This window comes from Rattus norvegicus, chromosome 10 (genome assembly GCF_021556685.1).
Source record: "Rattus norvegicus strain SHRSP/BbbUtx chromosome 10, alternate assembly SHRSP_T2T, whole genome shotgun sequence".
Lineage (NCBI taxonomy): Eukaryota > Metazoa > Chordata > Mammalia > Rodentia > Muridae > Rattus > Rattus norvegicus.
Window position 1 is genome coordinate 53,607,900 of NC_141543.1, and position 116,726 is coordinate 53,724,625.

A 116,726-nucleotide genomic window follows, 5' to 3' on the forward strand; every position below is an offset into this window, starting at 1 on the left:
CCACTGTGGGAGTGGGCTTTGAGGCCTTCCTCCTGGCTTCCTGGAAGCCAGTCTTCTAGCTGTCTTCGGTACAGAGATAGAACTCTCAGCTCCTCCTGCCTGGATGCCACCATTTTTTTTTCTCCATGATGGTACTGGACTGAACCTCTGAACCTGTAAGCCAGTCCCAATTAAATGTTGTCCTTATAAGAGTTGCCTTGGTCATGGTGTCTGTTCAAAGCATTAAAACCCTAACTAACAGAGAGTTTACAAAACGGTGTATGTGTGTGGTGGCGGCGGCGGCGACGGTGGTGGTGGTGGATACCTGTGCTAGGCAATGGAGGGTTCCTTTCCTCTGCTTTTTAAAAAAGTTATTTTTTTAACTGTATTTACTTACTGTGTGTGCACATGTATAAGTGCGCCATGGTGAATGTACCATAGTGCTTATGCATGGGATACACGTGGAGGTTTGAGGACAACTTAGGGGGAAGGTGGTCCTCTCTTCCCCTCATGGGTTGACCTTGGGTTGTCAAACTGATCAGTAAGCACCTTTACCCACTGAGCCATCTTGCTGACACTCTGTTGTATTTCTTTGTTTTAGCTCGGGGAACAGATCTGATGTGAGTGTGGGGGAAGGATTAGGATTCAGGGGTGAGGTCCTGGCTGGACACTAGCTGTTAATTAGATGTCAAACTAGAAATGGCCCCATCCATGTTCTGTATTGGCTCCAAAGCAAATGAATTCTCCTCAGTCACCTTTGTCTCCAGGCACAGCTAGCCTTCTGTTTGGGTTTGTCTGCTAGCCTGGGTGATGACCGTACTCACGTTTCTGTGTATCTGCAAGGCAGTTGGTACCCCTCTCCTCTGGTACACCGGTGTGTGATGGGCTAATAGTTACAGATGGCATTGAAAGAGGCCAATTCTCCCTGCAGTGCATCGTCTCCACTGACTGTAAACATGTGGCATCACTCATGGGGGATGTTTTCCCTGTCTCTGGCTCCTGTGCAGGTCTGCCCAAACACCACTGTCGATTAGAAGCTCCCAATCCAGTCCCGTTTTCTTAACCCTTGGCCAATCTGAGTTCTGCCAAACCGTAGATATTCCTGGGTGAGTCTTAATAAGCGCAGTTTCTGTCCTAGGCACGTGGTAGATTCTAAGGAGAATATTCATCTTAAGGCTGTGATGCTGTGGTCTACACCTGTAGTTTAAGCACTCAGGGCTGGGGACTAAGGCAGAAAAATGAAGGGCGACTTAACTTAGCCCTGGCTGAAGACAAACAGAACAAGTTTAAAAACAAACAAACAAACAAACAAACAAACAAACAAACAACCCAACACCTCTTTATCCCTTTATGGGCATTTCTGGCCAGGGCCTATCTTGGAGCACAGGGATGAAGGCTCCTCCTTGACAGTTACCAGGGATCTGGGGCTACTGTAGTTATGTCTCCCAGTGCCTTTAAGGGCAGAGTAATGTGGCAATTTTGATAGGCATATAGGTATTATTTTCTTTGAACTTGATAAATTAAAAAAAATCCAACCAACCAATCAAAAAACCCAATTCTATAAAATTCAATACTAACCAATTCCAACTAGCATGATTTAGAATAGTTTAGTTCTCAGCCTAGTGTAACAACATAGGCACGAGACAGGGATGCCATTCATACCTTCTACCCTTGTGGAAAGGGCCTGAACCTTATCCTCGAAATGTCTTTGAGAAAGGGAAAAAACAAAACAAAAAAACAAGCAAACAAACAAACAACAACAACAAAAAACAAATCCTTTTGAAATGGAGAACTCAATTTAGGTCTAGGTTTGGACCCTAGGGTCTGACCAGTTAGGGTCTTGAGCGTCTCTTGCTATATTTCCAAGACAACTGGAGATGCTGCCAGGAAAGAATGGTCCTAGGGAAGAAACTGATAGTCAGGACTAGCTGGCCACATAAGAAAGCATTGGTCACTGTTTGCAAGATGATCCTTAGGCTTAGTGACTTACAACGTGCAATGCTCTGATGTGTCAACTGCTTTAGACCTTCCCAGGGGCCATGGGGACATGAACCAAGGGGTCCATCTTCTCAAAGGATGCTATGACTAAAGTCCTGGAGGTCCTGGAGTACCGAGACAAAGAGGAGGAGATGTCTTTGACTTCACAGCCCACCAGCACACAGGTCCCATTACCTTAGGTGTAACCTTGAGATCTTGAGGTCTTGAAGCCTGGAGTATACTTGTTGGGACTAACTTTGTTCATCTCTAGGGTTTCTAGAAATAATCATGGAGCCTTTCCAGGGCCCTGACATCCATCTGGAGCAGTCAGGGCATGCATGAAGTGGAATGTGGATTATTTCCATGTAACTTCATCTGCTTGTTCAAACCAGGGAGGCCTGGAGTATCTCGGGTTACTCGAGCATAGTTAATGGTAATCTTCAAGAAGCAACTGGCTTTCTCTGATGTCTCGCAGTCTATGGCCACCTCTTATTTATCGCCTCTCTGTGTGGTGTTTTTTGCTTAGCAGAGTTGCTGCGATGGGTCTTCTTGCTTTTGTAGTCTGTGCGGAACCAGGACGCACACTTTCTTAGCCTGTCTATGTTGCTGGTAACTAAGGCCACATTCTGACACATTTCATTCAGCCGTTTTACACAGATTCCTTGGCTTCCTGTGCACAATATGATATTTACCATTTGCAAATTCCAAAGGGGTGCCAGACAGTTGATGTTTAGCCTCCACAGCATTTCCAAGCTGCTGATTGGTTTTGCTTTGGACACCAAGCAGTTCTGCATTCCAGAGTTTCCTTAGCTGTGGCCTGGGGGCACATCTTAATGGAGATTAGGCCTGCCCCAATGAGGAGACACTGCAGGAATCTTTAGGGAAACTTCCAGAACAGAGGTTCTGGTGTAGGTGTATACATTTGGGAGTTGCCTGAGCTCTCTAACTGGAACGAGAGATAGAGGTGGGGCCTAAGTGGATATATACTTTGTGAGCCATGCCAAAGTGAGGCGGATGTAGCATGTCCAGTATGCCGTTTTGTTTTTGTGGTCCAGTGTCCTTATGCAGGAGCGGTAACTGTCACACAGTTATATAGATTCCTCCTTTAGGATACAGAGAACCTAACAGGCTCCTGAGTCAGAGGACTTCTGGGCCTTGTCAGGGCTCCTTCAAGGTGGCTAAGCAAACACAGGAAGTAGAGGAGGCAACATAGGACAGAGACCAGCTCCCCGCACTGGAATCCCAATCAGTCACTGACCATGCATCTGGGGAGATAAAGAACAAATCCTAAATGCCCTAGCCCTCTAGCCACTCTCTCTGTGTGTCAGCAGCTATGGTTAAAAAGATTACAAAGTGTTCTCTAAGCTGTGTCCAAGCCAACAGGGCCATCTGCATCACATGGTTCTTTTTTGACTTTTAAGTCATCCATTCCCCCGTGCCTCCAACCCTTGAATTGTTTAAGGAATCTTAATCTGAATTTACAGACCAAAGGGCACATCTTTAGGGGTCTCAGGTTATCTAGTGCAGAGCGAGCATAGCCTGAGAAAGCCAGGGAAGGGCTGTGGGGGAGGGGAAAGAGACAGAGACCTGATTGAAGCTCAAAGCTGAGTTTCTGTTTGTTGAAAAACCTCTTCCTACTTCTTACCCCTCTCTGGCACATATCTCCTTATCTGAGGCCCAGGGCCTCAGTCAACTATGTGGAAATCACAGGGTGACATGACTAGATCTGAAGGGGGCATGACTGAGTCCTTGGGAAGGGACAGGAGGCAATATAGAACACCGTATTGTGTCTGCACAGGGCCCTGACACTTGGCACACATTGTAGGATGCTTGGCGGCACTCTGCAAACAGGGAACCAGAGACAAATTAACTATGAAATTATGCTGCTTCCGGTAAAGGTTACAGAATACACTTGGAATCTCATCACGCCATGTTCTATGCACCCCACATTTTGTACCTTATTCTAAGCATGGTTGATTTCTCTGTGTGGGGCTGCCTCCTGTGGATGCACAACCTGAGTGTAGGTGGTGTGACCTTAACTCTATATCCCAGAGGCAATAAAAATTCCTGCCCCCACCTCTGGCATTTCTAGGTGGTTCTTTTACTGACTAAATCACTTCCTGTCTCCATCCAATCTCTCAGCGACCCAGAGTGACCCATTCTTTTCCGTCGAGAGAGGGACCTGAGATGTCCTAGAATTTCAGACAAGTTGGGAACTTGACTCCTGGCACTGCCCATGTGCCAAGAGGGCAGACATTTTTTTGGTAGAGAGCAGTCGGTTGGAGAGCTAGCTGCAACTGGAGGGAAGTTAGCCTCAGTGTGGCTGATTCTTCACACTTTTTCACACTGGAACCTGTCTGTATCCACCTTACTGCTCAGAAGCCTGGGACATGCTTGCTTTGGTGAGTTGAGGATAACGGAAGAGAGCCTTTGTTGGCGCCCAAGTAGTTCAACACCATGTGTGGGATCACTTTTGAACGCAGTATGTCCCCTGCTCTCAGGTTGCCTCAGATTGGTATCAGTGACAGGCCTGCTGGGTTCTGTCTGTAATGGCTGGGCCCAGGGAATGTTGTAAAGTGGCTTTACTTGAGACCCTTCTTCATGTGGTCAGCTTGCTCTGTGCCTGTGGCCCCATACGTACTGGACAAGTCTGGCCACATTCTCCTATATCTCCTAGAGTGTGGTATGTGTTCTGGGCCAGAATTGGGGCTCAAATATTGAATAAGGAGCTTTTAAGAGCAAGCTCAAAGACTCAAAAGGTATGGGGAAGAGACTTAGTTCTTCAGTGCCAAGAGGTTGGTAAACATACACCCTTTTTTTGTTTTTTTTTTGGTAGGCCAGAACAGGCTGCCTTGCTGTGAACTCTACTCTCCTCCCAGTCTGAATTCTATTATTTAAATAAACTATCCCATGGACACCTTTTATGTACTTTTTCTTTTAGGGTACTGGAAAAACAGAAGGAACATGAGACACAAAGTCTTAAAACACCATGGGTATTAGTCTGTCCCTTTATTTTTATTTTATTTTATTTTATTTTTTTGGTTCTTTTTTTCGGAGCTGGGGACCGAACCCAGGGTCTTGCGCTTCCTAGGCAAGCGCTCTACCACTGAGCTAAATCCCCAACCCCAGTCTGTCCCTTTAAAAAGCCTTTCCAGCCTGTGTGATGAAATTCCAAGCTTCTTTCTTTCTCTCCAGAAAGGACATAATCTTTCTCTATCAGAAGGGACATAATTTCACAGCCCTAACGCAGCATGCTGACAGGCATCCTGCAAGTGCACACCAAGTGCTTGCTTGTGTCAGGCAGCGTGCCAGGGCCTTGGGTGGACATGGCAGACATGGGATTCTATTTTTGTGTTAGACACTGGACAAGCATACCGCCCGGGCGGCATAAGGAGTGCTTTGCAGAAGCAGGGGGCACTGCAGGAGTGTATTTGCCAAGGGCTCGTGACCTCCCTTCCTCATGCAGAGGGGATTATGGGAGGAGGCAGGATTAGTGTCAGGACAGCTGCTCATAAAAGAGAGTGAGGTCATGTCGAAGCTGCGGCCAAATTGAATTTTCGTGGCTGGGTGAGTTTTTAAAACTTTGCAGAGCTGTCTTCAGTTTATATTCAGCCCCGGTTTCCATGTTTGTTTCTGTAGCACCATGGAGTTGATCCCTAGTTCAGGCTGGCTTTCGGTGAGAGCATCTCCCTTTCTGGTCCTACTGACAGCACAGAGGAAGTGCCAACCATTTGCAGAGTTTGTCCCAGGGCTTACTTTCAGCCTGGTGTACGGTCCTGGATGACCAGGCTGGACATTGACAAAGGAGACCTTGAGGGCTCTTGAGTATTCACTCCAGACCTGGGCAGGTGCCAGGCCCCAGCTTCCAGCAGGCTTCAGAGTCCAACCTCCATTTCCCTAGTTCTCTCATGCAGAAGTGCCAGTTCTGCCCTTCACACCTTCTCTCTGCAGCCTGCTTGCTTTTCCAGATCTCTGTAGTGAGGGCATGGGGTGCACTTTAATCTTGACTTTATTCTCTGTTGCTATGGTTCTTTCCTTTTCCTCTGTCTCTTCCTCCCTTTCCTTTCTTCTCTCCTTTCCTCCTTATCTACTTCCTGCTTCCCCTTCCTTCTCTCTTTGTCTACTTCCTTCCCACCTTTCTCTCTTGCTTCATTACCTTTTGATCTCCTTTTGATTCTCTTTTGTGTGTGTGTGTGTGTGTGTGTGTGTGTGTGTGTGTGTGTGTGTGTGATTGCAGAATAAAATGCTGCTTGTAAGTAGCTGGTTTTCTTACAATCTGTGAAGAGGATTCTGACCTGCAAACTTTAGGAGGGTATGTTCTTTTCATATGCAGTTATCAGGAGTAAGAGGACATCCTGAGGAAGTGGGAAGTTCCCAAGCACTTCCTGTGAAGTTCTGAGGGATGCTTGCATATTCCCCAAAATTGTCTCAATGGACCCTTGTCACCCTGGCTACCAGTATCAGACCAGAAAAAGAATTATCTTCCTTTACTTCAACTAGACAGTGGGGCTCTTATAGATTCCCAAAGCATAGTGTTGTGTAGGGGGTAAAGGCCAAACCTCGAAGGCTTGGGAAGAAGGGCAGCAGAATGCTAGTTGCTGCTAGACAGAGTTACTTTCAGGGGGCCACACCCTAAAGTTGATTTCTGTCCTGTCCTGAACAGAACACCTCCACCTTGAACATGGATCTCAGTACAGGGTGAATTCTAAACCCTGCAATGCCTGCTAATCCTAGAGATGTTGTAGCCTCCTGCACCTCACTTCTACCAATAGTTTCCCGATTTTCTCCATCACAGACACAATGGCACTGGTAACGATGATGCTTTATTCCTAAGTTGTGTCTAGTTCCGTGGCCTGGAGAAGACAATGACAACATTCAGTAGGGTACTTCCTATTGTCTGCCTTGCCCCACCTAGCATAACAGAACAGCCGAGGCTTCACAACAGCTTAGCAGAGCCAAGGACTCCTCCTGGTCCTCTGCCTACTCTATAGAACCTCTAGATTATAACTATGACAATGTGAAGATTATGTAAATGCTACTCTTCTGTGTGGTTGGTGAATGACAATAAAAAGCTCTGTGTGATCAATTCTTTTTAAAATGCTCTTTGAAAATTTTGCCTGTCAAGTTTCTCGACTCTGGACATAGTACCTATGGATACGGAGGACTCTGCTTATATGGAAAGATACACAATGTGTTTAACTTTTCCACCTGATGACCAAAAGACAGCTACTGAGGGAAACCTGCTTTGACACTACAACTCCCACAAGTAAAGACACCATCCTCCCGGACCTCAGTCTTTCTCAGTTAGACACGGGGTCTCACCACATGGGCACCATCACCCTCCCAGCTCCAATCTTCACTCTGGATCCTTCTCATGTTGGCGGATCACAACCCTTCTGAAGAGGGCATGGTGCAGCCACCACCCAGGACACGTGCCCAGCAAACAGCAACAGAATTCTGGCCTGATTAGAAACAGAACTCACATATATCAGTGTCGGCAGCTGCTGGGAAGCTCCATGCAACTAACTGGGAGCAAAATGAACCGGCAGATTTGGGTGCAGGCCCATGTGGGTGTGGGTGTCTCCAGGCTGGAGACTTAGGACTGACAAGTGGGTTATGTGAGGGGAATCGTGGGAGTCCTGAGGCAGGACTCTCGTTGACATATATCCACTTCACACATCATTGTTGCATATTAGAGTTCTGAACTGGACTGTGCTTCATTAAAGGCTTTTGGTCACGAGCTGAAAATTGTTTCAATAAACATAGAAATTTACAGTGACTTGAAGTAGGTGATGATCTAGAGTTGTATAATCACCACATCTGCAGCTATGTGGGACCTCTGGAAAGAGACACTTGCCCTCGGTGTGGAAGGGTAGGATTCTGTCTGGTGTGTGTGCACGGGCATGTGCCCAACGGAGACATTACACTTAGAAAAACAGCACTGCGGGACTGGAGAGATGGCTCAGCAGTTAATAGCATCAGATGCTCTTTGAGAATACAGGTTACATTTCCAGCAGCCACCAGGTGGCTTGTGACAGCAATCCCAGCTAACAACTCTGCAGCTTTGAGGTTCTCTCCGCTCAGTGTGTTAGCCACCATTCTGTAACTGTGATGAAATAAGTCTACAAGCTTAGAGGAGAATGGGTTTATTTCTGCCCAGGGTTTCAGAGGTCTCAGTATATGATGGACTGTTTTCCTTGCTTCTCTGAGATTGGGGAAGCTCATTAGTTACTTCATGGTGGTCAAGAGTCAGAAAGAGTGAAGGGAAGAGGAGAGAGGGACATTCTTCACAGGCACAGACCAACGACCTACTTCTTTCAACCAGGGCAGTCAACCGTGAACTCATTAATAGCTTCACTCATTGATGAACTGAGTGCCCTCATGATCTGAGCAGCTCTCGGATAGGGGGACAAAACCTTCAACATGAGAGTCTTTGGGCACATTCCAGCTTCAATCCATTACAGAACCACTCAGTGAAGCTGTTATCATTGGAAACAATGTTCAGCTGGTCCGCGGTGGTGCACACCTGTAATCACAGCACTTGGGAAGTAGAGTCAGACGGATCTCTGAATTCAAACACAGCCTGGTCTACAGGGTGAGTTCTAGGACAACCAGGACTACACAGAGGAGCAATAGAAATAAAACAAGCCAATACAAAATGAAGAAGGAAAAAGAAACGGTGTCCCAAAGTAGCCCAACCTCAGGAACTTGTTCCGTGGCAGTGGAGAGGGAAAGCAGGTAGGAAGTAAGGTCAGCTCATTCCAGGCACAGACTGGAGTAACAAGTGAATAATGGGTGATGGCTCAGTCGGCAAAAATACTTGGGATGCAAGCATTGATCTCCAGGACATGCGTCTGAAGCCTTGGTGTGGATACGAGGACAGGTGGATCCTTGGAGCTCATTGGCTAGCCTAGCCCAGTGATGGGTTCCAGGTCCAATGAGAGATGTCTCAAAAACCAGAGTAGAGTTTTGGATAACCCCTTCCCCATTAGAGGGCTCCACATCATCGTGTAGATGGGCAACACTCAGATTATTAATAACAAGAAAAGAAGGCATGTAGTTGGGGGGTTGATGGAGTCAGGGATGCTAGCAGGCTAGTATCATGCTAAATAGGCATGATCAAAATACACTATAAATGTACGAAAAATTAAAGAATAAGTGAAAATATTATTGGAAGATAAGGTGGAGGATGACCGAGATGTGCCTGCCTCTGGCCTCTATAGACACTGACACATGGGCACATGTACCCATGTGAACACACACACACACACACACACACACACACACACACACACACCAATAAATAAAATACAGCAGAATCCCCCACCTGCCTCCTCTGAGCCATATTCTGCCTCCTAAAGGCAGAATAAACTGTCTAATGACTAAACTGTCATTAGTGGGTTGGTGTGCAAATTTTGGGGTGTGTTCTTTAGTCTATTTTCCAGAAGTTTAACTAAGATCGCTTCACATGTCATTCTTTGAGGTGAGGGTCCAACAAACAACTTGCCGGGACCCTCTTCCTCTCTGTGCTCCTCTTAGCTCCCTTTGCCTGAGCTCCCGTGACCCTGCTGAGCCTCACCCACACCAACAAGCTCCATCCCAGACTTCCCTACCTGCCCTGCCCCTTACTGGAACCTCCCTCTCCAGCTGCCGGATTCTCTTGCATACTCTTGATGTGCGTGCTGCTATTTCCTGAGTGCGTCCCCTAAGGTGCCTACCTTCTTACTCCACACATCCCCTTTCCCCCCATCTCTGCACTGTATAGCACAGTATAGATTCGACCTACTGTTTGCTATTGTTGTTCTTCACTGGATAAAGCTTTACCAGAGCAGAGGGCTTGTCTATTTTCCTCACTGCTGTGTCCATATGCATGGAACAGTGCCTCCACACAGTGTTGCACACAGTGTTGCTTAGTGAAGCCTCATGAACTCATACACGATCCTCACTCCATCACACGCACTAACACATTCCATGCCGTCATCCGCATACTAACACATTGTATAACAGTGTTCAGCTCTTGCTTTTCCAAACTCTCTGAAATCTCAGACCTTGTTGCTTGTTGAGCACAGAAAGCCATCTTATTCTCCCAAACGTCGGTTAAGGGTATAATGTGGCGGGTGTTTAACTGCTAGTTCTCTGGATGGTATTTGGATTTCACTTCTCCAGCCATTGTGAACAGTGCTGTAGACTTCCCTAGAGCCTGCCTGGCCTCCTTCCTTCCTCCTGTGCAGCGTAAGAACCCTGTGTAAACTTAGCAAATGCTTCGCCAGGCCCATTTGTTTTTCATTTTTATATCCCCTTTATTGTTTTGCTCATTAACATAATTGTTGCTTTGGCCTTGGCTTGAACATGATTTTCTACTTCTGGTTCTCACCCCTGATCTGCCTGACAAGATGGGAATGAATCATGGCTGCAAGCCCCACCACAGCGGCCAAATTCATGCTAGCCACTAGCATGAATCCTTCCTTGTCATCATGAACCGTACCTTCTGGAACTGTGACCTTCACCTCAAAGGGTGACATGTGAAGCGATCTTAGTTAAAGTTCTGAAAAACAGACTAAGAACACATCCCAAAATGTGCACACCAACCCACTAATGACAGTTGCCTTTAGGAGGCAGAATATGGCTCAGGGGAGGCAAGTTGGGGATTCTGCTGTATTTTATTTATCAGACTCTGTGTGTGTGTGTGTGTGTGTGTGTGTGTGTGTGTGTGTGTCTGTGTGTGTTCATATGGGTACATGTGCCCATGTGTCAGTGTCTATAGAGGCCAGAGGAAGGCATATCTCAGTCATCCTCCACCTTATCTTCCAAACCTGAATAAAGCTTTCCTCTCTAGTTGCTTCTGTCAGGTAATTTGTCACACTGAGGAGAAAAGAAACACAGGAAATTACAATCTTCTTTCCTGCCCTCAGTTCTCCCAGGCCATAGCCTTGCATGTGCTAAACTGTTGAACTGGTTGCCTCTGGTAGATTTGATAGGAAAGGCCAGAATCTGAGCTTTCCAACCTAGACACTAGACACAAAATACTATTTTTAAAGTAGGAAGGAAGGAAGGAGGAAGGAAGGAAGAAAATGCAAATCAGAAGAAAGAACTCTCACCTTAGTTTCCTTGGTGATTGGCTGCTCAGGGTACACTGGATAGGCTGTGGGGCCACCCTGTGGCCCAAGCTAGAGCCTATCTACTTCCTTTAGTTCTTCTGCATTGTCCAGGCTTCCTGTGGCCCTCATGTGCAGTGGGAGGTTGGTATGAGGTTAATGTTTGGAGTGGGTGAGTGTAGGAAACAAAAGCAGACCTTTACACATTTTCCCTTCTCTGCTTCTTTCTTATAGAATCTTAAAGCGTCCATGGAAACAGGCTCCCATTGTGTGCCTCTGACCAGGGTCTTCTGAGCTGCTCTGAGAGGTCCGGGAATTATAACTTGGCTCTTTAGAGAAGCAATTACAAGAGAGCCTGGCTCATGGGAACCCTTACCTGGGAACCATTTCAGTCACGTGTTAGATGCACGTTCTCTTCCTCCAAACATCTATGTGTTTGAATTCTTTTATTTTTTAATTTTAGTTATTTATTTTATGTGTATGAGCACACTGTAACTGTCTTCAGACACACCAGAAGAGGGTATTGGATCCCATTACAGATGGTTGTGGAGCCACCATGTAGTTGTTGGGATTTGAACTCAGGACCTCTGGAAGAGCAGTCAGTGCTCTTAACCGCTGAGCTATCTCTCCAGCCCCTATGTTTGAATTCTTATACTACAGGCACCACAGCTGCTTAAACTTTGTTTCTTGTTCAGGATGTGCCCAGTCAGCTTCACAAACCAGAGGCAATGCACAGATCCTGGACCCTTGCCTCCTATTTTCAGAGGCCACACTGGCATGCAACAAAGGGTCTCTGTGAGGCTGGGAGCTCTTCCACTGGAGTGAATGAGCTGTGAGGCCTGCTCAGGTGAGAAGAAAGTCACATGCCTTTGGCCCAGTGCACCCTCAGCATCCTCTCTGGGAGTTCAAGTGTCAATCACAGCTCCCAAGTGTCTTCAGGGCCTGCACTAGGGACAAGCCTCCTGGCCTGTGGCATGTCTTCAGGGATGTTCATGTGGTAGGTGAGATCCAGGGAAAGAGTGCTGGCAGTTGGAGGTGCTCTGGGCTCACTTACTCTGTAGTTTTATAGCTCAATGCTCATTTCATTGTAAAAGCTCCTCCCACTTTAGGAACACATTCCCAGAATTCACTGCATCGGTCTCAGGGGAGTCTTGGAAATCAATTGCTCAGATGAAAAGACATAGGGTGGCATTGCCTTCCTCAGTACAGCAGCTGGAGCCTCAGGGATCTTGGCTTCATCCACACATGCCCACCCGGGCAGGGCTTCTGTCACCTGTGGAGTGGAGATCTGCTTCACGGGCAAGGAGAATTATGGCTGTGTTTTCTGAGTGGCAGACACTGCTGTTGACCATGTGTATTACCTCATTCAAGCCCCACAGGTACCGTGAGGCAGCTGTTTATATTGTCCCCATTTTTATCACAGCCATGTGAAAGGATTCAGTGAGTCTAAAAAAGATCTCTAGCTCACTGTAAAATCTCATTAGGAGTGGTGGCAATTGTACACATCAATCAGGGACATTATGTTAGTAGCTAACAGTTGCCCACTAGTGGAGTAGTCACACTTCAGAAACTGGCCATCACTGCAATACAGGTGTTTGCATGATGTGTGTATGTGTGTCTTGGGCCCCTCTCACTTTTATAGAAATAATTTAAAATTTGATCTCTATTAAAATCAATGTACTAAAGAGGAGGCCCTCCCAAAATTCTTTAATAGAGGATACATCTTTTTCCATAGCTTGCTGTCACCATATGGATCATAAAATCCAATTAGGAAAGAGAAGAATCTTGGCAGGAAGACCGGAATCACAATGATGGACAAGTGGCCTGAAGAATACTGGGGTATGGCTTGGCCAGCCAGTGGGGTTTGCTATACCTTGGAAGTAGGTGCCTGTGTCCTTCCACAACACTTCTGACTAAATCCTCAAAGGCAAAAATGCTACCCAATAAGTAGATCACTTAAAGGGAGCTATAAAAGAAGTTCACTGCAGCTCCAGGAGATGCTGATGTAGGAGAGCTGCTGAGCAGAGTGGACTTAGTGAGAGAAAAGGAGTCTCTTTGGTTTCAGGTTTCAGGTTCCAGTTCTGTGTGGACTTCCCTGTGGGGACTCCGGAAAGGTACCAGGAAGCTTTGTTGTTACTGGTATGAAGACATGGTGTGATGTATAAACACCCCATGTAGTCGGTCCCTGTGTGTGTTGTGCACAGAATGCTCTTGAACTCTAACATGCTGCACCAGTGCCATTGTCATGACTTTCACAACAATCTTCTCATCATAGCCTAAAACAAAGATCTATGTTGTATGGAATGGAAGTCAACTTGGTGTTTGAGTGGAATAGATCAAAAGCAGAGGAAAAGAAAATATTTTGTGTATGTTTGTCAGGCAATTGAATGTTTATGGAGGTATCTATCTATCTATATCTATCTATCTATCTATCTATCTATCTATCTATCTATCTATCTATCTATCTATCATCTATCTATCTATCATCTATCTATCTATCATCTATCATCTCTACCAACTACCATCCATATCTTTTTATCATTTATCTGCTTATATATCATCCAGCAGTCACATAGCTGTTTATCATCTATCTATCTATCTATCTATCTATCTATCTATCTATCTATCTATCTATCCATCTATTATCTATCTTGTGGTACTGGTTTTGAAATTTAGGGTGTTACACATAATGGCAAAATTCTCTACCTCTTAGAGGCACAATAATCTTGGACCAGCATTAATAAACTCCTACTTCAGTGTCATTGTTGCATCCAATGAGAGTGGCTGCCATCAGTTTGTGTAGTTGAATGCTTGGCCCCCAGTTGGCAGAACTTCTTGGGAAGGATTAGGAGGTGTGGCTTGATTACACTTACAAGTTGGATATTTAGTCTAAAAGTCCCAAATCCATAATATACCCACATTGGAAATGTTTTGCATGTTAACATGAATCCACAAACAGAAAATTGCATTTAGCCACCTATGATAGACTACCATCAAAATACAAGTACACTAAAAATATTAGGCAGTGTGGGAAAAAAGAAGGAAAGAAAAAAAGAGGAATATAAAGAAACACGAGTTTCATGTTTAAATTTGGATCTATCTTAGTTACTTTTCTATAACTGTTACAAGATACCATGACAAGGCAACTTATAGAAGACTTTACTGTGTGTGTAAAGTTCCAGAGGGTGAGCCTCTATGGCCGTCGTGAAGGAAGCTATGGCAGCAGACAAGCAGGCAAGACAGACACAAGAGCAGTAGCTAAGCTTACATTTTGATCCACAAGCATGAGGCAGAGAGAGCTAACTGGAAATGGCATGGGCTTTTGAAATTGCAAAACTCTCCCCCAGTTATACACCTCCACCAAAAAGCCACACCTCCTAATCCTTCCCAAGAAGTTCTGTCAACCAGGGGCCGAGCATTCAACCACACAAACTGATGGTGGCCATTCTTATTTGAACCACCTACCATCAGTTTGTGTGGTTGAATTGCTCACCCTCTGTTGGTGATAACTTTGCAGTCTTGTGCAGTGGATGAGTCATTTTAGGACAAGGCTCAGACTGCATTCATTTCCCAACAAGCACACACTGAAAACTACAGTGTACTTCAAAGAAAGCCTATGAAGGATAAAACCAAAATTTCTCACTGCTGGGGGCCTGCCCCAAGAACACATCAGAGAAGAGCCCAAGACAGGTCAGGGTGATGTACTTAGAAATACTCACCGGTAAGAAGTGAACTGAACACCAAAGAAGTTGATAAAAGAGTGGTCTTTAGGGGACAGGGAGTTGGAAGGAAGATGGCAGTGAGTTTACGGAGGGATCAGTAGAGATAGTGCTCCCATATTTCCATGAACTAACTTTCAATGTACTTTTAGTGAAGGCGGGCACTCCTGGATTGGGATGAGGCATAAACTTTTTGCAACCTCCTTTTAATAAGGGTTAAACCTCTCCTCTAGTCCACCACTGAGCAGAGATAGTAGAAGAGAAAAGTTATTAGGATAAGGGGGTAAGTCCACCTGTTTAGAAATAGTTCTTTGGGGTGAGATCCATCTTCTTGGGCAGCAGTTCAATCCTGTTTCAAACACCAAATACAACTTAATAGCTTCAGACTAGTCCTGTATACAGGCAGAACCCAGGCATGACCAGCAGCTACAGTCCAGTCCTTTCAGCAAGCAGTTTAATCCTGAAGAAACAGACAGGCTCGCCAACTAACCTGAGGGGAGGCCGTTGAAGTGGCAAGCTGCCACAGGAACCTCACGAGCAGTTCTTGTACAAGTTTCTCTCTGGCTGAATTATCACAAGCTGAGCTCAACAACGCATGTAAGGTGAACCAGTCCATGTGTGCCATTGGCGAAGACTGGCGAGGTTCAGGAAACCAAACCAAGGCTCAGGGCTCTTCTCCCACCGTCTGTGGCGTCACATTTGTACTCCTCCATCATGTGTCCTTTCACGTGTTTGCTGTATCCAAACATCCTTTTACCTGGGTCTGCTTCAGGAAAACAGGTTTTCACATGTTTGCTGTAGCAAGACACCCTTTCACCCATGTGCCCCAGCAAAACATCATTTGACATAACTGACTTTCCAAAGAACTAGAAGTCGCCACTTCACTGGGGGGGAAATGAGAAGTTATGCAACCGAGCTTAAAATCCTCCAAGGGTGCATCATACTTATGATGGCCTCTTCAGACGGAGCTGACAGAGGCAGGGCAGCCCAGAGCCCCTGCTAAGATTGGATGACCACAGACGACTCATTGGAAGAAGGGGCTGAATGTTGAGGAAACCATATACTTTGACCTGTCGGCTCTCTGCCTCAGAAGGTACATGCTGTCCATCACCAAGAGAGTATTCAGAGTGACTGCCAGCAGTTGGCTGCTTGGGTACACCATTGACATGCAATCTGAGGCCTTGGAATGCTCAGGCTTGGGGGGCTTAGGCATGCTGAGCAAGCCACACACACAGAATATCACCTCTCAGTCTTAAGGCTCGCTCATCAGAGCTGGCTGTAGGCTCAGAATTACAGACACCTCTCATGGGAACCCAGAAGTCCTATCGCAAGATAGTAATGTCCTGTCTTGATGGCAATCAAAGGAACCTCAGAGGGGCTTTAACAACAGGCCAGTGCCCAGATGGTTGGTGGCAGTGTCACCTTGGGCAGGTTGTGATGGATTCTGTGGATGGTTGTGTGGATGGTGTGATGGAAGAAAGTAGGCTAAACAAGGCTCGGGGAGCAAGCAGCATCTCTCTATGGTCTCTGCTTCAGTCCTGCCTCCAGGTCCTTGAGTTCCTTCTTTAGCTGCCTTCCATAATGGATTGCAAGCTGTAAAATAAAATAAACCCTTTCCTCCCCAAGTTGCTTTTTGGTTATGTTCTTTATCACAGCAGCAAAACAGCAAAGTGCACTACCTAGAAATGGTGGCTGTGCACAGAGGATGGGTGGGAATGACATGGAATACTATGTTGTCTTGCAGAAGGGACTGGAACATTCATAGACTTTAGTGCCCCTAGGATAACTGTGAACTAATTCCCAGTGAACAGCAAGAGAAGACTGAATGTTGAATGCTTTTATGTGCATGGAGAGCTCATTAACTAAAGCAAATTGTGTGTGTGTGTGTGTGTGTGTGTGTATACAATTATATGTATAATTATGTAATTATTATAATTATGGAACTTTTCTGTCAAAGCATATGTGGACAATGGTCATACTGAATGAGTGAAAGATGGTTACCTGTGTTTGGGACTGAGTGTGGGGTGGGTGCTGATGTGTGCCAAAGGGCCACTTGCCTTTGCCCATTTCCCTCTCCCCTTTCCTTAGAGATAGCTACAGATAACTGTAAGAGGCTGGGCATGTGTGAAGAGAAAGGGGACAGATTCCCCAGAAGTGACCTCCAAGATGACAGCTATGGAAATGAAGTTGAACTCAGGCTGCTTGAGGGCCCACTGCTTCCCCCAAATTTGTATGCCAATGTCCTAACCCCTTGTATGTCAGAATGTGACCTAACTTGGAGAGAAGGTCTCTATAATGATATTCATGTCAAATGTGATTGTCAGGGTAGGCTCTGAGCCTACTAACAAAAAGGGGGAGCTTGGGTGCTGAGGCAGAGATCCAGGGAAAACAGCATGGGAACGTGGAGAAAGCTATGCATGTGTCAAGGAGAGGACCAAAGAGAAGACTCCTCATGGTCCTTAAGCAGCAGTTCTCAGCCTTTCACTGGGGTCACCTAAGACTATCCAAGGACACACAGATTTTATATCATGATCCATAGCAGTTGTAAAATTACAGTTGCAAAGTAGCAATGAAAATAATGTTATGGTGGGGGTCACCACAACATGAGGAACTGTATTAAAGGGTCTCAGCATCAGGAAGGTTGAGAACCACTTCTTAGAGCAAAACCTTGCCAATGTCTTGATCTAGACTTGCAGCCTCTGGATCGATGGACACAACAAACTCCTGCTTTACAGCAGCCTTTGTACCAAAGCCTTAGGGAAACCTGCAATCAGGGCAGCAGCTGATTTGAAGCACTTATGCAGAGTCTCTCAAGGAAGATGGTAGAGCCCTTGGGGCCTCTGGGAAAAACTGATTCTGGCGCTCCACAGTGTTCAGCAAAGAAGAGATTTGCTCCCTGGTGCTGCCTGGGGCTGCTTGGTGACGTCTGGTACTGTCTAGGGGCACCACCTTATCTTCTAAGCCAAGTGGATTTCCAATCTAGCAAAGGAGGAGGATCCCTGGACTGGCTAAATTTGGGCCTTCTGACTTTAGAGGTAGGCCTCATATCTGCTAATTTGTCCCAGTGACATAGATAGCAGCGAGACCTTGGAGAGAAATATAACTTTTTACTGAATGGTTTCCAGAAGCCAAGCCTGTGTGATATTAAAGTTCCTGATTAATGTGGCCCCTCTTCTCTCCACTTCTCCATGTCTGTCTGCTCAAGGACACACAGCTGTTTAATTAGCTTTATGCTGTGTCCTCCTCCTTTAGAAGAAAACAAAACAACCTTACAACCCAGATGTACTGGCTTTCTCCACGCTACCACTTCTTTCCCCTCATCTACTTCCCTCTCTCAGTAACATCACGTTCTTTCATGTCCATGAATTTAGCTTCTCTTAGCATTGCCTTTTCTCTGAGCTATTAGTCCTGGTAAGAACAATAAAGGCGGAGCCTAGAGTCAGTGGCCAGGTAGACGTCTCCTTCCTTGTTCACTTTCAGTGATTTCACATGTACACATTGCACACATGTATTGGAATAGCACAGTCTCTTCCACAAGAACATGCAACCAATTACATGTTGGTTAAAAATGAAAATCAGATCTAAAACTTCATAATTAAGGGACTGTAGGTGGCTTGGCAGTTAAGAGCCTTTGCAGAGGAACTGGGGTGGGTTCCCAGTGTTCGCATGGTGGCTTGGGAAGATCTTTAACTCCTGGCCTGGGGCTACAGCATTCTCTTCTCACCTCCCCTGGCAACAGTCACCCATGTGGTATACAGTCAAAATACACAAACACAAAAAAATAAAAATTAAAACATTATAGATTAAAATCGATACAAGTAGAGACTTATACACATGCATTTATTTTACCTTAGCCACACAGGGCAGTTAAAGCCCTATCCTTCTGTGGAGATGTCTCCTCGGCATAAGCCTGAGACGTTCATGTAGAGAAGCCAATCATTTGAACCAGAACTCTGAGCTCTCCAAACTACAGATGCACATGAACCTCTCTCTTCTAGTGGCTTCAGGTCTGCCACAAGCTCCTCGGCTACATTGCCGTTCCTGAAGACATTTTTAGTTCTTAGTTTCAGATCCAATGCGTAGTTACTCCCCAGAATATACACAGAGAAGCTGAAAGAAAAGAACACTGATTCCGATTCTTAGAAATCATTATTAATACTTTAGCACGCATGCTTGTGGTCTGGCTTTACTGTGACACATCTGCCGACCACACATTATATGTATTCGAGGATGGAATTAAATTTAGTGCATCACCAGATCCCTAAGGGCAGGTGTCCGTGAAATAGTTCTTGGATAGAGTAAAACACTGGGAAGAAAGTTTTCTCAGGGATGAATGAATTATTTGTAACTATTCACAGTGACTCTCTTGTAACCTAGCAGAGCACTCTCTGATCGGCTCTGCCAGTTCAGGCATACCTACCTATCTACCTATCTACCTATCTACCTATCTACCTATCTATGTATCTATCTATGTATCTATGTATCTATGTATCTATGTATCTATGTATGTATGTATGTATGTATGTATGTATGTATCTATCTATCCTCTATCTATCTATCTATCTATCTATCTATCTATCTATCTATCTACCTATCATCTATCTATCTATTATCTATCTATCTATCTATCTATCTATCTATCTATCTATCTATCATCTATCTATCTACCTACCTATCTATCTACCTATCATCTATGTATCAATCTACTTTATTGTCTATCACCTATCTCACCTATTTATCATCTATCTATCTATCTATCTATCTATCTATCTATCTATCTATCTTCTATCATCTATGTATCAATCTACCTACCTACCTACCTACCTACCTACCTACCTACCTACCTACCTACCTAAGTCTTTCACTGAAGAGCCAGCCACCTCAACTGACTAGAACAGGGATGTCCATGTATGCCCTAGAATATCTTTGGGGTGGAGTGCTTCAGTGGGGGAACTTAAAGTTTTATTTTATAGACAAGGGTTATTTAGCAAATACTAACAAAACTGAGGAACCACCCACAACTTAGGGAACTCAAATTAAAAAATAGAATCAAACTTTCTGGGATTTATGCATCACCACACAAAAATTTCTCATGACATTATACAGCCAAGAGGAAAACAGTGGCGGTTTTCATAAACTCTCTTGGCTCTGGAGGCAGTGGTGGTGGGGACCTCACCCAATGAGCAGCATCCTACGGAGCGGTCTGCATGATCTTTGTCAGGATCAGAGAGGGACAGCCTCAAGCTGCTGACTGGTGATGGCTGTAGGGCTTAAACGGAAGGTGGAGAGCCACTGGCTGTCTGAAGAAATGCTCTAAGCCAGAGATGATGGCTGATATAGCTGCTGTTTTACACACGCTTCCAGACGGGATGTGTGACTTTCAGGGGGCAGACAGTTTTCATGGGAATGACCTCATTACCCAAATGGATCCTTGCTTGCCACTCCTTGCTCTCAGAGTCTCTCAGTAAATCATGCTAAAGTCATCTTCCTTGGGTAGCCAACCTCCTGGAGGTACAGACAGCTCCTCCATCCAACTTAAGGGTTTTTTTTGTTTTTTGTTTTTTTTTTTTTTGTAACAGCAATTCTATCCATTAGAAAATTTAAGGCTACATTTGTGATGAGTTGGAGAATTCACCTGTGCATAAAGCCCCTTTCACAATGGTATTGAGAATTATGTCCAATGCTTTTCATTTCTCTCTGTGTTATATAGTACAACCGATTTGCCTGCCCCAGCTCCACTAGACTTGGGCGCCTTCACACAGACTTTGGGCTTCCTGACTCTTACATGTAACCAACATTTTTGATGAACACTAACTCTGTGATAGAAGGTAAACTATCATCTTTGAACAGCAAACAGAAAAGAGCCATCAGAGTCCTTGCCACTGTCACAGTAAGACTGGGCGCTGCAGATCAACCTTCCTGACACCCGGGATCATGGATCTGTGGTGTGCCTAGCCTCGGCCTCCTCGCAGGCGTCTGACCCGGGAGCTGGAGCTCTGTGTAGCTGACTGAACATGTTCACGAGACTGGTGGCCTATCTTCTTTGAACAGAGTGAACTGTGAAAGCAAAGTACATTAAAATTTGTGATAAAATACATTTATCACTGCAACATTTTTGTTAAGTTAGAATGCCAAATAATTTATTTCATAATGGCATCTTCATATATGCATTTTGTTCTCTCTCTCTCTCTATCTCTCTCTCTCTTTCCTTTCTGATATTTTTTTTGAGACAAAAGTTTCTCAGTTTCTCTGTGGAACCTTGACTGTCCTAGAACTCTCTCTGTAGAGGAGCTTGGCCTCAGACTCAGAGGTCTGCCTGCCTCTGCCCCCACCCCCTGAGCGTTTGGGTTAAAGGCATGTGTCACCACTGTTAGGCTCACAGTTTAGTCTTTGCTCCTCTTCCCTACTCCTCTCCCTTCTCCTGCTGCCTCTTGCCGGCCTCCCTCTTCCCTCTTATCTGTCCTCTTACTTGACGTCACATGTAGTCCATTACTTTCTGGTTCTCTTCCCACTTCCCTACTTCCGTAAGCTCACTTCCTGGCCATTCCCATGTTGTTCTTTGACGTTTCATGGTATAGGATTACATATTTGTATTTATAAACATGTATATCTAGGATCTGCATATGACGTTTGTCTTTCTGAGCTTGGCTTATTTCACTCAGCATGACCATTTCCAGCATCATCTGCTTTCCTGAAAAAAAAATCTCATAATTTTATTTTTCTTTATAGGAGAATAAAAGCCCATTGTGTAATTATTATCACATTTTCTCTGCTTAAGCATCTGTTGATGGACAGCTAAGCTGGCTTCATTCTTATCTATCGTGGGCAGTGTGCTTCAGTTAGCATCAGATCTTCTTGGTGTTGGCCCAGGGCCCTGGAGTCACGTGACTGGGTCATGTGGTAGGTATATTTTTAGTTTGTTTTAATTAAAATATTTTAAATTATGTGTGTGTTTGTGTGTGTCTGCATTGGGGGGATTATGTGGACATGAATGTGTGTCCCCGAAGAGCAGAAGAGTTGGGGGTCGTGAAGCTGGAGTTACAGGTGGTGGTGAGATGCCTGATGTGAGTACTGAGAATCAAACTTGGGTCCTCTGGGAGAGCCGTGCTTTTAACTGCTGAGACATTTCTCAGCTCTTAGTTTAACTTTTTGAGGAACTTCCATACTGACTTCCATGGTGGCTGCACCAGTTTGCAGTGTATGAGCAGTGTAAAGTGTTCTTCCCCCACACCCTTGCCAACATCCCCCACACCCTGCCAACATCCCCAAACCCCTACCAGCATCCTCCCACACCCTGCCAGCATCCCCCACACTCTTGCCAGCATCCCTTGCACTCCTGCCAGAATCCCCTACACCCCTGTCAGCCTCTCCCACAAACACCCCTGCCAGCCTCTCCCACATACACCCCTGCCAGCATCCCCCCCACACCCCTGCCAGCCTCTCCCACAAACACCCCTGCTAACATCCCCAACACCCCTGCCAACATTCCCCACACCCCTGCCAGCATCCTCCCACACCCTTGCCAGCATCCCCCACACTCTTGCCAGCATCCCTTGCACCCCTGCCAGAATCCCCCACACCCCTGCCAACATCCCCCACACCCCTGCCAGCATCCCCCACACCCCTGCCAACATCCCCCACACTCTTGCCAGCATCCCTTACACCCCTGCCAGAATCCCCCACACCCCTGCCAGCATCCCCCACACCCCTGCCAGCATCCCCCCACACCCCTGCCAGCATCCCCCCACACCCCTGCCAGCATCCCCCCACACCCCTGCCAGCCTCTCCCCCCACCCCTGCCAGCCTCTCCCCCCCACCCCTGCCAGCCTCTCCCCCCCACCCCTGCCAGCATCCCCCACACCCCTGCCAGCATCCCCCCCACCCCTGCCAGCCTCTCCCCCCCACCCCTGCCAGCATCCCCCCCACACCCCTGCCAGCATCCCCCCCACACCCCTGCTTTCATCTGTTGCAATGTGTTATCTTGATGTCATCCAATCCGACTGTGGTGAGATGGAATTTCAGAATGGCTTTGATTTGCATTTCCCTGATGACTAAGAATGTTGAACACCTATTAAAATATTTATTGGCCATTTCTATTCCTTCTTTTGGGGACTGTTTGTCCAACTCACGAGTCCATTTACTGATTGGATGATTTGGATTTGGTATATGATTTCTATAGTTTCTCATATATTCTGAATATTAATTCCTCTGTCTGGGGCATATTTGGAAAGGACTATTTTTTTCTTCCATCCTGAAGATCGCCTCATCCTCTGGTGACTGTTCTGCAGGGCACAAGTGTTTCAGATTTACGCAGTCTCATTAGTGGGCCTACAGGCTCGCATCTTTTGCGTTCAGAGTTCTTTTCAGTACTTTCTTGTCCATGCCTGTCTCTTGATGTGTTTTCTCTGTTTTCTGCTTTCCGTTTCAAAGGTTCAGGCCTTACACTAAGACCTGTGGCTCATTCTTAATTGGTTGTGTGCTGACTGTGGTCTCTGGATCCAGTTTCATCTATGTGTGGACGTCCTGTCTACCATGCACCATTGGCCAACGAGTGGCTTTTCTTCCAGTTTTAGAAATGCAACTTGAAACCTAGGGATGGACACATGACCTAATAATACAGCAATTCCTCCTTCTGTGCCTTATTTCAATGACAGGTATATGACTTATACAGATTTCTGATTTTGACAAATATTAGTTTGCTATAGTTATATAGCCTCATTTCCGGGTCCTCTATTCTATTTGTCTGTCTTTCCCATGGTTAGCATGGTTTTCACTATGGATCTGTAGAATAATTTGAGATCAGTTGTCGTGATATTGCCAGTGTAGTTCTTCTTGTGTTCAATGTTCATAGTCTTTGTGTTTCCAAATGAGTTTTAGGATTTGCCTGCCCCCGTTTTTTCTGAATGGTACCATTGGGATTTTGAGGGACCGTATATACTCTATATATAGAGGATTCAGTAATATAGCTATCTTCACAGTATTAGTTCTGCCAATCCCAGAGAAGGGAGATCTTTCCAGTTTCTAATATTTTCCTCAATTTATTTCTTCATTCTTTTTAAACTTTTCCTGGTATTGCTTTTCATATGTGTAATAAAAGTTAGCATCTTAGCAGTTTTGACTGTATGGTGTAGTGGCAGTGAATACTTTCACATCAGCACGATCTATCGTCATCTTCTCCAATGGAAACCCCACAGTCACTAAACATAACGCCCTCTGCCTTCCCTCCTCTGACCCTTGCCCTCAGACCCTGATGACCATGGCATTATTTGTTGACTCCATGAGCTTGCTGCGCTACAGTCCCGTGTAGACTCTGGGATTATGTAGCATTTTTTGCTCTTCCATGTATAGTTTCATTTAGCATGGTATCCTCAAGGCTCATTCCTGCTGTAGTGTGCATCGGGGATTTCATTCCCTTTTAATGCTAAACGATATTCTCCATCATATGTGTATACATATTTCATTGGCCGTTAATTTATTGATGGACGCTTAGGTTCTTTTGCTCTTTGGCTGATGTGAACAATGCTGCTTTGAGCATGGTGCATCAATTAGGCCTTGAACTTTGAGATGAGTATATATCCATATGTATTTGTAGGCAATAGTATATGCAACACACACGTGCACAAGTGCATGCATATGCACACATACCATGTATACACACACACACACACACACACACACACATTTTGTTCTATTCAATTTTGTCATCTGTGTAAGCTCATAGACCTACCACTAAAATAGGACATGGAATAAGGAATCACTGTATTATCAGATCATTCATTCAGCCCTAGATTTCAAGTTCTACTTCTAAAGCATGAGAGAGAAGCTTTTGGTCATGGCTTCCAAGAGGGTAAATGAGGCAAGGGATTAGTCTGATGTCAGCCTTATGTCCAGCAGCATCTGCAGACCACACATATTTTCATGTCTTATTCTGGTCAGTAACCAACAGGCATAAATGTGCCAGTCATCACCACATTGCTAATCCAATCCAAGACAACACCAGTGGACTTAAATCCCAGGCATGGGCTCCTCAAATGGAATGCTCCCACAAGAACTGTGGTGTCTGATGGGAAAAAAACACATAAAAATGAACTTTGTCTACTTTATTAAATCCAGCATAAAACTTACATCATCTTACTGTATAAATTGTTTCAATTTCAATGTAAGCATTTCATTGGGTATTTGCATTCTGTTTGTTCATTTGTGTGTTTGGATTTGGTCTTGGATATCTGTATTTTGTACTTACAGCATGTCTTGATTTGGCCTAGCCAATGTGGCCACATGTTGTCAGAGGAGACTGTTAACGCTAGCAACATGAGCATTTGGCTTGATATGTTCTCAAGAGAGGACAGCTGGTTGCTGGCAATATACCAACGTCACCTGGGGCTTCTGTTACCTTGGTTACCTGCTCTTCGGCAACCCTGTTGGATGTTTAGCACACTGACATGAAACCTGTCTTTGAGGCTCCGAGGTGGAGCTCATGATCCTGAGATGCACGTTTATAGAGAAAGTGGGGGCAAAATCAACTGGGAGCAGTGTTTAAGGGAATCCCAGACTGTTGGAAAGGAGTAGATTCCTGGAACTTGACAGCTCTGGATGTCGCTATAATTCCCTGAGCCAAGGGGGCTTTGACATTCCACTTGGGTCACTGGGCTGACCTCTCACGTTCTCCAGTGTGAGGCAGTCTCCCTACCACCCGGGGAACTTCTGTTCTATCGTTCCACCCTGGGGTTGGCAGAGCCGCCCACTTCTAGCCACCTAACAGATAGATGGAATACCAGCTGCCCACAGCTAGACTGTGTCAGCTAAAAGCACCCTAAAAAATGAGTGACTGCATACAAAGCCCTCTGTCTGTTGCAGGCTGGGACAATGTCTACCACAGCCCACACTTTTATTGTGGGAACATTTCTTGCTATAGTAACACTCTGGAGAGACTATTATAGAGTTCCTGCAGAATGTGTAGCCTCGTGGGCCTACAACTGGTGGCTCTCTTTGCAGAAGCTTTTCATGGTGGTATGCAGAGTCTGCCTCCTACCCACCCACTGTTGCCCCAGACATCCCTTCCCAACCAAGCCTAGCAAGCACACATAGCGTTTACCTTAGCGGCTAGAAGAGCACTAAGTTCTCTTCAGCATAGAGAAATCTGTTAAGTTTCACACATGGTGGATTTGGTGTCTTCATGATTAAGGCCAGCACCACCTACTGTATCGCCCCACCCCCGCCCCACCACCACTTTTGTCCTGTGTCCCTCTGAAGGTTTAAAACGGCATACATAATTGCATTGGGTGGGAATTCTCCAGTGGCTGCCATGATAGGATTTCTGGTTTCAGAGTCACAATATTTACGTTCCAGTGTCATCCGGGCATTGAAGCCCAGAGGGCTTCCTCCGTTTATGAAGCACAAGCACCAAACTACCCAATAGCCAAACTGCTAACAACCTGTAACTTTTCTGCCCTGCCCATACCCTGGATAAGTTAGAATTAAAGTACATTTGCACATTCTCGCCCTTCATGCCTACACAAAGATGAGGCTCCCGAGGAAGCCACCTTACAGTAAGTTAAACAGCAGGCCCTATGTGAACGAGCAGGTGGAGGATGTGTGGTTCTTACGTAGGCATTCGCACCTCCCGGATGATCTCCCCAAGGAGGAGAGATTCCTTTCAGAAACCCAAGATTTCAGCACAGGACTCACACAGAGGTGAGCTGGCCTGCTGCTCCACAATCGACTGCAGGGCAAGTGGATGCAAGTATTAACTGCCTCTTCCAGGAACTCTCTCAGAAAATCTCTTAAGAGCCGGCCAGCAGATGCACTGCACTTGGGCTCCTGCATTGTTTATGCATTCAAATATTGAGATAAATATTTCAGATGAGCAGACAGAAGGGGCCAGGATTGCTCTCCACTTCCCTAGAGCAATCACTGCTCTGTTTCCCTCCCCGGTTCCCACCTGTTTTCAGCATCTGGTTGGTCCCTTCCTTGCCCTACAAACCTTTTAACTTTCATTTTCAATTGCTGTACCCCATTCCCACATACCCATGGAGCTCTGTATGGTATTTGACGCATGTATACTGTATACCAGTATCTCTCCATGGGAGCAGAGCCCAGTCACATTTTTCTGTTTTCTTCCTTGCTCTATCCCCTTTTCCCCATCTCTACTTCCCTCCCTTCCAGGTAACTTGTCTCTTACCCTGCAGTCCAGCCTTACCACAAGTCCCTACCTGTCACTGGTTTCGTTGCTCCCTGTATCAAAAGGCTCCTTCCTCCACCCCCACCAGTCTAGGTACTCCACATGTCCACCCTTGCTGTTCCCTTCCTGTGGATCTGCTTGCATTGTCTTCGTCTGACTTCTCTACAGAGTGACTTTCATTCAGGAGGGCACATCGGAGAAATATGGACCCAGACACCCACGCTGGAGTTGAAGGAATAACTCCAGGCTGCCTTCCGTGTTCCTCAGGGCCCATCTCCCACCCTTCCACACCCATAGCACATTTTGCATGTCTTTGCTAGCACACGTCTAGAGGTCTGCTTGGGCTGCTCTCTGCTGTGCCACAAATGAGGTGACTTAAGCAGTGTCATACCAGGATCACGCTCTGGAGAAATAGTTTCCCACAGTCTGGGAGGCTAGAAGTCTGAAGCCCACGTTTGGACAGGATCAATTTCTTCAGACCCTGTCTCCTGGTTTGTTGATAACACCTCTGTGTTATCAAATGGACTCCCCTCTGTGTGAGTCTGTGCTCTGCTGAGCAGTTCTTAGAGTGACACCAGTAAGGAAGGATTAAGGCTCACCCTCCCAGCCTCACTCTGACTTGGTTGCCACTATAAAAACCCTTCCTTTAATTGTAGGCATACTGAGGTGCTAAAAGGACAGGCTTCACATAGGAAGCTGGGTTCTGGTCAGACACTGGTGGCCAGCTCCAGCGTTCGAAGAGTAACAAAGATTTAGAGGTCTGACAGCCTTTGAATTAGGACCTGAGAGGAAGCAGAGGAGGAGACTGGGCCGCAGTCTGGATGCCTGGAGACAGCTGGAGACAGTCTCAGGAGCGAGGGCCCAGTGGTGACTTGCAGGCTGCTATGGTCCCCGACACATACTTGTCTGGGAGTCCAAGGCACTGAGAGAGGCTCACATCCCACTCCATTAGTCCAACCAGGCTCAGTCTGTCATGCTCTGGAGATCAGCTGGAGGAGATGGCTTGGCTTGGCTTCTGCTTGTCTGTGGAGCAGCACAGTAGAGGTGAAAGGAAGAGCTGGGGAGTGAAGTGCTAGCGGGAGGAGCTGAGAAGAGGCTGAAGGAGTCAAGGTCCAGCTGTGCCTTCCTTGAGTCCTGAAGGGTGCTATCCCTCCACTTCCTGTGTGCGAGTGGCTGGCTGCTTCTCTGTATCTGTCTATCTCCATCTTCATTCCTGCCCCCTGACAAGGTCTCTCTGTAGCCCTGGCCTGGAACTCAGAAAGCCCTGTCTTTGCCTCCAAAATATTGGACTCAAAGGCCTGACCCAGGTGTCATCCCTCTCTGTTGCATTTTAAATAGAGAGAGTCTGGCTGAGCATCAGGGCCGTTTTGGTAAATGCCAGCACAGAGATGCCAGCAAGAATTGTGCTTACCATCCATTCTCCACCCTGCCCCTCACCCTAAATAAACTAATCACCAAAGCCCACCTTTTGAGGATCTCCATCTTGTGTTTGTTAATCAGAGACAGTTCCCTGTGAATAGCAACTCTGTCCCGGGTCCAGCTGTTTGTGTGACCTTTGAACCCATGCAAGGCCTGGCCTCTCTCACTTCCCATTACTCCACCACAACTCTGTGGTTTGGCCACATGGAAGAGGGTTAGAATTCTACATGTAGTTTGGGCCTGACCCTGGATTTACCACAGCCTCAGTCATCATGCAAATGCAAAGATGTGAAGGTTGATCTTGGTTGTCAGCTTTGACACATCTGGAGCGTGGGAACCTTAGTTGAGGAATTTCTTCTATCAGCTTGTCCTGTGGGCATTTCTTTGAGGTTATTTTCTTGACTGCTGATTGGTATGAGAGGGCCCAGTTCATTGTGGGTGGCTCTATCCCTAGGCAGGTGGTTCTGGACTGTAAAAGAAAGCCAGCTGAACAAGCCGGAGAGAGAGAGCCGGTAAGCAGCATCTGTGGTTTCTGCTTGAGCTCCAGTTCTGGTTTCCCTCAGAGACAGACCTATAGGTGTACATTTTCCCCAAGTTACTTTTGGTCATGATGTCTAAAACAGCAACAAAAAGTAAACCAGGTCAAGACACTGCCTTTAACAAGAGTTATCCTCAATCCCAGAGGTCAAAGCTGTTCTTTCCCAGCCTGGCATATGTTTGCCATGGGCATCGTACCCGTTGACCTGATCACATATTCTACAGACTCTAGACTCTTGTAGGACAGGACAACCTGTTTGCTTTCTCTTGCATCTCCAAGTCTAACCCAGAACTCCATAGGATAGGAAAGTCTGTTTGGTTTTTTCACCATCAACCCTTGCACTTCCAAGTCTAACTCAGAGTTTGTACAAAGAAGGCCTCCATAGCTCCTCTCAAATAAGCAATAGGCTGCACATTCCTCTGTGAAAACTATCTACGTGAAGAACGGCCACTCTGCTTCTGTCTTCTCAGGATGGACTTTGAGAACACAGCCCTTCATGGACCTAATTGAGGTCAAAGGCCACAGTTCTGGTTATTTGAATCAAGACCTCTTACTCTTCACCGGTATGACTAAATCCAACAATACCAGTAGGAAGGAAGGAATCGCCCATGTGGCTAGATGGGTTATCTTCCTTCTCTCCAAGGTGCTCTGAAGATGAGAGTGCCATGCAGGAAAGATGTGAACCTGGACAAGAAAAATCTCAGAGCAGAAGTGGAGTTTGCTAACTCCACTGTTATTGGGAAGTAACCCTCTTACTGTGGTGTTATTGGGGTAGGTCCTGTGGTCTGAGGCTCTGACTGTTGTGGTACAACCTAAAAGGTCTTCTGTTTTCCCCTTTGGCTACTGAGAACACCTAGGATAAGGGCTGGACTTACCTTGATGACAATGGATGACTGCAATCCAACAGGATCCACGGACCCAGTAGGAAACGCATGGTGTGGTAGAAAGTGTAGCTCAATTCCCCCCATACCTTGCCCATATACATGCATTGAAGTTTCCAGTCTCTTGGTTCTGTATCTTCAGACTAATCATATTTCCCAGGGGCAGGCAGGCAGGCATTGTGATTAGTTGATTGGCCTGAGCTCTCTAATATACCTGACAGATACAATCAGGTATGGAAGGCCTTAGCAGCAAAGGCCAAATGGCCAATTGGGATATCTATTTATGCAGACAGGTGGGAGCTGGGGGTGCAACTGAATGGCAGAGTTCTTACATAGCATTGCACAAGGTCCCGAGTTTAATTAACCCCAGCACTGAGAAGAAGAGGGAGGGGGCAGTGTGGGCATACGTCATATTTCATGAGTATTGGTTAAGAGAGACAAAAGAAGAAGGCTGGACAGGGAAAAAACAAAGAAAATGGGGGAGAGAAGTGTATGTCTTAGAAAGCCCAACATGTATGGCCAAATAGTGACATTAAATTTAGTGAACTTATTTCTAGTCTTGGGGGTGGGAGGGGGGAGCCTTTTATACCAAAGAACCTTCCAAACATTCTGGAAGTGCAGCAATACCATGCGTCTCTAGAAGTGAGAGTCAAAGAGAGGGATACCCCGTGAGAAACCACTTAAGTTAGAATCCTCTGCTCTCCCTCATTGCCTCTTCTCTGCAGCTAGGCGACCACCTGGCCCACATGCTGTTGGAGAATCAGAACTGGGAGAGGCTGCAGGACCTCTGGACCGAGGGACACTAGTACAATGAACTAATACTCAAATGGCCATTTTGGCACGTTTCCTGAGGGTAAGCTGCTGGGTCCTGCAGGTGGGGGTGACCCTGCAACGACGGAGGGGGTTTGGTAATGGGAGACATGAGTCATGACAAAGCAGATGCCAACAGGGCCAACTGCCTGCCAGTTCTTGACAAGATGGGCTCAGCCAGTGCTTATGGGAAATTGTAAGAGTGGACAAGAATGAGAAATGAAGAGGCAGAGGGCTGGGAGGACAGTGACGTTATCACAGGGCTTAGATTCAAAGAGACGGACTGTTGCCAGGTTGTTCAGAGGATGAAATGCCAGATGCCATATTTGCAGAAGGCTTCTGCAACTGAGTATCTGGAGAAGTCAGGACTAGGCAGCAAGGGGTTGGGGGGAGGGGAGTTCCTGGGTTTTATCTGTAACTAAGGGGTCTGGTAGTGAGGAGCTAGGAAGAGGAGCTAGGACTCAGTGGGAACAAGACTCATAAAAAAGGCCCTTCCCTTGTCCAGGGCAAGGGCTTATCAGTTTCTATAGCTCTGTTCTCCCTCACCAAGGACTGTGGCTCTTCATCAATGCAAACACTTTGGGCAATTTAGAACACTGGATTTACAACAGCTAGGACCCAGTGCTTTGAATTCTTGTGGGGAATCTTAACTAAAAAGCAAACTGGACTTTAAATGGAGACACATATTCTTTTAAGCAATTTCTGGAATGTTATCAGTGTTCAACCATCCACAGTCTTGGACTTGCTGTTCACTGTGAGGGGGACCACCCAGGAAGGCAGCCAGGCAGACCACTGAATCTCAGTCCTGTAGTCTTGCTGCCCTGCCTTATCCTGGGTCCTCCCTAAGGCTGGCCCCAGCACTTCAGCTCTACCATCTGATAAGTGCAATGGCGCCTTGCAGAGAGCAAGAGTAAATGGTAGCTCAGTAAATGCTAGCTGTTATCTTTAATAATTATGGTTGGTGCCTGGATGAATCATCCTTTGACATGAAGTGGCCTGAGAGTTCAGAGCTGGTCCTACGGGCCCAGTGGGTGGGCAGAGAATGCTGGCGATGAATCTCTCTTTTCAGGCCTCTTCGCTCAAATTTCACGGCATGACTTCCCAGAACAGAGGTATTTCTTTTGCTTGGAATCTAAAGGAGGATACATAGTGTTCCTCTGATGGCATCGGACGCCTCTTCTGTTTGAATCTGTTATTTTATCTAACTACAGATTGGTCTCTTCTACTGTCTTTGCTTTATTATCCTAATGTACTCATGGTTGAAACACATGCACCGTCTTTGAAATTTTTAAAGGTACATACAGTTCAGTGGAATACACTCAGATTATATAATCCAGACCCCCTTGAGTTCCCAAACACACCTTACTGTCTCCCTGACTGAAGAACCATCATCCAAGCTGTTATTCTGGGGCCCAAAGAACTTAGAAACCAACCTTCAATCAGATGTGACATCTCGCCTCCTGACATCCGGTCCCCAAACTTTTTTCTTCTCAATCTGACCACCCCTAAGGTTCACACTGCAGGGGAACCACAGGCCACATCTAGGCTGTAGAAGCCTCTGGGTAGCAATTACTTTGCAGTCCCTAGTTAACCTAGCTGGGCACATTCAAGAAGGTGCTTTGCTATTTCACAGGAAAGTTTATGGGACCTTGGAAAAGTTACCAGGAGCAGAAATGCCCCTGGTGCTGTAGGCAGGCAGATCTGAGGCCAGATCTAACAGCATGTAAGACCTGAGCTGTGTTTTATGACCTTATTCCTCTTTGGTAGGCTGGCGATCATATCCTCAAGTTAATTATATCGAAGTAATGCACAGGATACGCCCAGAGCTATCCATGGAATAAAATACAACTGACTGTAGAAAAATCACCTCTATGCAGACACAGGGACGAGCTCTCACCTACATGTCAGCATGCCTCTCAACTTCCGTCACGTGACAGATTTCTATTTGCACAACAGAACCAACCCACCCCCATGCTACCCTTAGATGTGAACCCACTCAACGGTCCATGTGTTTTATGTCCAAAACTGTTCTGTAGTAATCCTGACTGCGATCCAGACAGCTGGCAAGTTGGGAACAATCATTATCCATCCAGCCTACGTTTATCGTACTGCATATTTGCACAGAACAAGGGGCTTTGGCTATTGTTTATATTATAGTCTACAAGTATTTATGTGACAGCCTACGATTGTGTAACTTCTTACAAGGACAAGACGGAATCCAGAGAAGTAAGTCTATGTCTGAGGAGGCAGTGGGCCCTGATGAATACAGATTTCCCAGAGACTGAAGGGCATCCTGGGAGGGGCCTCCTCTAAAGGCACAGGGAGCCATGTACGATCATACCACACCTAACTGTTGAGAGAAAAGGTAATTTTGCATAGGCAAAATCCACACCTCCTCCAGTTCATGTGTTGAGTGAAGAGGACAGCTAAGCCCCCCCAACATTGCTCCAACACATCTCCCCAGGAAGTTAGTTTTGAGAAGAGTTTTATTAGGAAAGAAAGAATAAGGAGATCCATTATACCCTGAGCACAGGAACAAGGGGAGGAGAAGCACCTGGAAGAAGGTAGGACAGAGAAAACCGAGACCTGAGGACACATTGTTGCTATGCAAGCAATAGACTATGATTTGACTCCTTGTACTGATTGGTCTTCATGGCTGATGCCCTGCGAGGCATTAACCTGCATTCACCTATTTTTTAAAAAAAATTAGAGAACTCTGGCTCAAATTCATCAGATGAGAGAAGCTAGCTGATGCTTATCATCAAAATGTAATAGTGAGAAGGTCCAATCGGCTCTTAGAGAAGAATCTTACAGAAGGATGCAAATAAAGTCATTCCAACTGGGGGAAAGTGATTCAGTTGACGAGATCCAGAGTACCTGAAGTGTCAAGGGATATGGGGTTATAACAGTAGGCCTACCTTGAAAGACCCATAGTATATTTCAAGGAACTTCTGCGTGACTTTCAAGGACCAAGGGTCTAGAGGTCAGGAGAAATTCGTGGAGCTGAACTCAGAATGTTGAGAATTAGCCTTGCTGGCTAATGACTGACAGGTGTGCTATTGGGCCATTGCCATACTGGAAGGGAACTGGAGTACTTGTCTGTCAGTTGCTTCTCTTCCCTGCTCCTCTCTACATGGCTGGATGAATACAGACAGACTTCCTAGATGCTATTTGGACCACCCATCTCTGGCTACAGCAGCTCTCCTTGGCTAGGACACAGTTCTGAGCTCAGAGCATGAGTCACGTTGCTGTGCTGGGTTGACACTTCCTCTGTAGTCAAGGACCGAGCCACTTCAGCCTGAAGTCTGATCAAGTTCTAGCACTCTGGCACATCACCAGAGGATCTTACTACCCAGAACCATCCAGATAGAGTACCCTTTGCCCAGTACTGTATACAAAGGAGCACCAGGCACTTCCAGGGCGGACTTAGGGAGCTGAGTCAGTGTTATGTCATCCTCTCTAAGCCCAGGGACACAGCAGCCAGGAGATGTCCTTGGCAACAGTCACTTAGTTTTCTGGGAGAGATGGCACTGTTTTAGCCACCACAGCCAGGACACTCCTTGATTTTGGGCATCAGCCCAGTCACCCAGATTCCAATAGGTCCCTTAACAGATAGCTAAGCCTAAGCCATTCTGCACCTGGTCCTCTTACTGTGTGTTCCTGAAGGAGCATGAATGGCTAACTATATTAGCATACAACTGTGCTCTAGCTATATGCTGCTGCCTAAGTGCCTACACTTGGCCCCCATCTTCCTCTCTCCAGGGACATGGGCATATTAAAAGCTACCCCAGAGACTAGCCTGATAAAGAATGGATCTAGCCCAGGTGATTCTCTGCTGCCCTAGTGGTTATCTCCCATGTCTGTGCCCCAGAGTCTAGCCGGCACTTTCTGGATTTGTCTATTTGATAGCACTGCGCTATCCTGGCATCCTTTTAGTTCACAGGAGTGATGCCATTCTCATCCCTTCTCCTCGTGGTCTGGCATTTACATGCCGGGCCTCCTCTGATGTTCAACATGCTGACCAGGATGTGTTGGGGCATTGCTGGCCGAGAGGCAAGTGCCCATACCTCAGAGGTGCTCGTGTAATGTCAACTGCACAGTACACGTCTTCTGCTCTGGGCTCTTGTATGAAAAGGAGAAATTAGCACGGTCTGGGGGCAAGAGTCAGGCACTAAGGATGGTTGAGGCCACTCTGGGTTAGCACAGTGCTGGTGGGGCAGGGGTAGGGTTGACAGTGGAAAACAAAGAGTTAACATCTCCTCTGTGCTCAGTCTTTGCTGAGAGACTCAGGAGCATGTTCCCTCTGCCCATAGTCTCATCTCTCAAGAGAGTTAATATCAAACAAAAGCAGGAATAGTGAAGTGTCTTCCTTCTCAAACTTACCAACCATGCAGTCTGTTTAAGAGCCCCGACTATCGCCCATGCTCAGTAGGCACTCGTCCTGCTGTCTCCAGGGCCTCACTGTCTCCTCTTGCTATTGCCTGCCCACTCCTGTCCATCATGCCTTCTTGACCCAGAGTTTTTCCTGATGCCCTCCTGCATCCTCTGTGATCCTGCCTGAGTTACCGGCCTAAAGCAGGTTAAGTGTGGGTGCTGCCTTGGGCCACCAGCAAAACCTGTCCCTATCAGCCTTCCATCTGCAGGAGAAAAGCCCAAACTGGAATACTGTGTAGGCTGCTCAGTCTGGCCTCACCTCTGAGCACCCTTCCCCCATGGAGAGAACAATATCCGCAGACACCTTCCAGAGCATTCCTCACCCCACTCTCATTTGCACAGTGTACCCAGCCCTCCCACACTCTCCGGGTGAAGTCTGCTTGTCCTCCAAGTGCCAGCGCCATACCCTTACTTCCATGAAACCCCTTTCAACCATCTCAGAATTCAAGTGTCTTTTCTTTGAGACTACTGTGTCTGGCTCACGAGCACATACAGCGGCTACCCAAATCACACTTTGTGTCCATCTCATACAGAAACTCAGCATGCAATCACAACTTATTTTTATATTCCCAGCCCTGGCAAAGTGCCTGCCATTTATTGGAGGAAATGTTTTTATTAAGTGAGCTAGTTTACAGGGGGGAAAAAGACAGCAGTAAATTCAGGGTGGTGGGATGCGAGGCTGCTAGAAGGGTAGATGGCGGCCAAAATATTCTCAAAATTTTGGATGCCTCAGGTAAATACAGCTTTGGAAATGCAAGGAAAAAGGGGGTGGGGTGGGGTGGGGTGGGTGCATTTTTCTACTCCTAAACTTTCTGTTGGTGTCTGAGAACTCAAAAATGTAACTGCACTTTCCCTAAACAGAGCCTTGATTTTGTTTTCTGTGAGTGAGGGGGAAGGCTCTGGGTGGGTGTGCAAAGTGCCAACAACGGCTGTTTTTATCCATACTTTTGGTCCTAGCTAGTTCAATTTGGCCATCAAGGGGAGTCCCAACCCCTGTCACCATGAGTTATCTACAGAGAGAAGAGTATTCCAGAGACAAAGAAGACAGGGTGTGCCAACTCCAGCTAGCTTCTGAATCTTCCCTTGGAATTGTCTCCTGTTAACATGAAAAAAGTATTAGATAGATGCCTGCTGGGCGCTAGGAAGGAAGGTAGGAGGTATCTGGAGAGGGCTAACGTACGGTTCCTCCCTCACAGAAGACTCAGCCTAGGGGAGAATGGAAACATAGGGAGATAATCCTAGCAGAATGCAGCAGGCCACTGAGGGGTCATGGGAACAGAAGAGAGTAAGCCGGTTCTCTAGGGCCCGGGTCAGAGGCACAGAACAGAACCCTCAAGTCAACCGTGACTCAGGGAAACCAGAACTGGAATTTCTCTTACAAGGAAAACATAAGTGGGCAATTCAGGCTGGTCTGGTGGATGCCTCCTGGTATCAGCAGGTCATCAGAACATAGTCGTCTGCCTGTGCCTTTCTTATCACCCAGACCTTGACTCTTGCAGTTCCGCTGAACCATTCTCATTCCAGCCAACCAAGGAGACAGAGTTCCCACTCACCCACCCTGCGGCTATGTCAACAGCCTTCATTTCAGGAGGTCCTACATGGTGTTCCTGCTCTTGTCCCAGTGGTCACAGCTCTGTTTCCAGGCCATTAGGGGTCAAAAGGACCCAGGTCAGCACAATGCTCAGCTGAAAGTCAAGGTTCTTCTCCCGGGGAGGGAAAGCTGAGTATACAACTTTCCCTTCACTAGGACAGATGCAGCTCATGGATGTCCTATTGGCTCACGGTTTAGAAGGCGAAGCCCATTGTGTGAGCATAACATGGTGGCTAGAGTGGGAGTCTGTAGCTTGTGGTACAATATCTCACAGGGCCAACCAGGAAGCAAAGACTGGATGGAAGCAGGGAGGGACTCTTACCCTCCATGTCCACTCCCAGGGGCCTACTTCTACCCATCAGGCCTCCCCTCTTAGTTTCCACAGCCTCTCACACAACACCACCAGCTAGGGATCACACATTTAAACGCATAAGCCTGGAGGGGACATTTCACATCCAAACTGTAGTGCGCTAATAGTTTTTGTCATGCTAAGCCCAGTTGTCGTGCTAAGGAGCATCTTTCCTCTGGATTACCAATGCCTCCCAGTAAGAGAAGGGAAGCCTGAGGAGGTGGGCTGTGCAGGACGTCCGAGACGTAGTGTTAGGGATCTGCAAAGTGGTTTTAATGCTGGAATTCCGATGCCCATGCTAGCTCCCTCCTAGAAGGAGAGGAGGAAAGGAAGATGGAGAAAAGAACAGTCAGTTCTCACGGAGAGACGCAGGAGCATGAAGGGAATTCACATAGTGACTATTAAACGAGTAAATGAAAAAGACCAATGGAGAACCTAATCTGAAAGATTGAACCAGGGGTTACTAGAAAGTCTGGGGTCCACCGATGAACAAGCCAATGACACACAAACTGAGCCATGGAAATGACACTGGTGGTTTTGCATTCCATAGTACTGTGGCGGTATAGTTGGTTATAATTAATAATTCTATAGATTTTTCCTTAGATATGTATGGATTGTATTAGGGTTCTCTAAAAGAACAGAACTGATAGAATTGTGTGTGTGTGTGTGTGTGTGTGTGTGTGTGTGTGTGTGTGTGTGTATACATCCTCATTTATCCCTAATAAATCCCTCCTTAAATATATGACACATATATGATATATTTGATATATATCCCTCCTCATATACATGATATATATGATCTATATCCCTCCATATATATTTACACACACACACACACACACACATGAGAAAGGATTTATTAGGATTTGTTAAAATGGCTTACAGGCTATGCTATGGGTAGTCCAACAATGGTTGTCTCTCAACAGAAAGGGGAAAGATCCAGTGGTTGTTCAGCCCATGAAATTGGATGTCTCAGCAGTCCCAGTCTGGTGCTGGAGTCCCAGGGAAGTCCTACAGAGCTACTGGTTTCCAGTCTACATTGGAATCCTGAAGAAGTAGTTTCATTAGAGATGAATTTGTTAGCCAAAGTGAAGGCAAGCCGGCAAAACCCAAAAGCTTCCTTCTTCCCTGTCCTTTTAAATGGGGTGCCACCAAAAGATATAGGAAACTCTTCTGACCTCAATAGTCCAACCAGGAAGCAAGCCAGCAAGCCAGCAAGCCAGCCAGCCAGCATAAAACCCACGGGTGTGCCGGTGAGCTTGGGTTCTAGTTAATTCTAGATGAAGTCATGTTGACAATGAAGATGAGCAGCACAAGTCATGAAACAGTCACCACAAGATGTGCACACTGGTGACACCCCATGTTTCCCTGCCTTCCATCTTCTTGCCCTAACCCTGCCCATCTGCTTTCCACCACTGGGTTTGTTTGCATTGATTAGCTTTATATAAAAGAAGCATGCCGTGTTCTCACTTTCGTGTGGCATAAGTTGCTTTAAAATTTATTCATCTCATCTGTGCAGCTTGTTTTCTTCTGTGGTTGAATACTATTCCACCACGCGGCTCTTACACAATGTGCCTGTGCTCACTCGTCAATGAAAACAAGAGTCTTCGTGATACTTTCAAAATTTTGATCATGATACCTGACACTGTTCTACATCTTTGAGCACAGATATTCATGTCTTTAGTGCTATGGAACAAACGCACAGAAGTGTAATTGCTTAGGCTACAGAGTCAGTGTATTGAGATGTTCTAAAAGTTGAGCATTTAATTATTAGAAAACTGTAAGTTCATTTTAATGAATAAAACTTGACTCAGTTTCACCTAGTGGTAACATCTAGCAAAACTATAGTTCACCATCACAGCAAGGCTCCTGACCTTGATATAATTTGATCACACTTGTTCATGTGGCCACCACCCAAGGCAAGACACAAAGTAGTTCTTTCACCATGAGAGACTCTGTCCTTTCATATCTGTGCTCATTTCCTTTCTCCACATCTACCCTGTTATTAACTGGTAATATGTTTTATATTTCAAGGATATCATATAACCGGAGTCATGTTATACAAACTTTTAGAGTTTTTCACTTAGCACAAACTTCCCTTGCAATTCACATAAATTGCGGATTCCTCTTAATTGCTGGGTAGTGCTCCATGATATAAACATACTGATGTTTGCATAACATTAAAGATTAATAATTACTTATGCTGTGTTTTATAAAAAGAAAGAGAAAACAGGGATATATCTGATGGATGCACAGTTCTGTGTATGGGAAGTGGAGTGCCTCTGCAGGCCCATGCTGAAGCATTCCTTCCCCTGAGGGACCAGCCGCACAACAATGGCGGTATAGTATAGAATTTATTCAGGGCATTGAGAGGGAAGTTGAGAGAAAGGCAGAAGAGGGGAGAAAGGGGAAGGAGGGAGAGAGAGAGAGAAGAAGAGGAGAGATAGAGGAGGAGGAGGAGGAGAGAGGACAGTGGAGAGAGGAGGGAGGAGGGAGAGGGAGAAGGAGAGGGAGAGGGAGAGGGAGAGGGGAGTTGAAGCAACAGCCTTTATAGTGAGGCAGGTACACCTGTCTGTTGCCAGGTAACTGTGAGGCGGAGCCTAAACTAAATGGCAACACTTTCTATTCCTGTTGGCTTCCAAATGAATGAGACTCGGACTATGATTTATTTATTTATTTAGCTTTAGTGAAATTACTGGGCAAATTGCCTCTAGTCTAATTTTCTAACGCTATACTGGCTACTTCCCCAACTGTGCTCCCTAAATACTTGTTGTTTGTGTTTCTCCCTGCTAGTTCTGCTCCACCAGCCTGTCCTCAGGGTCCATTTGGCTCAGGCACATGCTCCTACTCTATCATCCCTAATGGAGACCTTCTGTCCTCCTGTCTTCTTCCTCTGGGTTCCTTCCCATTTTCTCTCCCTCCCTCTCATGGTCCCTACCTGCAACCCCAAGCCTTTTAACTGACTGAAACGCTGCCTATTTTTATTCTCCCCAGAAATTGGCTGCTGCCAGGTTTATTTAACCATAGTTTTAAATTGGGGAGCAAGGTTTACACAACAAAGGCTGGGGTACTTGGGAATTTGCTCTGCTAGGGCAGCCAGATCTTGGGGTAGCCAAGACTTTAGCATTTGAATACATAGCAGCACCAGACTAACCCCCATCAATACATCTGTTGAGAAACATTTTGACTACCTCCAATATAATCTATTATGAGTGAATCTGCAAGGAACATTGATGTATAGATTTTCGTGTAAGTACGGGTTTTCATTTCTCCAGGATGAAATTCCAAAGTACAACCGCTTGGTTGCATGTTAGTTTTATAGGAGGCTGTCCAGCTGTCTCTCAGGATAGCTGTACCATCTTCTGTGCTCACAGTAGGTATGAGCAGTTAGGCCTCTCGACACTCTTGGAAGCTTTCGGTGCTGCTGTTTTTGTGCTTGTTTTAACTTGAGTTTTAACTGGTGTCTTCCTACTTCTTGCCACTTTGAACATCTTTTTATGTGTTTATGACCCATCTGTCTACTTGTCAAAGGCCTGTTCTTATGTTTTGCCCATTTTATAATTATAGTATCTGCTTTTCTAATTTTCCTAATTTATGTAGTAGGGTCTAGATGCTAATCCTTTGTCAAATGTATGGCTTGTGATTATTTTCTCCCAGCTTCTGTTTTTTTTTTTTTTTTTTTTTCTAGCTCCTGAACACATGCGTTTCTTGTGAGACTGGTGAACTGTTTTCCAAAGTGGTTGTACCATTGGGCAGGATGTCCAGGAGCACTAGGAATCTGGCTACTCTACATCCTTGCAACACATGTATGTCTGCTTCTTTTATTGAATGCTTTCCAGTGGATCTGTAGTGATGGCTCATTGCTGTATTGAGTTTCGTTATGGCTAATGATCTTGAATGAATATCCTCGTGTTTCTTCTTTTTTGTTTCTTCTCCGGAAGAATGTTTATCTAAATATGTTGCCCATTTGTCATCTTCTTAAGTTGCAAGAGACATTTACATACGTAAATGTGAATCATTTGTTGTGTATTTACATTGTTGATACTTCCTTTTAGTCTATGGTTAACAAGATATATTTTTAGAGAACATCTTTTCCTTATGGAAACTAGATTCCTTTTTATATCTTAAGAGAAAAATAAGTTTTCCTACTCTCTTGGACTAAAATTAGGACAAGAATGAGTGTTTAACCATAGCAAACAGCAAAATAATGAGAAATATTTATTTCCACATTACCAGAGTGACTGTGAAAGGTGACAATAAGAAACAAAATATATGAAATGATTTTTAACACTAATAATTTTACTTAAAATATCACCTTTTATTTCTCACTGTGTTTACTCTTTAATCATTGAGTGCTTGCCATTATTCTGATTTAAATTTAATTCTGAGCTATATTTAACTTTTTTGGAATAGGTCTAACCATTTGTATTTTTAAGTATCTGCATTTGCTCTTTGCTTACATATTTACCTACAATTTATATATTTATATCATATACTGTGGTTACATTTATACCTATTATCTTCTCTTCTGCTCCTATCTCTGAACTCTCTTTCCCCAACTAGTCCCCTCATACCTTCATGACTTTGTTACTTTTCCCTTTTTTCATTGAGTTTTGTTAGAGTACCCTGCTTGAGCATGGGTCAGGGGATTTGCTGGAAATCAGGCAGCTTCCCACTGTCTGTACCACTGAAGAAGATGTCATAGCCCTCCTCCAAGTTTTCTGTGAGACTATTTATGTATGTTATATAGTGATGACTATTTACATAAAAACCTACACATCTGCAAATATGTTTGATTGGTTGTGTGCTGGCTAATTTTATGCCAACTTGACACAATCTGTAGTCATTTGAAAGGAGGGAGTCTCAACTGAGAACATGCTTCCACACGATTGGGCTGAGGACAAGCCTATGAAATTCTTTTCTTTATTAGTGATTGGTGGGGGAGAGCCAAGCCCATTGTAGGTAGGGTCACCCCTAGGCTGATGGTTCTGGGCTCTATAAGAAAGCAGGTCAAGTAAGTCATGTTGAGCAAACCAGTAAGCAGCACCCCTCCATGGCCTCTGTATCAGCTCCAGGCTCCAGGTTCCTGTCCTGTTTGAGTTCTTGCCCCAACTTCCCAAAGTGAAGAACTATTGCCTGAAAGTGTGAGAAGAGTAAACCCTTCCCTCCCTGAGTCAGTTTGGTCATGTTGTTTCATCACAGCAATAGTAACCCTAACTACGATTCCCCTGACCCCCACCCCAGTTTTAACTTCATGAGCAGATTGTGAAGGGTGAGAGATAGAAGACAGAGAACCCAGATATTTGATAGAGTTCATACCTTTCCTTCTGGTTCTAGGAAGCCACAGCAACAGCAAGAGGATTCTGGGTATTAGCAGACAAGATCAAGAAATACCTGTGCTTGTTGAGTGAACCTGTCTGGGAGAGGAGTAGGTATCCAGGTTCAAACTCCTATGTTGCTGTCAACTAGCCCAGACAATGGTGCTATCAGCCATGCATTGGAGCCCCCACCTTTTGCATTAAAAAAATGAAGGCTTTGGTGCAGACACATTGTGTCCCTCTGCCATTTGCAGCTGGGCTGCTCAGTCACCAGCTGGCTTGCAGACACAATCCTCAGTGATCAAGTGCCTCAAAGAAGGACCCATCTCTTCAGCCAGCTCAGCCACATTTTTCCCGTTGACGATCTTTCCAGCTTGTGGGGAAGGGACAGGAGATTGTACAACCCCCATCCCCGGATGACCTTTGGTGTTCATGGCTAGTGGAGGGCAGAGTGGATAGAGGTTTGCTTATGGAGCCAACAGGCCTGGCTGTGATCCTAGTTCTTCCCTCACCAGCTATGTGCCCAAGAGTATGCTACTGAAACTTACTGGGTCTGTGTTTCCTTCTCTGCAGAATATTCCCATCTGTCCTTTTCTTGCATCATTGGAGAACATCACTAAATACATAATTTATACCTATCAAAATCACTCAGGGCTCACCAAATACTAAATGTGCTATACTTAACCAATACCTTGAGTCAAATAGGTGCCTAATAAACATTTGTTGGTTAAAATAGTAGACAGCAAGGAAAATGGGGATAAACCCTGTCAATTACCTTTAGAGGAGCGTCACTCAGTACTGTGCTTTTGGAAGTGAATAAATCACCTAACCATAAAATGTAGTTTGCTGACCTAGTAGCTCAACTTTTATATCTTTGCCTAAGAAAATAACTAAGAATGTATGGGGAGGGATACGGCCATGTTTCCGAGGTGGACAAATTGGCAGTATTCTAAATGTAGACACACCCGGAGGAGATTGGCCCCATTCTAGCTCAGCCACAGTATACATGGTGGGCACTCAGCCAAGCCACTGTAGCATAGCCTAGAAGGATGTAGGTTGGAAAGCAGGCATAGATGCCTGTGGCAAACCTACTTTTGCTGCCTGTGGACTTTGGCAAGTTTGGCTAAGTAACCAAAATGTTAACTTTCCCATTTTAAAAGTAGTGGTAAAGATGTCAACCTCACTGGTTCAGGAAATCCTGACAAGTTTTTGGGGGTAGCTGCTGGTAGGCCACCAAGGAAAACGTACAGAAGATGCAGTCCGCCAGATGAAACTTTGGTTTGACTTTGTGTGATTTTCCCTGAGGATGGTTTACTGCCTCTGATGAGGTTTGATTCAGTCTCATATAAACTTATCTAACAAGCTAGCTCCTTGCCTCTGGATGAGCCTCATTATTTTCCTATGAAGGAACTTTGGACACGAACTCTTTGGGTGGGACAGGGAGTGTAGCATCAGTCATACTACCCACAAAGCACCTGGAAAGACAATAGTGTCAACAATAAACTCTAATGTCTTTACTGAGCATTTTCTGTCCGCCACACACTGTGCTGAGCTCTTCCCACTCACTGCCCCTCTCAGCAGCTGTGTTGCATGGATTTCTTATTTCCTTTATTATGTGGATGAGGAAATGAAGGCACGGAAAACTTGAAAGAACGTGACCAAGCTCCATGGCAACCAAGTAGCATAACAAAAAAATCATTAACTACAAATGTGTTATCTTCCAGTCAGAGGACTCCGGCTGATAAGATACTTTGAAGGCACCTGAAGACATTTACCATTAATGAGTTTGTCAAATGAATGTACAAGTTTCTTCAATAATATGGGAGCTGGAACAGTGCTCACGGGGGAGATAATGAGCTCCAACGGCACTTGCGCAGTCTTAGGAGATGGAATCATGACTTGGGGTTTGGCAATTCCTCCCACTGAGCGCTGTCTTGGAATCTTCCCCACCAGGCTCCAGGGGTGACTATCAACCACAAACTGGACTTGAACTTGACAAGGCAGATTCAGGTTTTCTCCTTGGGCCTGGGTGATCTAATGAGGTAACTTTAATACTGAAAACTTGGAAATCTATAGAGTGCCAACCCAAACTTCTATAATCTTGCACCAACATGCAAACAAGCATCTTCTCTCATCCTTCCTCGGGCACCTCTGACATGGGGACTGGGGTCTGATAGGGACAGAAATAGCTCAGATACTCATAAAGGTAAGTCATCACTACTATATCTTCAAAAATCAGCTTGTAAATTACTCAGACTGACTAACCGTCCATTCATGATTGCATGCTGGTGGCTTACAGTGTGATGCTTTGACACATGTTTACACTGTGCAATGACTGGGGCAAGCTAATTAGCATATCCATTGACCAAAGTCAGCTAATTAGCATACCCTTTGCTTTCCTTACCTGTCACCTCATTTGGTGAGTGATTTGAAATATTCTGCTCCCTGCTGTGGATTGAACCCAGGGCCTCGTACATGCTGACAATTTATTCTGCCTCTGAGCTTCCTACCCCCCAGTCCAAATACCCTTAGTTATTTTTTTAAACTTTTGAACTTTTATTTTTATAACTATAACTGTAGTGGTGGGGCACATGTGGATAAAGGACTTCGTGGAATTGGTTCTCTCCTTCGATCTTTATGTGGGTTCCAGAGATCCAACTTGAGTTTCAAGTTTATTCAGCAAGTGCCTTTACCTACTGAGTCATTTTGCTGGCTCCAAGTTTACGTTATTCTAGACTATAGTCGCCCTATTATACAACAGATCTTAAAACTCACTCCAGTCCACTTAAACTTTGGGCTCTTTGATCAATTCCTTGTCTCCCTTCCCCGTCTTCATCTGCTTCTGTGAATTCAACATTATTAAACAAGAACACTGTTATTGAGTAGTAATAAAAATTATTACTAATTGACCCTTTATTACTGTTTCTGAGTTAAATTCAGTGTGGATCAATCAACTGATACATATCTTCAAGAGACTGGTTTCAGGAGCCCTCCCCACTCTCCAAATCCTCAGATGCACAAATCCCTTTTATAAAATGGTACAGAATTTGCTGATTATCGACCTATCTACCCCTTCTCATGTCTGTTCAAGCATCCCACAACATGTACTGAGATCTCCCAATTGGTTGAATCTGCAGTTGCTAATGGATGTAGAGGAATCTTGGAAGAGGGACATGGCTCCAGGTCTGGTAGCATGCGACTGTAATCCCAACACTTGAGAAAAGAAGGCAGGAAGATCCTAAGTTCTAGGACACTGTGCTGGAGAGCAAAGCACTATCTGTAAATGGAGAAAGAATAAACAAATAAATATAGAGAGACACACATCCGTTAAGATTAAGTACTGACTGATTAACTAAAATTACAAGCAAATGATAAAACTTGGCCATATCCTGTCTATCGGTACATCTGTGAAAATAACTTCAGAAGCATTAATATGTTACATTGCAGGACTGGGGACATCACGCGACAGTAGAGTGCTGATTTTGATGGACAAAGTAGGGAAAAGTTTCACCACAACTAAAACTCTAAAGCAGACTGGGACTGTATCTCCTTGTATTGGGATTTACCTATGAACCTTCTCCTTCTGAACACAGGACATCATGAGCTTCTGGAAGCTGGTGCTCAATAAATGACAGCTCTGGTGATGACGGTGGTGATGATGATGACAGCATTCTGAATCACATCAGGTAGGTTATGGGCAAGCAAAGAGGTGATTTTCACTGTAGACACGAAACCCACACCCTTCTTTTCTACCTTACAATAATAATAGTTTAAACTTTATAAAATGAAGCTATAAGCCAAAGTCCAGCGGCTATGAATCACGGGATTCACTCACAAAAAAGACATGCTGTACCAAGCATGAAGTGAATTCCCTGCCAAGGACTTAAGTGTGTCTCACTGTATTTTGTTATGTAATTCCACGATGGTTGTTTCTACTGTTTGAGGATGGACAAGAGGCAGCCTTTCCAGGTCATCGTTTAAAGGCACGGCTTGTTCATTTTTATGGTGGTTTGGCTGGCGTCTGGCTTTACGACAGGTGGTTAAATTTCACAAAGAAATGATACCTACTAGTTCTAGATTTGTAAGAAGACATAGCTGTGAGTTTAATTACCCGCCTCTTTCATGCAGATGAAGATCTAGAAGTCTCGGGCCTTGAACCTGGTCTGCCCTTGTGGGGCAGCTTCCATTCAGGCACTCATTGTCACAGTCGCTTCTAGGTGACCACAGACCTCGCAGAACCAAATATGTCTTCTTGGAAGAAGGAAGAAACAAGACTGCAGTGTTGCCCACCCATATGCCCTACTCTGTCCACAAGTGCTTAGCAATGAAGGCATTTATTACCCAATACTACAATATAATAAGCCCGTTCTTCTGACCACCACCTTCTCATGGTCCCACTGTGAGAACTGAGGACATCAATTGGCTGGAAAAGCCATTCAGAGTCTGTACAACTGGGGTTGCTTACCCTCTGTGGCCCTTGGTAGAATTGAAGTTGGTACATTTACTAAGTGCCAGGGACTGCTTGTTCACATCTTCTATCGTTAATGCTTCCAAAGCCCCATGAGGGAGGTATTGTCATCATCATGTCCCTCACAAGGCAAAGGAAAGCAAAGCACAGAGCCATGCCCATCTTATGGCTTATGGGTAGACAAGGTCAGATATGGTGTTGACATCCTTGGGGGCTCCTGGCTGTCACCATCTGATGTCATATGATGTAGGAAGATGGGGCAGAATTCACTAGCACGAGATGAGCTTCCCTCAGTCACACTAAATCATAGGTCTTTATTTTGTCCAGGTTTGAATGGAGGGAAATGATATCTATCTAGAGAGTAAGCTTTATCCTTTTATCTGTAGTTCCTAAATGATTTAGCTGTGAGTCAAAGGGCCCAAATACACACTTCTCAGGGACCAGGAATAGGCATGGGGATGAGATGAAGAGTGAGAGGAAGAAGCCTTTCTCAGCTGCACTCCTATGCTAGTAAAGAAAACAACTTGACAAACTAGTAAGAGACCAAGTCCTTAGAAAGTAAAATCCACACCGCATGAAGGGACTCCTCTCCTTGGGGAGGCATTTGTTTTCTCCCCCTTCTGTATAGACCGCGATCCATGAAGTCCTGGAATACTTTCACTGTAGAAGCCAAGATCTGTGGCATCTACGGTCTACTCTCTGGATTATGTCTGTGTTCACTCCCACTGGCTGGAATTTTTTTATGGGAGTTCGGACAAAGGGCATTTTGTGGCTACTCCCTCTGCCCCCTGCCCAGAACTGGCTCTACCGGAATGCGCTAATTGCTAAGGAACAAAAGGATGCCTTATGTCCCCCTCTGCCCCACGGCTGCGCATTGATTGTTTATGGCACAGGGATCAAAACTGCCAGTGTTTCCTCTCACAGCAGTGGCAGAACACAGTGGCGGTGGCCTCCTGCAAGCCTGGGGAAGTGCTTGTGAGGCTGGGACCTGTAAGAGGCTGCAGGTTTCATGCACCTAGCAGCCATTGAGAAGACACCTTCGCTGGTCACAAGGGTTCCTTTTGCCTGGCTTTGAGGCTGCAGCTGTGACTAGACTGGCAGTTCCCACTCCAGAGTGGCGAGCCATTCGGCACCATTCAGAAGCATGCAATCAGCAGCTGGGTGTAAAACTATGGCAAAGAGTGGCCCTACCCAGAAAAGCTCTTTAAAAGTCCTTATGAATAATGCGTGTAGGACATGGTGAGTGGTCAGGCTGAATATTCAATAACTCCTGAAATAGTAAGGCTATAAACCCATTTAAAAGTATGAGTTGGTGCTGTCCATCAATAATGGTAGGGTCAGTTCCTAAGGATAAGAGAAGATTCAGGTAGGAGGCTGTCCCAGGGCGAGGCACCCTGCTGCTGCTGCAGTGCTGCTGGAGGCCCCAGCCCAGAGTCTTCAGGTGAGCAAAGAGGACCAGGTGGCATTCCTGACTGCTTGGAAGGTTATACACCCTCCCAAGCTACTCCATTTCTTTCACCAACTTCAAGTTCTGCTAAATATCGTGATGCCTTCATGAAGTGAGATAAGACAGAGTGAGGGCTTGTGCTCCAAAGAAAGTGCCCCTGGGGGCACAGAACCCGCAACACACACTGGAAGATGCCTGTTCACCAAGAGCAGGATGCAGGGAAGGCATGGGGCATCCAAGGAGCTACAGAGGGAAGCCCTGATGAAGAGAAAGCACAAGACCCTCAGGCAACCCCGAAACCACCAGGGCAGGGAAAACAGGCTTTCTTCTTTTGTGTAAATGTGGAAAAGAGAAAATATTTGAAAAAAAATAAAGATTGTTAAGATGTTGTGATGCGTTATGCGGGGTTATCACAGAACAGGAAGTTCTGGCATTAAAAAAAAGAATCAGGCAGGGAATTCCTAAATTTAAACGAAGACAATCTAACTAAAAGTAAAACTTACATCCATCAGTCAGCCAGATGTAGTGGTGCAGGCCTTTAATCCCAGCACTCAAGAGACGGAGGCAGGAAGATCTCTGTGAGTTCTAGGCCAGCCAGAGTCACACAGAGCAAGCTGGTCCCACTGCCCCCAGTTAGACCAATGAGTCAGATCCTTTAAAACTCTGTTATTCTTAAAGTTTAAAAATTAAACTCGAGGGTGAAAACAGAAGTTTTCTGTTGTCACCAATTCGTTAGCACAGTTCAGTGGTATTACCACCCATCATAAAACCTTCTCCATCTCACAAACTCAAAAGTATCTATTAAATATCCCCCATTCCCTTCATCTCACAGCCCCTGGCAACCATCACTCTGTTTCCCGCCTTTCCTAACCTGACTATTGAATACCCCTCCTGGAATCAGGATCACACAGGGTTTGTACAATTGTCTTGACTGTTGATTTTACTAAGAAGAATTTCCTCTAGTTCAGTCACATTGGAACGTATAGCAATTTCTTTTAAAAAATATCTATTTATTTTTTATATATAAATACACTGTAGCTGTCTTCAGACACCAGAAGAGTGCATCAGATCTCATTACAGATGGTTGTGAGACACCATGTGGTTGCCAGAATTTGAACTCAGGACCTCTGGAAGAGCAGCCAGTACTCTTAACCACTGAGCCATCTCCCCAGCCCAGCAATTTCTTTTTAAAGCTGAGTGATATTCCACTGTGCACTTCTAGGGACTTAGACCACGTTCCATATTTGAATAGGTCTGTAAAGTAATTCCAAAGTTCAAAAACAATTTTATCTGTCAACAGGACAGTTAAGTAAATTACACGACCAATAAAAAGAATGAGATCACTTTATACATGTTGAATGAAGAAGCTTGTCATTCTATGTTCCCACATAGAATAAAAGCAAGGTCAGAATACAGTGCATCTGGCATGCTAATATTTTGTAAAATATGTGAGTGCATGCTTGTGTATCTTATTTAGATATTTAGGTGTTATCTGGTAGGAGTGAAAGAGCTGACAGGATGATGTTCTTCAACCAGCTCGGCCATTAGGCAGCGAAAAGGGTTGTTTTGGATTTAGTGCTACTTGTATTTGTATCACAGAAGTCATTTGAAGACATGGAAAAAGAAAAATAATCGTTGACAGCCTTCATATTTGAGGGCAGAGGGTGGATGAGATGTGGAAGGACTCATGCATCCAGGATTCCTGCAAGAATCATATTATGTTCCTGGAGTTTAATTTGTTATAAATAAAAATCCCAGAAGTCATAGAACCATGCTGTTAGAGATGTCGAACGTGCCCTCAACAGCTCACTCCGGTGCTTAGCATGGCTTCACTCTTCACTGGTACTCATTCCTTATTTCACGGGTGGTGTTTCAAAGTGACTGGATGTTTCACTCTCTACCAATTTCAGCCTCGTATAGTGTGTGTATGCTGATCTCATTTTGTGTGTGTGTGCTTGTTGGGTGAGTCTTTTACAGCAAATCCCAGAAAAGCACCCAGGTATCCTGGTTTGCTCCCTATTGCTGTGGTAAACACCCTGATCTAAATTATTGAGGAGGAAAGGGTTATCTCAGCTTACAGCTTACAGCCCATTATGAAGGAAAGCCGGTGCAGGAACTCAAGGAGGAACCTGGAGGCAGGAGCTGAAGTCATGGAGAAATAGTGCCTAGTGGCTTGCTCTCCGTGGCTTTCCCAGCCTGCCTTTTTATACTGTTTAGGACCACCTGCCCGAAGCTGACACTACCCACAGCGGGCTAGGCCCTCCCCTATCATTCATTGATTAAGAAATTATCTGGCATTCCAGCCTATAAACTAATCTGAGGGAGGCAGCTTTTCAGCTGATGTTCTCTCTTCCCAGCCTGTGTCAAGCTGACAGAAAAACCATCCAGCACTACCGAGGTGGAGGTGATGAATTTCCACCCAGCTGTGATACTAAAGAGAAGAGACTATTTGCTGTGTGAAAACCCCATGGGCTTGGGACAGGAAATGGCGCAGAGGGTCTGAGGACTATTGTTCTGATCTAGATTCTTGCAATCCTTTGACTCTGAGCACCTTGCTGAACTTCAAGAGGCTTCACTTTGTGTGGTTTCTAAAGTAACAGGGTCATTCTGTGCAGTTCTTAGTTTATTCTGATTTCTGATATTCTCTGTAAAAAAAAAAAAGAAAGATGGGAAATGTAGTCAGAGATAACTTTTTAAAAAAGAAAGCAGAAAGCCAAGTGTATTTTTCATTTTCCAGGGACCAGAACATGAATGCATGAATAAGGTAGAAACAGAAACCAAGCAACTTTTCACTCTTTCTAGGCTTAAGTCTCTTTACTACTTTACTGTTTGCATGGATATGCAGTGACACTAAATATGGGCTGGTCTAGTGGATGTGGGGCTCTAGTGAAATAACCAGAGGAGGAAAAATTATCATTTTCTCAAGGTCTTTACTTGGTATCCACATTGTTCACCTTTCCCGGGAGGACTTATTGAGCATGCCTTTATCAAATAGTAGCTTGGGCTTAACTTGAGAACAAGTAAAATCTTATTTTACTTTTTGTCAAGCAGACCTCTAAAGATAGAGAAACAAAGTCTCCTGTTGGCCCCTCAATCTCAAACTACCTGGCACTTTAACGCATGCTCACCCATTGCTTGACGTTGCTATGCTGAGTAAGGAACAGTGTCCAGACAATGCTGCCGTCTTAGCCTCTGTACACAAAGGGTGCTGACATGAGTTCTCTTGTCTCTGCCACCAATGCCTGATGCTTTTTGCTGAGTCAAAAGTCAGACAACCCGTTACAGCTACCCTGAAACAAATGCCATTTTGTTTGAGGAAACAGTGTATTGGGTCAGAGAAACAAGAATTCAGGTCCTGGCATAATCACAAACTTAAGCTCTGGATAGTTAATTTTGTAAGTCTCAGTCTTCTTGCCTATAAAGTGGGGCTAAATTATAATATCCTTTGAATAAGGTGGTTGAATTTTGATGACACGGTACAGAGACAAGAGCATTGGGTTTGAGAAACACCAGACATCAGGCAGGCACAAGATACATCATGTCTACCCTGCAGAGCAGTGGTAGGATGTCTGGTGTTTCTCAAACTCAATGCTCCTACAACTCATCTGGACCTGCTGCCTAACTTCTGAGTCTGTAAGGCTGTGCATCTTAGGACCTTCCAGGACTGCTGAGCCAAGGCCACACTTAGAGTAGCAAGATATAGCCAAGGGACTGATCAAAAATCCAGGAATGAAGACATCCGAGGGGCACTGTTCTAAACACCAGAGTGTAGGCATGTATCCGAAAAGGTTTCTAGTACATCCAGGGGAAAAGCTGTCCTGTTGTTTACATGAACATTAGAATGCTTGGATTTCCCAATGCTGTGATTACTGAATTGCTAGTGAACAAAACTCTCTGACCATGAAGGCAGCCATGTTAAAACAACAGTTCTTCGGAAGTCAAGGCAAACACGCGTGTATGCCTGTGCACTGAGTGAGAAGAGCTCATGCCGGGTCATGTGCGTGCACTGCTGCCCGTGACCTCAGCATTGCTCACCGTGTATACTTTCTCTCTGCTCTTACCCAGTTGAAGTCAGGCGTGCCAGCCCTCAGCAATTCAGTTGACCAAGTCTTCCTCTAGCGGGGCTAGCTTCTGCTTTTGATGGCCTATTTTGGTCACTGAAGGCCCCTCCCTGACCTCACGAGGTTCAGGGCCTTCTGATTATGGCTTCCTGCTCCTTTCTCAATCTTGAGAAGGATCTGCTGTCACACTGTTGCCTTAGCTCCCATATGTGCTCTGGAGCAGTCGTCCATCTTTGCAGTATATCCAGGCCTGGTTTGCATGAGAAGGTCCCACTCTGGACCCAGGTTTCTGTCAGCAACCACAACAGTTACGGGATCTGTGAGGATAACAGCTGATCCCAAGGGTCAGAAGGCGATCGTGATTCCGAGAGGTGGCAGGTTCATTTATAGACGCTAGGAACCTTGAGAATGGGGAGGGGGGACAGGTGTGCCTTTGGGCCCCCTCTTCCTCTCTCTGTTCTCCTCCCTCTTTGTCCCTAGCCAGTTTTAGTCAGTGTCTCGTCGCCTTCCTTCCTGCCTCAGGGCCGTATCCCTTCTTCTGCCTCAGATGCAGGGCATGTTGAGGGAACTGTTCTTGTTTCACAAAGCATCTGGATAGCATTTGGATCCTTCTCTTATCTAAAGGTAGCGCTTGGACAGAGTCACATGACTGCTTGCTCAGACTATTCCTATCCTTTGTAGAAAACTAACTACAGATCCATTTGGTTTCTCTGTTGCTGTGATAAACCCTGTGACCAAAGCAGCCTGGAAAGGACTTCGTCTTACAGAGCCACATCATAATTCATCATTGAGAAAAGTCAGGACAGGAACTCAGGCAGGAACGCGGAGGCAGGATCTGAAGCAGAGACCTTGGAAGAACGCTGCTTACTGAATTGCTCCCCCGTACATTGCTCCCTACCTTTCTTATTCAGTATAGGCTCATGTGCCCAGGGATGGCACCACGCACAGGGTGGACCTTCCTCCATCAATTATCGATTAAGAAAATGCCCCCATATACATGTTCACAGGCTAATCTGATGGTGGCAATTCTTTAACTGACATTCCCCCTTCCAAGATCACTCTTACCTATGTCAAGTTGACAAAAACTAGCCAGTACACGGACCAAAGAGCATCCCAGCAGATTGTGTCTTCTGCCTAGACAGAGTGTTTCTGGGCTGTTCTCGTGTCACAGACTGTGATCCACAGCCCTGAGTTAAGAATCTGCAAAGTTCCCTAGAAGCCAAACAGGAGAGGCTGAGTCTCCATTGTCTGAGTTGCACTGGAGCTATCAGCTTCATAGCTTTGGATTCATGCAACCTTAAAATTATTTTAGAAAAATGTCATAGAACCTCTTACTTGTTAAAATTGACATGTTAAGATTATAAGTGTGAACTTAGATTTTTCAAAACCTACTTTAATGAGGAACTTACTTAATGAACCATAGTTGCACATACTTGTAAACTGTTAGTGCTAACCACTGACAGTAACTATCAGAGCCAGGTTTCAGTGTGAGTCCCGTCTAACAGTCTTCTGTTTTACAGAGGTGGGTTCTGAGAAACTGTGTTTGATCAGAGAAGTAGTACTCTTTGTTCTTGACCTGGAAAACGACTTTTTGTGAGCTATAAATTTAAATAAGAAGATAGTTTGGCACGAAGCAACCAATAGACAGCTGTCTAACATCTGCTCCAATTTTAGGAAGCTAACCAGAGGTGTTTGACTGTTCGTGGCTGATGCACTTCCTTTTTAATTCTGGCTTGGATACTCCAGAGTGCTATCATGGAAAAACTATGATTGTTGCTTCATGAATAATCTACTTTAAACCAATGTAGAGTAATTAAACATGTTCAGAGGTTGCAATGTGTCATCACATGGTATTCAAATCTCCCATTAGCTATCTCAGCTAATTGCTGTCAACCATGGCTCTCCTCTGTGCTGCATCTCTGTGAGCGGTCAACCACCCTGTCCATCTCCCCCTCCTACCCTTCCAGACTTCGTCAACCATTATTCTCTGCAGTTCTTTAAAATCAACCTGAGCTTCCCCACATAAATGAGAATGTATAGTATTTATATTTTTGTGTCTTATACTTTTTTTTGAGACATGTAGCCTTGGCTGGTCTACAACTTGCTATGTAGACCAGGCTGGCCTCAAACTCACAGAGACCTGCCTGTCTCCGCCTCCCGAGTGCTCAGGTGAAAGGTGTACGCCATCATACCAGACCTGACTTACGGTCCTTCATACGAAGTCTTCCAGTTCTGTCCACATTACTGCATACTACAAAGCATCTCATCCTTACCAATGGTTGAGTAATAGTTAGTTATGTATGTAGCCCCTGCTTTCTTTATCCATTCATTCAGTGCCATTCCAAGTGACTCCGGATGTCTGACTTACTGAGTTCACATCCTTTGTCTGTGTGTCCAGCAGTGGGATTGCTCAGTCATGTGATGGTTCTTTTTTTTTTTTCATGTTCTAGGGAAACTCCATACCTTTTTAAAAAGGGTGGTCCCGATATACATCCCCATCAACAGTGTATGAGAGACCCTCTTACTCGTGACCTTACCAGCATGAGAAATTACCTGAAATTCCTGGGTGTATATATACCAGGAATAAAGTATTACGTTCCTATTGCTATCCCTAAGGTGCATGGCTGGAAATGTGGGTAAACTCAGAAGGTCAGCGACATGAGTCACAATGCACCATGACCTAAATTAGAACTCGGGTGAACCTACCTTAAGTTGAGAGGTGGGAGAGGAAACCACTTTTGAAAAGTCATTTTAAAAATAGTCGTCACCTTTCAGAAGCCCTTGTTCTTTTCTGTAAGAGGTGATGATGTCACCCAGCATTGTTGGCTACACTGTAGCCCTGCATAATTGGGCTCTCTGACTTGTGGTGGTTCTGCTAAAAGACCAACGTGGAGCCTCTGTTCTGCTGCATGCTGCTGTGGGTTCAGGGAGACTGGGAGGAAACAGCTGATGTGTGTGGCCTTGCAAGTTCACAGACTTTCCCCTCGCTATCCTTCTCTAGTTGCATAGGAGCGATGCTATATGGAATGGGGAGGAAGAGGGACATGATTGTTCCTGTGTTATGTGCATGACAGTTTGTGAGGTTGATACTGGAATGCTGACTCCATAGAAATGTGATCCTCAGAAAGGCCTGGTCCAGTGTGCTGTACAGGTAAGGGTCCAGACCTAGGCTAGCTGTCAACCTCTGCCTCACTCCTGTATTAGTTACTTCACTAGTTGCTGAGACAAAACCCTGGCCCAGAAGCAGGTTAAAGGAGGGTTTTAGAGAGCAATCCATCATAGCTCTGGTGGCAGGATCAAGAAATAGCTGATCACGTTATATCCATAGCCAGGAAGCAGAGAGGAATGAATGCTGGTACTCCACTTGTTTTCTCCTCTTTTTCCATTTAATTTAGCTTGGGACCCTAGCCTGTGGAAAAGCTTTGGAGAAACCCTTGCGATCTTGCCAAGCCTTTTAGAGACATGTGAGGTGGGAGAGGGGGATATGGTGTTGATTTCAGATGAGCGTCCACATTTAGTGAGACCCGTCTGGAAATGTGTTCACAGACACACCTACAGATATGTCTCCAAGATGAGTCAAGATCCAGTCAAGTTGCCAGTGATGATTAACCACTGCAATTACTAAGCCTATAATCTTCCCATCATGCCACGGGGGGGGGGGCTACTGTAGATAAAAAAGTACACCTGTCATTCTCCTGGTTGGACCATGCAGCATCTGAACAATGGTGGGAGGCTGGGGCTGAGGAAGCTGCTACTGTAGAGAACTGTACAGTCTCCAGAGCACGGAACAGCAGATGAGGATGCAGGGTTGGCTCTTAGTTCTTTCGCATCTTCGTGGCACAGAAGGAAAAGGAAACATTTGTTTGTCAGGATTCTAAAAGCAAAGCATATAGTGGTCACATGACTGCTGGGGGCTGGGGACTCCTTACCTGTGGCCATGCACTGCCCTGTGCACGCACCCATCCAGGGTTGTCTGATGAGAGCAACTGCAGTGCAGTGTGGGTGTCTGCAGGCCTGGTCCCCTGCAGGGGAAGAACAACAGAGCAGCTCTCAGGATCTGCAGCAAGGATGTGCACACTGTTCTCCATGCACATGTGACTTCAAAGGGCAGGGGAAAGCAGCAGTCTGTCTGTGGCCAGCTACGGGCAACGCCTCTCATTCCTGAGAGTTGACAGATGACAAAAGAGAGCCTGCACGTCCCAGTATTGCTCATGGCACTTGCTACGCTTTAACTGCATGGCGATCCAAAGGTTGTTCTGTGTGAGATAAGAAATAATATAGTAAGCATTTTGTAACTTTCCCTTTGTACTCAGGAAAGTAACTCGTATGGGAGAGAGTAATATATTCTATAGATGATATATGGTATATGTTAGTAAAATGTGTGCACGTATATGAGCGCGGTCTACATTTATACATGGTGCACATCTGCATAGTACAGAGGTTATTATGTTATTCAGCATCCCATCACCGTGGCAAAATACCTAAGATAACCCAGCTAAAAGGTGCTTCCAAAGGCTTCAATTCACTGCTGCTGGGCCTCTGGCAGTGCAGTGCATCGTGGTGGGAGTGTTTGGTGAAGACCTGGCCACCACTTGGTAGCCAGAAAACAAAGACAAGAACAGAAAGTGTCAGGCAATCTAGTACTTCCTCTTTAGGGTTCATCCACAATGACCTAACTTCCTTACACTAGCCCCTGCCTTCTTCAGTGAGCCGAGGATCAACCTCTCCACATAGAGACCTTCGCAAGACACTTCCGCATTGTTCTATTAGCAGCACATATGTGTGGGCGGGTTCCAAAGACTGAGGTAACCGAGAGGCTATCAGGGTATATGAGGAGACAATGAAATGAACTTTCTGGATGTTTGCAAGTTGCTGTTGTTGTTTTGGTTTTCTGTTGTTTGGTTGTTCGTTTGTCTTGAAATTGCTTTCTAAGCTTAGTCTCTAGGAAACTCCTGGATGAAAGATGTGAGTTGGGCACAGGCGCGGGTGGGGTAGGCTCCAAGATGAGGTGTTTGCTAAAAGATAAAGTTTTCATGAAAATGCTCAGGGCAGGCTACTGGGTGTAATGAAGAAGATGCTGGGGACAGTTGTTCTGAGCCATGTGGGTGAGTCTGGACAAGTCCATTTGTGGCCTTGTTTCCTCAACTAATACAGGAGTGTGGACTGGGCACCCATAGAGCTCCTTCTGGCCTCCACATTCATGGGACTCCATCTACCTCAGTCATTGGAAACGTATTCTCAAGGATATGTGCTCCTTGGGAGTCATGAAGCATCCTTTTGGAACATTGAAGAGATATAAAAATAAATCAAACCTATCAATAGTAATTAATAAAAAAATCAGAATTCTTCATTTGGAAGCAAACTCTCAGTAACCCTTTCCAGTGGAGGTTACAGATACACAAAAATGGTCATCTTGAAGGAAGCGCACAGGTTTGCTTCTTTGCCTTTGCAGAGCCAAGGTTGGTGTGAGCAAAGCCCATCTGAACAAAACTTTCAGACCTGGCATCATTTCCTCTGTAATGACATCCACATGGATTGGCATCTGACCTGGCTGACTGGATCTGGGGCCAGGGACAGTGACCATGCCAGAAAGAAAGCTCCCTGGGCAATCCCAATGAGTCACCCTGCACTTGGGAAATGAGCAGCATAGAATGTCTGCATACGGTGACTCCCATGTGCTAAGCCGTGGCTCCGGAGAAGTACTTGGGACCTTGACAAGCCTTCTGGAGACCTGTGAGGTTGGGGAGGGGGAGATAGTGTTGACTCCATACAAACATGCATCTTATTTGCTGACTTGAGTCTATAAAATATTGGCTTCCAGTTTTAGTACTGAATGGATATAATGCTGGTACCATTCTGATTCATAGTCTCTCTAGTCTAAGTACCCATAGGTTATTCAACCTTGTTCTATAGTTACAGCAATACTCTTAGGTTCTAGCCTGTTCATGCTCAAAGTTTGGCTGCTGCAAGGGTTTGTGGGAGACAAAGGGGGACATGGCTGCCATTTCTGTGACATTGGGGATAATACACTAGTTCCCTCCCCGTCAGTGTCTTCACTGCTAATGTAGAGCTCCTTCTGTATTCATCATCTAGTGTAACTGGATTTGAACTTGGCCCCTTGTTGCTTCTGTTCAAACTGTTATGGTCTACTTGGTGATTTTTAGCACCCCCACCTTTGAAAAGAACCTAGCAACAAATGACCAGACGATTGTGTCCGTCGAGCAGGCCCAGCTTGTCATTTAGGACATATGAAAACTAAGGACAGCTAATGACTCTTGCAGAGTGAAAGTCATTGACCAAAAGGAAAGTCCAACTTAAGAACACCCTGGAAATGGGAGGGTGCTTGGACTCTGGAAAGGTACTTAGGGTGCAGTCTGACTCGTGACTCTGACGGAGCGCATCTATGCTTCTCAATGAGATTTTTGTAATATCCAATGTAATGACTCAACCACTCTCTCTGACTCAAGAGCAACTCGTCCATGAGGATCTGTTTGTATTTGTTTTGGTCCCAGGCAACCTCCATCTGCTGGTCAGCTTGACCATGAATGAGCCTGGTGCTCACCAACCAGTGTGGCTCAGGAGTGCTGGAAGTAGGTAGAGGGCTTGGCATTGGACACATGGTCACTGTCTCAGGCTGGGCTCCTCATGGGGTCCTGGGAAAGTGATTTATTGGGAAATGTGGTGAGGAAAATAAACAGAGAATTGGGGGTGTGGCTCCAGAGGGGCAGTAGGGAGAAACAGGAAGTGACTTTGGGTCCTTTCCAGGGAGAGCTCTACTGGAGACACAGTAGAGTACAACTGGTGTGTTTATGGCCTGGAGTCATTTATATCTGGTTAAGGGTTAGCCCGAGGCACAAACCTTCAGGTGATTTCAGGTTCTCTTTGTGCCAATAGAATAGATTTTGACATTATGAGATCATCTTCCTTCCTACTGATGCAGGAGCCAACTGTCAAGGGTTACAAAGCTTTGGGTACCCATGTTCCCCTCCACCCCCCAAAGGCCCTAAGATCTCAGGGGACAGAGGTTGGAACAGTGACTATATTGATTGACTACAATTGTGGCTGGATACAGCCAGAATGGCTTCCTACACCAAGGTCCATGGGTGTGGTTGACAGCTAAAGCTGACTAGTGTTTTCTCTGTAACCTATGGCAACAACAAAGTTGGCTGAAGCCTCAACTCAGGTTGTGGAAAATGAGGCTTCCCTCAGGAAAATGTTGACGCTCCCTTCATCTTACGGTCTGCACCTGCACGAAAGGTTGGCTGAAGCAAACAGAAGCCATCAAAGGCTATAACGAACCAGACTCAAGCCAGCATGAACCAGCCCCTGGCTGTTCCCAGTTTATAAACAACAGATAAATGATCTTGACAATGCCAGCAAAAGTCGGTTAACTTTCTCACTAAACTGCTGAAAGCTGTCTTGTCAAGTACTTAGCAAAAAAAAAAAAAAAATGTAGCCTACCTATCTCTTCCTATCTCCATCCCCCCACAAACTCCCAGGAACTCCTAGTAACTTAAAGGCCTATGATTTTTGCTGCATAATTATGAATTATTAGTTTAGGACTCCTGGCCAGTGTGGAACTCCCAAGAGACTCTGTTTCTGACATCTGTGTCCACACTGGAGCCTACACTGTCTGTATTTATCAATACTCACCAGTAGGGAATCTCTAAGAACAGGGAAGAGATCCACTCACAGTGAGGCAAACATTTAATGCCTACTTTAGAGAGGGGATATGGGCACACACGTACATTTACTATATGCTAAAATTCTATTAACAATCTTATAGTATAAAAATTGCAAAAACATCAATATCCCATATTATACACTTCATGTCGTGAATTGATTTCCACAGGCTATTCATTCTTATGAGTTCTTGCTCATGTCACTGGCCAATGTGCAGTTGCAGTTAATGAAGCAAAGGAACATGAATCGGCTGTCACACTGATTCATGGTGACAAGGCAAGATGGAGGTATACTTTGGAAGGAGTGGGTTTGAGTTGAGGTGAAGTAGATGTGTGATGTGTGTATGGGATGGTATGAATGACTTCTCTGCAGAAGCAGATAACTCCCTTCAAATGCAGGAGCCAATTCAATGGCTATAGACATGAAGCCCTTAGTTTATTATGAGGTCTCCCATTTTATACATCCCCATTCTTTAAATTGGGGAGCAACAAAGAGTCTCTCTGTAGCCCAGGTAGCCTCAAACTTGTGATCCTCTTGTCTCAGAGTCCAAGCATTACAGTGTGGGTCCCACTGCTTTCTTGGTGGAGAAAATTTTGCCAAACCTTGACGTGTGTGGCCTCTGATTGCACTTCCTGGTATAAATATGGCCGACACAGTCAGTTTTGAGCTTCCAATGAAAAGTCACTGAATTCAGAGTTGGGAGGCCTTATACAGTAGGATACCATTAGGTCCTTCCATCACAGGGACTCAAAGTCCACGGATTAACAAAAAACCCAGCAGGATATGCTGAAATAGTCAGGGTGTGAGGCATTCCAAGTATTCGTCATCATTAATGCAATATCATTTGATTTAATAGTAAAGTACATTAAGTAAGCTCTTGATAACAATTGGGCTTCACAGTCAACTCACGAAAAGCCTATAACTTTAACAAGACCCTGTTCCAAGCCACTCTGAGTCAGTCCCAGAACTCTGTCTCTGGCTTTTGCTGAGGACTAAAAAGTATTCAGTGGCATGGAGTGATGGAAAATTGGCAATGCCAACTCTGATTCTCTTTGATGTTCTGTCTCCATCTTATCAAGTTTCCAATGCCCTCCCACAGGCAGCTGAGTACAGACACTAATTTCTGCCCTGGAGATCCTGTTGTAACTCGGGATCAGATGCAGGGCCTCTTTCCTGAGAACGGCTGGTGTCTCTCTGCTTTGGAGGTATGGGCTCATTACAGATTTTTTACAAAATCCTAGACAGCAGATCACACCCTGACCTTAGAGCCAGAGGTGTCTCATAGCTGACACAGCCTCCAATCACTGATTTGTTTACTTTTAATAGATAGTACAAAATACAATCCAATACTATGCGTAGTCAGCATTTACCCCTTTACGACTTTTCCCAACTTTAAAATGATTTCCCTCCTCCTCCCTAAGTATCTTTCCTTATCTCTTTCAGATTGTCAGGATCTCAGCTGTAAGGATGAATCATTCTTGGTTGCTGTCGTCGGTGATGAGTAATTCATGAGACAGGACTATCAGTAAATAACAGGGATTTCTAAGATGAACTCTTAGGGCAGTCCTTGATTGTACAAGAACGTCTTCAGGCATGAAGACCGGTTCACCACGTAGCTGATCTTCTGGGTAGTTGGTGTTTACTCCCTTATATACCCTGCTTGAGAACTTCAAGCCTGGATTATTTTCCCCAGACATAGATTTCTACACGGAAAAGAGAGAAGCAGGTGCCACTGCAAGCCTCTACAGAAGTCTGTGCGGTTCTCATGGAGTTGCTGTACACGGACGTCTGAATTTCTATCTGTTTTGAGGCAAGAATGTCCACGGAGCATCTGGTCAATTCTCTTCCCTTTGGGGTGATTAGATGCCATTAGCTTTGTTTCTAGCTCACCTGGGGGTGAACTGGGGTTTATCCCATAATATAGTGCCCATGAGTGCCAAAGGAGATTCAGGTCCCTCTTTTCCTAAGTACTATGCACATTCGTTCAGTAAACATGTGTTAGAAGTACACCGTGAGCGGAGCATGGTGATGCTGAGGATAACAAGCAGGGTGTGCGTGGAGAGTGTACAGCATCAGATACAGAGGAAACACCACAGGCTTGGCATTACGTGGTTCTAGGTTAGGTGCCAGCTCAGTCATCTAATGTGATTTCGGCTAACTTACCTGACCTGGAAATCCATGTGAAAAGAACAGGTGACGTGGTGCGCGTAGAGCTGGAGCGATGCACACCCCCTCCAGTGGTTCTTGTGACTGAGGCTGGGAGAACACTGTTCCTGTCCTCACAGGACTCAGTCTGATGGGAAAGGGAAAAGTGACCAGCAGATGATGACAGATACTGAGTGAGCTCACTGCTCTCCACTTGACCGAAAGCAAAAACAGTAAGAGCGTGCCACCCCAAGTTCTTCCGTCTGCTAACCGCAACCCATGCTCTTGGCTGCATTGACAGACTTATGCTCTCCAGAACTACCTCCAACAGGGTGTGCCCTGCAGTAACATGGCTGTGAGAACGTCCACGCAATCGAAAAAGCTGACCGCAGTACACACCTTACCAATCACCTAGTAACATAAGCAAACACAGCAGTGGCTGCAGATGCCATCGTAGCCTTGTGAATGATGACAATTCTCAATGGACGCATCCAGTCAAGTTTCCTGCCTACTCCTCCAGGAAGCCCTTCTCTGTGACGGTTAATATTCCACTCTGCATTTTAAATCCACTTTGATCTACTAGGCAAGTTATAGATTGAAATTACTATTTATGAAAATATAGCTTTCCAATTCCGAACTCATGGGAAATAACGCCTCAGATATTGATGGTATGAATTGGAATAAAATTCCTCAACTTTGTTTCTGAGCGATTTATTTCTGAGAACGGCGGCAATGAGCACCTTCTGAGAACTCACACTATTCTAAAATACAGATGTCAAATGTTTCTTTTTGTCTCCTCCAGAGTGTGAATTGTTTCCAATTTCCCTTTATACAGAGCAACGAAATATAAGTAGGAACTAAGATGTCACAGCAGTCAGAGCTGGCTACGTAAGTGGTGTTTTCTATTTTCTCTGTTTAAATGTCCTCTCTCCTCTCCAAACACCCCATCCATCACCTTTGTGCATCTTTCAATTTTCCGTTAACTACTGCCGGCCACACCTAGCCCACATACCCAATGGCAGAGCCATCCTCAAATCTCACACCAGAATGTCAGGTATTCCTACACTGCTATAGAAAACCCTGGTCAATGGTTGAACATATATATATATATATATATATATATATATATATGAACATATATACATATATATATATATGAACATGTATACATATATATATATATATATATATATATATATATATATCTTTTTAACCAAAGCACACTCCTAGTTCTGAATTGTGTTCAGAATCCCAGCTCTGAACAATGTAACCTACTGCAGCAGGCTGGAGCAGGCTCCCTACAGTGTGTTCCATGGGACACTGTAGTCCCTGGAGATGTTAATAAGTGTTAAAAAAAAGTATTTAAATCTTCAGAGTGCTATGGGAAAATTCACTGGCCTATTAAGATTCCAAGAACACAGTATTAAAGAAAATTGCTAACTCTTTCTGTGCTAGAAACACCAATGTTTTAAGATATAGAACTCTTATTGGTTGTCTGGTTGGTTGGTTGATTACATGGTTGGGGCGGGGACAAGTTTCATCAACATGAATAACATGATTTTCCCCCTTTTTGTCTGCTGAATACGTGAAGCAGGGGATTCTCACTCAGTTCCACCCTGCAGGGTCTTCCCTTCATGATGGGAATGCTGCCATGGGCTCAAACCTTCATCCACACTTAGGTTTAACACCACCCATTGCTCTCTTCTCCCTTGCCTTAATCTTTAAACCTCACAAAGTAGCAATGGAGCACTTTCAGCCTCCCAAGTCCATGCCCTTGCAACTTTGTGCCAAGAGGCAGACAGGACATCGAAGGACTCCAATCCTATAACCCTGGGGAGACTTGTTTAAACACTTTCGGACCAGCCATTGGGTCTTCTGCATTAGCCTCCTGTTGCTGTTAACAAATTGCCTGAGCCAATCAACTCAAAGTGAGGAATGTTTTATTTTGGCTCACGGTTTCATTGGTTGACCCTTGCCTTTGACCCGTGGTTAGGTAGTATATCTTGGTAAACATGAGTGGAAGAGAAATTCTGCTCAGTTCAAGGCAGATGAGGAACAGAGGCAGCAAGAGGAAAGGCAGTGTCCCAGAATCCCCTGTAATGGTAGCCCTCTGTGACCACACTTCCTCTTGCAAAGCCTATCAGGTGCGTTCCTTCACATCCCAGAAGTTTAATAGGCTGGACCTGTTACGCTTGATACACGCGCCCTCTGAAGACTTTGGATGTACATGCCTTGCAGGCCTGACCCTTCCCATTTTGAGGTCTTCAGTACCAAGACTGCCCCATGAAAGGGGATTGTCTTGAATAAAGTTGTCCTGGAAACTTTTTACCATGAAACCTTTGCCTTAGAATCATCCTGAACTGCTTTCGACAGTCTCAGGTAAGCTAATTCAATATACTGTCAGTGTTTACTGATTGCTGGCAGTGCGATCCTTCCCCCTGGGGATGTGGCCAGAGTCAGAGGGTGCACCAGCGTAAAGGGCAGTGCCTGCTGTGACAAAATCTATATATTGCATATTGGTTCTGGGTTCTCAATTTATCACTGTTTTAAGTATATTTACTTAGAATTGAGGTTAAGAGCACAGATGTTAGAGCCAGACTATCAAGCATGGGTTTACAGTCTGGGCAATGTTGTTCATGGCAACCACCCTCCAAGCCTCCATTCACGTAGAAAACGGAGATAACAGAATAGTCTATTTAGAGCACTCCAAAGAGTGGCTTTGATGGTATAAGACCAGACTATGTGGGGAGATCCAGTTTCAAAAAGAGACATAACTTTGCCATAATTCAGACAGGAGATAAAGTGGCTTTACCTCTATGTGGTACGGGGGACTGGCTACCCTCTTTAGAGGCACGAGTCAGAGATGGAAAGACTCACTCATGAAGGAGGAAAGGGAATTAATGAACTCACAGTTAGTTCTCTGTGAGCAGTGTATTCTATTTCTCAGATGGGCAGCTCAAAGCAAGGTAAGGCCAGTGCTGCTCCTACAGGAGAGCATCATTAAGTTTGGGACACTTACACTGATAACGGGCAAGAACCTATAGAGTTAGAGAGCCAAGTCACACCTAAGAAACCTGTAGCCAGCCCTGTCATACAGACCCACTTGTATGTCATGCTTATAACCGGAAGAGCCAAGCTCTAAAAGCACACTAAGTGTCTGTGCCCGTTTGTTGTGCTGCTGTGATAACAACTGTCCAAAACCAATTTGAGCAGGGGAAGGGATTATTCTATCTTAAACTTCCAGGTGACCGTCCATCACTGAAGGAAGTTGGGGAACGAACTCAAAGCAGGAACTTGGAGGCATGAACTAATGCAGAGACCACTGTGGAATGATCCTTACTGCCTTACCTCCGTGGCTCACTCTGCCTGATTTTCACACAACACAGCACTACCTATGGTGTGCATGAGTGGGGGGAAGAGGGGAATCCTGCATCAATCATGAATCAAAAAAATGTCAAACACAGACATTTCCATAAGCCAATTTGAGGGAAGCAGTTCCCTAGTTGAGGGTCCCTCTTCATAGGTGACTCTAGTTATCTAGTATAGTGTCTGCCACTGGAGGGATGAACACAAAATGTGTGGTCCATTACACAACTAGAATGCTGTTCCACAACATATGCATATTTCAAAACATCATATTGTAGACTATAAACACAGAGAACTGTCTTTAATTCAATGTTTTAGAAGAGAAACTAAAACCAAAACCCAGAACCCCAGACTTTTTCTTTTTCTTTTTTTTTTTTTCCGGAGCTGGGAACCGAACCCAGGGCCGTGCACTTGCTAGGCAAGCGCTCTACCACTGAGCTAAATCCCCAACTCCCCCAGACTTTTTCTTTGCCAAATTTCTGGGAGTGCAGTTTCTGCTCTGAGGGCCTCTGCCACATTGAAATGCTCTGCCTCACTCAATTGTCACTTTCTCCTATTGCAAAAATAGTTGATTGGTGCCATTCTCAGAACGCCCTGAACAATGCTTTCCCCAGGAGCAGGAATGTCTGGGTTAACCCGAGACCTTCCCTGTTTCATAGCTCCTACAATGCTGAGCCCACTCGTCATTTGCTGTCCCTCTCCAGGTCCTAAAACACATTAGTGAGCCTTTAATAAACGGTGGCTGTATGTGTGAGCACGCCTAGTCTGTGACTTTATCTCAGCTAAGAACCACAAAGCAAAGGACAAAATAGCTTCTCTGATTTGCTCTGAAAATGGGGTCCTTGCCACATGGAAGGAGATGGTGTGTGGCTCTAGTTCATCTGGTCAGGGAACTTACAATCTGTGGAAGTCATTTTGCAGGATGGCAGTGGCACTAGACTGTCCTTTACAGAGCGCTATGCTAGATGAGACACCAGACCAGAGACTTAGATACAGGAGCCAGCAACAGACCTCAGTTAGATGGGGTCTCATGACAGGCAAGAATCCACAGTGGGATCCAAATCAGACACCATTTAATTAGATGTGGCAGGGAAGGGGAGGGGAAGGGACAAGGAGAGAAAGGGAGGAAAGGGGAGGGGAGGGAAGAGAAAGAGAGGGGAGGGAGAGGAGAAGGGGAGGGGAAGGGGAGGGAAGGGAAGGGAAGGGAAGAGGAGAAGAGGGGAGAAGAGGGGAAGGTGAGAGGAGAGGAGAGGGGAGGGGAGAGAAGGGAAAGGGAGGGAGGGAAGGGAAGGGAAGGGAAGGAGAGGGGAGAAGAGGGAAAGGTAAGAGGAGGGGAAGGGTAGGGAAGGGGAGAGGAGAGAAGATCAGTACCTTGAAGAAACAGATGAAGAAGCTTGTTTAACAGGAATAAGCTAACAGCAGTAGGTCTCTAGTCACAGAGAGGAGGAAGCAGTGAGACAGTGGAGGGGCTACTCCAGGCATCTAGACCACGGGATGCTTTGTACTTCCAAGTAAACATTAGTGAGAAAATCTTCCTAAGGAAAGATCATAAACAAGAGAAGCGGGCATACTAAAGTTTGGAGCCAACGTTGCCTGTGTGGCTGTAGTTGGAAGCTACTACAGGATGACGTGTAACAGGACTTTCAGGAGAGTATGTAGCAAGGTGCACAGAGCCAAGTAGAGATTTTCAAAGAGTAGCCACGTGAGAGAGCAGCCTGTGCCTGACAGAAACTTCTGTTTGGGAAGACAAGGAGGAAGCATGAGTGAAGCCACAGAGATGCAGCTGGTGGGCGGAGCCCCCAGGATCTTCCTAGACAAAGCTGCGCCTGGTTCCTGATGGGGAAGTACAGTGGGGACCAGGCTGGTGGCTTCTGGATAAAGGCTGATGATTGAGTGATAGGAAACCCAGAGTGACTAGAAGGGAAGTCTGGTGACAGTAGGACAGAGGAAGGAAGTTATAGAGTTGGCCTCAAGCAGCATTCTCCTTAGGCAAAGCAGTAAATTCTGTCAGTCAGCTCAATCGTCTCTGTCCAAACCTTTGGTAAGTGTTCTCCTTGGCATCACACATGTGCATCCAAACCACAAATGGTGGCTGCTTAACTCCTTTGTGGCAAGCACGATAAGGTGCAAGGGTGATAATTACTTTTTAATTCTGGCAAACACTTGGCAATCACATAAGGCATCTGACGTATGCTTTTGTTTTGTTTTGTTTTTAAAATTGATTGCAATTTTTTGCCCTGTAAATAAAGCTGATCAATTTAACCCAATTTAACCAGGAAGTTTATAACACTCATATGTCCCTGCATCACTTCAAAGGCCAGATGGAGCTATGATTTCCCGTTCCTTTCTAAATCAAACCCAGGGTGACCGTGTTCACTCAGCATCATATTGAAGATGGTACAAAGTATAAAGACAGCTTCATCTTCACTAGGTTTCTGTTAATTTTGGTTCAGAAATTTCCAGCTCTCAGGCCCCAAGAAGTAGCGTACCATGTTGGCAGCATCTTGTGGGCATCACTGAAGCCCATCCGGAGTCTGGAGAATCAAGAAAAAGAAGTTTACTACGCTCGAGAGGAAAATGGTTGTTTGGAAAGGCATCTTGAATCAGAATCTAGAGTTGCCTGTCAGGAGGGAGAACTGGAAAGAGAAGGCTAGCAATGCAGTCCTGGGTAAAGGGATAGGACGGCCTCCGTGTGACCTACCCAGTCATGCATCCAGGCTAAGCATAGGACCTTCAGGTGGTCTTTGTAGTTACCCACCCCTGCCTCCTGAGGCAAGTATTCTGGGCTCATTGTCAGAAAGCCAGAGTCCCTTGATGTGCACCCTGCTGGTGCCAATCTAGCGATTCCTGTTTGGCTTCTTATGACTTCAGTCTGAAGCCTCTGAAATAACCAAGTTTTTGAATGGGAAAACCTGAGAACCCACTCCCTTTTGCATGCCTATTGTCACATGTTAAGATCCCCTGGGAGCTGTGCATCCTGGGAATGGCACACAAGGAGCACCAAGAGTGATTCACCGGGGGTTTTGTTTTCTTTCTTCTTAAAGTTACCAGTGTGAATTGTTAGGCCTGGCACCGGCAAAACTGGGATGCCATCTCAAGGAGTATTAAACCCTCTAGGTCTGCATTCTAGAGACAGTTCTGCCGCTGGGTGTGGCAAGGCCAATGAGTAAATACAGCATCAGTCACTGCCCCTACCTGGCATAAGAAATTCTATTAGGGCTTGGAAGGACGTGACAGTGATGAGCATGTAAGTAAAACATGTGGCCAGTGTCTACAGAAATATTTGTGTTTACTGAAAACTTAACAGAGGGAAGATCCCAAAGGTAGCTGGTGCGCCTTGGAACAAACCTGGAGTTCCAGTGCCTCCTGGACGCTCTAGTCTCCCAACACCCGCTATCCCAGCACGGTTACTAAGCTCGTGAGCGTCCATAGCAACCGCTTAGGGCAGGGCTTCCTTGCTGGTACCCAATCCGCTTCCTACTAGGGACCCTGGCTGCGGTTGAGTGGTCCACTGTTTGATGTCAACAGTGGGGCGGGGCGAGCCAGCCTCTAGGGCGGCTGAGGGTCCACAGCGCACACAGGTGAGTGGTGTAGGAAGGTCGTGGCCCCAGGGCTGCGGTACCTGACTATGTGTCCAGGATGTCTCACCCTCGGTCCCTTGGCAGCCGGGGTCTGCTGTCCCATCCTGTGGTCCACAGAAAGGGCATTCATCCTGTTTTTCACCTGCTTTTCCAGAGTGTAGCTTGTGTCTGAAACCAAATCCCTCTTCTAGGCTGCTTTTTCTTAGTCTAGGCTTCCAGGTAGCTCAGGGGAGGACATGTTTCTGAAATTCAAATCAAGGATCAAGGCTAGTGTCCTCTGGTACTCCCTGTCCCAGGAAACTTTCAGTTACATCTTCCTTGCAGGTTTTTTTTGGGGGGGGGCAGTTAAAACCAAGCCTCTCAATACCACCCCTGGTGCTTATGGTGGTGTACTAGGCAAACATTTGAGAAACGGAGAACAATCTTTGCTTGGTTATTGAGAAAAGGAAGCTGTTTTATGGATAGGTAAAGTGTTAGACAGATCTGGTAAACTATTCTATTACTTTTATAAATGGAGTATTTCACACAATAATTCGGCGAACAGCATCTGTATGCCAAGTCACCCTGTCCACCCCTTAAACGGTTACAGGCACAACCGTGGCCACTTTGTGGTCCTCTTTTCCCAGGGCGCAAACCTACCAGAATTTAGTATATCCTTATACTCTGCATATTCCACACTTTTATCATGTTGTATCTATCCAGACACCCAATACAAGGTGTTGTTTTAAGTGCATGCAATGATATGTAGCAGACAATGCATCAGATGGACTATGAATATACCTCGCGTCACCTATACACCTCCCCTTTTAGTTTGCTCCCTTAAAAATACCAGAGAGCAATTCTTGGGCATTCTAATTGCTTCTGTACATGGGTGCCTCTGGGCATACAGGTATGACAGTAAAAATATCTGGGAGTTCATTTCCAGAGTACTAGACCCTGGAGAAAAATTCATTTGCATTTGTTTTTGTTTGTTTGTTTACAGATAATTAAGCCTCTCCCAGTTCTAATTTAACCTTGAAGGTGCAGAGTTTAATGTTGAAATGCAAGTCATCGCTTCTAATTTTGGTGTTTGTTTAAAAGGGGAAATGTTTGTATGGTCTGAAGAGAAGCTCTAGTTAAGTGTGGTATTTATTAGCATATATCTCTGGTCCCATCTGACCCTGTGCTAGCTACTGGAACCAGTGGACCTGATTCTAGTCCTGAGGGTCTGCCTATGAAGTTGTCAAGTCTGAGGCTGGCCGTGAGGAAAAGTAATGCAGTGTCTGTACTTGTATTTTCTGGAGATGCTCTATACGTTTTTGCTCTTTTAAAAATTTATGATCCTAAAGTCTTGAATAAAATGTGCCGATAAAATACATCCATTCAAGTCAAGTCAGTCTTCTGAATTGTGAATAGAACTTTCCAGTACCTGTATTCTCGGTGGGGTTCATTCTATCTTTAGCAAATCAATACTTATAGTTGAGTACTATAGCACTCTCAGTATGTTAATACCTGTTGATCACACACTAAATGAATAAAGCCCAACGCTGTTTGACTTTGTAGCACATCTCATTTCTTTTGGTAGCGACAAAATATAATCTATTTATCTGTTTGCTTATTGGAGCCCTGGCTGACCTGAAACTTGCTATGTAGACCAGGCTGGTCTCAAACTCATAGAGACCCACTTGCCTCTGCTTCCTAAGTGCTGGAATTAGAAGCCTGCATAGCAACCACATCTGCCCAAAACTTAACTTAAAAAGCAAAAAGCAATGGTCTGGGCGAGGGGGTGATTCTCATAGCTACTTTCATCCATCTTCCCCAAGACCTCATTGGGTTTCCACGATAGAAAGATGCAGTGTTAGCAATCTTAGCGAGTGTTGCTCAGACTTGCTTAGAGAGCGACTGTGTTAGAATCCAGAGACCTAGCACTGGGAAAGACACAATGAGCAAACAGATCCAGGGTCTTTCTAAAACTGAGACATGTATGTGGCCTCAAAGGGCAGCTTGCAGGAGTCCGTTCTCTCTCTCCCCGCCATGTGGGTTTCTGGACTTGAATTCAGCTCATCAGGGTTGGTTGCATGCACCTTTACCCTTTGAACCATCTGTTAGGCCTGTGCTGTCCTCTGCTTTAATAATGTTGCAAGTAGAGTTGTCTTATAAGTACGACTTTTTACTTTTACACGGCGGGTGTAATAGTCCTCTTTTGTTCCTAATTTGTCTTTTCCTTTTATTTTGGTGAGTCCGGCTAACTTGTTCATTTTATTGACAGGTTTATCATTTTTCTTTTTCCATGTATCCCTTTTCTGTTTTGTAGATGTTTCTCTTTGCTTTCTCTCCCCTCTACTTTGGATTTATCTTGCTTTTTACTTCTTAGATTAAAGAAGTAAAAATTAAAGGTGGGACACACCTTTAATCTCAACCTAGTCTACAGAGTGAGTTCCAGGACAGCCAGGACCACACAGAGAAATCCTGTCCTAAAACAAAACAACCCAAAAGCAGTAACAAAAACAAAACAAACAAATAAACAAAAAACACAAAAAGGGAAAAGCAAAATAGAAAACTCCAATCATTACAGACCATGGATTTGAACTCATAATTTTCTAACATGAACGAAGACAGACCCTTCGCTCTGGTAACACATTTTGCTGTGTTTCATTAATTTGCATGGGTTGTGTTTTGTTTTTATTCAGTTAAAGACAGTTTCCAGTTTCCCATGCTATTTCCAAATTGACTCATGAGTTTTTAAGAATTGTATTGTTTAATTCCCTATTATTTGACAAACTTCTAAGTGCCCATCATGAACCTGTAACTTAATTTGACATATTAATAAAACATGTGTACCTTGCATGATTTCGGTAGTTTAGGAAACCTTAGGTCCAGTTAGGGTAGGATATTTGAAAGAGTATTAACCAGTATATCTTTTGTATGAATTACTGACAGAAGAAGGTTGGATATCCAACTGCAATGGGGGATTTGCCTATCTTATTTTAATCTTGTCGACCTGTGTGTTAGGTGTTTGTCGATGAATACATAGACACTTAAGATTGCTATATCTCTTGAAATGTTATTTTTATTGATTATTGTTGCATGTGTATGAAATGTGTGTGAGTGCTGGTGGGCCTGTGTGGTGGTCAGAAGACAAGCCCTCGAGTCGGTTCTCTCCTTTCATCTTTAGATGGACTCCAGGGACGGGCCTCAGGTCCCTGTCGTCTCTCTTTGAATGACCCTTCCATTCATTTTTATCTCTAATCTTGTTTGCATAGCTTGATGTTAATACAGCGAATTAAAAATTTGTTACTATTTACTTGTTGCATGTTTTCCAATAATTTTATTTTTAAATTTCCTGCTTCATATTTTAAATGTTTTTTCTAGATAATATACAATTAATAATATTTAAGATCATTCTTCAATCTGTGTAGAGGCTATTTAATATAAATGTAACTTATATTATGGTTGGATTTCCGTCTGTCATTCTGCTGTTTTGTTCTTCCTAATGAATCATATTTTTGTCTTCCTTTCCTCCCCAGCTCCTCTTTCCCCTCCCTCTTCTCCTCCCCCTTACCCTCCCCTTTCCCTTCCCTCTCCTTCTCTTCTTCTCCTCTACCTACTTCACCTCCCTGTTGTCCTCTTCTTCCTCCTCCTTCTTCATTTTTGACTTATCAGATAGAACTCTTTTTAACTATTTTTTTAAGAGATTGCTTCAGGACATCCATTTTAAAATGTTTTAAGGGATTGGGCAGAATTCCTGATGTCGACACCAGCAACTTCAGATAGCCCTAAGATATGTGGCTGTGCACACCACTCAGGTTAAGCAAATTTAATGTATTGACTAGAGTGCTATTGTCTTCTAATAGTAGCCCATTTCTTTCATTACTGGCTCGGTGTCTTCATTCACTCTGCTGCAATGCCACATATGACATCACTTCTGGAATCTCCATGGAAACTTGTGAGAGTGTAAGGGTTAAAGGTGGCAGGACCTGAGTGTTTCCCGATGTTTTCACTGTCGGAAAGCTCTTAGGCATGCCTAGTGGTCCTCTGTTACCTCTTGAGAGTGCCAGTACCGAAGTGTGCACTGCATATTTCAATGTCGCACAGGCTCTGTCTATTTAAAAATCTGTCATTCATCTCAACCATACACCCCTTCAGATGTAATACTTCCATCCAAACTTTCCCTCTGTGCTCTCATTGTCATACACTGAACAGCTACTTGATAAACGATACAACATTTTGTTATTTTTTACCTCAAGTAACTATCTTTTTTTTTTTTTTTTCCGGAGCTGGGGACCGAACCCAGAAGTAACTATCTTTTAAAGAGACCTGGAGGCTAGAAAAGGTTTTTAACAATGCTAGCACACATCCTCCCATTTCTGACGTGCCTCATTCTTTGTGTTGGATCCAAGGCTCCATCTGGGATACTTCCCTTTGCCTGAAGAATTTCCTTCCCAAGCCTGGTGCTGATGAATCTGTTCGACTTTTGATTGAAAAATCTTTTATCTGGCTTTACTTTTTTGAGGGTTTTGTTTGTTGACCCAAGCTCAGGTCATCTGGGAAGAGGGAATCTTGAGAGAACACCTCCATCAGACTGGCCCCTGGGCAAGACTGTGGGGCGGTTTTTTTTTTTTTTTTCTTGATTAATGATTGATGTGAGCTGGCCCCACCTACTGTGGGCGGGCTCAGCTTTGAGCAGATGTCTAGAGTTGAATTAGAAAGCAAGCTGAATGAGTGATGAGCAGCAGACCAGGAAGCAGCATCCTCTGTGCTTCCTGCTTCTCCTGCTCGAGCTCCTGCCCCAACGTCCCTCAGTGACAGACTGTGATCGGCATGGATCAGTCCTTTCCCCCTAAGTTGCCTTTGGTGGTGGTGTTAGTGCAGCAACAGAAAGCCAACAAGAGGGAGAGACATTTCACTTGCTAGAGGATTTCTGCCTTAGGCTGTCTTCCAGGTTTCTAAAGACTGTGCCAAGGGCTAGCATGTAGCTCTGTTGGTAGAATGCTTGCCTCGCAGGTGGAAGACTGTGGGTTTGATGCCAGGCACCACAGAACAAACATTGGGGGCAACTGGCATCTGGTATACCTGTTCATTCTATTTGCTGTGCTGTTTTTTTCTCTCCAATCCTCAGTTTTTTTCTTTAGGTCTGGCTTTCAGAAATTTGATTTGGACCAGCCCCAGGGGTGGCACTGGGGTACATGTATGTTTGTGTCTCTCTCTGTTTATATTCTTTACAGTTTGTGGGATTTCTATACTTTTATGACCATCTAAAGAGTTTCTGTCACACGTGGAAGGTATTCAGTTATTTCTTCCAACGTTTGGTCCCTCTCCTTATGACAGCACAAAGGCACAATTCCTGTGCTATTCCACTGCTGCTTTGGCTTTATCGAAAGAAAGAAAGAAAGAAAGAAAGAAAGAAAGAAAGAAAGAAAGAAGGGAGGGAGGGAGGGAGGGAAGGAAGAAAGAAAGCATTGAAAGAAAATCTGTTTCCTGTTCCTAAGGCTTGCGTGTACCAATATCTATTTCTCAGGTGTCCAATATGCTACCCATCCCAATTAATGAGTTAAGTAGACATTGTGTGCCTGTTTTATTGCTAGTGTCTCATCCGGCTCCTTCCACAGTTGTTCTTGTCCCATCATCCCTTCCATTTCCAGACTTGCTTCTACAGACCGATTCTCTTTAATTATGGCCATGTTTTCTGTCTGTTAGTAAGTATGTAGTTTTTTGATGGGCTGCTGGACACCGTGATGTGACCAGAGTGTGTTTTGATGTTCTCAGGGAACCAAGTCACTTGTTGGCCAATCTGATCATCCTAGGGTTCTAGAAGTCCGGCATGGGGCTGGCCTATCGTGGCTTCCTGCCACAGACTCTGACCACACTCCTAATACCCAGGGAAATCAGAACTCAATAAGCTGTAATTTATCAACCATATTTGTATGTTAAATTCTCAATCCACAATACATTCCAAACAGTAAACTCCCAACCAAATAATAAAGACATAAACCTCCCACCTAGGTAAGATAAATTGACCTATAGAAATCCACCCCTTAAGAAATATATATAACTACCTAGGGCCATTCAAGACCACCCGGATCTGGGTCGTCCTTCTCTTGATTCTTGATTCTTCTTTTTCTCCTTTTCCCTCTCCTCTAAAACTTTGTTCCCTCCTGCCCTTCCTTCTCATTCAATGACAGGCCTCGTTTTATCGTGTGTCCACCTTCACCTGCATAACGACATCAACCTACAGCTACCCCTTCCCTAAAACAAAGCTCTGCCTGCTTTTTCTTACATGGCTTTTTCTCCATCCTCATAACTTGTACTGTGCACGTGTCTCATATTCAGTGGCTTTGTGGTTTCAGTTTTGACAATCCTGGATTGTAGTCTCTCAAGATGCCAGCGTAGCAGGTATTAGAAAAACCAACTTGACCTTCTGCCTTTCAGGTTCCACTGTCAGAGTACCAAGTGACCCTCTCTGGACTTGAGATCTCTTGCCAAACATTTAAGCAAAGCTAAGGAGAAATGTTTTTTTGCTGGAAGAAAACTATGTTATTTCTGGATTTGATAAAGGAAATGGGTTGGAGGGAAGGCAGACCTAAGGCCCCCCAACACCTCAAGTTGCCTTGAACTCGCTTTGAAGAAAAGCAATATTTAAATTCCAAACTGAAGTGAAGAGATGCCAATATAAAGTGAGTAGGAGGAAAAGGAGAGAGGGGTTTAGTACAGAGTGATGGAGTGAGTGTTACTTGGGCCACTCTGACATGGGAAGCTATTTTATGAGTGGATTTTTAACTTGGACACAGTTCTACAAATCAGTTATTCTATGGTTCTGGTCAGAAGGTATTTGGTATACAGCTATTTAATCCGTGAGGAACTCATTTCTTTTTATCTGAATAGTGCATCAAATTGAATATGACTTGATTCTCTCCCTCTTAGCATCAGGTCTATAGACATAAGCTCCCCAGCAGAATTATATTCCAAAAAGTATGTCACAGTCTGTAGCATCCTGGTCTCCCTAAGAGGTCCCATAAACGTATTCAGCTAAAAAGAAGACGATGTATGTTCTAGAATTATATGAACTACAATTAGGGAGTAATGCGAAGCTACACTTGCGAGGTTGCACACAACGGGATCAGTCCTTTAATTTAAAACGTTTGAATTTCAAAAATTCAAATGACTAATATAAAAAATATACTACCTTCATACATTTTAGAGACTCGGGTCCTGATAACGTATGAGAAGAGATCTGTAATGAGCCTGGGAACACTGAAGCTGGCTCTGCATCAGATGAAAGCTTTTATCAGTACAGTGTATATGATTTATTTATTTGATATTCCTTCCATTTTTCCTTCCTTTCTTCCATCCCTCTTTTGCAGGAGAGATTTACAAATTGTGTTTGAGCACCATGGAACCTCTAGGTTCTACTTTAACAGCTACTTATGCCCACCCTCAACCTGCAGCAACCAACTTTCTACCAGCCATTGGTACCTTAACATCGAGCTATCGGAACCGTTTTCCCCATCGTAATCTAACACACAGCTTGAGCCTTCCATGGAGACCAAGCACATACTACAAAACGGCCTACAACTACCCAACCTTGGCCCCATTGTCCTCGACATCTCAGAGTGTGTGTGAGAGCACTATGCTCCCCTTCGTGTCCAACAGAACCACGCTCTTCACAAGGTACACCCCTGATGACTGGTACCGTTCCACTCTAGTCGGCTTCCAGGAGTCCAATTGCTCACGCCATAATTCAGAGAGACTCAGAGTGGATACGTCTCGGCTCATTCAAGACAAATACCAGCAGATCCGGAAGACCCAGGCTGACTCTACCCAAAACCTGGGAGAACGAGTCAATGACATAGCATTTTGGAAATCGGAAATCATACATGAGTTGGATGAAATGATTGGGGAGACAAATGCACTGACCGATATTAAGAGAAGGCTGGAGAGGGGTTTGATAGAGACTGATGCCCCTCTGCAGGTGAGGATGAGGGTCAGAGTAGAAGGCACTGTAGCTCAGTGGTTATAGTTATCTCCAACAAATTGCATTTTCTGCTGCCCGTAGAAACCCCCCTCATCAATAAATTTGTAAATGGGATTGGTAATGGCTAACAAATTGCCATTTTACATATATCACACATAGTGAGTTTCTGAGCGAATTCTGAAAGCAAAGCAGACTAAAGAAACACCATTAGGCTCCACACTGTTTTCAGCTGAAACGGGCCGTCTTCTTAGCTCTTAAGAAGGCTGGCCCGGTCTCTGCAGGTTCTAGATTAAGATGAAAATGGAAGAAAAGAGTTGTTTAAGAGAATTATAATTTAATGAGAGCTGAGTAGATAGCTCAGTTGGTAATACCTTTTCCTTGCAAGTAGGAGAACCCAAATTTGATCCCCAGAACCCATATGAAAAGGCAGGGCATGGTAGTTTGTGCTGGCAACCCCAGTACTGGCAGGGTGGAGGCAGGGGGATCATTGAGTTCACTGGCCAGTCAACTTAATCAGTGAGTTCCAGGCCAATGAGAAACTCTGTTTCAGAATGAAGTTGATGGTATCTGAGGAACTCAAAACTGACCTTGGGCCTTCACATGTATACACACACACACACACACACACACACACACACACACACACACACACATACACACACACAGAAACCTACAGATATACACACATATACCTATACACATATAAATACACACATAGGCACACATATACCTGCACACACAACTATACACACAAGCGTGCACACACATGTATGTATACATGCACACTTGCACACAAACATGCACACACATACATATACAAATAAACATTTTTAAAAAAGAAAAAAATTTTCAGTCTGTATCATGAAGTAATCTTTATGTTGATGTAATTGTTTTTCAGGGCACAAGTGTTCAGATGAGACCCCTTTAGAAATCTGTTTAGGATTCTTTTACTAAAAAGATAATTGGGGCCGAGTGTAGGCCAGTTGTCATGGTCAGACAGGCAGTCCTTCACTTAGTTACTGGCGTCTGACTAGGTTTTGAGTGGGTTCCAGTCACCTGTTACCCTTGTACCACAGGATGGGTCCTCCAACCTCTTATGCCCACCACCATAGAAAGAAGGCATTTCCTGTCTAAAGCTGGGAAAGAAAAGCATATTACAACATGGCTCACATTTTGTATTTACAAAAGTTTAACATAGTCCTCTGTCATGGAAAGGGTTTTGAAGAAAGCATTTTAGCTACAAAATGACCTCCTACGTAATTCATTGTTAGTGACTGTGCTATTTTTTTTTTGTTGTCATTACCAACATTCTCTGCCTCGAAGAATATTTTCAAATTTCAGTCTACTGTTTTATTTGATTCTAAAAAAGTAGTTTATACTTTTATATTTTTTTATAATTGTAGGGATGCTTTTGTCTCCATTTTATTAAAATTAGATAACCTATGAACAAAGCAGCAATGAGCCTCTGAAACTTGTTTTCCATATTTTAATTCTTAATAGGTAAAAGCATATTATTTTTATAATTATGAAAATAAATAATTTTTACAGATAATGACTTAGATAGTGGGCCATACAAACATTTGAATATTTTGAAAGTAAACCATTCATTTCTACTTTTCCCAGCAGAAAATACTTAAAATAATGGTATCTCAGACCCAATCTTTCATGGTTTCCAGTTGTTTCTCTTCACCAACCTGACGCCAAGCACTTGATTCAGTTGCTCATCGGTGGGGTTCTTTTTGTCAGCCTTCCAAATTAGAACTTTCTTTTTCAAATTAATTTCTAGAGTAGATGTCACCCTTTCGGTAACAGCAAAGACGTCTTTCTCTTCTGGGGTCTTTCTTAGGCTCTTCCAAGCCTACTTGAGAAGTCTTATCTTGGGAGTCCCTGTTGACTTCTTTGAAAGTAGCCATGGTCATGTTGTAGTGACATGCTCTGTGCCCTGTGGATGTCTAGGTTGCCCGAGAGTGTCTCTTTCACCGAGAGAAGAGAATGGGGATCGATCTCGTGCATGACGAAGCCGAGAAAGAACTACTGACGGTAAGCGTGGAGGGAAAACGCTTCGGTAATGGGAAGATGCAGACACAAATGTGAGTCTAAATGTGCGTCTAAAGCCACTCACAAGTAAATTTATAGTGCCCGGCAAGGGCTCATTTTCTTGTTTTTTTTGTATGTAATATATGTTGAGTGCAAATTTAAAAACTATGGGAAAGGATAAAGTAGCCCCATTTGGATGCAAATTAGTGTTGGTCAATTTTGGAGTACTTCAGCCAGTCTGTCAAACACATTTAGATGAAAGTGTACCTTTCACACAGTAATGACATAAATGTGTTTCCAAGATTGCACCCCAACTGTGTCTATGGATAGGAAAACTCCTCCATCCATTTAAAATGACGCTGAGGCCATTTTCCTGTCAGTGCATATCCCTGAAGGACACAACATTGAAGGCTCAGTCCCCAGTGTTCAAAACTGTGAAGCTGCCGCCACCAGACAACAGCTCAGTCTTCCCTCACTGAAGAGTTAGGCAGCGTCCTTATCTCACGCCCCCCTTGGCAGTGTGTGCTGGGTCTCCAGGGAAGGCACGGGGTCTGCTCCCTGTAGCTCCACACCACCCTGGTGTCAAGACCATCACTGCTGACCACAGGGCGTACTCCTGACTCCTTTCCCCCACTTCCCTTCAGGAATAGCAACTGGATGTCAAAGGGCATGGGCATCTGGGGTGGCTTTGGTCCACAGCCAAGCTGCAACCCCAGAACTGACGTGTCCAAGCTGCTCTGTGGATTCTCCCAGGCTCCCTTTCACTTTCCACCTCTTAAATCTGATTTGCTCCCAAGTTCTCTCACTTTCTGAGACACTATCGTCTCTCAGTCTGTTAAGGTTTCAGCCTCCATGTGCTTGAGATTGCTCCCAGTCTCTTTCTTTGGCTAAGACGTTGACTCAAACACTAGTTTTTCACCTTAAGTGCCCTGCCAAACAATTTTAAAAACTTTGATTAACATGTAATGATAATAAGGATCAGGCATGTACTGGTCAAACCCAGTGTCTGCTTGTCCTTCCTCTCAGCTCACTTTCCCGTTGCCCACTTCCTACTGGTGGGAGAGTACCCTTCACTGCAGCTTTATCTCCTGAAGTCCTATGTCAGCCTCAGCTCTATATCTGAAAACAAACAACACACCACCTCATATCCCTGCACTGTGACATATGAAATGTATGGAAGACTTAACAGAAGTTAGAAATGATCAAATACTTAGGGGAAGTATGTCTAAATAATTTTGACACTGGAGTGGGTGACAGTCTTTTTAGATACAACCCTGAAAGGAAAACAAGAACGAAAGATAAGCTACATCAACAAAACTCAGGAATTGGCACATCGAGGAAGATTATCATTAACAAAAATGTTCATATATCATAGACCTGATATGGACTTTTATCTAGCCTATATAAGCAATAACTAAAAGTTTTAGAGGAAAAACAACTCAATTTTTAAAAATGGTTGAACATACATGTCGGTTCACCAAAGAGGAGAAGCCAAAACCTATAATGGTATAAAACCACGAATCATCATTAATCACCAAGAAGACAGAAATCACCTTCATAATGAGACTCGCACCCACAGGACGGCGATTTCTATAGAGAAAATAAGGGCTGAGACTCTGGGGGGATTGAACTCCATGCACATCGTTGGTGGGAATGGACCGTGATGCATCTGATTTAGAAAATGATTACTCAGAGTGACTACATAATCCGGGAACTCTGCTCCCAAGTATCTACCCAAGAAGAAGGGAAAGCATGTGCCGAAAGGGAAAAGCTTGCAGGGGAATAGGTATGGAAACAGGATGTAGAAGTGCCACAAAGTGAAAACGCAAGACAGCGAATTCTTTAGCAACTGACTGCAGACGAGTAGGTGTCAGAAGGAGCCTGGGGCTGGCTAGAATTTGGAAATGGGTTACGTTAGCTTTTTGGATCCAGGCAATGATAGGGCCCTGAGTTTGGTTTTGGCGAACACTGGCTGGAGACCTTGAGTTGGGAAGTGATGTGGCCTGTGATCGGTACACCACAGAGCTATCTTTGAGAACCAAGAAACACTGAACCAGAGGTTGATATTTTCCAACTCAGTAACAGAGGTCATCTTATCCCCAAAGTTAAACCTGCAACTAGCTATGCTCTGGGACTCAAGCACGGCCTGCTACTCAGAACCAAGCTGACTCTCTCAAACTGCTCCCAGCGACCAGTTTCTCTCCTCCCTCCATGGTGTAGGAGCAGAGACACTTCAGACTTCAAGGGCCTATTAGGAATGTGTGGGAATGAGCTTCTGCAACAGACCCAGTTCAGCGCAATGCAGCCTGGGTGGAGGGCTCTGCTCTGAGAAGGCGTTGGATAGTCTCATCATAGAATGAAAGCCTAGGGAGGGTCCAAACATCCTTACTAAGTTAGATACTCCTTGCCTAAGTTCAAACGTTCAAACTGTGGGTCCAAAAGTTCCTGACAATCAGCTTTGTCAGAAAGTACAGCTACTTGTTAGTCATCTTTGAGGGACACAGGAGCAAATATTGAAACCAAAAGCTGATAACAAGGACTGTGTTAGGAACAAAGGGCCTGCTCTTGTAGATGAGGTTTTTTTCCCTGACCTGGGTCCGACTGGAAGTACAGTTTGACTTTAGGAGTTGGACTGCTGCAGGCTGTTCAACTGGAGTGGTTTAACTACACTCCCTGAGCCTCAAAGAACACAGTTACGTGAATATACAAAACCACACGAATAGCTTCAACCTTCTGGGTGCAGGGTCTGCATTCATAAGGACACTCGCCCTTATCCACATCGGTAGTCAGACATCAGTGTTCTTGAGATGCTGTCCATCTTACTCCACTGGAACAGAGTCCATAACTCACATGAGTATTAAGTTCTATCGTGAGGCAAATGGCCTCTTGTGTGAGTTTTCCTGAGAAGTGAACAAATGTCACATCACACCCCGGACAGGGACGTGATGAAAAACCAAAGAAAATAGTCTACCTAACTGTAGCTTAGTAAACCATTGGGACTGTTAGAAAAGGGTAGCTTAAAGGCAGCTCTATTTCTGGAAAGCCTGCCCACTATGGGTAACTGACTCACCAAAGCTACACTCCCAATCTTCCTGCACAGCTTGAAGGTAGCTTTGCCAAAGAGGGAATCTATTCTTCCTCAGCAATCTATCTATAGAGGCTTAGCAACTCCCTTAACTTTCAAAACCCTGAAGCCTTGTAAATTTTGTTTACGTCCTGGGTTTTATATGTTCCCTCCTCTATCCAGGAAGGAAAGTTTAAGTTTGGAGCAAATAGCTGTGGACCAATTCTATCAAGTGTTTGCTAAGCATGGGCTTCTTCAGTTGTGGGCTGCAATCCCTTCTGAGGGTATGTAACAGAGAGCATGGGGGGTCATAAAAATTTGACAACAGTGGAAAGGTTCTAAATGTTCACAATTAAAAATGAATTCAAAGTTAAACTTGTAAGGACTATGGGGTCTTGTGAAGTGCTCATCCATGCTGCACCATGTGACGACATTGTGGCCTCGGTTCTGAATGCATAACCTGTACACTGCACTGTGCATGCCGTGCACACACCGGTGCTGCCTGAAACACAGCTCAGACTCCTGACTATTTTATGTCCTGAATTGCAATGTTTTTCTCCAAGTAATTTTCAGCTCTTCTGGATTACATGATGGTTCAATTACAGAAAGCAGAGATTTAAAATTTTATTTTCCCTACTGTCACCCCTCAGGACGTAAGCATGAAGTGAGCATGTCTTTCCATCAAGTTGTTAGAGTGTCCAGTTTTAATGATTGGTGACTTTTAGTTTCATCGAAATATTTTAACTGTTAAATGAACTTTAGTCTGGGATTAACAGTTTCTGGCATGGCCCTAAATGTACCTCTACCCCTCATTCTGAAAGGCATGGAAGATACTCTGTCCCTCAGCATCAAAAGTACATAAGCACGCCCATCTCGTTAGTATGCAAATTGTGTTTGTTGTTAACAAGTAGCAGAGTAAAATTATGTTTGTGCCAAAGGACTATTTTAAATTAATATCTCCTTGATTTTTTTTATCACAAAGTGTTTGATAATTTTAAATACCTTTAGACTTAAGATTATATAGGCAAAATATAGGTCATTTATTTAATTACTGTTTTTTGTTTTGTTTTGTTTTTGAGACAGAGTTTCTCTGTTTAGCCTTGGATATCCTGGAAACTCACTCTGTAGACCAAGTTGGCCTTGAGCTCACAGAGATCCATCTGCCTCTGCCTCCCGGGTGCTGGGATTAAATGTGTGCACCACCACTGCCTGGAAGCAAAGGAGGTTTTATTTTATTTTATTTTATTGTATTTTATTTTTTATTTCTTCAAATAAGGTTTAAGTGAAAACAGTTTAAGGAATGGCAGTCTAAAGCTATCTATACAGAAGCCTGGGAAAGTGTCGTTGTCCTTAAGATTACCTCATAACTTGGTCACAGTTAAAGTGTGGTTTCACTGGGGGTGATTGGAAGGAAAAGTCTGCTGAGTCTCTACTCTGACAGCCTCACCCCTGCAAACACTGTCCTAAGAATATAGTTCTAGAGAGCTGCGTGAAGCAGGAGGCTGTGAGGCTGCTCAAATAGGAGGCCGAATCCAAGGTTCCTCAACTACAGATGAAGTTCCTGTTTGGCTTTTCCCCAAAGTCCTGCTAAGGAGACCACATTGTCATGTACTACACTCACATGCTGAGACTCTCTAGGATGTCCGTCCTTGGGAGCTCTTACTCCTCTCCAAGTTCAGAATCACTGCAAGCAAACCTGGGCTATGCCAGTAGCTACAGCCACGGGCTCACGACCCAGACCACCTCCATAGCTTCTGCCTTCTGCACATGTCTCCTGCAAGTTCTTACCTCGAGGCAGGGCAGAGGATGGCTTACACCACACATAGTTCCACTGAAGGCATTGAGTGCAGATCAACAGATCAGGTAACACTGGGCAGCTCTACAGGTCCCGATGTAGTCTTTCCTTGTTCATGTAAATTCCCCTGCCTCAACCAGCTGCTGTTCATCATCCAACTTTAGTTGAACCCACAAATAAAAACTACTGTTTAAGGATTAAAAAATATTGAAATCTTATTAAATGCATCCCCTCCACTGGAAATCCCAGAAATTTCCACTACATGTATTTTATGTGAAAACACACTGCACATAATTTAAAGTACCCTAATGATGTTTTCTAGGCAGGACTCCAGGCATGCTTTGATCTCCCTCTCCCTCTCTCTCTCCCTCTCCCTCCCCCCATCTCTCACTGTCCCTCTTCTCTATGTCATTGAGACAGATGAACATTAAACAGTACAAAAATTTAAGACTCTTTTAGTATCCCATGACATTTATAAGAACAGGCAGAACTTTGGTACAATACGGAAGCCGAGAAAACACTAGTTGATTCTACTGATCCTGAGCCTCTAAGAATCAGACAGCAGGTTAACATTTTAGGCATACTCAGTATTGTCTAAACACATATGTGGCATGTTCATATGCTTGTGGGAGTGCACATGTATGCATATGTGCATGCATGTGAAGGCCGGAAGACAACATCAGCTGTCATTCTCAGGGATGCTTCCTCTTCTTTTCCAGGCAGGGCCTTTCATTGGCCCGGAGCTCATCCGTTAGGTCAGACTGGCTGACCAGCAAGCTTCAAGGATCTGCTGGTCTGGCCTCCTCAGGTCATCATGTCTGACATCTTTGTGTGGGTTCTGGGAAGCCAACTCAGACCCTTGCCCTTGCAAGAGAATTGCTTTACTGACTGAGCTCCTCCACCCCCAGAAGGCCCCTATTCAATACTTTTAGGTTAAGCAATAAAGGAAGAAGACAATGGGCAGGCATTCGTAATAGTAGAGCAAAGAAAGTATTGTATTCAAATCAACAAAGACAATGGCACCATAGAAACCATTAATGCCAATATACAAAACACCACGCACAAAGTTATATTGCATCTGATGGGAAAGAATTGATATTTTTTAAGGTGAGGGGCGTCTCCTACTCTGTGAGCCAGGCTAGCCTTAGACTTAAACTCCTTAGCCTCTCAGCCTTCCTTGTCCCTGAGACTACAGGTGCCTACGGCCACATGTGGCTAAGGACTGCATTTTAAGGATGTTGAGAACATCAGGTACATCCTTACATTAGCCTTCACATACATGCAGGTTGTCTGTTGTCTTGGGGCATGTTCTGTCACATTGGTAAGAGTTGCAGGACAGATCGCTACCTGGCATGCCCAAGGAAGGCAGACTTATTCCTTATTGTAGACGAATTCGGCTTTCTGGAAGGGAAATTAGTTTTAATTGCCAAACCTGGAAAACAAGCATGACCCTTGGCAGCGTTGATCTGTTTACTCTGACTGTTCACAACAGCATCGTTTACTATTAAGGGGAAGCATCCAAGCCACAAAACAGAATATTAGGGATGATCCCTTTTTACTTTCGAAAGTGGTAAAAATTATTATAATCACTTATAAAGATGACTGAAGAGTGTTATTTGAGTTTGTCAATGTCCTAATGTTAATATTAATTTCAGAGGGAAATTAATATTTACATGCTATGAAATAGTGCATATATCCTTGTAGCCTCAAGCTGCCACACATTTGGTCAAGTGAGTGGCATTGGTTCAAGTGTAGGGACTGGGCTACGGGGCACAGCATGACATCAGGTGGTTGACCTCCAAGAGTTCCACCTGCTAGCATTGTGTGTGTAACTATGGAGAAGCTCCCAGGCCTACCTCCCAACCTTTGCTGGCTTCCTTTGCTTTTGAAGGAAAGCTGCTATGAAAAAGGCATCATCCCCTAAGAAGAAAAGGAAATTTTCTAAGGAGCCTGAGGCTGCTGCTAGCTGCACAAAGAGCAGCACAAAGAAAAAGAAAAAGTCCCAGAAGGCACGGGAGGAGGATTAGAATGGACCTGCTTGGTGGGAGGGGCATACTTAATGGTGGCAGTTCCTCCTGCCCATAATAAACCCCAAATAAAAATGCAAAACCAGAAAAAATACATCATAAGTTCAATATTGCACATCACCCAAGTTTTAGGGCTTTTATTGTTTTGTTTTGTTTTACCTACAAACGAAGATGGGGTAGAAACAAAACACTAAAATTTTTCCCCTGTTCCAGCTTGGTCCATATGGTAGTTTCCCTATAGTCCTCTAAGGAAAGATTGGTTTGTATTATCATGAGGCATACAGCTAAATAAATAGATGTAAATTTGTTTTACTGCTTAATGTCACAGATTTTCAACTAATAAGATTCCCTTCGTTGATAGACTTGAACCTTGCTGACTTTCATTGCTCTACCCAATGAAGACATTAATGTGTGGTTTTGTTTTTCTATTGAGCAGGAAGTTGAAACCGTTCTGTGTTGCCAAGAAAGAATGAGGCGACATCTGGATAAGGCGATAGCCCAACTGGCGTAAGCTTTCCCCCTTTATCCAGCCTTAAAGCCCAGCATTGAAGGGTACTTCTGCCGCCTGTACACAGTTCTCTTAGAGCTTCATATGAACACACACACACACACACACACACACACACACACACACACACACACACACGGGCACACACAGGCACATATGGTCACATACACACGTGTGGCCTTGCACACACACAGGCACATACAAAGGCACGTACGTGCACAGAGGTGCACTTCACCAAGTTTTATTCAGAGCTTAGGATGAGAGCTTGGAACTGTGTCTTCGGTTTTCATTTAAAAGTTAACTTGGAGATGCTGTGGGAAGGAAGAGTCTTTCCTTTGAGGCCTTTGTTCAGTCCTGGCAGTGAACAGGCTATCTCCCTTTTGTTTCCCTGCTTCCTTAGAGAAACCACCTGTCCTGAATACATCATCATTCGTGGCACCCACAGCACTGCTATTAGGCACCATCTCTATTTACCACTGGGATGAGAAGCCCTCAAGGGGACAGATTCTAGGGCACCTGCTCTTTAAGACAAGGGTGGAGCAACGGGAAAAGAGAACAAAATCTGGGGAGGTTCCTAAATTGGGGCAATGGCTATCAGAATAGAAAAAGCGCTGTCTGATCCTGCTGTCTAACAGTTCTTGAAAGGTCTGTGTTAGCTCTGGTCACAGGAAGAAGCAGTGTTGAAAATGCCACCCCTTCCCCAAAAGACACGATGGCTACACATATACCACTGCTACCTAGGATGACATGGGTGTGCTCAGCTAACAAGTGTTCGTTATTACCTGCTTAGGTTGTCCAACCTGGGTCTTTGGGGGTCGACACTGGAAAAGTTGATGAGGTTTGAATGCTATGGTTCTCTGGAGGTGGAATTAGGTGGGCAGGAAGCTGCCTGACAGGGTTTGGCACTGGACAGAGTAGTTCTGATATGAGCTGGTGACTTCTTTAGGAGTCTCACTTAGCACATCCTAAGAATCTGTACTTACCTCCATTTTCTTTCATGATCTAAAATCTCCTGCTCTGTCTTTGTCCTTGGCTTTCATTGGCCAAGATGAGCCACGTTGGGGCAGCTACACTTCTCTGTAAGTCTGCATTATAACTGTCTCCCTTAGTTAAATTACAGGCCTTGCTGCGCAAGGTCTTGGCCCTGTGTGTGCACTTGCTTGGGTTTTTGTTGGTTCCCTCTAAGGAGTCTGGCTTTGCTTAAATCCGTAGTAGACAGAATGGCAACCTCACTTCCCTGGTTGGCTTTCCTGTTGTACTCTCTCCAACAACTGTAAGAGAAGCAGGGTTTCTCAATTCACTTGTTTTGGATGCCACTGCCACCTCCCAGAACGCATGTCAACTTGGAATTTCCATGGGCACTACAATGCCTCTTGACATCTTTGGTTGTATGATAGCTCTTGACAAGATGGTAACATCACATATCTTCCCAGGTGCCCTGAGTACATGTGAGAAAAGTGTCTAGAGTCCCTTCTCCTTAAAGATGTCATCTCAATACAGGAAGTCCATGTGATGTGCTGGCCCCAGATCACGAGCAAGACAGACCTTCTAGTCCAGAGTTCTAGCATAATAGCCCAAAGGGGAGGCATCTCTTGCATACATGTTCTTCTAGAACTCATAAAATGCAGATAGTTGCCGTAGGGCTGCCTTCATTTCTACACAAAACAAAACAAAGCTTTAGCTGAATGACTCCACTGAAGGCACAGGACACAGTAAGTGGAAGAGGCTGGTACCAGTTCATTCCACCAGAAACAATCTTTACTGAGCAATTCTTATGCCAGGCTTTGCTTAAGGTTCTAGAAGCACACAAGTGGTTAATCATTCTGTTGTCCTGCTTCTCACAGGCCACATGCTAATCGCTCCCAACTTTCTGTCTCTAGCATAGACAAATTCAAATTTCGACAGGATTCTCTCTGCCTGTGTGGAAAGTATACTTGGGCTTAATGTGTCACCTGAATTCTCCCAGATGCTCCTCTCAACCCCAATGTCCGCCGACTCCAGTGATGAAATTCCATCAATCCAATGACCCGGCTGGAGTTCTTGATTCTCACTCAAGTCCTATCTCATGAGGGTTTGTCTTGGTTCTTAAACATACCCACAGTTTAAACTCTTATCTCCTCTGCTCTCTTTGGGTCCCTGCTGTTATTTCCTCCTCTGAGTCACTGCTATGGGTTCCCAGTGCCCCCCCCCAAGTCTCCAGCAGTCCCTTCTTTAGCACAGCAATCAGCACTCTACAGTTTCACTTAGAAGCAAACCAGTGTCTTTGAGACCATTAACCTGTGTGATATAATTATCCTTACCCCAAGACTCAGAGTGATCTGATGAATTCTTCCCTGACCATCCTGTGTAGAATCACAGAGCTTGCTCTGCAGTTCCTGGCCCCTTTTTTGTTGTCACCTTTTTCGAGCCACACCAGCTGCCTGTGTCATGTGTATATTGCCATGTGCTAATATAATGCTAATCAGAGAAGTTTCTGCTGTGTTAACTGTTTCTAGGGTCATACAACAGTTGTTGAGTGAACCGTTCTATGACTGAAGATATTTTTCACCTGTCACCCACGCCCAGGTCTCATCCAGGGCTATTCTCTGGGCAGGCCTTATGGTTCTTCTCTCTCTGGCGTCTTGGGAAGAAGATTGTATTGCTGAGGTTGTCAGGGTTTCTTCTCTTCCGGTGACTGGGCTGCAAGGACAGAGTAGAGTGCTGGGGTGAACTGCCAGCTCCCTAACCTTACCTTACACACTCTTGGAAGTTGATTCCAACTCTTAATTAATCTATATCTCCTTTGAACCGTCTGAGTCGAAACATGGCCACAAACTTAGGTCACCAATGAATTGAGGGAGCCTTTGATTGTATATGCCTCATGAGGTTCTTGGGAAAATTATATTCAAAAATAGGGGTAAAGTGGCTGAGAATATGAAGCTGAACAGGAAAGAGGAAAGGAAGGCACAGGAATGGACATAGGTGGCAAACCAGTGCCCCACCTCAGCTGTTGATGAGCACTAAGAGATAGGATTCTCTCTCTGCTTCCTCTCTCCACGTCCCCACATTCCACGGACAGGAAGCATGGACAGGGTGGAGTGGGATGGGACACCGCAGGGCAGGGTGGGCTGGGCAAAGGTAGGGCCCTCACGCCTCACGTGCAGGGCCATTTTCACCGATGCTCCTTCAGAATGGGAGTTGATTGTTCGATGGAGAAGTATGGAAAGTTCTGACTGGAGCTGTCTCTTTCTTCTCTTCCCTGGGCTCTGCAGCTCAGACAGATCTGCGCAGCACGAGCTTGAGAAGGATCTGAGTGACAAACAGGCTGCCCTCCGGATTGACGATAAATGCAAGCACCTGCGGAACACTTCTCAGGGCGTCAGCTACTTCCGCGGGGTGGAGAATGTCGATGCAACGTAAGCTGGCACCTGCCACTCTGTGACTGTAATGACATTTGTTCTTTCTGCTTTCATCATGATGCAGCATACAGGCTGCCCCCAAGACCTGTGAGTTATAAAGAACAGAAGTTTCTTGGGTTCACATTTTTGGAGTCTTCAAAGTCCAAGGTGGCAATCTCTGAATAGAGTTTTTATGCTGAAGAAACAGAAGGGCAAATGAACATTTGTAAAAGTGAATGGTGGACTCACTTTCATAGCAGCTCACTGTGGGAAAACTAACCAATGAACTTTTTCTCTCCAGAGAGGCATGAATGCAGGCAGGGGATGTGACTTCCTGAGGGGTACATCTGCCTGGTGTCCCTAGCACCTCAAAGGGAAGAAAGAGTTTTTAAAGGCATTGATGTTCCTTAACGACCCACTCGTTACTTAAAGCAGTGCTTTTAGGACTCAAAGCAGAAGTTCTCAACTCCCCTAATGCTGTGACCTTTTAATACAGTTCCTCATGTTGCGGTCACCCCCATCCTTTTTTTTGTTGTTGTTGTTGCTCTTCTTACTTGTAATTTTGTAGCTGTTGTGAATCAGAATATTTTTGGAGACAGGGGGTTGCCAAAGGAGTTGTAATCAATAGGTTTAGAATCACCAACTTAAAGGCTGTACCTCCCGATAATGCACTGACAGCGGGCATAGTCAATATGAGTTAAAATGGAGGATTTAAAGCATGGTCAGGTGCCTGAACAGGAGAGACACATTTGGCCTTGATCGGGTTTTAAAAAGGTTTTAATCTAGGAGCACCAGGCCTTGAGAGTTGAACCACCTGCATTCTTTCATCCAAAAATGTTTCTGTAACATGAAAATGGCACCTTATTTTGCAGAAAACCTAGAAAAACACAAACAAAAAGTTGACCAGACATTGCCAATTCCTAGATGCCCTGGGCCCTGTGTGAACAGGCTGGAAACCACAAATGCCTCTCTTACCACCGCTTGTCACAGTTACCCTATTGGCAGTTCTTTGCCAGACCCCAGGCATGCCATTTGGGACAGGGCTTAAAGTTTGAGCCAGCCATTTCCTTTAAAAAATAGCCAAGTTAATTGACGTTTACATAGAATGAAATGACCAAACTGCACATGTGTGTCAGTGGGCCTGACATATCTGAATGCCTGTGTAACCACAGCCACATGTGAGATGGAGAATCGTCAGCACCCTATAAAGACCCCCATAGTTCCCCGACACCTGTTCAACACACTACCTCTAACGTGACACCAAAACAGATTCCATCCTGTGGGCACCTCGTCCCACAAGGCAGCTCCCTCTCTTGAGTGCTCCAATTCAGGCACCACTTTGCTTTTCATGTTCACGTGTGACTCAGAACCAGACCCTGTGTCCTATGTAGTCTCCAGATGATGCCTCTGACCTGACTCTAGGTGAGCAGAGAGTGTCTATCTTGCCTCCTTGGAGGGATGAGCAGTGGCCTGGAACCTAGCCCTTTGAAAGGCTCCCAGCTTCAGCAGGAGCTCTTCGCCATCCCTTTCAAAATATAGGGCACATCCATGACATCAGTCTGGGTCTATTTAACATTAAGGCCTATTCAATATTTTATCATAAGAACAAGAAAACAGATATCATCAGTTAAGTCTACCATCCAGAGACACCCAACTTGACAACTGCTCTTTAGTCCTTCAAAGTGTCCCCAGATCAACAGATGCTAGTTCGTAATCTTAAAGAAGGGTATTGCCCACATGCCATTTACATAGCCTATTCAACTTTTCACCGCAAGCTGCATCAATAATGCTGCTTGTGAGCTTAATGTCCCCAGGTTAATATAGACACATAAAGTAAATATTCATGAATTTGCATGCTACATAGATTTTTCACATGTACTAATCTAACCCAGACTTGCATTCTTTTACGTCGTTTCTAAGCTTTCAAAGCTCTATATAAACATTGCGGACATGACTGTCCTGTGGTTTCCATCTTGTGGAATACTGTTTCCTTGGGATGTTGGAATCTCTATGTTATAAACATTTAAGTGATAAACTCTTAGTCTGTGTAGCCTTTCTGTTGTCCACCAAGACTAGAGCAGTTCAACAGCCCCAGCTGCAAGACAGCAGACATTCCTAAACATGTCGCCGACTGCAAGTTATCATTCCCTCCTTACAGTTCTGGAAAGGTTTCTCTCACACTGTTGTTCATTGGCGCGTCCTTGGCGACCCCCAAGGTTGATATTCTCGATTCTGTTTTTCGGGTTAGCCGGAGCACGTTTGTAAAGAGCCTGCGTGCTCTTGCCCTTCATAATCTACCCCTGACCTGGCAGAAGAATTCCCGTGTGCCTATTAACAGGCTATCGGTCAACAGTAAAACAAGGGGCAATTGAGGATTTTCTTTTTAATTAGCTTTATTCCGCTGTTTCCATTTTGTGCGAACACGTCTAGGATAGGTGGCACTGGGGACCCCCTCAGGATGAGCAGTCTCCGAGGACCGTCTGAGCTCTCTTTCCATTCCCAGGGTATCGGTGCCCGAGTCATGGGCCAAGTTTACGGATGACAATGTTCTCCGCTCGCAGAGTGAAAGGGCAGCTTCTGCTAAGCTAAGAGAGGACACCGAGAACCTTCTGATTGTGATAGCCAATGAGATGTGGAATCAGTTCAACAAAGTGAACGTGGCTTTCACCAATCGCATTGCTGAGACTGTTGATGCCAAGAACAAGATCCACATTCACTTATCGAAGGTGAGGCGCTTGCCCGGCCCGGCCCGAGAACTAGACCTGGGGATGGGGGTGGGTCAAGAGGCAATGGGTTTGCTAGGCCCAGGCAAGGCCCCCGTCTCCACCTCCAGGATTGGGAAAAATGAAATAAAAAGGTCGATTAATTGTGAGTTCCCCATCACTGCCATGCACAAGGCAGGATACTCTGAGCCCACAAATCTCTCACCACCCCCAGAAAAAGTGCCACAAGTCGCCTGGTCTCCTGGCCATCCAGACCGAGGGAAATGAAAAGCAGTAGAAAGCCGGCTGTTTATTTCAGTCTGTAGCCAGGTGTTATAATGAAATTGGAGTTCGCTGGTATTCGGAACACAAAGAACACACTATGTAGGGAAAGGCTCTTAGTATCCAATGGAAACAAAAATATTATGGTAAAACTTAATGAACCGCCGCTGTATATAACTAGGAAGGGAATTTAGTAGAACATATGGTCGGGGGAGGGAGAGTTGGGGGTCAACCATTTCAGACCCCTTTTCTGGGCGACAGGGCCAAATTCAGGAAGCAAAGAGGTAGTGTTGAGTGTTCCTGAGTTTGTGAAGTGTTCCGTGCTGTGAGTATAAGAGTTTTAAATGACAATTTAATGAAAGGCTGGCGCAGAAGCCACACTTCAAGATAAACAAGAGCCGTTGCCTTTACTTCTAAGTGTTCCTCATCCTAGTAATTTCCCTTTTTCTTTTTAAAATACTTATTTATACATATTTTACATATATGTTTTTTTTTGCCTGCATGTATATCTGTGCACTGTGTGCATGCCACAAGAGGCCAGAAGAGGGCGTCAGATTCTCCTAGAAAAGGAGTTGTAGGTAGTTGTGAGCAGCATGGGGATGCCGGGAATTGAGCCAGGGTCCTCTGGAAAGGCAGCCAATGCTATTAACAGCTGAGTCCTTGCCCTGGCCTGTCTTTTCCTGTTTAAAGACCTTGTACTGTTGCTCTAAGGTCATAATGGAGGGTGTCATGTTCTCCCCAGGCAGCCACAATTCACCTTTTCTTCCCATGATGTCCAACTTATGCAGTAAACAATAGCTGAGCCACGCAGTGTACATTGTACAGGGCAGAGAAGAGTATAGGATGCTTTTCTTCCCCAGCAGCTGGTAATAACAGTACAAGGTCATGCACTAGGATTGCCCATGACGAATGCAGAAAGCATGTTCAGGGATTGGAAGGAGAAACAAATGTTCCAAGGGTAACCCCTGAACAGAGCCCAGGAGGCAGTAATTAAGAGGCTGGGTTTAGGTCCATGATGGTGTGTCCTAGGAGAGAAGTTTGGGAAAGGGGGTGGAGCCACACTGCAGAAGTTGCTGGGATGGCAGATGAGGGTCAGGAAAGTAAGACTCCATCCTGAAAGTCCCTAGGAAGGTGTTGTGACAGAGTCCCTTTGTTCATTGTTGTTGTTGTTGTTGTTGTTGTTGTTGTTGTAACTGCTGTGTTAGTTTGCCAGGGCTATTGCCACATAAAGTGCTCACTGTCTGAGAGGCTAGAAGTCTGAGCTTGAGATGACACAAGGCTGCTTGCCTCTAAAGCCTATTTCTTTGTGCTCTATGTCTCCGTGTATCTGTGTTACATTCTCTCTGAGTGTAGCTATCTATGTCTTTACTAGTCAGGGTTCTCTGGAGGAATAGAACTTATAGAATAAATCTCTTTCATAGATATTTCTTATGTCATATATGTAATATATGTGTGCCTGGCCATTTGAGTTTTAATTAATTATGGATGTAGTCAAGCTGAAAACCAAGAATAGCCATCAGTGTCCAAGATTCTTCCATTTGTAAGACTTGGACCCATTCTCTTGACTTCATTTTATGTTGACTTCTGCAGAGACTCAATCTCCAAATATAGTCACATCCTGGGACTCAAAGGTTGAGACTTCAAGGACTTGTGGGGGAAGGACACACAATTCAACTCAATTTAGGTACATTCTAGGTTCCACTCAGGCATGTTGTAGACACAGGGATCACAGTGATCCTACTATCTCATGTCCTAGGGAGACAATACACATATGCAAGGACACACACACACACACACACACACCCCCACACACACACACCCCCCATAGAACATGGCTGGTCTGTTGGAAAGGCACAGAAGGAACCACTTGTAATCAGAGAGATAAGTGTTTAGCAGGAGGAAGCTTCGTCTCTTCTGGTGAGAAACAGACATGACTATTTTTGACAGGTTGGTTATAAAGTTTGGGAGAGAGGTCAGAGCCTGAGTGACAGGTTTAGGAGTGCTTGGATTACATAGGCATTAAATGAGTGTGGTTTTGCAAGGTCTCTGTAGGACAGAGAGGACATAGCAGAGTTTCTGAGGATAAAGCTTTGGCAGTGGGTTGAGGGGCAGATAGAAATCTGGGAATGTGGCTAGCAGCTGGCTAAGAGAGCAGGCGAGGCAGGATTTCAAGGAGAGGGAAAGATCCAAGAGGCCCTTGATGTTGGCCCTGAGAGCAGTGAGTACTTTCATGAGAGCAGTGAGTACAAAAGACAGATTCCGGGAACCTCTGTAATGTATGTCAGGCAGGTGGGAGGCAGAGGGAACGGGCATAGACCTTGAGAAAACGTGGGAGGGTTTGGAGAGACCCCCACTGGGATTAGACAGGGGAGTGTAGAAAACACATCAAGTTTGGAAAATGTGCTAGCGTGGCCTGGGCTGTCTCCAGGCCATTGGAAAGGAGCCACAACCAAAGGACCCAAATGGGGGAGGAGTTGGAACTGTAGAGGCACAGAGAGCAAGGTCAGAGACAGCAGCTGTTCTGAACACAGGGAGAGAAGCGTGTAGAAGGTGCAAGGGTCTTGGTAAGGCTGCTCTCTCCTCCCTAAGGTCCAGGAAGCACATGGGCCAGAGGTGGGAGTGTCACGGGTTGCTCAGGGAATGGCAACAAGATGTCAGCTGTTGCTTCTCTTTGCCTCAGACCCTGCAGGAGATCTTCCAGACTGAAATGGCCATAGAATCCATCAGAAAGGCCATCAAGGAGAAGTCTGCCTTCCTGAAGGTGGCGCAGACCCGGCTGGATGAGAGAACGAGGAGGCCGAACATAGAGCTGTGCAGAGATATAGCTCAGCTACGGTAAGAGTACGGGGTGCGCGGAAGGGGAGAGCCGGGGGACCCCTTCCTGGATACAGCTGGGCTTTGGTGTTTCCCATTGACAAGCATCGTTAAGAAGGCTTCTTTAAAACTGTTACCGACGCGAGCTGTTAACTGGGTAGTGGGTTCAATCTGGGGAGATGGAGAAAGTCTAAGAGGAGTGGTAGTGATGGTTGCCCGGTGGTGGGAATGTGTCTGAAGCCGCTGAGCTGTACACTCCCCGGTGGCTGAAGTGGCGAGCTTGGTGCCCTGCCTGTGGCGCCGTATCTGTTAGAAACTGAACCGGTACCAGTAACTGAACCGGTACCAGTACATCGCATATCATGCGCATCAGCTCAGTCGAAACGTTCACGGTGGCGTTTGGGTTTCTGAGCTTTTGGAGTCCTGGTTTCCAGAACATCTCTCTTGGTGCGGACATTCTGTAGTTTCCCAGTGTGCAGGAGGGCGGGAACTCATCAGAAGAGAGACTGAGCACCAATGCAGCAGCCCCTCTGAACTCGGTTGCTGATTGTGGCGTCTTTTGCCCTTGATATCCGCTCTTGCCATGGAGACCACCCGGAGCTCCAAGAGCCAGGGTTGGGCTAGTTCCAGTGTGCTGTTCCCAGGACGACGATCAGATGGCTGCTCTTCATCAAACCAAGCTCCCTTACATGCAACAGGAAGCTCTTTCTCACACAGAGGATGGGGCTCTGAGTCCCGGAGATCATTACTGTAATCTCTCTCCATGTGCATTATGGACTCTGACTATGTTTGATGCTAAGACACACACATACACACACCCACACAACACAATGCACAGTCCTTGTTTGTTTGTGTTTCTTTACTTTATGGTGGCATAAACTATGTCTATTCCCATGTAGCTCTTGGCTTTCAGTGCAGGGACTCATTAAATAGCATGAGATAGTCAACACGTTATTTTAAAGTAGGCTTTATACTGGGTGCCTGCTGATTTTACCCAGCTGCAGGCTACCGAAAATGTTTAAAGTGAGTGTTTAAAGCAGGCGAGACTGAGCTCTGATCGTCAGTGGGTTAGGTGTACTAAACACATTTTACATTTCCAGCTTACGGTGGGTTCCTTGGGACATGACCCATCATAAGGTCAGACAGCATCTACGCGCACAAAGGACCTTTCCAGATTAGCCGTGTGTATCAACTAGTGTAGCACCTTCCAGGCTTCTGATACACAGGCTGTTCACCCAGGATGCATCCCCTTCAGAATGGGCTCTTTCTACACACTCCGTTATTTGGAATAAGTTGCCCTCTGCTCCAGAGGCAAGACAAGTCTCTGGGTGGCCAACTGAAGTGTGTCTCTTGCTGCAGAAAGACAGTTGTTAAGATTAGATGGTGAATTGTGGCTTTCTGCAAATGCGTTGCTGGGACACTGAGGGTGAGAACGAGAATGTCAGCTCACACTTGGGAGCAGGGGATTGGCCCATTTTTGCATTTGTGGAGGCCAGAGGCTGGTAGTGTGTCTCCTATTCTTCCTTCCTTTCTTTTATTTTTTGCTTTCTTTTTGAGGTAAGGTCTCTCACTGAAGCCGGAGCCGGCCATTTTGGGCCAGCTGCTAGACAATGAGTCCTCATGATCCCCCTGTCTCTACCTCCCAGCACCATGGTTAGAAGAGTGCACAGCTACACTCAGCTTTTTACGTTGGTTCTAGGGATCAGAAATCAAGTCTTCACGTTTGTGCACCAAGCACTGACTTCACCTGCTGAGCCCTTCTTTCTCCCGAACCTTCTCCCCGGCCCTCTTTAGGCAAACATTATAAGGAGAGGCTGAGCCCCGGTCAGCTTCACAGTCCAAAACAATTTCTGCAGAGTCATCGAAAATGAGATGGAAATAATTCTTTAGACTGCAATTAGATAAACAAGGGTTTTAGTTTTTGGTTTTGGTGCTAGGATTGGAACCTGGGGCCTTGGGAATTTTGTATGTTCTATTGTGAAGGCACACCATCAACACTTCTTTTTCCAAGTGTGCATGCATGCTTGCATTCGTGTGTGTGTGTGTGTGTGTGTGTGTGTGTGTGTGTGTGTGAGAGAGAGAGAGAGAGAGAGAGAGAGAGAGAGAGAGAGAGGAGAGACTTGTGTGTGCTTTGCATGTTGTGGTTGTGTATGCGTGTGGGTATGATGTCTGAAATTATCCTTAATCATTCTCCCTAATCAATGAGGCAAGGTCTCTCATTCAAACCCAGGGCTTGCTGATATGCTGCTGTCCAAGTTGCTCTGAGGAACACACCCCAACCTCTCCTCAACCCCAGATTGGAATTACAGGCACTGTTCCATGCCTCCCACCTGGCTTTTACATGACTCTTGGCTATCTAAACTTTGTTCCTCACGTCTTCAGGGCAAACATTTCATCCACCAAGCCATGACCCAGCCCATAAAAGTGGTTTGAGTGAATCTGGAGTCACCAAGCATGGAGAGGTGTTCCCAGTCCCTCCCTATCCCCCGTGAGTTCCCTTTTCCCAGCTAAAGACCACTGCTGTTTCCTCTAGTTTCCCCATTTGCCCTCTAATGTGCCTGCTTCCTCTGCTTCCGTGCTGACTCTAGGACAGAACCTGCTTTTGTTCCTTGTTAGGCTTTCCCTGCCAAAGGTATTATTTGGAGAAAAACATGATTTCTTTTTTTTTTCAAAATTGATCACTATGAAAACAACCCTTGGTCTGTCTAGAATGAGAAAGATCATAAAGTCAGGGTGGGGGTTGGAGGATGGAGAAAAATTTCAGTTTTCATTTCCAAACTTAATTTCATTTTAATTATTCTAAGCCGACTCCTTCAAAAGCAGCTTGAAACCTTTTTGGCATCTTTGGTAGAAATCCAGAGAAGGCTCTGCTTGACTTAAATCTAGATTCTAAGACAAAAGAGATAAACTATAGCAGACATATTTGTATTTGAATGCAAAATTGTTTTCAAGTCTGTAATTAAGAGAAAACAAACAAACAAAAAACCTGGAATGCCTTCAGTAAAACAGTTTTCCCAAATCAGCTAAGACCAGGGAAAGTGGAAGTGACCTGTGTCCTTGATAGTGATGTGGGATTCTGATGGCAGCCAGGGAGGGATGCTCCCTGCTGTGTACACAGAGCTTCTAGTAAAGGAAATCTCTGAGGCTACTTTCTCCAGATCCTCCATGTCTTGTTTTGACACTGATACTTCGGTAACATCAGTTTCTCTCTCAGAGGAGTTCCCAGGAGGCTAGCATTTGCCTGAAGGGAGTAAGGACACATTTGGGTTCAGGATTCCTTCTGAAGCCAGGCAAGACTGGGAGAGGAGAGGCAGGTCCTGGGGGTGATAGACGGCAACCAGTGTAGACCCCACCCCTGGCCTTCTCCAACAGCTCTGAAGAGCCGGTGAAGTTTGATATGCTGGATCTTAAGCAAGCAAGCAAGCAAGCAAACAAACAAACAAACAAACAAACAAAACAGAAACTTTCTTTTTAGCCCAATTTGCTGTAAAGAGCAAGATGTATCATTTGGATGATTTCTCAGACTTTGTGCCACCAGAAGGGAGTGTCTTTAGGGTACCAGAAGAGGGTATGAGATGTTAACATGTTTCCATGCCCCTGAGCTTCTGTGAGTTTTTTTTTTTCTGCTACCAGAGGGTGGGAGAGATGCAGCCCAGATTGTTACACATGGGAAGCAGGTGTTCAACCAGAGTCCCACCCCTAGTGATTAGGTTCTTTTGAGATGGGTTTACTGTGTATCTAAAGCCAGTCCTAAACTCAGGATCCCTCTGCCTCTGCTTCCCGGGGCTGGAATCAGAGGTGTGGACCAACATGCCAGCTGGTGGGCACCCTTTACTGGGGTCTTCCTTGTCTCAGACTGGATGTAGTTCTGTTTAAGTGGGCTCCTCCATTTCTTTTTGGTTGTCTTGGGTCTGAGTGCATCCTTTAGATTTAGAACTTCCTGCAGCCCTCTGCTTCCTCCCAGGGCTGCCTCCTGCACCTGGAGTGCAGAAGCTGATGGTCATCTGACACATAGTTTTGTCGTGTCTATAAACTGGGGGATGGGAGGACTGCGGGATGTAACTGCAAGCAAGGCTGTTCTCGCTGAATGATGTCACTTCCTGAGCCACAGAAGGGTTGGTTTGTTGGAGTAGTATTGGGAAGCAAACTAGTCTGGACTGGAAGAAGTATCTCTTCCCCTAGTGTTGGAAGTTGGTGTTCATTAAAGAGCTCAAGAGACAGATTAGTTACCCTGGCTGAAAAGATAGCAAAGGAATGCCCTGAGGTCAGAGACTGTGGGAGTTCACTGGAGGGCTGGTCCGCAGAGGAGTGAGGAAGGATGGGGAAGGGGTGGGGAGGGGGAGTGAAGTGGGAAAGGCAGAGACATTTGGAAGACAAGATGGCTAGTTTTTATGATGGGGGGTTGCGTGAGGTCATGGGGGAGGGGTAAAGTAAGTCAGAAGTTAGTCCAGCACCCAAAAGGATGAGGTTTAGCATTACCCGAGATGAGGCACACCAGAGACACAGGGTGCTGTCCTTATCTCTTTCACACCCCTCCTCTGCCAGCCTCAGAGCCTGTGGCCAGCCCAGTGTATGCGTATAGGAGGGGAAACTCAGAAGTCAACTGGGGTGGGATTTCCCTTGAAAAGCTGTGAGAAGATCTTCATTTGTCATGGAGATGTTTGTGTCAGTGTGGAATCTTATCCAGGCCCCTTCAGGAAACTCTTCTTAAAACATCTAAGAGAGAGAGAAAAAAATATCTCCTAATTACAGCTTCCTGGTATTTGGGGATATTAGGAAACCCTCAGAAATGTCAAAATTCACAGGCACTCAAGTCCTGTATATTAAATGGTACAGTATTTGCTATGAGCACTTCCTTCTATATTTTGAAGTCATCTGTAGATTAGCATAATCCAGTGTGATTGGTACTAAGACAAGCAGCTGCTGTACTGTGCTGTTAAGGGACTCAGGACAAGAAGTAGGTGTGTACGTTCAGTAAGAAGCAACGAATCCTGGGGCGCTGGTTCCAAAGACCTTTCTCTTCCTCCTGTGATTTTTTTCTGACCCATACATGTAAAGGCTACATTACAGATGTGCATTTTGGTCAGTTGTGGGTCTCTGGGATGCTCTACATCTGGATGGTTGGTGGAGCCAGCTACATAATGTAAACATATCAAACGTCCCCGGGCTATACATGAATACGTTCTAGGAGGGTAAACTTTACAGTGTGAGTAGGACTGAAAAGTACACTTGGCACTAAAAACTTACTTGTTTCTTTGATATTGACATTCAGGTAAAGCATCCTGTGTATTGTCTGTGGGGATTACAAATAAGAAAGACTGTGAGATGGGTCATCTCAAAGGAGCCCTGTGTCCTGTGGCCACCCTCCTGGGTCTCTGCTTCTGTCCTTTCATTGCAAGAAATAGAGAGGGTGGGGACAGGAAACAGGACCCTGTTTCTTAGTATACACCACCCAGGCTCTGTATTTCCTTCCTAACTTCCAGGATGGCCTAGCATTGCTTATAAACACATGTGGGCTGTGTGCCCATGGACAGGAGAGTTTATCAATCCCCTGGGCTCAGGTTCCTCATCTGTGATACAAGGACATGGGGCTTGATGACCCCTGATGTTCCTTCTCCAGTTGCCAAGTCCTATGAAGCTGCACTGTGTTCTGGTGTTAATGTGGCCTGGATATGTTTCTGTCATGGTGAGAACTTTTTTCCCTCTAAGGATGTCTTGATCTTTATTTGGCCATAGGCACTGTTCCATTCAGAACAGTTTCTCTCTCTCTCTCTCTCTCTCTCTCTCTCTCTCTCTCTCTCTCTCTCTCTCTCTCTCACACACACACACACACACACACTATATATATATATATATATATATATATCTTTTAGTCTGTCAGTAAGTGAAAGTTTGAAAAAAATACAGTTTCAATTTTTACCACCTTTGATGTACATCCATCAGGATCCCTGAGGTTGGTTTCAAGATTTCCCTTGAATATCAAAATCCACAAACATGAACCCCCTTATATAAAATGATTCGGGATTTGTATATAGCCCATTGATATCCTTCTGTGTACTTTTCATTCATGGATAGATTGCTTATAAAGCCTAAGCAACATAAATGGTTGTTGCATTGTATCATTTAGGGAATAAGAGGACAGCACATGTATTTAGCATGAATCCTTTTTTGATGAATATTTTAAACCTGTGACTTACTGAATTACGTGCAGACCCCCAGATACAGGAGGGCTGACCGTACTCAAGGTTATGTTTTCAACTGGGTGGGATCTGAGGAGAGTATTTAGAAGTGGCCGACGGGTATTTGTCTGATGTTTCTCCATTTGCTCACAGGAGAGTGGACATGTTTCTGGAGTCTGTGTGGGGATGTAAGAGTAAGCTGTTCAACCTGGCATGCCCCTCAGAATGGCACTCACATGGAGGGCAGTCACTAACAAGTCGCAAGAACGATTATTGGATTATTGCCTTTTTTATAATCTATGCCTAGTTTTACCCTTGAGTGCCACAGAGGCATATCCTGGGGGATACTATTTGTCAAATCGGTGGGTAATTGCTCTTGGGAAGAGTAACATGGTCTAATAGAAACCTGGTAGAAGAAATACTAAAGGGGGAGAAAGACACTGGCTCGCTAAACACGAGAATCTATGTCCAGCAAAACACAAAGTAAGAAGGCAGACGGTTACTTAGGAATAATGGTTTCCCCAAGCAAACAGACCAGAAAAAAGAAAAAGAAAAAAAAGGCACTGCTGCTATTTCCAGAAGCCTACCTAATAGTTATGTTTATTTATGCAAATGATAAGTAGCAGTGCTCAGGCAGGGTGGTGAGCAGGGACCCAGGGGCAGCTTGGAGACACAGGCATTTAGGGAGGGTCTATAAAGTACAAAACCTGGAAGCCCAAGACCGACCTGACTGTCAGTGAGGCGGAGCTGCTCCACTTTTCGATGACGCTGTTGTTTTCTTCCTGTCCTTGGGACTATTTTTCATCAGTGCCCAGAAAGAGCATCCGTGACAGTTTTGGAGTCACAGCCTACACAGCGAGTGTCACATACCATCCCCTTTATGTCGTATTAAGGTTTGGAAAATCACCATGTTCTGACTTTAGATCTGTGAGGTTTTTACCTAGGGAATTAATGGGACACTGTAACCTGAGGAATGCCCCTAACTGGGATATGTAAGAGGTTGGGCAGAATTCTATATATTAAAGGCTCTTTCCTCATCTCTAAAAAACTATTGTTCAGGACTAAAGCAAAAGGGATAAAGCCCCACCTAAGTCAAGAGATTTCCCCCTCACATTTGCTTTTTTTAAACAAAATATTAGCATTTATAATTTTCCTTCTTTTAACATATTATAATTAGCATCATACATTTATGTGTGTATGTGTGAATTTGTATGTCAGTGTATAGGGGGGTGTGTGTTTGTGTGTGTGTTTGCACATGCATGCGTGGTGTATGTGAGTAAAATTTTACTGGTATCTCACGAGTGTGTTTATGTTATCTCTTGGGTTATGGACTATAATAAGGTACAGACAATAGGGGATGATCCTGGTAATTCTGGAAGCATGCATAGATATATGCATCCCTTGATATAAAAAGTACTTCTGACATGTCCCTTAAACCAGCTGGGGACAGGCTGCCCAAGTGTGCCCACCCATCTAACCATGTTCTCCCTCCTGCAGCCTTGTTAACGAGGTCTACGAGGTGGACGAAACCATCCAGACTCTGCAGCAGCGCCTGAGGGATTCGGAGGACACCCTGCAGTCCTTGGCCCATACCAAAGCCACCCTGGAGCACGACTTGGCTGTGAAAGCCAACACTCTGTACATCGACCAGGAAAAATGCATGAGCATGCGTAATAGCTACCCCAGCACCCTCCGGCTGGTTGGCTTCTGTTAGGGACCCTGCGAAGAGTAGTTTTCATATTCCTAAAAAATGGTAGAAGGGAACTGTATCTCAGCACCTGAATGAGTGTTAATATAGTCGCTATTAAAGGGTTGTGTTGACAGAAACACCATGCCCTTGTCTTGGACGGCCTTTCATTTGTGCCTAAACCTTAATTTTTCTGTTTTCTGGGTTATGGAATAGAAGTAAGGAAATGTAGTCGATCTATCCAAGAAAGTAAATAGGAGGGTTCCAAGGATTCTCATCACTCCGTACGTAATATGGATGAGCCGAAAATGAGGACCAGTGTATCCTTGTGGTGACCAGATCATGAGCCATAACGCAGTCATCAGTGCTGAATGTTCGCTAAAGACCTGTGTGTTAAAGTCTTCATCACTAGTTGGGACATGGTTGGACATTTGGTATGTGGAGTGAGGCGGCAAGCCTTAGAGCTCAAGGAGCACTTAGCCTTAGCCTTTGAAAATGATGGCAGGATGCTAACCTCCTCCTGTCTCTTTTCCTTCTTGCCCATGGGTTCTTGGGGATTCCTCAGCACTGCCACCACTCTGAAATGGGAAGCACAGCAGAGAAGGGCTTCTTGTTTCTCACCTTCTCCTCTTCCTCTCGGTGCCTCTCTCTGAATCTGGGTGTGCTTGTCCTGCTTGACCATTGTCCATCAACTCCAGAATGGAGTTTATGTCTCTCCCTCCTCCTGGTCTTCCTGTCTTAGTCCATGCCCTCTCTCCTTAGAGAGAGGAAACATCGTCAGGAAACACTGTCAGATGCCAGAAGGGTTGATGTACAGACATAAGCTTGCACATCGGCTACTTTTGTGGCCCCAAGTATCAAGAATCAAACTACAGATTTTGTCTTGTTCCCTATACTTTTGATGGAACCAGATATCTCAGTACCGCTAAGTCATCCAATGGTTAGGAGCTAAACAGAATGTCATAATTTTACCAGTTTTACAACCCTAAACTTACACATCTTTTAATTTGTTATGTGTTTGTGGAGAATCTTTTTTCCATGAATTGTTTTTTTTTTTATTTGAAGAATGCAGACATAACACACTCACAGGTGTGAGAGAGACACAGTTCTTTTTACTTGCTGTATATTCCTGGTATTACAAGAACGCGACGGGAAGGGAAAAAAATGTAGTTCAGACAGAAAAGGCCTCGTTTTCTTATTTTGGTAAAGTGTGGGCAGGGCAAGATTCTGTAAATAAACATTAGGGTTTTTAGTCTGAAGCATGGCTGCTACTTCAACTACGGCAGTGCTGAGGTCTCCAGGCAGCCCAGACTCACGCTACGTACTCATGTTTAAGGATCTCAGGGCTGAAGCAGATACAACACATGATCTAGCTTCCTCTGCTTAATCCGTCTTTCATGATGTGAGTCTGGAAGGATCGTTGGGCTGCCAAAGGCATCCACTTACCCAGGCAGCATTCAATTTTAGAAATGTGTGTAATTGCCCCTAAATAGCCAAGCCGCCTATAATTTTAGTAATTTCTACTTATGTCTCTGGAGAATGTTCTAAACACCACTCACCTGGCACTTCTGCATCCTAAGTTTGTGCTATAAATAGGTGAACAGTGGGGACTGAGTTTAAGTTAGATTGTTTGTTTATTTGTTGGCATTGAGAACTGGGGTGGACTCCTTCCCTGTGGGTACAGGCTAATCTGGAACAGTGGAACTGCTATTATTCCTGTGGCCTGAGTCTTTCACCCTCCCCTCTCCTAGCCTTAGCCCTTAATGGCTCCTAGCAGGGCTGTATGTACTTCTGCCTCTGACTGCCAAGGCTAGCCACTCTTTGCCTAGTGCTGACGGTGAATTCAGAAACCCAGCCTGTCAATTATTCATATACTCACAGGGAGGAGAGAGAACGCTTAAGTTCATCACCAGAGACTACAAATTGACTTCACTTTGGCAGCCAGCCCCGGCCCATTGGCAGTAATTACGCATGGTGTTGAATTGAGAAAGCTCTTGAGGTCATGTAAGAACTCAGACACTTATGAATCTAGAGGTCCAAATGAGAGTGCCATCTGCATGGGGTCCTGGAGAGTGGAAATGTCCACAGTCACCCCGCTTCTCCAAATGGCTTGGAATTCTTCCTCAGCTTGGGGACTTCATTTATCAACAATAGGGGGTTCTGCTGTATGATGGGTGGGTGGCTCATCTCCCTGGGACCTTGCCATTTGATAATTTTGCTAGAAGATGCTTCTTTCTGCCCCACTTTTTTAAAGGAAAAAAAAAAGTCCTTTAACTACATCACCATCATAACCCAAAGAAACAATTCAGATGGCATCATGGTTTAGTGGGTCTTCACTCAAGACATCCCAGCCACGTATGAATAGACTCAGATCTGTAAGAAAACTCATTTTTCAAACATTTCCCCTTCCTGTAACGTGACGGCCAACTTTGCAGTGATATATCTTTGTAAAGGTTCTGGTCACTTCTGGTCACTCAGACATAGGGTATCTTTTTGACTTCTGCAAAATGAGGCCCGACTTGCCAAAGAACCTACTCTCTAAAGAAATCTAAATACTTTCTTTTTTTAACCTCAATTAATTAATTTAATTTAATTTAATCATTTAATTTACAGCCTGAATGCAGTCCCGCTTCCTCTCCTCCCAGTCCCAACCTTACAGGCCCTCCCGACTGAACTGAAGGGGCAGAGTTAGTCGTCATAGACATATGATGACCGCAGGAGCCTGCAAACAAACAGACGGTCACAAGGAACGTTTTCAAGGAGCTCTGATAAGACTGAAAAGCCCCAAACTTCTGAACTGGTAAGGCATTAAGTGTGAAAACAAGAAAAGAAGAAAACAAATTGATTATAAAAGATCATAGGAAGAAATATTTATGTTAAAAATAAAATGGTAAAGTCTCTGAAGAAAGGAGAGAATCAGAAAATATGGTTAAAAGGGATCATATTTTCTATGTTAAAATGGAGGGAGAAGCAAGAACACATTGCATCTGCATTCTAATTTTTTAATAACGATTCCAATTTTTTTTATCTCCTTTTAAAGAGAGACTGACTATAGTAAAACAAACTTAGATAAGAAGGACAGAGGAACTGGAAGAAGAAGCTCTCCATGAGGCAGGATGGACCATGAGCACATGGTCAAGAGAGGCTCGCCCCGAGGGTACAAACAGAGCCAAACAAGACTCAGTTGGCAGGTTATGGGGCATTTATCTGGTCATTACCTCCTAGCTGGGTTAGAATAGCTCAGAACCTGCTCAGCACAGTGCCAGCAGCTTGTAAATAAAAAAACACTAGGTTTCTGTGTCTTTTATTCAGGAGCTAAGGGGAAAGAATAGGACAGAAACTCCCCATAAAATAACATCAAAACTTGGCACCCAATGTGGGGCTGGTGCTGTCTCTGACTGGGTTGTGGGCCTTTGGATCCCTGTCGCTTAGCTGGCCTGCCTTGTCTGGTCTCAGTAGGAGAGGATGCTCTTAGTCCTGCTGTGACTTGAGAAACCTAAATACTTTCTAATATGAAAAAAAATCTGTTTTTGAGAACTATCTATTCACTCATTACTAGCCAGATGTCCTAATTTCCTGACCCCAACACATTCCATGGGTTATGCAAAGAGTCTCAAAACTTGAAGCCGAGGAGCAAGATTTAGTTTTCAAGACCCAAGAGCATCGATGTTAGGTAACTCCTAGACGGGGCAGGAAAGCTTCCTTGTTCCCTAAGGTGAGGGTTGGAGATGTTGGCCAAGCTCTTGAGAGAAGACAGTCATACCCATGTCTTTGCAAAGTCCCCCACCTCGATGATGAGTTGACTTAGGTCACCTGACCTCCTGTGCACTAGAAGTAAGCTATACTGAGTCTGCCGTTGACTCTTTAGAAAGCCTGGAAACTTCTGATTTTGTCCCTTTGGAAACTTAGTAAGTAAAACTTGAGAGATCTGGGACCACTGTGATGTGCGGAAACCCAGGCAGCCACATAGAAAAATCTCACACGATGGATACTCCCACCTGTGGCCAGCAGCCCCAGGTGAGTTCTCAGCCCAGGTCAGATCATTTGCGGTCTTCGTCTTCTTTCAGTACTGCTGATGCCATGCGATGCTGAAGACTCAGCTGTGACTGACATAATGGTAGGCCTCACGTGATTGCGATGTTTCTAATGAACTCAGCCTTACCTTCAAGCCTCTCCCAAGAGCATCCTAATGAATGAAACAGGACACATCATAGGAAACACTTAATGCCGCTGAGACTTTATAATATAACACAGCAACCTTTCATGAAATGGAAGAGGCAACTGAAGACGATCAAGCTACCTCATGTTCCTGGAATCAGGAAAGGTGACACCTACCAGGAGACTAGATTTATCTGACTGACCAAGGGACTTGCTTTTTGCAAAGAGAACACAGAAACTTCTAATGATGGAAAGCAGTGGTTAAATAAGATGTTACTGGTCTTATTGTTCAGAAAGGGAGGCATGGATGGAGACAGGCCAGTAAATCAGGAGGCAGGACACTGCTTTCTGTCTCACTATGACTCACATGCCCCACCCATGGGTGTTTCCACTGTGTAAAGGAACTCCTGGCAGAAGCGATGTTGTTCCTGATCCTCTGCAGAAGACACAAAGTCACCCACTGGGCATGTGCCGTGGAGCTACACTGAGGATGGTGGCTTGATAGATATCTGGTCTACTTAAATGAGGTATTTAACAAAAGACACATGACTGGTTTTGTTCACAGGAACGAATTGAAGCATGAGTCAGGCTAGGTATTTGTTGAGATTGGTCCCAGGGCTTTCTGCAGATACCAGTTCATGGATGCTCAAGTCTGAAGTGACATCACATTTACACACAACCCATGTACCTCCTTGTATGTACTACCTTCTCTGTATAGGTACAATGCCCAGGACAACGGAAAGGCTGTGTGAGCAGCTGCTCCGCTGCTTTGTTCAGGGCCTGAAGACAAGAAAGTAGTCTGTATGCTTAGTGCACATGCAGTCTTAAATATTTTCAGTCCATGGTTGGTTGATTCCACAGATGAAGGACTCACGAGCACAGGATGCAGGCCGTATCTGTAAAACATAAAGTATCTTTTATGTGAGAAGACCTACTTTTTCACAGTACAGAAATAAGGTGACCACATACTCATGCTTGCTGAGAAAAGAACTGAGGATGCATTAAACTTTGTTAAGTGGGACCAATTGTAGCAGGCATTAGTACTCTGTATCAAGTTATTCCCAGCATCCTACCTACCAGTCCCTTGTGGGTAAGTAGATCAGTGGGCCTGAATAGAAAGAACATAAGTGGCTTTTAGGAGAATGTATTATATCACCATCATTAGACCCTCCAAAATTCAATTTCATTGGAAACAGAAGCAAGAACCTTTGAGATGTGTCTTGAGTTACCACAGTAAGCTGACTTTACCAGACCTGTGTCTGTGTGTCTGTGTCATACAAATAGGAAATAAATCAGTGCCCTTTAAAGTGCCTGACTCTTTTGGGCTATTTGTTACTGCATCTGAACCTAACCTATTCTGACTAATACAGCAGTTTCAGCAGTTTCTCTCTCTCTCTCTCTCTCTCTCTCTCTCTCTCTCTCTCTCTCTCTCTCTCTCTCTCATACACACACACACACACACACACACACCACGAGCTGAATGTAGGTACTGAATGGTGAATTATATTTTTACACTATGACTTTTGAACTCTGCTTCCCCAGATTTAGGCTGTAGTGGTGACTAAGCAGTTGAGCCTGTGTCCTCTGGAGAGCTGGAACCCCAAACTTAGGATGTCTACCAGCCAAGCCAGGGGACATAAATATAACTACTCAACTTCCCTACTGTACTGAAAACAATCAAGAAGAAATAACAGCAGATGAAAACCAGCTTTTGGGGAGATAGTGCTGGGGAGCAGAGAGCAGGCTTAGAATAAAGGAAGAGTTTGCCCATATTGAAAGAGGTCCTGTTATCCTGCTGTGGCCAGTTACTGCTGTGAGGGAATGTACGTGACACTGTGCGGCTGGGTCAGCTGTACCCTGCTTTCAAGGTTACTTAAGCTCTAATAAGAGTCAGGAGGCTTGAGGGGAGATGGGAGGGCAGGTCTGGACTGCTGCTGTGATCATTTTGGGTACTTATTTTTACAAAGCAATGAGAGCGGAGCAGTTTAGACTTGCTGCTAAGGGTTGTTATATCCCGATTTCAAATTGTACTACGCACGGCCAAGTTGGGCCTGAAATGTAAGAACGTACCCACTGAAAAAGGTAATAGGATGTAGTCTTAATCCATGAAACTAGTCAGGTGATGCAGTAGTAAACAGTAGGTGAACTAAACTTATAAAAATAACCTTTAAAGTATATGATTCTTGGAAGTCAAGAAATACGACCTAATCTGTAGCACCATCCACATCCATCCACATCTGAAGGAATGGGTTTATAGTGTCATTTAACTCTACTTAATAGAGACAAAAGAAGCTTGGCACTCTATAGTACACATTTTGAGGTAGCAATAGAGTGCAGGGAGCAGTGGACTGCAGTCCTGGGCTATCCATGGTGCTTGAAGGGCTCTGGGTAAGTCACAAGGCAGGGATGCTGAAGGATGCTGAAGTGATGCTGGGGATCAAATGGATCTTTTTATGGTTGTACAGACACATCCAAGGTAAGAGGATACTTAAGGATAAATAACTATCCAACAGCGATTTGAAAAGTAAACTGATACTCCTCACACACAGACAGTGAAGAAGGAAAACATACCTAGTTATCACAGCAGGCCACTGGCCGTGAACTGTACCAGTCTATAAAGGCCTGAGACGACAAGCTCGGGAGAGCCATTTCATAATGGATGTCTGTCAGCCAGCTGCTCACTTTTAACTTTTAAGTATGCTTGCCTTAGGGTTTCATTGCTGTGAAGGGACAACATGACCAAGCCAACAGTGATAAAAGAAAACATTTAGTTGGGGCTGGCTTACAGTTTCAGAGGTTCAGTCCATTATCATGGTGGGGAGCACAGCAGCCTGCAGGCAGACATGGTGCTGGAGGAGCCAAGAGTTCTATGTCTTGATCCACAGGCAGCAGAAGGGGATTGTCTTCCACAGGCAGCCTGGAGGAGACTCTGATTCTACACCGAGCATAGGAGGCCTCAATGCTTGTCTACACAGTGATGTAAGTCCTCCAACAAGGTCACAGCACCTAATAGGGCCACTCCCTATGTCCAAGCATTCAAACATGAATATACAGGGGCCAAACCTATTCAAACCACCACAGTGTTGAAATACAAGTATATGTTTTGATAACTCTTATCTATTAAATATATAAGTACATTTGGATTTTTAAACCCTAGTTGTTAATTGAGTTTTGAATTTTATGGTCAAGCTAATGAATTAGGGAACGTATAGTCTGTATTTTAGGGTTGTTTAAAGTTATAAGATAGCATAGAGCCATGTTTTCCTTCAAAAAATAAACTAGTCAAATTATGTAACAGAAGAAATGCAAATGTTAAAAGTTACCTTGAAGAACAACTTTTAATGAGGCAAATGACTTTTGCAATGGTCTTAGATGAAATTTATATTAACTTTTATATTTAGTGGCTACAGGACTACAAAATTAAAGAAAATAGGCTGGAAGACAGGGTCACATGAAGTTCAAAGGCTTCAAAGCTTAGGAGGTGGAATGCTGGGATTTTTTTCTTTGCTTTTGCGAGTTTTTAACTTCCTAGAATATCCTGATAATAATGACAAATGCTAAATTTACAAAAAATTTAGGCCGAGTAAAGATGTGCCAGGCAAAGAGGCAAGCGATGCTGCAGCAGAGGCTCCGTTCTCTCTCCACTCTCACCCACCCCAGGATACCTTTCCTCAGGGTTAATAACGGTTACTAATCGGGAGGCATTCTCACTGTGAAAACTATTTTAACACCAATGAAATGGCTGAGAGTAAAGGCGCTTGCCACCAAGCCTGATGACCCGCGTCCTAAGGCCTTCACTGGAGGAATGAGAGAAACCAACGTCTATAAGTTGTCCTTTGACCTCCACAAGCACTTGCATGAGGTCATTCCTATATCCACACATCCAACCTCCCCTAAATTACACGCACGCGCGCGCGCACACACACACACACACACACACACACACACACACACACACACGAAAGAAAGAAAGAAAAAAAGGAAGGAGTGAAGGGAGAAAGACACAGACACAGAAAGACAGAGACAGGATTTTAAAGCTCATTTTATGATTTTTTTTGTCTACCTTATGTCTTCAAAGTAGAAATTAAAAACTAGCAGGACTTTGAGAAAGGTGCCAATCATTAATAAAGATTCATAAAGGTGGACAGACTTGTCACATCCAGTGGACAAAGGAGAGCATCATACTGAGATCCCTGGTCTCATCTCCTTGGGTGACCTACGTGAGGAACTCTGCTGTGCTCCCCTCCAGGGTCAATTTGCTCTTGCCCTCACTGTGTAATTCTGAGGACGCATTGTATGGAAAACTGTATTTCAGCCATTATTTTCTCCCAATCAGTGCATTTTTTTATTGGCTATGCTCTAAATGCTAATGCGGCATTAGAGGACAGCACAGCAGAATGAACCCTGCTCTCTTGGAGCTCACAGCCAGTAGAGGTGACTGGCATCAGTCAGATAGACTTGGGAAGAGCTAAGTTAATTGTGAGAATGTGTAAGAGACAGTGAGCCTTGGGATACGCCCTTTCAGTTGTTAATTAAAAGATTATCTGAGAGGTAGCAAGTCAGTATGAGACAAGGCAGTAAGGGGAGGCCCCTGGGGGTGTTTTAGGTAGACACGGTTTAGGTAGACACATAAAAGATGTGTCATTTATACAACTATGCCCAGGGGTCAGATCAGCATGATCCCTGAACAGGTAAGCAGAACCCTTCACTCACAAAGAGCACACACGCCTGGTTTAAATTCTCTCTCGTCACAATCTAAATGTCTAATGGGTTTTGAGCAAAGAGACCCCAAATTTTTTTGTATACTCTTCTCAATTATAGCTGGTCCTGAACATAGCAGTTTGATCTTCGCATAAATCTAAACTCCTTAAAGACCACTGGTATGGTGTGTTGGGTTTTTTTTTTTTTAACGATTTGGTATTATTTTTAATTGTGTGTAGGTATGTGTCTATACATGGATACATGCCTGTGAGTGCAGGTGCCTGACAAGAGTGGAAGCCAGAGGCATCTACTCCCCTGAAGTCAGAGTTACAGACTGTTCCCAGCTGCCTAATGTGGGTGCTCAGCTCCTCTTGTAGAGCAAGACTGCAGTGAGATTCTTGTAGGTGCCCTTAACTGCTGAGCCATCTCTCCAGCCTTACCAGCAGAAGACATTTCTATTCCTCTCAAGGAATGTGGAGTATTCTACCAAGGTCCAATCCAGTCGGAAGGCTTATAACAAATAACACAATGGAAATATCTAAAAGATGACACTGGGAAATTGGGGGAGGGGATGATGTTCAACTAATAAAGCAGTAGTTCTTAACCTGTGTGTTGTGACCCCTCAGGGGCTACATGACCCTTTCTTTCACAATGGGTGCATAAGACCATTTGAAAACCCAGATATGATTCATAACTGTAGCAAAATTACAGTTATGGAGTAGCAACAAAAATTGGGGTCACAACATGAGCTCTATTAAAGGGCTGCAGCATTAGGAAGGCTAAGAACCACTGTAGTAAATACCTTGATTGGGATAAACTGCACTGTCCTCTGAGCTGAATACCACTCCCTTCTTTTTTTCCTTTTCAACCCAGAGATTTGAAAGCCACCCCTTCAATCTTAAACCTCAAGATACCTTTTGGGATTGCTTCCTATCTTTAACATTAGAGGTTCCTGTATCAAAAGGGCTACCCTTTCATGGTAAATTTCCCCTCTTCTCTTTTATCATCTGCGAGCCCAGCTGACTGCAGTGAGATTCTTCAGTTATTGGTCTGCCTCCCACTAATCTAATTTCACAGGCACACTGGAGCACATCCCAGAGGGGCTTGGCTGTCTCCTCCACTTACCTCAGTCCAATCTCTATTGTCTGTGAAATATGACTTCTGTTCTGTGCATTTCCCATAAACTGTCCAGTGATGTCATTGGCAGCTTCATAGCCCTTCTTGTGGTGTTCCTGTCTCTTGGCACTCTCCATCAGTATTCTGCAGTGGGAGTAATGTTCCGTATCTTTTCTGGCTAGAATAATAGCCACTAACCACGAGTAGCTATTGACAAACCAGGGTTCCACGTGGAAGTTTAAGGTACCAAAGTCCAGCCAATCAAAGCACTTGTTGAAGGTCCTGGTACCCATGACCCCAAACCCAATGCTTCCTGGTACAGATTTTCTCTGTACAATGAATAGGACTCATGCAATGCTTTATTTGTGGGTGGTTTTATAGAATATGAATTAATTATAGCAAATATCTGGCTGACCCTAAGAAATCAAATTATTCCATTGGGTTACAAGTGGATGGTCATTAAGAAAAGGAGAAATACTTTGATTTGATGAGTCAAAAACACAAGAGAGCCCTTCTGTTGACCTGCAAGAAAGCTCCCATACATAGGAAGAGTCCTTCTGTTCACATTCTAGGTGGTCTCCTCTGCTTTCTGATGCTCTTAAGGCTTTCAGTCCATCACTGAGAGAAGTCACGACATGAACTTGGATTTAGGAACTGAAGCAGAGATCATGGGGGAACACAGCTTACTGGCTTGATCCTCCTGCTCTGCTTAGTTTGCTTTCTTATATACCCCAAGACCATCTGTCCAAGGTTCACACCACCCACAATGATCTGGGCCCTCCACTACTAATCATCATCCAAGAAAATGCCCCATAAACTTACAGGCCAATCTGATGCCATGTATTTTCTCAGCTAAAGACCCCTCTTCCTAGGTAACTCTGATTTGTGTCAAATTGACAGAATGCTAACCACCACACAAGTGTCACAGCTGCTGCTGTACAATGTACAGTGTGGGTCCTGCTCTGCCTCTGTGCTTGACCAGCCTTTGATCACTGCCCAGTCATTATTACTTGACACGCATGGGGAAATCCCACTCATGCCACCTCTAGGCTTTTGGGTTTAGTGGGAGGAATTCTAAATAATGAGTCTGAGTCTACCCAGCTACTGAGAAGTCATGAGCTCCCTGATTAAAATACAGTCCCTTTTATCCTGAGCATTAGTTAGGGTCTCAGTGGGTACTGTGTAAGACAGTGCTCTTAGGTGTTTGGGTAAGATGTTTGAACCCATATGGTGAACAGCAAAAAGATGGAGAGGTTTTTGATAAATAGGAAGTAGGAAGGCAGACTCTTCTAGTGAAGTTCCAATGGAAAGAAGGAAGGGTCTCACACCATGTAGTGAGTCGAGGGTTTTGGGACAATGGTGGCCTCAAGATATAAAAGAGAAGAACTGTAGGTGCCCAAGAAAGGTAGGTAATTGGTTTCAGACTGGCAGGATGTTGATTTACAGCAGGCACAGCTGTGACAGTATTCGGAAGATTCTTGATGACATGGGCTGTGAGGTAAGCAGTTTCTTCCTCAGGCCATGAAGGTCTGAAGAGTGGAAGGATAGGTCCCATGTGTGAGGTCCTGCAGGCACACCTCTGAGGAGAAGAGTGTTCAGAAGGCCCGTGCTCATGAAGAGCAAAGTGCAAAAGATCTGTGTAGATACAATATAATAGGTCCAAGGTAATACTGGAAGGGGGGACATGGGTGGGTCCAGGCAGTGCTGGATCGGGTATGCAATTCTGCAAGGGTCATAGGTAGCTGAAGGTCAGAAACAGACAAGAAAGGCATAACGAGGGCTGCTTTCAACTCCTTACTGTTTCCCTTGGGTAGCTCTGAGCAGCCAGATAACAGGGCTTCAAGGAGGGAGCAAACACACATGGGCTATTGCATGATGGGCGGTAAAAGAAAAGAAACAGCCTGAAAAGCACAAGAAGTCTATACATTTCTTCAACAAGAAGTGCTGTCCTTAAAAACATAGACTTAGAAGCTATAGATAACCCAGGAGTCACTGTGCTGTTTACAGATGAAATACTTGGCGACAATGTTAAAGTAATTAAGATAAGAAATCTTCCACTCTTACCCAGAGAGTTTCTGGCCACAATTATTTGGTTATTCCAGAGGCAATGTGTTTTAACTATGTCAATTAAAGATGTGATTTGTGGGTAGATCAGTGAAGTGGAAAACCTCCAAACAGTCTCACATATGTGTGCAGAGCCAGTAAATTGTTTCCTTGCAGCAAGGGAGAGATGGCCTAGTCCAGAATTGGATATTAGGAAAACATAAAGTCCTGATTGCATCTAAGGAAAATGTAAAGTTTTCTTCATGATAGTCTGAAAATATCAAAAACTTAACATCTGAGTCTGGGGGCGTAGAACACAGAGCAGAAGTCAGTCCTGCAGATAACATTGACCAACACCCACTAAGGAACCTTCTGTATGTTCTGTGTCCATCTAAACACTCAGGGAGAGTAAAAGCATGTTGAGTTCAGAGGCAGTGAATGGTCCCTGATACACACTTCAGGATCTTTTCAAGTTCTGTGACGTAATTCAGGTGCTGCTATAAAGTGCTGCTTACTCACTTCTCCCCCCAAAATGAGCTCTTTCTCTACTATTCATAGACAATAGCCAAATATTGAGAGGAAGTAAAAATTCTCAGCATTTGCCTTTAATGTCCAAGTTTTGAAAAACTGCTATATGGGATGGGGAGATCACTCAGTCCACAAAGTACTCATTCCATAAGAATAAAGACCTGAGTTTGGTCCCAAAAACCCACACAAGGAAGCTGGGCTTGGTGGATGCTCGTAATCTCAGTGGAGATAGGAGACAGACAAATCTCTGGGTTCTCTGACCAGCTAAGTAAATGATGATCCAAAGTCAGCAAAACACACTGTCTCAAGAACCAATGTGTGCAGCACATGAGGAACTATACTTCTGGTCTACACACACACACACACACACACACACACACACACACACACACACACACACACATGCACACATGCACACACACACACACACACAGGGTGGGGGGTGGAGGGAAAGAGGAAGGAAGAGGGAGACAGACATTTTATCTAAAAATCTTATCTAAAACTGCTTAATATTCAGCCAAATGGGCAAACCATTCAACATTACATTATTTACAAGGCTATAATTGACCTTATTAGTGGTATATAGTAATGCTTAAAAAACAAAACAAACAGCAAAACCAGTGAATAGGCAATGATGGGCACCACTTGATTCCAGCCTTCAGTTGGAGTGTGCATCCTTTGACACTGCATCATAATTTGTATGCATAATGTTGGA

At 44.8% G+C, this 116,726-nt stretch overlaps 1 protein-coding gene and 1 long non-coding RNA gene across 2 annotated transcripts; one reads left to right on the plus strand and one right to left on the minus strand.

Annotated features, from left to right (window-relative positions):
* Nucleotides 1-49,534: 49,534 nt before the first annotated feature.
* LOC148002911 (uncharacterized) lies at nucleotides 49,535-62,400 on the minus strand. Its single transcript, XR_015631709.1, has 5 exons — nucleotides 62,114-62,400; nucleotides 56,197-56,523; nucleotides 55,952-56,097; nucleotides 53,333-53,479; nucleotides 49,535-50,851 (listed from the first exon to the last, which is right to left on the minus strand). It is a non-coding gene; the product is annotated as an uncharacterized LOC148002911 (long non-coding RNA).
* Nucleotides 62,401-68,931: 6,531 nt separating this feature from the next.
* On the plus strand, nucleotides 68,932-103,610 carry Tekt3 (tektin 3). Its single transcript, NM_001024739.1, is given in 8 exon segments — nucleotides 68,932-69,042; nucleotides 76,383-76,990; nucleotides 78,950-79,033; nucleotides 86,353-86,423; nucleotides 89,676-89,819; nucleotides 92,305-92,527; nucleotides 95,466-95,620; nucleotides 103,276-103,610. Coding segments are annotated over 7 exon segments (1,473 nt in total). The 5' UTR covers nucleotides 68,932-69,042; nucleotides 76,383-76,411; the 3' UTR covers nucleotides 103,493-103,610.
* Nucleotides 103,611-116,726: the final 13,116 nt, after the last annotated feature.